A 139,042-nucleotide genomic window follows, 5' to 3' on the forward strand; every position below is an offset into this window, starting at 1 on the left:
TGCCCTTTTTCTTCCCTTTTAAAGCATTTTTTAGCTCATACTTTACGGAAAGCCTGGGGATCTGGCAAAGCAGCCAAGATGAAAGCAAAACTCAGAACTGTTTGGGTGCCTGTCATCAAAGTGCAAATGAGCACTGGCAGCCCAGGGGTCAGGGCACAGATAAGTGTCTCCTGAGGGAAGTGCCCTGCACACTTCTGCTGGCAAGGATCAGGCAGCAGAGAGCTGTTTGTTGTTCATCACAACATAGAAACTAAGGGTTTCTAGCTTGTACACCCAGAGCTCCACCAGAATGTTATCTGATGGCCCTAGGATACAGCTGGTCTTATATTTTAAATATGGTCCACAGCTTGTTTATCTAAGGACAGTCAAGAACATTTAAATGAGGCTAAGACAAAAGACAAGAAGAAAAAACAAGCTAAAAAGGAGAAACGGGGCCTTGAAGAGGGCATAGTTCATGTTCCCTTAGCAAGCCAACAGGATGAATTGGCTTCTCTGCCTCAGAACTGACCAAATCTGCAGGATGTGAAAGAAATCCGTTCTGCACTTGTGTGCAACACACCAGACTTTAGCAATTCTTGTAAAGGTGGAGATTTCCATTTTGTTAGCATGGCTGTGCTTACACTCGCTGTGGTGAGTGACTGTGCTGCTGCCTCACCTCAATGTCTGCCTCACTGCTTGTGTGGCTTCCAGTTTTCCTTGGAATAGCTATTCACATCTTTGGACCTGCCTTCACTGTCTCCCGCTTTAAATATGGGTGTTCAAAGACAACGTATCATCTCTGATGCTTTGAGCTACCTGTCAGTTAGACACAATGAGTGACCAAGGGCTTCCTGGAGGTCTCCTGAACTTTTGCACAGGAAAAGAGATGCTAAGGTGAGCTTACACCTCTTCCAGACCGTAGCCAAGCATGCAGCATTTAAGCGAAGGATTGTGCTACAGTTAGTGGCATGACTTTGTGACACCTTGGACTGTGGATCCTTTCAGACCATTTATAAAGCAAGCTAAATTCAGCTGTAATGGTAAGGGAAGGTACTGAATTAAAAACGTTGACTTGCAGTCATACGTCATGTAGCTGGTATATGTTCTTAGCTTACTGTACAACCACATTTCAGCTGTGTATTATGCAACTGCTATTAGCATTAATGACTTACAAGGCTAATACACTGATACTATTCCTAGAAACAGCCTGCCCAGAATGCACTCTTTTGGACCAGAGAGGAGAGTTAGATGGAGCAGAGGGGACGTGAAGTTTCATGCTTTATGAGATACCTGTGTCTAAACCCAGATGTGGGTATGGCCTGCAGCTGTGAATTTCCAAGGAAAGAAATAAAATAAAATAAAAAAGCTGCTTCTGTCCAGGGTCAAATTTAGGTTCTGGTTAGGAATATTGTCTCCCAAATGCTGATGAGTTTGATATCCAGCCTGGTATGGAGGATCTAGTGGTCAAATTTAAAAGCATCTATTTAAAACCTACTGACTAAAGAGCTAAACAAAATTCAGTCCCAGACCATGAAGATAACTTGCTGTGGAAATCTCATTTAATCCTTAGTTTGAGTGAGATGAAAATCACTGGTAAATGGTAACATTTCTAGTACTGGTGTACAGAAATTCCTCTTAGAAAAAGCCTCTTGCCCTAAAAGGAAGAACTGCAGGGGCCATGAGTGTAGCTTCATCCACCTGTAATAGATCACCGATGTCAAGAAGTCACTATTGGTTTCTAGTGACTGAACTTCTTACTCGGTTTTGGACTAGCAAAGTAAGGCCCAGTTTTCTGGGGCTGGCAGACATGAAACTGAGGTGTCCGATTTGTATTGTCTCTGTAAAGGCTGCACTTGCTCTCGCCAAGGACTATTTGCGTGTCCAGACTAGGCAATGGTGCAGCCATATACTTAGCTGCACAAACCGGTACTGATTTTGCTTGTGCAAAATGCAAACAACCTCAATTACCTGTGGAAAATCCTTGCCAAGGCTTGAGACGTCTGATCTGCTTGGATGTGGCACTTCCTATGTGGTAGCTGCGCAGGTCTTGGAGCCTGGAGGGAGACAAGGGAGAAGATGGTAGTTGTATTTGAAAGGCAAATGGATCAAAGGCAGGTGATTAGCGTCAGAGCCTCTCATCAGGACAGGGTGTCTGAGTGCAGCATTGCACCAAGAGACAGGTCATTCCTTTGTTTGCATGAAAGCCTCTCAGGTGAAGAGCAGCCTGTGCATGGATCACACATCAAACAAGCACAGGCAGGAGCCCAGACCAACCACGTGACTGGGACCAGCAAGATGCAACTGGAGATTCCCAGGACGCTCTCAGCCAAACACGAGACCTGAAAGACTGGTGGGAGGCAGGCAGGTAACTGGAGAATAAAAGCTGGGGTTCTGGAGCATGTAAACAATAGAAGCCACAGAACAACCACACTTGCTCTGGAAAACAGCACTGTGCTTGTGGAACCAAACAGCTGGCCAGATGTTCAGGCTTAAAAGGCAATGACTCACAGCCAGCACCAGCCTCCAATGTGCTGCCTCGTGCCTGAAAGCCACGACATCCTCAGAGCTGATCGGAGTGGTGTTGAGGAGAAACTTGCCCTGTTGTATCTCTGTTGTCTGCTTTCATGTTGATGATACTGCTTGACAGGCTCCCATGCTGAGCCTAATGCTGATTTAGGGATATAGATCAGGAAGAGCTTGGGGAAAGTAAACAATTATTCCGGAGTAAACTGGGAACAAGGAAGAAGTCTGCAGACTTCATTCACACGTTCTCACGCTGTTTTGCAAGCCTGAGCAATCCCGTTTTCTGGTAGCCAGACTGCAGAAGCACTTTTAACTGTCTGCACCTAACTTGGTCTGCAGTGCCGAAGCCCCCTCTGCTACTTCAGGGTGTTTATAGGTATTTCAGGGCTAAGGGAAAGCATCAGAGCATGTTAGGCACTCTGGGCTTGCTTAATGAAGGGTTGTGTGCCACATCGGTGCTATAGTAGGTGGTGCTTAGAGGAGACACCCCCCCCCACCCCCCGAGTATATGCACTGTTTCTAGCCTCTTGCCTTTGGGTTAGGGGAAATATTTTCAAAAAGCCATGTCTGAAACACATCACCGCAGGTCTGCCTTTCTCTAATTACCTTCTTTAGGCCCCACAGGGTTTATAACCGTCTTCAGGTAGAAATCTAGCTGTACGTTAATGTGGTCCCCATAGCTTTGTAGTGCACACTTGGTACCCTAGCAATAGCCATCAGAAGAGGGGACATGGGTCTTCGCTGAGTGTCTGCTGTTGATGGAAAGGTGGTAGGTTCACCAGAAGGCAGTTCATTGCCCTGTGTCATATATAGCTCCTTGAGGATGAATCTCCCCAAACTAGAGATTGCTGTGCTCCCAGAGGAGGCTGTGGACTTCCCACAAGCACTGTTTTCCTGAAATATGCAGCACACATGGTCCTCATTGCTCTCAAGCATTTATAATTTGGAAATACTCTTGAATATTGTAGGGGGGAAAAAATGAGAAAAAAAAAAAGACAGTAACAATGGAGGAAAGTCTTCTGTAGGGCTGGGCATGTACCTTCAGATCCCATTTGGAATATCTGCAGCCCTCTATTCTAGGTATGGCTGTGGGAAATATTCCCAGATCTGTGTACTTGTGCACAGTCAGCATATACAGAATGACACGCAGATGCCCAGCTCCCATTGTCAGCAAAAAAGAACATATGTGCTGAGTGTTGTCTTGGATTAGACGTGCTCTGAGGCACATGTCTTTGGTCTGAAGTAAGCTACCTTTCCACAAAACCAAGGGTTTGACTTGTAGATCCCACAAAAAAACCTCCCCGTTCAGATGGTTTCATATACCCTTATAGGTCAAAGGACTGGGAAAATATGCTGTTTCCTTTTCTGACTTTGGGAGAACACGATCTATTCATTGCAGAAGTACTAGTAAATAATGGCTTATTGGTGGCAACTTCCAAACTTCTTAAAGTTGTGCAGTTCGTAATTGCAGGGCTGTGGACAAATGACATTCTAGAAGATGCTACCTCACATGGTTTTCACCAGCCACCAGGTCTCTTCTCATGTAGTACAGACACTCAGTATGGTGTTTCCCAATCCAAGCAAAAGCAGATAAATCCATTACAGTGGTGTGTGTTGTATGTGCAGAGAAATGAAGGAAGCACTGAGAGCAGAAAGGAGAGGGATGGTCCTCCTGAGGTCCAGATGCTTGATGTTAACATGCTTGCTTTATGCCCAATTAGAGCTTGATGCTATGTATTCCTTTCTATGCCAGTTTTACAGTCTTGGATGCAACCTAAAAAAAAACTTGGGAAGAAATTATTCATTTTTCTTTCTCGGAGGCACAGATGAAGCTTAAAAATGCTTCCTATGACTGACTGCCCGAACAAAACCACCCCCCAAACTTAGAGGGTGTTGTGGTTTAAGCCCAGGGGGGAAGGAGACAGCTTTAGCAGAAAACTTCTCTTGGGTTCAGCAGATCTCTGGTGATAAGCCACTGGCTTACTTTTCTCTTGTTCCTTCTGTAGTTTGACTCTTGCTGCTCTGCTCTCTGATGAGGCCCACTGCAGCTCTGTGGCGAAGGCGAGAGCCTGCATATGCAAAAGGTGCACACAAAAAATGTGTGTCTGCTGTGCTGCCGTATTCCAGTCCAGAAGACGTTTGCCTGCACGCCTGTGTCTTTTCGTGGAGCCTGTGGGATATAAAAGCAACTCCCTCTGCCAGGTAAAATGCTGCAAATGAAACATGATTACCTGCAGGAGCTGGTTACAGAAAAAAATCAGCTTGCAGGTCTGAGAGAGTCAGAGAAGTGGCCAGGCTACACTGGCTTATGATTCCTCTGCTCTGCTATGCTGTCCCTGCACTGGTGACAGTTGGGGACCTTTTCTCAGACACAATTTGTCCAAATACTATCATTTCGTGACCTCAGAAAACCAAACAAGCTACTTTGGTGCCTTGACCAGTATGGGGTATGACCTACATTTGTAGAATTGTCAGTATGGATAACAACTCCTGCTATGCCTGCACAACAAGGGTGTAAAGCTACATTCTTTTAATCTAGAAGGCCATGGACAAGCTTTAAATCCAGCAGCAGCTTGGCCATCCAAGCACCCTGTTTGCATTCCCTATGAAATCTTTGCACAGCTCCAGACACCAACGATCTTACCAATAATTAACAATGGAAATTTCATTCCCACATGCCCTTGGATAACCAGGTAATTTAAATGAGGTATTTTTCTCAGCCTGTCAAATACCCGACAGGGTGTTGGAAAGTTGCTTAGTTTGTATGGGTGCCATGCTTGGGGTGAATACTTGCCTACAACAGAAGGAGGAGTCCTGTGTTCCTCTGCCACAGGCCTCTGTGGGACTCTGCATTCCCATTGCTTGGGTACAGTGTTTAAAAGCTCCTACATGATGTAGGATTTCTCACACTGTTCCGCAGCCAGGCCCTGTTGGGTGGGTGCAGTCAGAGATTCAGGGGGTCAATACACCTCAGTGAGCTGACCAGGCTCTGCAAACTATCCCAAGCACCCATGACCTTCAGGAGGAACTTTTCCAGCTAAGCCAGCTCACTCTAAAGCTGCCACTCAGTCCCTGCTCTGGACTAGGGCCTAGCTCAGTCCCTTTTGTCAGCCATGTTGCAGGATTAAGCTAGCCCTCCCTTCAGCTGGATGGCAGGCATGCCGCAGGGAAGAGTATGGAGAAAGGAAGAAATAAGATCTTTTGTGTGAGGCCTTTTGTGGGTGGTATGTACACCAGTGTTATCCACAGGGCAGGCAAATGTGCGGCATGGTCATTCTGGGTGGGCATGGCACTGAAAAGCAAAGGTTCTTTTTTCAGTTAGCTTCTCTTCAGAAATCCTTGGGGTATACATGTGGCCCAGGGATCCAACTGCCTATGAAGGGCAGGCAAGGGCTGTCTGGTTGAACCCCTTCAACCCAGATCTGCTCCAGTCATCCCACACTCAGTACTGTAGCATCAACAAAGCCAATCTGAATGTGGCTGAACCAAGACAAATACATGGGGGCTGGAAGGTTTCCTCAGGTAGTGGGTGACCAAGGAATACCTGGGTTGTGAGAAAGTGTGCAGAAGCAGGACTGTGGCTTCTCTGGAACCAGTACTCACTGAAGAAAGAAACAAGGTACAGGGATTAGCTGTGATGTTTGCATTTAAGCTGTACCTGCTCCTCCCAAACAGATAGAGATGAAGACAATGTTGTGAATGGAGAGCAGGCCATGGAAGGTTAAAGACAGCAGTGAAGGTAAGTCCCCACTTTTATCATAACTCTCCTAGTAATCCTCACACCACAGCTGGCTCCCTTTGGAATAACTGCACCAGCAAGTTCTTCAAATGAGAAAATGGCAGTGGGACTGGGAGCATCTCAGACCCAGGGGATGTCATCTTGAAGCAGGCTATCTGTATGGTTGTTTCAAACTGCAGTCTGATAATGAAGGAGCAGGAGACTCTGCCAGAAAGTGTAAGGGCCAGCAGGTAAAGCTGGCAGGAGCTGATAGAGAAAGCTTGGGAACTGTTATATCTGACATCACCCCTGTAACTGGGTAGGCCATTTGACCTCTCTGCAGACAAAGTGGATAGAGTAAATGTCTCAGCTTCTGGTCTTTTCTGGGCAGTGCTTTCTTCATGACGGTCAATGGACTGCTTACAAAGCATTCAGTGAACACCCAAGGATCTCCATTCCTAACACTCACCCTGCAGAGTCTCTTTGCAGCTGCAGCTTTGGATTTTGCAATCTGTGGAGGCAATAAGGTGGCCACAGGAAAGTCCTGCCAACCCCCTTACTTCAGGCAGCTTTTTACCCAAGCATTATCCGTGCCCCAATTTATAGTTGAGCAGTGTCACCATGTTGGGGGCTTCATGAAAGCCCTTGCATAAACAACAAATCCCCTGTGAATAAGCAGTCAGCAGCAGTTCTAAAGTGAAGGTGTTTGAAAGATAAGGATATGTTTGACTATGCAGAGCAAAAACATCTCCTCACTCATGGACTTAGTAGCATTTATAGATCTGCATGCAGCAAATCTGCTTTGTGTCTCTTGTTTTCTCGTTCATGGTAATAGCTGGACATGAGTTTGTGGGTATCCTTGTTTGTTTTTGAAGGCAGTGGATGGAGATAGAAAAGATTTTCTGTGCAGGAGGTGTGAGCCTATTGCTTTAGCTCTGAATAAGGGGATTAGAGAGTCAAACATAGGGAAACCCTGTTCTGGTAGGTCCGGTACATGTCCCTTCAAAACTCTGTTGCCGTCTGTCCAAAAACAATGGTGTTTGTATAAGGTATTTTGAGAGAATGACACGAGCATGAGTATAAATCTGCCTCTCAGTAGAAGGAGAAAATATGCTTGCTATTTGGTTTAAGCTTGTTCAGGGAAAAAGGTAGGCAGGCATAACACTGAGTCAACACTGAGGAAACCACGATGGTTTCTCACGTTAGTAATGGTTCCTCCTCTCGTTTGCAGGTGAACAGTTCAAAGATGCCCATCTTGACGGTGCCTGAAATTTTAAGAGCTTTGGGAAAGGAGTCCAGTATCACAGTTCAAATCAAAACTGTAATGCTTAGGAACACCTTGGCTTTGAAAGGACATGAAGGCCAAGGCTGCAGTTAGCTAGGCCATTCTAGCTGTAGCACATGAAGAGGCTTCTGCTCCTGTCACTCAGTCCCACCTGGTGGAGGATGCTGTCCTTCACCAAACTGATTCCTCAGGGCTGGTTTCTCATCTTGACTACAGGAAGAGTTGGGCTGAATGAAGCAATTTTGTTCACCAGCAGGAGCCTGTCATGCCTCCTTCATGTCCAGACCCCACACCAGCACCATCTCATTCTACTTTCCTTGAGGAACTGGATGGTTTTCATGGTGAAAGCATTCCCCTCTTCATGAGCATGTGAGTTGCATTCCATATAAAGCTTTGCTAGGTTCTATTTGCTCCCCAAACTGTCCCTCTCCCAAAACACAGCTCTAACAGGCTTGATTTTCACCCCTGCAGCAAATTTTCACTCAAAAAAACTAGGAAAAACTATACTGCTCCCTATTCCTGCTTACCATACAAAGGAGCAGTGATTCTGTTGATCCAAACCTCTTCCAAAGTGCCAAACTCAGTTTGTCTTTTCAATTGCATGGGTTCTGCATAAAGATCCTTTGGAGTGTACTGGAGCCAGAGATGCTAGCGGTACCTCTTGGTGCCAAAAGAAAGGCCGCTTGTTGTCCAGGAGATCAGTTCTTCCAGCACATTGTCATGGGTTTCTTCACACCTGGAGTAAAGTCTGACAGCTAGCAACATCCAGACTCTGCACTCTGTGCCAGCAGAGGGGTGGCTTCCTCCTCAGCCATCCCTTCACCTTCCTCAAGGTGACAACTCCTTGCAAAGTCCAGGTGAAGGCTGCCACCTGCTGAGTCACCAGAGCTGCCGCTATGGACACCCACCCCATCATGCCTCTGAGGTTCCTAAGCGGGCAAGCAGGCAGCACAGTGCTCCAGGGGAAAATTCCAGTCAGTGCAGGATTCTGCAGGACACCTGGACTGGAATTTTTCACAAGCAGCATCCATCTCTTGAATTGTGTTTATATTTGGACACATTTCATTTGGATGGAAGGACTTCGGCATGAGTTTGCTTGATGCAGTCTTGCCTCTTATCATGATTCAAACCAAGCTGTGTTCCTCAGGAGGAATCATCTTGAGAACCACCCCAAGGATGTTACTCTGTAGTACCTGTTCATAACACAGGGCTCCCACTGCTGCTGAGAGTTACGCCCAGATAAAACAATGAGGAAGCCAACTGCAGAGCAGGGCAGGTGAACACTCCTGAGCCTCAAATGCTGATGGTCTGGCTAAAGTGTTGCTTGACAGTTTGAAAGGATCAGAAAAGAAGAGGATTTTTCCCCCCTCTCAATTGAGAGAAAAGCATCTGGTCCCCAGGAGCTCTCATTGATCCCTATCAGTACACACAGAGACACAGAATAATTCCTGTGTCTCCAGTCCTTCCAGATGAGTTTCTAACTCTGAGGAATTCATTCTGCTTGGGAAGTGCCTTCTCAGAGCTGTGTGCTGCCTGATGTGGTCATGCAGATCATTAAGTGCTGAAATGTGCAGATTTCCCTTTCTGTCCCTCACATTCTCATACCACTTTATACCAGTCAGGCAGATGGTACTGATCTCCCCACTTGGAGGCTCTTTTCCCACTGTTAGGACGAGGAATTAGTTCCCTCACACTTCTCACATCAAATGTTACCCTGAAGCAGCCTTCTGGTTATTATCATACTCAGGTTTCTATGATTCTGTGCACATAAGGTGTGCTTTATTGTAGTCAAGTTAAGCATCTCATGCCTATCCTCTCTTTCAGCCAGCAGGAACATCTCCAGTTGGTGATTCATCTGGATTATTTTTGTTACCTCATTTCAAATTAATTTCCCTATAGAAATGCCTTCTCTTTCACTATCTCAAACAGCTAACTGAAGTTCACTGCCTGTCCGCTCAGTGGGTAAATACAGGGTGGGTGAACACAGCGTTAGTTCTACAGATAATTCAATACCTTAAAGCCCACTGAAGTAAAAAAACCCACAAGGGCTAGTCTGACTGTGTATAGCAGTGGAGACTTAGCAAGTGAAGTCTTTAACATGAGTGGTACTAGAGGCCGGATTTACTAGAATCATATTCTTACAGCAATTAAGATCTGATTGTATAATGAAACAATTGGAGACACCACAAAGCTATGAGTTTCCCACCCTTGTTTCAAGCTGCAAAGACCTGGGATCATCTCATTTAAGCATCATCTGTTGCAAGTACAATTTATTGTGCTGTTGCTGGGAGGATGTTGATAAGGGAACAAAGCTGCAGAGTTAATTAATTAATGGAAGGCAGCAGTGGGTGGGGAGCACTGCAAGGCTACAGGGTGCTCTTGTGCCTTTCGCAGGCCTCTCAGGAGATTCCAGGTTAGCCTGGAATGTGCTCATGGTTGCTGCCGTGAGGTATGATAGGCTTTGATCTGCAGACAGTCACAGGCCTGCTCACAGCCATTGGGTGTGTTAGCACTCTTCTGTCAGGCTTGATGGAAGGAGCAATTAAACCCCATTTATGTAGGAGATAGATAGCCTCGAAACAAGAGAAGCCAACACCCTTAAAATCACATGGTGTGGTCTGTGCAAAGCCTGGCTGGAAGGGTCTTGCTCCTCAGCTGACATTCACCAGAGGAAAGCCCACTGTTGCTGTCCGTATTAAGCGAACTTGTCCATGAAAAGACCATTTTCCTTGCTTTTCTCCAGTCTGTGTTTTTAATCAATAATCGGCTGGTTTTAGGTTTAGTTGAGTGGGACCCTACTCTGATACCTGCTGACAGAGGCAAGGCTGGGGAACCCTGAGTGACAGCACTGAGAAGGGGCTGACAGACTTCAAACACATCACTTTATCGAAGTGTGATTCAAGACATCACTCAGCAAGTTCCTACAGACAGAAGTTATCATCTGAATACCAAGCACATTCCAGTAACTGCCTCTGAAATGAGGGGAGTATGTTCCTTAATATTGGTCAATATTTTTGAACAGATGTGAGAAGAGCTTGTTTTCTTAGCAAAGATGGGAGGCTTGGGGTCATCTGCAAGTTCTGGGAACTAGCAAAAGCTTTGAGCCTGAAAAGCTCATAATATAAAAATGTGCGTAGTTAGAATCATAAAACAGAATCACAGAACAGGTTGGAAAGGACCTTATCATCTAGTTCCAACCCGCTGCCATAGGCAGGGACACCGTCCACTAGACCAGGCTGTTCAAAGCCCTGTCTAGCCTGGCCTTGAATACTGCCAGGGATGGAATAGAACCATAGAATGGTTAGGGTTGGAAAGGACCTTAAGGCCATATAGTTTAGAAAATAACTATAGTTATTTAGAAAAATAAACAAAGAATATTTGCAAAAACTGTCGGAGTCCAGTGAAGAGTCTGGACTTCCAGAGGCAAAGAGGAGCCATGAGGATGTGATCATGAAGACCACCCTTCCACATCTCCCTCCCCTGTTTGAAGAGGAAACTGCTAAAGTTGGTGTGCCCAAGTGCTTTGTGGTACAGAAACCTGTTGTTACTCAGGGAAGTTACAGGCCTGCCAGCGTGCTGCAGCACCATGCAGTGCCTTTAGCTTATTTTTCTGAGGAAATGAGTCCTAGCTACGGTGCAGCACGTGTCTCTCTCAGTCCCCCTCTAACAACTGGCCAAATTCGAGAACACATCAGGGAGCTGAAGGATATGATGTTTGTGTACAGCTCCGCTAAATAAAAACTGGCAGTGCAAGTGCTCCTCAAAGAGCATGCAGGGTCCAGACTCCAGTCTGGAGAAAATCTGGGATCATCGCTCCTTGAGGAGCAAGTCTTTCAAACAGGCAGCACAAGGACAGACAGAAGAGTTGCAATAAGAACACCGTATGGAAAATCCTTTCTAAAGCTTGAGCTCATCCTTTCTTCATTGTGGCTCTGATCAGGAGGTTTCAGCCTAAATAGCTGAACTGGTTGGCTCTTCACTTACGCAGTTGTCGGCTCACTGGCTAAGGGCACCCACTGGTCCAGCAGGATGAAAGGTTACTGTAGAACTATGGTCTGGTTTAACACTCCTGACCTGTGTCAGCAACACAAACCAGAGAGAAAGTCAGACAAACTTTTCCCATCACCTTTCTTTCGGACATCAAGACACTGTTTTATTTGTAAGGCTCAGGCAGCTCATCTCAGCAGCAAAGCACAGCTGAAAGTGATCAGAAGAGTGTTCAAATACAGCTATACTTTATAGAGCACATCAAGCATGTGAAAAATAAATGACTGGGCCTCATAACCTTGATACTGCAGAGAAAATGTATTACTCTCACAAAAATATGTATTACAGGCACTTTCTTATTTGCCCACTGATTCCTCTGCTTGTTGGATGCACCGAGTTGTGTTTTCAATTTTTTTGTCCACAGCCCTGAGGGAACAAAACCTGTTTGAGGGAAAAATAGACTTATGCCTCATTCAGAAATGCCCATATTCTGGAGTCTTAGGGAATGTTCAAACTATTGCCAAACTAGCAAGAAATGGCAATTCTAAGTCTGCTGTGTCAGAGAAGCTTGCATGGATTGTGCGTATGTATAGCTAACTTTTCATCTCCTGGCCTGCTTGAAATTCACTGATGCCTGGAATCAAGTTGTCCACTCATCTTGGAGAAGCAGCCTTACTTATCTCACCAGCAGTTTCCTCCCTCCTCCAGCCAGGGTCCACTTGCCTTTAAACAACAGCCAAGGTTCAAGTTCAAAAGAATATGTGCAGGAAAGTCATACCCCTGCTTTCACTAAATGTGCTGAATGGGACTCTGTGGAGATCCACAAAGCTTGTCAAAGCACACACAGATCAAACTATATGTTCTTTGAAGAGCTTCTCTAGAGAAGATAAATTTTCTGATACAAGGCTCTGTTCTACTTCTAGTTTATGAATAGCAGAAATAAGCAGCATCCTAGCTATGTGTTTGGTGGGTGGAAAAGAATGACTCATTAGCTTAATAGAGAGTTATCTGGGTAATAAATGCATGAATAAGTGAACTGACTCACCATTTGATTGTATGCCTGGGTGGAACGGATGCAGGTACCATTTTGCTAGGGATTGGTGTAGGGCAGAGTTCAAGATGGGTTCAGGAAAGGTAGGATGCTTTTTTATAGCTTAACTGAGGACCTTTAGCTGTAAGATACAGTTGCCAGACTTCCCTGAATTCACTCCTCTAGCAGCATCACCCAGCTAGATAGGCTCAGTCTTGCTGGATGGAAAGCTCTTGGAGCTGCTTACCCAGGTCTTCTCTGCAGGAGCTCTCTGCAGGGTCTCACAAAGAAAGCCCAGTCTTGTCCAAAGCGTGTCCAAAACAGGAGCCAGTGCAAGCTGTGCAGAAGTACTGAACTGCCAGAGTGTCCTGCACAAGCCCTCCCGGTTACTGTGCTCAGATCACCTTGGGCTGAGCAGGAGACCCCTCTGTGTGGCTGCTACAGCTGAAGCTGGAGATGCAGCCCCCTGTGTACCACTCCACAAGCTGGGGAGGAGATTCTTGTGACCCCACTATGGCAGACTCTCCAGTTTTCTTGTGTCCCCTATTGCATTTGCACAACTGGTTGCCAGCTGGCAAACGTGCTGTGGAAGGAGCTTTTGTGACTCACCTTGGGCAAGTGGTGGCTCCACATCACAGCCTAGGGCTTCTGGAATGACCCACAGTTCTGGTGGCTGTTATGAGGAGGAGGTCTGGGGAGGAGCATCGAGCATACCTGCCAAGGTACCTCAATCTTAAATGTCCAGCAGTCATGAGATCCTAAATCACTAGTTGCTTTTTAAAGCTCTGTCCTGGAATTTCTGATGAATGGTAGATGCCAGAAAGTGAAATTAACTCTTGCGATCAAGTGAATCCTCCCGGTATGTGAGGGAGTTCCCAAACTTCACTGGCACCATTACACAACAATTGCAGCTAGTCTGGGGAGAGCAGTCTCCACCCTGAAGTGTGATCTCTACCACTGTTCCACTCACATTTTTCCAGGGACTAAACTGGATTTGCAGGTGCTGGTGAAGTTGCTTTTTGTGAGGCTGTGCACTAGGCAGGGGCTGCAAACTGACCTGGTTAAGTCTGTAGGTCTTCTGATGACCATGAAAAGAGGGCAGCCACACCTGGTGGTGCAAATGTGGGCGTAGAACTTCACTTCTGTATGGTTACATGGGTGTTTCTAGTCTCAGACTTAAAGCTGATTTCTACAAATTCATGTGTGGCCAGTACCAGTGGGGCTGTGGTGTCCTCTACACTGGTGGTGTCAGTCCAAAATCACTATGCTCCCCACGTTAACCCCATATGGTTTATGGAGAACCTTCCCATTGTTCATCAGTGCAGCAACATCTTCTTAGGGGATCATCTTCCTCCAGTGAGCTGAGTCCCAGCAGGGAGTAAACAGGCAGCACAATCCCCATGGCACTTGGAGTGCCAGTATTTGATGTGGCTCACGGCACTCAAGATAACAGGACAAACCAGCAGGACCGACACAGCAGTGCTGCCAGGAGGTTTGACACCAAGGAGCTGGGGAAATCCACAGTGGAATAACAGAGACGGCACCTATGGAAAAAAAATACTTTCCCCCTCTGTCTAACAACTCTGCAAAAGCCAACAAGCAGTGCAAAGGGACACACTTGGTAATTGAATGGAACCATATGGCCTTGTGATGACAGGGCATAGAAGTCTATAGAGCAAATTGCTCAACCCTCGCAGCCTCTTTCTATGTCTAGGGTGGCTTCTAGGGGAGACCTGCCAAAGGTATCTAGCAAGGAAATGACAAACCGATATGGCTTGTTGAAGCAAATACCTTCAATCAAACCTCAACATTTAGGTAAACATTTACATCCATCAGTGCTGTGTGTGTAAAATGTGGTGTTAGTGTAAGAGTAAACTTGAAATATAGACAGAATGACCTTTCCTCCCCTTGTTCCACATCTGTGCAACATCCAGTGAGGTCAGGGAGCACTTTTATTTAGATTCACCTTTATTTAGACTTAATATGTATTTTAGGCTTTAGGTAGGAATACAGGAACGGAAAGTAATTCCTAGTGCAACAAGACACAGCTTTTCATTGTTCCCTGGAGTTGTATGCCTCAAAGCTCAGTAAGTGTGATGCTGCCTTAGTGTGCAAGTTAATGATTATTTTTTAATAGCGCACTTCTCCTCTCTAAATTTGATTTTTAGCTATTTTATGTCTGTCTTCCATGCTGGACCCTGGTACCTTTTGTTTGGCAGGTCATGAGCAAATTATCTGTAAGGTGCTTGGTCCACGAAAAACAAAAAGGATGTGAAATATATATATATATATATATTTGGGAAGGTTCCTTTTTTTACATGTCTTTATGTACCACAACAAATGTTGTGGTTTGTCATTGTAGGATCTTGTTCTTTCTAACTGCTCAAAGAAACAATGATAACATCAGTAGGCTGCTGAGGAACAACATCATTTGATGTCTGCCACTGAGCTGGTTTGTGTGGAAGGGTACAGTCTAGCTCTCCTAGTACAGCAACTCCTACTCATCTCCATGAGGATCAGACCAGTGTTGCTAAATACAGTTTTCTGTGGGTTTTTAAAACCCCCTGGACACAGGAGCATTTAATGTGAAGCACAGTCAGTGCATGGACAAGTCATTTGTTTGTGCTCACAACTGCAAATCAGACATGTGATGACTGTGGTTAATTATGGACTCAAATCCAGTTGCCATTAAAGTGGGCATTTTCCACTCAGCATAAGGTTTCCCATGTGATCCAATGTGAGTCTAGCAGACAGAGTCTCATCCATAAGTCCATTTCATTCACCACTCTGCCTTTTTTCCTGTGCCACGGAGAAGCCAAGAGTAAACTACTGGGCATTGTATGTCTACTAAACAGCTGGATAACTGGGGATGAGGAGAGGCAGAGGGGAAGGGAGAGGGAGAGGGAAAGAAAGAGGAAGAGGGAAAGGGAGGATGAGAAGCAGAGGAAGAGGAGTAGGAGACATAAATAAAAGTCAGGGCTCAAGCCCTTTACAAAGAAAGGCTCAGGACCCTTTCCAGAGATAAAAAAATAAGCTCTTCTCCCAGTGCTACGCTCTTCCTTTCCAACCTCTCCCCTAAAAAAATCCAGGTTACCCAATTTCAACATGATTTAGCTCACAGCTGCCACTATGAAATGCTTTCCTCCTGTCACCCTTGTTTGCCCTTCGCTATTTCTTAACCACTGTCACATGCTTTACATTGCATGACTTAATCACTTGAGACTTTGACTCCATTTACATATATAAACACATAAAAAGATACACACCTGCAGTTGCTTTGGCCACCTGGCAACTGCCTGAGCAGTAGCTGCATTCCTGGATCATGACACTTAGCAGGGCAGCAGATGTGACTTACACAAAGTCATTCATAGCCATTGGCAGCAACTGGCACCTTTGCTCCCCTTGGTCCTTCTCCCAGGAAGATGAGGTACAGCAAGGAAGGCCCAGAGCACCAAATCCAGGCATGTCTGCTCCTTTTCATGCAAGCACCTGCACCAGCTCCAGCACGCATCCCAGAAGATTTGACCAGTACTGCGAGAGTGGTGGGAGTCTCCATGCAGGAACTTAGATTCAGCTGCATCCTGTTTGTATGCACAGGTAGCAAAGACAGGGCATGGTCCTGAAACCTCACAGCTTGCACTGGAGAGTTGGAAGAGTAGCATAAGAGAACAGACACATAATATCAAACCCCAGTTTCCTCCAAATGATCAGCAAACCTCCCTTTGTCTTCTGTGTATGGGGCAAAAGACTCAGCTATGTGGTCTCTATAATTTGAGCCAGGAAGTTGTGTCCCTACCACATAAACTGTTGGAGCATTTTATTTCAACTGTAAGCTTATATACAGCTTGACAGAAGTGTCTTACCACCAAGGGCCACCATGAAAGCATCCTGATAGTTAAGTTCAGTCTACAAATGTCAAAGCTTGGCTCCTGTCTTCACATTTTTAGCAAAAATGGTTCCAGATATTACAGACCCCAACTGAATGTGGCTCAGAGAAAAACAAAAATCTACGGATTGCTGTTGCACTGACAAAATCCAGACATTTCTTCCTGAAAAACTTAACGAAAAGAAAGATGTAGCTAACACCCAACTTAGTTTCAGGGCTGCATTAAGTGCTGAGCACTTTCTGATGAGTGATTTTGAGTAGGACATAACTGAGGTTAATAAATAATCAAACATGCTTTTAACAGGTCGTATTTATTGGCATTCTGTGAAAAGCATTGGTAGCTCCTGAGGCAGGAATGAGAGTGCCCACGTATTTTAAGTCAGGCATCTGTTTGAACACTTGAGTCAATGAAAACTCTGAGACAGTGCAGGTTTCATTAATAATAATCCAGCGTTTTACCACAGGATCCTGTAATTGTTTCTCATGAGGAAGATGTGATCCCAGGGACAGAAAGATTAAGCTTTTAAGAAGCTCAGATTATAACATTCAAAGCGCTACCCTATATCATAATGAATTGCCTGTTCATCTTGTAGACTTTGATGATAGCAACCAAAACGCATGCATGTTGGGCAGCTGGTTTTGGGGACAGACTTCCCTGGGATTGCAGCAAATGGGCAGATAACAACCTATCCCGGTTTAAGGAGTCCCAGTACTTATCTACATCACTACACGACACACACTACATCATACTTGGCTCTTACAGTTCAATTTCCGTAAGACCCTTTGGGAGCTTTGCAACCCAATAATTAAACCTCTCCACTCTATTGAGAAATAAGCATGTAGGAGCAACACAGCATCTCAGCATAAGCAATGAAAACTCTAGATGATGGATGTGATTTAGGAAATCCTGTGCATAGATGGTATCAGTCCCTGGTCCCAGGTGACAGCTCTCTACCCAATGTGGTCATCCTTGCCACATGGTAACTGCAGAAGGCACTGAGTACTTTTGGAAACATCAAATGAAAACAACAGAGATTCTCAAGGGAAATCAAGACTGGCTCAGGGACATCTGGGAAAGGCTTTCTAGAACAAGATCCATTCTCTTCACCTAACCCCTAGCCACCCCGGCCTTCCCTCTGTATTCTGCTGCTTGTGACTCAAACAGCTTTAGCCAGGAACTGTGCAGGAAATCTGTCTGGAGCCAGCATGCAACCACACGAGAGACCAATATGTGGAGTAACTTCTCTTCCTTTGTTTCTCACATTTAGAAAACCTCTCCCTGCCTCATTTCCTCTAACCTCTGTTGGAGAACCAACCATCCCCTACATGCTGCAGCATGAGGTGAGGCAGGTGAATACCCATGACACAAGTGACAAAGCGGATCAAGCCACTGATCAGCACAATCCTTTCTCGCCGTGGCCCCAGAAGGCATTCACTTCTCTTCCCTGCAGGTGACATTTCAGAGCAAGTCCCTGGTGTTTGGCTTCTGAGGCAAGGACAGTTGATGTTCTTGTTAGCACTCTCACCCAACAAGTTACTCCTCTGGCAGGACTGTGTTCTAAGCTAACACCAAGAATTCTCCTGCTCTTCACATGCAGAGAGTCGTAGCAAAAGCCATGTTACAAAGACGAAGAAGAAAAAAAGAAGTATTTGATTGCAGTAGTGCAAATGAAAGGGACCTCAGCAAGCCTGTGAAAGTGCTGGGAACTAAACTGAGGAAGAGGAGAATTGCAGTGATTCAGGGACTTGGAAGGGAGCTCCCCAGATGTGTGTGGTGCTGTCCAGAGTAGGCTCCGCAGAAAGGAGATACCCCAAAGGAGTGCTTACAAATTGATGGCATAAGGAGATCACCTGGTGTGGGTAACAACTGGAGCTTTGCATCATGGGCAAGGTAATTAACGAATTAGAAAACACAGGATAAACACATGATAGAAACTGATAGGAAGATACGTGACAGCAAGAAGATGAAACAGATTTAGCCTTGATGAAGGGCGTTCATGGGATTTATTCAAAGGGTGGGCCAATGGTGCACTCTCCATGTGCTGTCACCTGTGTCACCCTGAAGCAAGGGGCCTTCCTGTCAAACACTCTCTGGAGTCTAGCCTGGTGGCTAGGAGAAGTTGGATCAGAAAACACCTATGGAGCACTTGGTCAGGAGCAGCTGCCGGCTGGGTGCTGACCATGGGAGCAGCAGACCCTGGGAAGTAGCAACTACCAGCAGCATGGTAGCATGTCAGCACAAAGCACCTGGGCACCTGGCTGTGTTGGCTCACAGTGACAGCAAATGTGCCGTTCTGCATTGGGAAGAACTCCAGGGATCAGGCCCCACAGACGAGTGGCTGCTGTCCCCCTGGAGCCATGCTGTGCACAGGGTGAGGAGGGGAGCAAAGGGAAGCCAGGCAGCAATCAGGGTCCAGACCAGTGCCGCAGCACTGGGAGCTGAGATGTTTTCCCAGGGCAGGTTAAAGCCGGACAGAAGTCAGCATTAAAGACAGATCCAGAGATAAAAAAGCTCAGATTTACATAGATTGACTTCACCGCATCATTCACAAACACACTTTGATCTTGACTCATCTGTTGCTATAATTACTGAAAGATGGTTGATGCAAACACACTTCCCACTGGAGCTGGGTCACTGGAGCGGGGACTTCTCGCTGTAGCACTAACCCAAGCCTGTGTTCTCATTCCTTCTTCTGTTCAAAGGGCTTCATGCTAGGATTATCTACCAAGTAACTATCCTTTAGATACCAAGCCTTCTTCTCTGGCTAGTCAAGAAGACAGCCCTTCACCATGTGCATTAAGCAATTGCCATGGAAGGAGGCTCCAGTATAAGGGGGAGCTGTAGAGAGATCATCACAGGCAGACAAACTATTCAGCTGTGCCTGGGGGATAGCTCAGGATCAGACAGTTGGGGTGTTTATCTGCGGGTGATCGCTGCACCTTTTGATGTTCCCCTGCTGCTGTTTGGACAAGCCCATCCAGGAGCTGTTCCAGAGAAGCTGCTCCACTTTACGGTTTTAGCAGAGTAAGCCAGGATCTGATCCTCCATGCAAACACACCTCCAATAAAACAGGTGCATTTTAGCTTCTGCAGCTCTCTAAATCACAGCCAGACAGATCAGTGCCCTGTGCCTCCCGTGCTCCCTCTGCCTGCCATGGCATTCCTATAGGACAGGCCACAGCTTGCTGGTTTCTTTGCTAAAACTTGCTGTTTCCTTTGATGCTGCCTCCAAGCTGCAGAGGATATGCCAATGCAGGAAAGAAATTGCTGCTTCTTGGAAAAGGGAGAAGGGAAATAGCTGGGTGTAAGGATAACAACAGAAGTCTGTAACCTCTGGGGTACAAGAGAAAAAGGAGGTACTTTAGAAGTTCTGTTTCCCTTGAACTGGCATGCAGTCATCAGGGACTCTTCATCAGGGACTGTAGTGATAGGATAAGGGGTAATGGGTTCAAACTTAAATAGGGGAAGTTCAGGTTAGATCTAAGGAAGAAGTTCTTTATCGTGAGGGTGGTGAGGCACTGACACAGGTTGCCCAAAGACGTGGTAAATGCTCCATCCCTGGCAGTGTTCGGGGCCAGAATGGACAGAGCCTTGGGCGACATGGTCTAGTGTGAGGTGTCCCTACCTGTGGCAGGTGGGTTGGAACTGGATGATCTTAAGGTCCTTTCCAATACAAACCATTCTGTGATTCTGTGACTCTATGACTCATTACTCCAGGGGCTGAGCTTAGTCTTAAATAAAAGCAGTTGCAGACTCAAAGCACCCTGATAGAGGAACCAGCATTGTCATTTTTTTTTGTCTTGAGATATGCCTGGTGTAGAATAGGCACCGACACAGCCCTGGAAAGCAGCCAGCAGTAGGAGAAACCATCTATGCAAGCACAGTGGCATGGCCTGCTAAGGGGCAAGTTGTATCTGTGGAGAGTCTGAGGCACAGCCACATGTGTCCCTAAAGGCCACCTGAAATAAATATAGCATCACTCATTCTGGACACAGGACAGAATAAGATGCAAACATTTCTGCATTCAGTAGGGAAGAGACAACACACTCACACATGAAGCCTTCCTCTAGTAACCACCCCAATGCTAAAATACTTCCAACAAGATATTCTTCTCTGTCTCAGGCTGGATACCTCCCTGTCTAAGTACAGAGGTCTTTCACCATCTCATAAGCATGATGAAGCCCTGCAGAGAGACTTGTACCTGGGGTGGGAAAGAGGATTTGTTCCCAGTTGTTTTCTGAGGAGTAGTTAATGAGGAAGTGGTCAGGGAGACAGGACCCTGCTGCCTTCGTAGAGTTTGTTGTGTGACAGCCCACCCATTTTGAGTTAGAAATTGCCTCACTTCTTTTTCCCTCTTGCTGTGCCAGCAGCAGAGTTGACATCAGGGGCACTGAGTCATGAGCAAATGCGACTCTGCCACGTTAGCCCAAATGCTGTGCCCTCTGGTGTTTTAAAACCTTCTTAAAGCAGGTTTCTGCCACCCACAGTGAAGGCCAGTTTGCCAGTGTAATGCATCACCAGTCAGGAAAGGAGAGGATTTTGACTGGATTTATCAGTTTGCACTTTGCCAGATCAGTGGTTTCCCTTCTCGCCCATGCAGGCTCACTTGCTCCTAGGGCAGTCACAGTCAGATTATGTGCATTAGCAGTTGCCACATAGGGATCTCACTGGAACAAAAAATGTAGCAAGTAGCACACAGGAAAATGAGAGGAGAAAATAGTGATGGAAGTATAATTCTGGAGAAGAAGCCACGTAGGGAAGTCTGTTTCAGGTGGTTTTTTTTGGAGGCGCTTTTGCTTATACGTTACCTTATTACTGAGGCAGGAGAAGGGGGGAATTCCTCTGTAGAATAAACTGTATGTTTTTAATAATAAAACTACAGAAGAGGCTCAAATGGGAATACAGGCTTTAAAAGACCAGAAATCCTACAATCTCTAAAAAGAGGAGCCTTTTCCAGGTTTCTTTTGCCTCAGATCAAAACCTGAGTAGCTCTTTCCAATAAGTCATGGTCCAAAAAACCTCAATACATCTTTGATGTCCTGGGCAATGAAATGTGCACAATGAAGCCTGGTCAATCAGTGATCTCAAGCTGGGTGGGAGTTCCTCCCATTCCACCCATGGCTTGAGGGTAGAGGTTCCCTCAGTTGTTCTGCTGTTGCAGTCTATCCAGCCCAGTGCGGACACCAGGGGAACTAAGGTAGCTGTCAGCAGCCACAAGACAATCTGCAGCTATATCAACTGAGCAATGCCATTCACTGTTCCAGCTGCTTGAAATCCAAGTCCCACTTTGCTCCCACATCACCTAAGACAGCTCTGCCCACTAGAAATCAAAACTATTCCTGTAGAAAATCTCAGGAGCAAGGTCCTGAGGGAAGGCCTCAGCATAGCACTGGCCTTTCACTGCTTCCTGCTCCTCTTCCAGTTCCTTCTGTAGATCTGCACCTTTCTTAGGGAATCCTCAGTCCCCTCTGTCTGTTTTCCTCTTCCCACTGTAACAAGACAAGAAGGATCCTGCCTGCTCTCTCCAGAGACAGCCCTTCCAGCAGAGCAGTTCTCCATTTCCACCACTCCCTTATCTCTCCCCAGACCTGTTGCCACACACAGAAGTTGAACCGTTGCTCCTGGTACATCAGCTCTAGCTTGTCTTCTGGACAGAAAAGGCAAAAAAAAAAGACATTTTCTTCTCCAGTCTTTACCCTTTGAGATGCACAAACACTTCCTCAAGGCAAAATGCTTTCCTGGGGCAGGAAGTTGAGACATATGCTGGGCTGCGAACTTGCTCCAGGAGCGTTTCATGTCATGGTGTGTGTGTGCCCTGTGATGACCAGGACTGGTCATCTCCTCATCAGCCAGCCTCTTGGTTTCCCAGTCATTCTCTGGTGCGGGGTATTCTTCCTTCTCTTCAGGTTTCCTGTTCATGGGCACTGTTCCACTTCCCTCATTCTACCTCCAAAGACTGTCATTTCCATGAATTTCTTTGTGTTACAGTTTGCTTTTCAGTTACGTTTAATACTGTCTTGGATCTTAAATGCAGTGTATCATTGCTACTTTTTGACAGACAAATATTTCCACCACTGTAAAAATGAAACACACTGTTATGACAACAAAGCAATTGTATTGCCAAAACAGAAAGTTTATGTTCTTTAGGATTCCCTTTCTGTGGGTAATTGACAGCTCTGGAGTTTTGCTCCTATCTGACCGTGGGAAATGTTTTACAGTCACTGCTGAATGAAAAGAGGCTCCACAGACTTTAACTTTCATGTTTTCCAGACATCTCCGGTGACTATTAACACAAGTTATTGAATCTAGGTCCATTCCAATTCACCTGCAGGTGCTTTCTGGAAAAAAGGAACACCTGAGAACTCTTATTATCTGAAAATAACACATGATGCATTAACATCACCAAACCACTGAGGTATTCCAAGCCAAATCTGACCTCTGGCTCTGCAAGGATCAGCCTAACCAAAGTTCAAACAGGTCATAACAGCCTGGTTACCTGCTCCCTGGTAGGAAAGCAAGTGGAAAAGTACTGCCAAGGCAGCCTTCCCTCATTCCCTCATCAAGGGCAGATGACACAACCCAGCATGCCTGGTATCCTCCATTTCTCAAGCATCCCCTGCACTAGGGAGGGACCTCTTTAAAGTCTGCAATAGATGGATCTGATAAGGTGTGCCCACAGCAACTACAAGGACTTGGGAGGTCACATGAGGAATAGCTCAAGGTGGCAGCATCAAGAGTTAGGTCACATTTGGTTGATCCATGTAGCACTGCCTTACTGCAGAAAGGATCAAAGCATCTACAACTAGTTTAAGTAACCTGTACCCTTGTGAAGGGCTGTAAGGAATACTGGGGTTTAGGTCACAAAACAAGCAATTATATGCCAAGAGGGAAGTGCCCAAATATTTGCAATGCATGGCTGCTTTTCTTAATTTCACCTTCATGGTGTGTCAGTTACAAAGGGTCAGTTATGTTTCCAAGAGAGACATGTTTCTGTAATTGTGCTGGGGCTCCAGTTAAACGAAGATGTGCCCAGCACCCTGACACTTGACAATAGGAAATACTGTGGGAATGGGTTAGGTAGGCCATGGGATAACTCATGGGCATCCTCATGTGCTGAGTGCCTTGCATTCCATCTGGTGGCTGCTCTGCCTTGAGAAGCCCCACAGCTGGCTCAGGCTATAAGAGAGCCTCTGCTCCATGCCTGGATAATTTCCCAAAGGCCTCTTGTCTTCTAGAGTCCTTTCCCACTTGCTTCTGCTCAGACTATGTAGTGCATATCTGGCCAGAGGTGCTCCTGAGGTGCTGGCCTCATCAGATATGAGTAGTCCTGCTTCTGAAAGGAGTCTTGCTAACTGAGAGGTAACAAACAGCAACCCACTCTGTGAAACCCTGTTTACTCATGGCACTGCTTTTGCGGGTTGGGTAACTCTTCAGGCTCTGCTTTGAGACCTGCTGCTCCAGACTCTTTTGGCAGGATTTATGGTTTTTTTTCTAGAGCTTTTGTGTGATTTCTGAGAATGTTCTGCTGGGAAACAAAGACGGGAGAAGCCCCCCCCCCCCCCCCGCCCCCGCCTCCACCACAGGGAGAGCCCTGATGGCAGGAAGGAAAGGATTAGCAGGTGGCATTCAGAGCTGCCACTCGCAGCCAGCCCTTCCGTACCAACAAAAAGTCCTCCTGCTTTGGAGTTTATTTGGTAAGCTTTAAACATATTAATCGCCTTGCATAGACCCATTGATATACAAGGAACACTTTACAGTGTAAATATGCTTCCTTGGGTACACCAACAATTAGATAACAAGACCAAGGTCATACCTCTTGTAGGAAGATAGCTCCTCACCACTTTGTGAGCCTTTGTCTCCAGAGGCCTTGAATTATTCTTTTGCTTTAATTCATAGAGAGTGATGTCTGTGCTGAAAAAATGACATGTGAAATGTGTATACTTGGTGTCTCTCTGATCAGTTTTCTGTCCCATCAGTAGCACCAGCCAGAGGACTCTGAGGTTCACCCATCCCAGTCCATCTTTGACAGCAGACAGTTAAAATTAGTTCCCACTTCCAACAAAAGCATACCTGGAGACTGAAAGGAGTAACTGGCCATTGTAGTTACACAGTTCTTCCCTTTCTGTTGCAGTGCCTACCTCATGGGTGTTGGTGCTGATGCAGGAGCTGGGAGCTGTAGTAGAGTCTCTACATCATGGTCATCATGGAATACAACAAACTGTAATGGAGCCAGGTGTCGGATGGGAGAAGATCCATAAAACAGAAGACGTAAGTGATCGATTGCTTATGCAAGATAAATACACACAGAGTTACCTGAGACCAGTCTGAACTTACAAGGGCATGCTGGGTCAGGGAGGTGTGTGAGTAAGGGAATGAAAAACTGTCACTTGGTTGTATTTCAGAGAAGATGTGTTACTCCAGCAAAGATTCAGGTGAAATGGGATGCCAGGGAAAAAAGTATGGGACTGTGTCCCAGCCAGCTTCCTCCTTGTGGCTATGTTTACAACTGTAAAAAATGAACCTCTCTCTGTTGCCCTATAATCTTTGTCAGCTTTTGGGTCTTTGTGAAGGAATAGTAAAGATGAGAACAAAGACTTTTTACTTCCTTGCCACTCATGGACATAATTACCTTTCCTTATCCCTTGGCCAGCCCTGACTGTGACCCAGCTTCACTGGGAGATACTGGCTGCCAGAATTGCTTCTTTGACACCCACATCATGATTCAAAGAGATCAGGATCAGGTCTTCAGAGAGGAGAGAACCTACCAGTTAGAGGAAGCTGGTCAGAGGAGATAGCAAGGGCTGGTGTTTTACTCATTTGATAGCATTACTGCAAAGCTCAGGAAACTAACGTCACTCACATCCAGTCATTTGCAAATAACCAACCTAAAGTAAACCATCGCCCGTTACTTCTTCTTTGGGTGCAGGCAACTTCCAGGTCCTGGCTGGGTGGGGGATTTCCTGTCTGCGTTTAGTTTGTACCTCTTCCAAGGCCTGCGGTTTGCCAGGTGGTTTGTGCCTTCCATCAACACCTGCGGGACGTAGTAACTTAGGTTTAATTTTACCACTGGGGAGGTGGGTCCTGACTTCTGCAACTGGCAGAATTCATCCTGGCAGTTGAGGCTCTGTGCTGCTGCCTTCTGTCAGTTCTGAGCCAGAGGGTTTGCTCCATTTTGTTGCACTCAAAATTACCTTGACAGTATAGAAAGCAAAACCAAATAGGAAGGGAGCAATGCAGATGCATAGCTTCCAAGTTAGCTTTGTTCTTTTGCCAACAGGATATGCAAAGCCTGGCATTCTTTCTGCAGGTTCTAAAAAGCACTCTTCACCCTCCCAGACAGAAAGTAAAACTCAGGAAATCTTTCCAGTCTACACATGAAGCTGGTACATGAAGCTGGATCAGTGGTGCACTGTTTCCTGAGCCCAATGAAGGAACCAAAATCTTCCATTTTTGCTAAACCCCAGAGAGCTGCCAGTAGTTAGTATACAAAGACAGGGTGTATGCTGCATTAATAGGGAGCCAGCTTAACCCTCTTTTTACCCAGCTCCAAATCACACAAGATCAACAAGACCAGCTACTTAAGCCTTCTCTTTGAAGCAAGCAGGCCACAGAAACTTGCTGGCTCTTAGATGCAGCTGACTGCTTTACCAAGCAGAACTAGCCCTACGTCTCAGTCCACTTTCAGCTGAGCAGAATAGATATATTTAGAAGATAAATTTCAAAAGCTAGGTTGAGAGGGGCACTTTTCTTAGGAAGAACAAAAATAAACCCGAAGAAAATACTGTGTTGTGCATCAACAGGGTGAAAGGAAAACTCATAAAGACTTTATTTGGTGTTGAAACAAAACATTTCCTTTTTCAGCATCTAATCCTAGCTGTTTTCACCACAAACACATTCAAAAAGGAAAAAATCCAAAGTGTTTATTTAAAAAGAAATCAAATTATATAAAAACAAAATGAAACAAAAATAAAAAAAAGTCAGCCCGTCCTAGGCCTTGACTCAGCCAAATGTATTTACTAAATCCAAGTTAGAATCTATGTTTCCTGAAAGTGTATTTTTTGAGTGTATAAGACAATTCACCAGATTAAAATAATATCAGTGCATCCAGCAGTAGTATTTAAATATGCTTGACACAGTTTCTTTTCAAGTTTCACGCCACAGTGAAGGTCTTGATGGTTTCAACAAATATGAAGCCATAGGCTTCTCAGAATGGTGGGAAGTGTGCATCAGATGTGGATTTTGCTGGGAATGTCCTGGATATCTCTCCAGTTAGACACCAAAGAGCAGCCCCCCCCCGTTATGTTTGTGACATAACAGGGAGGGAGTCCCTGTTCTGTTGATGCCAGCTAAGGTCTTGGCTTGGAAGGCTCTTTGAGCACTTGGAGGTGTTTAATTTGACCTGCAGCCATTGCAATAAATTTTAATTAGAGTCCCAGTGTCGTGGCTTAAACCATGACACCCAGACAGTTTAAGGGTACAGTCATGGATATGTGTATGTATAGCCATGCAAACTCCATCTCTGAGGGGCAGCATTTCCATCACATGCCATAAATGCATCTTCAGGACACATCTTAGTCCTGTATCGATAATATGCAGTTGGCAGGAATTCAAACAAGGTGCTTTTTAAGCACCACCTTTTCTTGAGCCCCATTCAAAGCTTCCTGTCAGAATAATGATAACAAAATGCTTCTGTGAGGCCCCTCTTGTAATTAATTTTGTGATAGGACAGATTTGAACTGAAAGGCATTAGCTGACAGCATCCTCGATATGCAAGTCAAAGCTGACACATCTGATTTCCTCTTGCTAAATCCAGAGCAGGCTCACTTTAGCAAACATGTGGCTTTGCAGCAGGGTAAGCAAGTGTGTGTGTGTGTATGTATATACATACATATAAATACTGTAATATAATATATATGTAATTGTTTTTTGGAAAACTGTGAAGTCAGGTTTGGGAAAATATATGTTCACTCAAGTTTCGTCTCTGCTACCAGGCATAATGCCAAAGTTCTGGTGTCTGGGTGTTCAGGCCTCCCCACAGCAGAGCATAACCCAGACACAACAAAACTACTCAGGATGAAGGCAGAAATCCCACAGACGAGAAACACACCAGAGCTGCACTTGCCCTGTGTGCCATCATGGTATTTAGAACTGCCAAGTCTGCACCTCCCAGGAGTCTGAATGCTTTGAGGAAAACAAAAGCCATGATATAGGAAAGGCAAAACTGCTTATTGTACCAGACTATACTATTCTGTCAGCACAAGTGTGCAGGGTGTTCGCATGGAGCCATATTACCTGGAAGTCTTTATTCATTGAATAGAATCACAGCCTGGTTTGGACTGGAAAGGACCTTAAGATCACCCAGTTCCAACCCCCTGCCATGGGCAGGGATGCTTCCCACTAGACCATGTCACCCAAGGCTCTGTCCATTCTGGCCCTGAACACTGCCAGGGATGGAGCATTCACCACTTCTTTGGGGAACCCGTGCCAGTGCCTCACCACCTTCACAATAAAGAACTTCTTCCTTAGATGTAACTTGAACTCCCCTTGTTTAATTTCTGCACTGTCTGGAAGCTTCTGAAGGAATACTTCAGCCTTTCAGGCTGGGACACAGCTGAGTGAAATCGCAGCTCTGCTACTGATGTCTGTGTGGCATGGGAAGAGTGGCCAGGTGGCTGGGCATGCTTAGCTCACAAGACTGTGGAAGTGCCGGGATCTATCCAACCATCCCAGGCTTCCCAACTGCCTTTGTTCACACAAACCAAGCAGCTTCCCCCCACCAATGGCAGCAGGACAAACCCCAGCTACACACAAAACAAACAGCGGAAGCTGTGATTTCACAGAATACCTCCAGCTGCCAAGATCTCACAGGAGGTTGCTCACCGTTTACTCAGTAGATAGAGCTTGTCTTTGCCCACTTGGTCCTGTGCCAGGCACACGCAGGCACTGGCTGCTGCCCATTGCTCCGACGTGCTGATTGCCTTCTGAAGTATTACAAGGATCCAGCTTGCATGGGGCCAGCTCCTTCCTCCCTAATGTGCCTTGTGCTTTGATCCAGAACACCCTGAACAGGCAGGACCTCTCCTGTTCGGCTGAGGTTCTGGAGCGGCTGGGCAGCAAGGGGCCGTGAACAGGCCATATGAATGACGTTGTTGTTAGGCCACAACTGCAGGTGGTCCCCATTTCTCTCCCCATTAGGGTGGCTTTTCCATCACACCAGAACCCTCTCTCTCTTGAATGCTCTTGTTCTTTGGACAAAGAATGGAAAGACACAGGGTTGAAACTGTTCTGCTCTCCTCTCACCTGTGCCTGAGGGAACTGGCCATAAGGGGCTGCTGTAGAAAGTATGTGTGTGGCACAAGCATGATTTGAGACCTTCTAAGAGAGAAGCCATCTGAAATAGGGGTTTTCTTTCCCCTGGTTCTTTCCTAAGGAGTTTAAGGCTTAGGTGTTTCTCTGGGGCCTAGACAGATGAAAGACATACAGACACCTGGAATTCTGCCTGGGAAACCACAGAGAGAGATGCAGGGAGAAACAGAGCACAGGCTTCATGCTGCAAGAGCCCTCTTCCCTCCAAGCTTGCTCCTTCCCTCCAGGCAACACCACAGCCTCCAGCAGGTATGGGTCACTGGCACCATGTGTGAGCAGACAGTTCAGGCAGTCCCCCAGAGCTTCAGCCAGCTACTGCACATTGCTGAATGTCGGGTGCAAAAGGCACTTAGGAGCACATCTTCACCAGCATCCTCCAAGGAAAAGGGCAGTGCTTTCCCCTGTGGCAAAAAGGGCTGGATATAAGGAGTGTCTCTGGGAGAAAGCAGGGATCTTTTTTGCAGTTCCTGGTATCACCTTGACTTACAGCTGCAGTCAGTCCTGTCATCTCTGCACAGATGGAAACACATACTACATCATCAGTCGCATTGCCCTGACACTTCATTTGAGAGATTCTTCAGCAAAATACAGCAGCAAATCTGCAAGTAACAGATATTTGTAGGTAGGTCATTCCTGAAACAGCAGGTACCTGGAAGAGACTGTTTTGACTAATGTCCTATCGCATACCATGAAGCAGCAGGGCAGAAAGTATAATAGCCATGTTATCTGATTGATCAGAAGTTGGCACAAACCTCTGATGAGGAGCTGGGAGCATGACCTGGAATATTTGTACAGGAGTTGAAGATTGAAAACAAAAAATACTGTATAGCCAGCCACACTGTAAAAGCTGCACTTCAAGGGTAAAAGCAGAAGTGGGGGGGAATTTCTCACTTGGTCTTTTCTTCTGCCTGCTGAGGTCAAAGCAGGAGGCTTCCAGAGCAAAGGGCAGACATGACTCAAGTGTATATGAAACTTCACCAGGAAATTGTTTCAAGCCCCACAGGAATCACATCAGAGCACTTCATCCACACCACTGTGCCGCCCCATTCAGATGCTCACACAGTCTGTGTGCACAGGAGGAGCTCTTGTCTTTAGATGGCCAAGTCAGCAAAGGGTAGGGGTGGTGCACCCAGCCTGAGAGTGCTTATCTAGAGCATAGCCTGGGATAAAGGGCTTGCTCTGCTGGTGCAGTTAGGACAGCCTGTGTGTTTGGGCATCATTGTCACAACAGCGATGCCTTACTTTAAAAGCAAGCCTTACAAAACAGATACGTATACAGACACAGTGGTTGTGGTGGAAACGCCACCAACACAGCACACAGGTGATAAAGGCAAAGCACGATCTGCCATGAGCTGGGAAGAGAGGCCTGAGGGGCTTCATTTACCCCCATTCCTCTTAGGACACGGGGGAAATAAGCAGCCATGTGGGCTGGAGATCCCAGAGAAAAGATGCCTCTACATGTGGTCTTGGATTAGGAATGATTTTGTGAGGGTGGTGATGCAGTGACACAGGGTGCCCAAAGTAGTGGTAAATTCTCCATCCCTGGCAGTGTTCAGGGCCAGAATGGACAGAGCCTTGGGCAACGTGGTCTAGTGTGATGTGTCCCTGCCCATGGCAGGGGGTGGGAACTGAATGATCTTAAGGTCTTTTCCAACCCAAACCATTCTATGATTCCATGATAATGTGTTGAAAATACTGTTATTTGTTATCCTTGTTCAACAGAGCAGAAAGTGGAGGTCAGAAGCAGCAGTTGCTCCTGGTCCATAGCAGTTGCAGATGTGCTTGGGCTGCCTGGAAGGTGGCAAAACTCCCAGGGATCAATCCCCTCAGCTCCTCAGTGGTGCTGTGGCCTGCCTGTGGTTAGAAATCCTTTGCAAAGCAGGTATGTGGGCCCTGCCAGGAAGAGGCTTGACTCACCCGATACCTGCAGGGAGTTTGCTCAGGGTGGAAGCTGAATGTCAGTTGCCCAACCGTCCCCTCCAGCCTTCCCACTGAAGTGCATAGCGTGCAAGATAAAATCATCTCCAGACAGCTTATGACAAAATGTGGAGTAGAGGTGTCTGGGAGGTTGGAAAGAAAGAATAGAGAAAGTTTGTTCTTATCCAAGTGGATTTCCTGGAGTGATGAGTGAGTCTGGCATGTTCCTACTCTACATTTGTACATCTGGGTGGGCTGACACCACCTCCGTTTTTACTGAGAAGGGAGCAGTTATCTTTCCAAATACTCTATTACAGCCTACTCTGGCCTGGCCTCTGCTGCACCAGCCCCAGCACCAGCTGCGCTGGAGGGAGCATGGGAGAGCTGACCTGTACTCACCTGTGGCCGTGGCAGACAGGAGAAGCCTTTTGCTCGTTCACCAGGTGTCCTAACACATGCTGTCTTCTCTAGCCACCCAGGAAAGGTTTTTTTTCCACCAACAGATGTTTAAGAAAACAAAAAGAAACCCTCCCAACAAATAAACAACTTTCTGGATTTAAACCTTTCAGGCAGCCTGTTCTGGTTACTGGTGTTCATGTGAGCATTTTACACTGAAAAATGTGGAAGCATTAGCAGTGGGGTTATTTCCAGGTTTGTTTGTTTTGATTTTATTTTTTTTTTCCATTTGTGCTTTAAATCAGCTCAGAAACCTTTAACAAGATCTCTCCAGTACTTTCCCTGACACTCACACCCTGTGTGATCTCAAGCATGTCAACATTTCTGGTCAGGTAAAGCTTTTCATTCAATCTGGGTGATTTTTTACTAGCAACTCCCTGATTTCCTGAGACATAAGTGAACAGCAGCCCTCCAGTCACCTTGCAGTGAACTCAGGAGCAGCAATTTGACACAAAGGAGCCAGTGAGGGGAGGATGGGGCTGGGAAGGCAGCACCAGTGTCCAAACTTGTCCTCGGCCTTGCACTCCAGCTGCGCTGCCTTCTCACCTGCAGTCTGCAGGAGTCCCACAGCCTAAGATGTAGGCTCTATGTCTACAGATGGCACAACGTGCATCACTGAAGTTTGCAAAGCCCAAGCAAGAAGGCTGTATGGAGGTTGAGGCAAATCAAGCCCTTCATCTGCAGGGCTTGCTTAGTGTATCACTGACAAAACAGGCCTTTTAACTTGATCCAACACTCTGCCTCTTATCTTCATTCTCCATTGAAGAGTGGAAGGACAGACCTTCAGGTTTCCATGTGGGCAGGTTTGAACCCAAGCGGACACAGCCTGACAGCTGGAGCACAAATAGGTTTCTTCCTATTCCAACTAAGGATTAGGGACAAGGGGACAGACCACCTCATCAATCCACACTGAGGAATTCAGCAGAAGAGCCTTGGTTGCTGCTTAACATGTGCACCACAGAAGCCCCAGGATTTGAGTTACTGGGCAGGAGCACACTAACAGGCAACCGCTGTGGGCATACGGAGAGAGTGCACTGGATGGAGCGCAGAGCCTGTGCTGGCTGTGCCCTCCTGTGGGTGCATCCTAGGAGATGGCACAGCTCTTCCCTCTGTAAGTTATATTATAGCTCTTAGTCCTACAGCTCTGTTTAAAAGGAAAACTAACCGTGTGCTTAGCTTGGAAACCCTAAACCCTTCCTTCCACCCGTGTAACCCCCGGGTTTCCAGTGCGGATCTCAGGGCCGCTCTGGTTCTGTGCAGTGCATGGGAACACCGTGACCTCTGGTGGCCACGCTGGAGCTCGGCGAGCATTAGAACAGCTACTGCCGTTCCCCGGAATCACCGTGGTAGGTTCAGATGGCTACAAAGATGTCCCTAAGGATAAACAAGGTCTAACTAATTGCGTTAAGAGCTTTCACCCTCCTGAGCCACAGGGAGAAGAATGCAGCCTGCAGCAAACCCACCGTCGCTTGCAGCACCGTTTTGGAGGCTGAAGGCATGCAGAGGAGAGTCGGGGATCCCTGAGGAGGGGACAGCTTGGGACTCTGTGCTTTCATTTCCCACCGTGTTTGAGTCATGAGGGAGATGACATGAAGACAACATTTGGCTGTACTTTGCTCTCAGTTTAGCCTGAATTTTGCTGTGAGTCTTCAGCAGCAAGTATTTCAACCAGCTGAGGTGCAGTGTATACTGACAGCTTAAAACAGTATTTGTCTCAGGGCTCCCCCAGTAAGTGGGGAAACTGATCTGAAGATGTCCCTGCTCATTGCAGTGGGGTTAGAACTAGATGACCTTTGAAGGTCCCTTCCAACCCAAGCTGTTCTATGATTCCATGATTTCTCCTTTGCCTTTGAACTGTATGTGTATCTGGGAGCTGAGCTCTTTACCCAGTGAAATGTTCAAGTCAGTGATGGGTGTACTGGTACAGAGATGTGAGGATGCAGCAGCCTGGGCCTTCCTCCTCTGAGGCAGCAGAGATCCTACCAGTTTGCACCTATTTTTTGTTTGGAGCTGCAAATCACAGCTCTGCGGCCCCTTCATTCCACTCTGCATTTTAGTCTGACAGAGGAAGTATGGATAGACAGGACAGGCTAAAACTGGGGGTGAATCAGATATAGGTTGAATAAGAAAGGTCTTTCAGGTAACATGTGTTAAGTTAAAGGCAACAAATCTGTCCACAGGGCCAGGAGCAGGGGACTGGGAGTTCAGGGAGCAAATGTAGAGTCCTGCAAGGGCCAGCAAAGCTTCTCCTTAGACCTGTGCACTTCCACAGGGTGGCTCGTGCTCCATCAGAGCTCACGATTTGGAAGTACATAAGCACCAGCTTGGCCTTTGGCCCAAATGTGGCCCAAATGAAGAGTCAAGAAGCTGAAGAGCAAGCTGGCTTCCTGCTGTGAGTTCAGAACTTGCCTTCCTTGGGCTCACCACACAGCTCCTGGTGTAAGACAGGATGTGTAGCAATCTGCCCAGAGCCTTGGCTGCACCAAACAACTCAAGAACCACCAGGGAAGCTCTAGGAACACTCACTGGTAGTGACACTTGGATGAGAGCCTTTTCACTTTCTGGATGTGGGGCACAGTCTTCCTGTGCTGTCTTACATGAGGGCAGAGAATGCAGAGCTGGTCACATATCCATACTGCCCAGCTGGTTTCCTTGGTGACACGTCCAGGCACAGCCAGGGACTTGCATGAAAGTCCAACTGTTCTTCCCTTGCCTCAATGGAGACAGCAGCAGAAGGCTCAGAAACGGTCTGCTCCTGTAGCATGGGACTGATTTTGTAACCTGGGTGCTGGGTACCACCTCCATGAGCTGGGGAGCATTTCTCCCACCCAGTGTGGCATGCAGGCTCGACACCGGGGTCAGTGAGGAGATAGTGATCTGGCTGCAGAGGCTGGGGAAGACTCCTGTCCTGTGACTCAGGTCTCACCAGACATCAGGGCTGAACTCATCTGTCACTCTCTGTCACAGGGCTCTGTCTGAGGCCCCTCTGTAGCACTGACAAGCATTCTCAGGGATCACCCCGTGTGAAAACCAGTGACCTTGGTTTTCGTCATCAGCCTGAAGAGCAAGGGCTCTTCTTGAATATCCCCCTCCAATCAAGCAGGCTGTCTGTCCTGTGATTTATTATCCTGCTTCTAGTGAAACATGTTCTGCCTGCTGATAGCCACTGGCTATTCCCACTTTGCCCAGCAGTGAGATTTTCAGCTTCAAGGTGCACCAATGGTATTTTCAGCCTTGGCCTGACCTTCACATTACCCTCAGGATCAAAGTCAGTCTGTTGCATCAGTTTGCTCCCACTAGGATGTCCTTTATCAAGAACAGTGTCATAAAGTTATTGGTTTCTTACGTAAGTGGTAGGAAGTAATCACAGGCTTGTCCAGACTCATTTCTTGTTTCTGAAACATCAAATAAAGGTGACGTTCATGGCAGAGAGCAGTTTCTAAATGCCACAACTACCCATCCAGTGGCACAGATTCACCACTTACAGAGAGGGCCTGTGGTTTCTCAAAGATCAGTTTAGTGGGATCTGCATGCCAGCTGGGGTGCAGCATCTCATCCTATGGGGACTCGAGCTGTAGGTGGCACTTCCGAACACCCATTCCTTCAAAGGGTCACTGACAAGGCTGTTTCACACATCACACATGCACACAGAGCAGTGACATGCAGGCAGGAGGTGGGATTTAGAAACATGCCAAATGGTGGAACAGATTGAAATCAGAAGTGTGACAGAGTCCCACCTTAAATAGCAAATAGAAAATGTGTTTCCCTTCTCTTTTCACAACAGAGCTGTGCTGCAGGAGAAAGCACCCAACTCAGCCAAAGGGACCTGGCTCTGGTTTTGTGGCAGTTGTCTTTTTTGCAGCTGCTGTCCTTTTGCTCATGAATGCACAATGCTGGCATAACCCAGTCAGCTATTTATTTAAAGTGGAGATGCTGTTTGGTGAACACTTGGGCAGCCAGGAGGAGCAGGAGAAAAGGTCCTGATTCTCCTCCAGTGTCTCTTGGGGCTGAGGGAGGAACCACACGTTATTCCTGTAGTTTAAAGTCATGGAATCACAGAATGGTTTCCATTGGAAAAGACCTTAAGATCATCCAGTTCCAACTCACTGCCATGGGCAGGGACACCTCACACTGCACCATGTTGCCCAAGGCTCTCTGCTTGAACACTATAAAGAACATTCTTTCTAGTATTTTCAACAAAAGAAAAGAGTCTCTTAAGTGCATATGCACTGCTGAACACTTTGATTTATGTTCTAGGAAAAACTTCACACAAATGAAGAGGGTTTGGCAGTTTTTGAGCTTGCAAAAGACTAGCAGCGGGCAGAGGCTGGGTAACACAGGTAAGGCTGCTTTTGCTTCCCTGAAGCCCATACTTTGCAAACAGCTGGTCCAGAAAAAGGTGTAGCAGCTGTATTAAAGAAATTACAAAGACTTTCTCTGTTCAGACCAAGCAAGCCTGGACTTTCCCTGGAAGCCCTTCCCATATGGAGGGATCGACACTGCCTGATCTGGACATGGACCCTAAGCACCAGCTCTGGACTCCAGGTAGGTAATAACGTTCTACTGTTAACATACAATAATCAGAACTACTTCTGATGTTCACTCCTGGTACTTTCTGCAGCTCAGCACCTCTTGGTCTGTTTACCTGTATCCGTTTGTGCAACAGGCAAGGTAGAAATCTACTGATGTATTTACCTCTTCAGTGTCATCAGCTGCTTGCTTTGACAAAGAGGCTATGTGGAAAGGATCCAGACACTGTGCAGAGTGAGGAAAACCACCCTGGATTCATTATGTCCCAGTCATGATGGGACAAAAGATTCCAAAGGATTCAGAATAAATCTAATTTTCATGACACAGCCAAGAATTCACAGTCAAGTGAATACCTTCTGGTCAAAAGCCACCAATTTGACAACAGTACAGTTATAATCCAGACACGTCTACTACCAGCAGGAAGACATGCCACTAGGATGGTGCAATAAAGTAAGCAACAAAACAGGTTTTCTAATTGGGAAAAACACTTTGAATAGGCTGCTTTAAAACCTGTTTGTAACCAGTTTGGCTGTCTCCTGAAATTCCTACCCCACCTACTTATCTCTTCCTTCACTTTTTTGCAATTTCAAACATTCTGAAGTTGTATCCAAAAGGAAGAACTTCCCAAGTATAACACTGCAGAGAAGAGCCACAAAAAATGTAGCACACCATCCTTCGGACTGCCACTGACGTCCAGGTGAGGTTGGCAGATAAACAGCTCCCAGTCTAGATCACACAAAGCTAGCAATCACATGCCTGTGCTTTCACATCCTGAGTCCATGTTTATGTTTGTTTTTCAAGTGATTCTGTCTCATCAGTTTAAGGAAAAGATTAGTTTCTTTTCCCCATCCTCCCCTCTTACTCCACTTTCCTCTGTTCTGGAGAGGCATGCTTGCCTCCCAGGGCCTGATCACATACTGACCAACAACTTCCAGAAATAGCTGTTTATTTCTGCCCACAGCATTTTTAGAGACCTCTCAGAAAGGCACCCAGAAGACAATAGAATCAAAACATCTGGGACAATATAAAAAGTGAGTAGAACAAAGAGCCTGCAAGGTCCCAGCTCGCCTAGCGGGACACAGGGACGGAGGAACAGATCTCCCTGCTCATCCAGTTCTACAGGCCACATCAGCTTGCCAGGCTCTCCATCCATGACAAAGCCACGAGGCTTCCTAACGTCACTCCTCCATTGCCACCTTGGCTCTCTAACTGAAGGAGCCAAAACTTTCAAAAGAAAACACTGCTTCACAGGACAGCTGACAGTGATGGGGAAGAGGTTCAAGCAGATGTAAGTACGTCAGTCCTGTCCAAGTACGGTAGGACAAACTGTCACCAACTCCCTGGGGATGGTAGCTGCAGCAGCAAACAGCAATACCAACGCTCACAGGATACCTGCGTTGAAGCTGTCACCCTCTACTAGTGTACATAAAAAAGGGCATTTTTAAAACTGACTTCCCAAGACATGCAGAAAGGAGTTCCCATTTCTTCAGGTGATAACACTGCTGACTGAATTACTCAGTGCACATTTGAACTCCTTAACAAGTGACCATGCCCTTCGTGGTGCTATTCAGACTGGTGCGTGGGTACAATCACCTGCCTAGCAAGCCAAGCTGTAGCCCTGGTTACATCAGAGCACCTCTCACTGACCTCTACGAACCCTCAAGTTAGGCTCTGGGTTAGAATAAAACTCTCACTGCAATTCTTATCAACACCATTTACGTAAAAGACATTGGAATTAGCAAAGACAGTTCCAGCCTCAGTCTAATGCTAATTGTGTGCTTCAGTCACACTGGGATAACAATCAAGGAGAACAGATAATAGGTCTTGCATCCACATGGTAGCAAGTAAATACAGCAGTAAGCAAGGCCAGAACTATCTCATGATTAAACACACTGATAGGAGATATTGAAAGGCACACATGGCTTCCAACACTCAGAAATAAAGCTTGCAGAAGACACTGTGATTACAAAATTGAATTTAGGCAAGTCTAGCCTAACCTGAAAGTCAGAGGACCTGACGGCTAAAATGACCTAGATCATTATATAAAATCCACATAATGAAGTCCAGATTTAAAGTCATTGTTTTGTCATTAACGCCATGCTTAAAGTCTCCCACTGCATTGTGCCTGAAGGAGAACCCTAGTCACAAACAGAATTTTCAAGGGCTAAGAAATACTAGCCCATAACCATGCACACAGTGAGAGCTGGGTACTTAAATTCTTCAGCTATCTGTAATAATCCCATCTTGTGACAGTAATATCTGTGAATGAGGATGGCAGCACGCCATTGCACCTATTTCATAACTAAGTCCCAACACAGAATGGAATGCTTGGCCATTAAGTTACACTGTGGTTTATTATTATTCCCCGTTAACTTCCAAAGCCATGCATCACTCAATTCAGCTTAACACAAGAGCTCCAGAATACCCTTGGCAAAGCAAACACCCTTAACACCTTTGCACTGAAGAAAAAAAACTAAATCAAGTCCTGTTAGCTGTGATACTGTTATTGTACCACCTCCCACTTGAACAGTGGCCACAAAATATCTTCTTTCTTCTCCTTCATGTCAGGAAGAAAATACAGTTATGCTAAGAAGAGAGTTTAAGTCACTAAATTGGGCTGAATTCATGCAGTGTGCTTCCACTGCGAGTTTGCAAGCAACAAAGCTGTCTATTCCTGTAGAACTTGTCCCCATCACTGAACAAGCAGAAAGAGCACTTCAGGCCTTCTGCCCTGGCTTTTCTGCCTGGCTTTTTCTGTGCAACTCCTGGTATTAAAAACAAAAAAGGTAAGAAAAATGCAAGAACTGCCTCAGAACCGAAGTGTTATCAGTGTATCTCTCTGCACAAATAAATGTGGCAAAGGCATCTAGAAGGGCTTTCTGTGGCCTCCATGCTTCTGCCCTAATTGGATTTTGCATAGAAAAAGCAAAGCTTGACAGGCAGTGCCTTCAAGCTGCTTGCTCTGATCATGCAGGTGCACAGTGTTCAGCAGAACATAAGTCACACTGAAGGAAAGAACCAGGCCTTGTTGGATAGAAGACCCCACAGCCACGTCGTGCTTCAGCTCCTGTTCTGTCGCTCCTTTCTCATGCTTGCTCTTCTTTCCCCATGCCAAATAAATCTGTCCAAGGATGGAGGGCAAGTGTGGAGCCTATTTAAAACACTCCAACAATTACACATTAAACACACACCAAGGGTATGAGGTAACTTCAGAAGAGTCTTTTCTAGTATTCCTGAAGTGATGGTGATTTTCTAGTTCAAAATAGCTCTGAGGAAGTTAAGCAGCTATTGAAGTCTGTACAGCTAAAAATGCAAAAACTAGCCAGCACCCCTATGCACTGATGTGATGACAGCCCCAGTACAGGGTACATATTACTACTTGCATCCACTGCCCTAGACTTGTGTTAGACCATTTTACCTGTGTAATAAAATATATTTTATTAAAACAGGGTAAGAGAAGTCACTGAATGAGTACTAAGTAGACATACCTATTTTTATTAAAAAAAAAAAGAACAATTGATGCATGTACTGTATTTAGTCTTTTAAAATTTTTATTCACTCCTCAAGAGTCAATAAGTTATATAAATCTTAGTAGTTTTCATTTTCTTACTGAAGTAGTCAACAAGATCTTTACTTATAGTTATGCTGAGTCGGCAGCACATCAGATCTTTAGAAAGAGTGTGCTGGGGTTTGGTTTTCCAGAGGTTCTTCTTAAAAACACTACCTCTCTGCATGAGTTTCCATGAAGCCTCCTTTTCATTGCTAGCATAGCACTGCAGTTCCCCAGGAGGTTCCAATACAGCCACTCAGCCCTGTGAAGGCCCATTCCCACCTGGAGAACCAGCCCCGAGACCATCAGAGTGGCAACCACACACCACAGCCACCCAAACCCTTCCACCTTGCCACTGCTCTTGGAAGGAAGTCACAGACTGCACTGGAGCTCCCTGAAGGTAGGAGCAATGATTCCATTTCACAGATAGTAAACCAAATACTTTTGTATTTAATTAACAGTTCCAGAAGGTTAAAACTGTAGATGAACACACAGAACTTATGTCAATGACAATGAACTGAGGCAGTAACATTGTCATCCCCATGCTTTAAACAGCATCTAAAGCAACTTCTAAGCAAGTATAATTTGGGATACTCTTGTAGAACTTAAGCAGTGATTTCTGTTTGCTTTACCTAGTAGGAAGGGTTTTCAAACACTTTAGTAACTTATAACTAGTCCCACAGTTGTCATTTTCTCATCTGCTGCTCATAAGCAGATGTTCTGTGTTGTATACCAATTAATAGATTCCCTCCCCATTAACGAAGCAACCTAGTTTTCGTCATAACACACAAAAGCAGTCTAGTCTTGTTCCTCTTCCTCCACATCCTCATCTTCATCCCCTTGATCTCCAGACTCAATATCGTCTTCATCTTCAACCTGAAATTAAGGAAGACCTGTTGTAAGCAGGAACATCCCTTACTCCATTCCAGCCTTCTGAAGGCAAGGCAAATGCTAAGGGAGCAAAACCAAGCTTCAAGCTAATGTAAATCTCATGGAGTATCAATCAGTGCTTAATAAAAGCAACTGTCATCTTGTCAAATCAACTGCCCATAAGGCTCCCCAAAACTGCCCTGACAGTTCACAGTGCTGCTTAAAAAGCAGACTAAAGTTATCTAGTTATCACTTGTATTATCTGTGGAACGATCCTTAGGATTATATCACAGCCATAATCTGCTTTCAAGTTAGCAGCCAGGATGAGCTGCAGCAAGGCATCATTCCAGACATATATGTGAAAAGTAGTCTTCCTAACAGGAGTTTGGCAGGTACCTCTCATGACCCCTAACCTGAGAACCCAGTGGGCCTGTTGTTTTGCTTACTGGTACACCAAGATCTTTCAATTTGATCTTCAGTGCAGATAGTTTCTGGTCCTGGTCAGCCAAAAGCACGAGAAGATCATCTTGTTCTTTCTTTGATTCTGCAACTTCTTGCTGCAGTTTAATTTTCTCATCTTGCAAAATAGCAACTGTACTGCTGGATGAATCCAGGTGCTGTTTTAGTGATTCTTTTTCCTCACAAAGGGCTTTGACTTCACTCTGGAACAGGAAAAATCCCCCACCAAGTTACACCACAAGCACAGGAAGAGCTGAAGCCTTGTTTCCTGCAAGCATATTCCATATGCTATTTATAACAGCTCCAACTCCAGCAAGTGCCTGTGGCCTTGCTCCCACACACTTCCTTACCCAAACTTCCCTTATTACCAACTAGGAGAAAGGGTAGGTGGAAGTCTTAGCAGTGGTCACCTTCCCCCAGCTACACTGGGCTGTCCTTGTCAGAATAAAGCTATCTCCTAGACTGTCACTGCCAGCTTTTTCAAGGCAGACAAAGCCTGCATTTCCCAAGTGAAAAAGAAAGGAGATGCATCCAGCTCCCCCTGTATGGCCTGAAACACATAAGATGTTCACGAAACAAAACACTTCCACTCAAAGCCCCTCCTATCATAGAAGTCCTCCAAGTGAAGACTGAGTATCAAGTGACTTGGTTTAGTATTCGCCTGCTACCAACCTTCAATTCTTTGATTTGTTGCTCAAGTTGTCCCTCCAATTCAGAACTCTTTGCTACTATTGCACCACTGTCTCCTAACACAGGGTCTGCAGTTGTGTTCTGTGGAGAAAAAATTCAACAGAAGAGCACTGAATGCCTCAAAGAGAAAGACAGCAAGCCAAGAAGTTAATACAGTCAGCTAGAGAATTTACAAGCATATTTTCTTTACAGTGTAGCCAAGGTGTGGTAGTTACAAATATCCCGTGCTGCAAGGCATCAGGAAAGAGGTCTGTGCTTCCTGGGGTCCCAGTAAACACATACACACATGCACACAAAGAAGAAAACAAGGAGCAAGCCTTATTTCATGTAAGTTGCTCTCTAAAGAGACAGTTAGGGTTTTTTTTCTGGGCAGACCCTAATCATTACAGGCCTTCACTCGGATGCTTTCCAAGTGCCAAAGATTTTATTAGGCTAAATAGCCACAGCTTTGTATGTGACTACTAAAAATAGCAATAGTTCAGTCTCAGCCAGCTCTACCCAAATTCCAAAAAGTGGCAGCTGTCTTTGAGCTACAACTACCCTGTGGCAGGAATTCCAGACAGCTGCTTCTCCAGTGATGCCCCGTTTAAGCCAAAGCTCTAGGCAAGGTCTGGAGGGTGACAGTGAGCTGCTCAGGCAGCAGGGAGCACCCAAGATACCCCTGTCTCACAGGCACACATGGCCAACACGTGCAACAGCATTTTAGATCACAGCTGCTGAGACTTGTGACAATGCAAGTGTTAAAAGCCTTCCTCTCAGCTGATCTATTAAATTAAACACTCAATATTTCCCCCCCCAAAGTGCTCAAATTTTGTATTAGGTGCACAGAACAAACCAGACAGAGTAATAGAATCACAGACTGGTTTGGGTTGGAAAGGACCTTAAGATCATCTATTTCCAAACCCTTGCCGCCATGGGCAGGGACACCTCACACCAGACCATGTCGCCCAAGGCTTTGTACAACCTGGTCTTGAACACCATCAGGGATAGAGAAGCAGCATGAGTTGAAGCGAGTTCCTCTCCCACAGTGCAGATACCCTGTTCTCATTACAGCAGAGCTGTCAAGCAGGGCACACCACAGCTACCCTTGTTCTAGATCAGATTATTTAGCTATTCTGTAAGGCTTTATGGTCTCATCTTTTCAATGCACAGCTAAAAATAAAAAAAAAAAAACCCAAACAAACTCTTGAGGCATTTGGAGGCTGCACAGATGCACTTACCAACTGCTATTCAACCATACCATCAAATTCCAAATTAGTAATTCCAAATTCCTCAATTGGTTGCAAGAGTAACGACCCCTCTAACATCCATGGTATCACACAGTTGTGCCTCAAGAGACTATTTTCCTTTGATTAGGGTGGCAGCTTAAATAAAGTGCTGAATAGTTGGCATTCCTTTGTTAAAAAAATACCAAGGACCAGGGGCCTCATGGAGCACTAACTGGACTGCAAGTCCCCTCTTCCCTCATGAAGGACCTGTCTAGGGAATGTTACTTCATTTACAACACTCTGGGAATCACTTGCTGATGTGTATTCTTAAAACAAGGTTGGCTTAGGACAAGGGCTACATACAGCATGCAGGAAAACAAAGTCTCCAAATTTAGTCCCCAAAAGAGAAAATAAGTAACTGGGTCACTGGTACCATTACTTGTAGCTTTTGATTCTCTATCAGAAGCTGAGAGATTTCTGCAGACTGTAGTTGTAGCTGACTCCTGAGCATTTCTAACTCCTTTGGGAAACAAAGACAAAGCCATACTTTTAAGTCAATTCAATAATACAAGGTAATTATTCACAATACATTCTTCTTCAGTTAATGTTACCAAAGTGCTTCATACTAGCATATGCGAGAGAAAAGCTGCAACCATTTCTCTGGAAGACAAAACCAGTCCCATCATTTTCCACCCCACTCTTAGGAACTCTTTTCTATGGCATGCCCAACCGAGACACCTGTGTGAGCCTCAGTCTCCCTTATTAAGGTGTTTCACACCACTAGCACTCCCATTAACCTCCTCCAGTCATTACTGTTCTTGGTGCAGAAACCCATTATGACTGATTAATCCAGTCACACTAACTAGTTCTCAGAGAAACTCTGCTAGGTATTTATGAGCAACAGCTCCCATAAATTACTCAATGTGCACTTGTACACTTAACTCCATGTTGCACATTTAATACCTGGAATCTTTCATATCAGTATTTAAAGATACATTTTTGCAATGAATAAACTGATTTTGCAACTCTGAAGCAACAGTTTGTCTTCTGCTGCCTCAAACCTGCTTAGCAGAAAAAAAAGGTTTCACTTTAGATACATAATCTTGATGCTTCAAGATGCGTAACGTCATCACATGAAGATACACCATCAAAAACTTCAACATGCTCAGGGATCAGTGCTCCTCCCTGCAGTGTGACAAAGCTCCCTGCCCGTCCCGAGCTACCACTGCTGACCACAGCTTTGCTGAAATACCCCAACTTCACCTTTTGTAGTTCATTATTGTGCTCCAAACCACCAGATCTGCTGTTCTGTGAAGACAACTCTGTTGTTCCTATTTCCAACTGTGAAGACTTCTGTAATAGCAAAAGGGACATCAGCCATAGAAGTAGATAGCATAGTCAATTTGCTAGAACCCAGAGCAAATTCTGTGCTTGCATGATCCAAGTTTCCAACATAAAAGGTTAAGAAATGCACAAAGCTCTCTGATTACACGAAAGCAGTTAAGTAGTTATCCACCTCTCTAAGGTGGATACAAAATCATCTTTCATCAACCCAAACGCAGAAGACAAGTACAAAATAAAAGCAGCATGCATCATCTGCATTTTGGCAAGCAGGCCACCATAAATACAACTTAGAAGCTTAGTGGGGGTAATGCCTAAGAGGCATCTATGATTTTTTCCCCCACACAAAACACCCTAAAACTCCTGATTCTACAGTATAACAGGTCACCCACACAAATTACGGAAACAATGGGAAGCAGGAAAGGCTTTGCTTAAGCCATCTCCCATCCCATTTACTATTACCAGCACGCAATCAGTTATGATACTTTGCCATCAAAATGAGGACTTAGATTAAGGCAGACGACATTTGAAAACATCATTTGGAAGCTGCAGCAAGTTCTACAGAGACAGCACTTACCAATTTTTCAATCAGAAAATCCTTTTCCCTTATCTGCCCTTGCAGCAGCTCATGCTTGTTTTTCCATTCTTCCAACTCCTCTTTTAGTTTGCTCACTTCTTCCGTCTGAATGCCATTCATCTGAAACGTATCCCCATGGGAATTGTGATGTTGAGTGTCCTTTCCTGAAAGATAGTATTTATTAAACCAAGGTCATAAACACCAATATCATTTTGAAGTTAGCTTAAAACACACCAGTTCAAGAATTTATTGCCCATCAAACAAGGCAACACAAGCAATTCCAACTCAAGAACCAGAGCACAGTACTTAGGAATTCTCTAGCAAAAAACAATGAAGAGCTCTAATTTGTCATTCCTTCAAGTATGTATCCTGTGGCTGCACTAGCATGCTGCTTCAGTTGTTCAGTTCATACAAAGTAACATCATAGACAAATCATCCAACAGAGGAAGGGTGACTGTGTCCTGATATATTTTTAATAGTAAATAATTGTGGAGACGGAATTAGTTTTGGAAATCATAACATCCAGTTTATCAGGCATCTTGACCTTGGAATAACTTAAATATACTGTCCTGATTCAGACACTTAGTTAGCAATCTCTTCAGTGATGGTGATAAGCCTCATCTTGCACATCTGCCATACAGTTCTTCCTCAATTCATTATTTTCATCCACAGACCTGAGTTCCAAGACTTAAGCACAAAGCAAGAACAGACTTTATCTCACGCACATTTTCAAGCTGTCCTGTCTGATTTCAGTGCTTTAATTCTTTAAAGGCACTTAAAGCAAAACCTAGTATTTTTAGATAACAAAGCAAATCTAATGCTTAAACAAAACTGCTTGAAATGGCCAACATCAGCCTGAAAACAGTGTATTTAATCTCCGTGGGAAGTTTTTCATATGGTGCAGAACATACAACAGCACATCTGAAGTGATAGATGGTATTTTATTTATTACTCTCTGAGCCTACCTAGCTGCACTTTAAGGAGATTATATTGGTCCTTATGCTGTTGGATCTGTGACACTTGCTGGGTAACTGTTGCTTGGAGCTGTTCATTTTGAGACATTAAAGTGGTAATCCGTTGTTTTAGTTCTTCAAGCTCCTGGTCCTGTGAAAGACAAAAAACAAATCACTGAAGAATAGTAACACTTCTGAAGACAGTCAAGTAAAGACAGAAAAACCTCAACTACAGCATGACACTTACTGCTAGTGATGCTGTCCATGCTACCTGTATCCGGTGAGCAGGAAAGCCTCATGCAAATCTAGACAGCTATTCCAAGGAAAAAAAGCCTGGCAAAGACAGAAGCCTACCACACCAGACCAATGCATTCCAGGTCTTTTGGAGGAAACCTCCAGCAGACCCACACAAGAGACAGCATAAGAAGGAAATCTATGAAGTCTGGTGACTGTAGTTTTCTCCACCACACCAAAGCCTGCATGCATTTGGGGCACTTCAAGAGTCTTCCAGGAAGTTGTGGGAACTGCTGTCATGGCAAGTTCAGGAAAACCTCACCAGCAGCTCAAAGTGCCCCTTAAATCCACATGTACCACTCTGCCCTCTGTCCATTCCAGATCCCTGAACTCAACACACCTGCTTCAGTCCCCATTAACTATTACGTTAATTAGTTTTGCTCTTCTACTTCTCCCTCTAAGCTGTTGCAACTAAATAAGCAAACTCCCATTGGAAAAAACAATTGGGAGTGCAACGATAGCAGGTATACACAAAACTTCACTAACTCCCACTCTTTATTCAGCCACACTTCATCTGTCCTCTTCTAAAAAGTGAGAACCCAGAACTAAGAGTTGTACTCTCTGTGAGGGCCTGCAAGTTCTCAAATTACTCATTTGAGAAGACTTAAACACATATATCCCAGGAAAATGCTTTATCTTACCCAGTATTCTAAACATTGGTATTTCATTTGAACCAGAACTTGGTTGTAGAAAGTGTTTCTGCAGTGCTAGTTTCCTGGTTACTTCATTTGGAACACTGGGTATCAAACTGCACTGGTGCCTCTGAAAGCCAAACCAACCAATCTCTGGAGGGACATGTACAGCATAACTCCCTCTCACCTGCTCTCTGATGACTTTTTTGTATTGAGTCACAATGTTGTCATGCTGTTCCAATGTCTTCTTGACCTCCTCCTCCTTTTTATCTTCCTCACTGGACTTGTAAATAGCTTTACTTATGACACCTGTTAAAAACAATTCACATCTTTTTTGTCCTCACATATGTCTCACAATCCAACCCAGTTTAGCTGAGTTCAGGGCGTTAGAAACTAAACCTGCACTTTAAAAATGAAGAGGTTTAGGGAAACAGCCATCTTTTATAGCGAGGTTTGCAGGCTCACTGCTTTACACAGATTCAGAAAAACAAATGGGTGTTTGGAGTCCTCCTTATCACAGAAGGCGGGGTTTAAATATTAAGGCTCCACCACAGCTGCTGCACAAGTGCTTGTGCAGTTAAGTGAAAGACCTGGGGCTGCCAGGGCAACATGCAGATGAAATGCAATTGGGCAAAACCATCTTCACTGTTTCTGCTTCTCTTTTCCTTCTGTAGACTGATTTGAGTTGGGCTGTATTAATAACCAGGACACTAGTTACACTTTAAGAATGATGACAACCAGTCTCTTTAGTGAAGGACAGAAAACACTAAACAAAGTACTTACCATTTTTGAACAGGCCAGGAAATACATCATTCATCATTTTTCTTCATGAATCAGACAGAAAGAGCCAGTATCTAGATTGCTTACTTCTACAAAAGGAGCATCTATAACCATCACGTGCTCAATGCTTGATCTCTGTATGAGCACAGGTAAATACATGTCCTGGCCACAGTATGAGAACTCAAAGGATGTAATAATAATCCTTTCACCTAAAAATTAAAAGTTAACCAATTTGTACAAGCCCTGATTATGGGCTTGTACCAGGAGTTAATACTTAAACTATGAAATTACTTACAGTATTACAGTAACATTTTTTTCAGAACACTCCATTTTAGTATTATCACAGTACTTTTAAGACTGTTACATTCAGCACATTTGGTAGTTCAGGCATCAGCTTGTCACAAAAGCAACAGAAGCAAGCACATCATCTCACCTTCCAATTCCTTCACAAGCTTGGTAAATTCATGATCAAACATCATGTGCTCTGGGCTGGAAAAACCAGGCTGGGGTTTCTGAGCAGCTCTGGAATAAAGTTCATGTTTGCTAATGAAGCCAAGCTTCTCAATGAAGTTCTCCCTACCAATCCTCTTCTCAATCAGTTGCTTCAGCTTCTCTCTGAAAGGAAAAGAGAAACCAATCACAGTGCAACAACTGAAAAGTGAACCCATCCTTCCCTCGATGGTTTTTACAGTTACAGCTTTTGAGTATCTGTCTCAAGTCTGCGCCACAGTAGATGCTGCATTCATAATGCCATTTCTCAGTGACCACTGGCATCTGTTCCCACAGCAGGCATACACAGGTTCAGAGGACCTATACAAAACAGCTACCTGCTTTGCTTAGCTAGAGGTGGGTCAGTTGTGCTTCCCATAAGGAGCATACATAGAAAACATGCAACAAAATCTATGCTGCACCACTCAGTTAATCCACCACCTGCCATTCACTGAATCTTTCCCTACAGTCCTCTTTTTTTACAGCATACTTACTTCCTATAGTTTTCAAGGGAATTGTCATTGTAGTAGATGGAAATGCCAAGCAAAAGTGCACACAGGCCTTGGACGAGTTGCTCCTCTTCTCCCAGGTTTTCAGCTATCTGCCCCGTGAGCTGGACTCTTGTTAAGGATATCGGAGATACTTCATAAACACCATACATGTAACTTAATATTCTGTGTATAGATTCCCAGTTAAAATTCTTTGCAGAGATAAACCCAAACTTGATTAGAAAGCAGGGAAAAGAGCTGAAGAAAGCCTTGCAAAGCTAGCTCCTGTCATGGAGGACACTTGGGCAGTCAGTGGTTTTCCTGACATTTCTTCTCTAACTGTCTGCTCAAAGAGATCAAGTTGTTCCAAAACAGGCTTGCTGTTTAGATAAGGTGACAACTTCAGCCTGATGTACTTTAGCCAGATTTCTTCCTGAAAAGCAAGCAGAGAAATACGCTTCACCAGAATAGGGAGCATTCTTCCTACCTCCTGGCATAAGTCACCCTGAAAATAGTAGTGGGCTTGTTGCAATCTAAAAGCTACATTTGCCTGGCAAAACACAAAGCAAGCAGGTCAAGGATACAAAAGGTATATTGGCTGGATTGTGAAGGAAGTGGGTGACAGCGATGGAGCAGTTGCTGAGCCAAGTGCAAAGTAACATCAGAAGTCCAACCCTGGTCTGGACTTTGCTGCCCTGAAAGAATAAAAACCCCCATCATTAACTTTGCACAGTGGAGGACTGAAATACCAAAAAAAGCCTGTACTACTTCAGAACTCACCCATTCACCATTGTAAAAAACATGTCCTTCAAAATACCCATTTGTTAGTTATACTGAACACAGCTTTAGTGCTTTGGTGAAACAAATATTAAACCATTTATATCTGTTTTCAGAGCAAACCAGCAAGCAACACAGATGTGAAATATGGCTCAGTGCAAATTAGCACCAGTATAAAAGTCGTAACAAATTAGTTCTGCATTTATAATTCACACTAAGGTAACACGGAGAAATGCAGAGACACCACCCTGTAAAGGAGCAAGGTGTAAATTAAGTCAGGTAAGGATTTCCGATAAGAAGGCATGCATCACTAAGATTTCCCCTGCTGACTACAAATTGCTACATGTTCCTAATGTTATTTTGTAAGTCAAAAAAGGTACTACTGTAGTGGCTTTTGGTTCAGACAGTATGCACATTAAGCCAGCAACAGGAATGCTAACTGTAGTATTTGGAATTGTTAGTTTTCATCTGACAATTGCCTGTCTTCTCGCTTTTGTCCCCCTTGTCTTTGCTGCAAGTACTGTGGACACAGCAGCGCTGAGGCAGGCAAACCTCTCCTCCAACAGTCTGCATTCAGAAGGCAACCAAGAAACATGTTCCCTGCATGGAAAATAAAACTTCACACACACACCTAATAAATTGGGCAAAGTAACTGGAAGCTGAAGTCAAGGCTCAAAGGGATGATGAGGCACACAGCTGCTGGGATGGCTTCAGTGGGGGCAAGTAGAGCAGGCACAGGGATCAAGGCAAAGAGATGGTCATCAAAAACAAAGAGCCTGTGCTTGAAACATTGAATTTCCATCCCTGCCTTTGATATACTCTATGCTTTAGGGCTGAAGGCAGTGTTGGTTTTAACTTCAGCTAAGCATTTAAAACAAAATAAAAGCCCCCAAGGTCTTTGAATAAGCCAGTCTGCCCACTGAAACAGCTGGTAAGCAGCAATCTGGCAAGAAGCTCTTCTGCAGCTCCCAGCTGCTGACTACAAGACAGACTGGAATCAAATCCAGCAGCTCTGACAGAAGATAGCAAGCTACAGAGCTCTGAAGAGACTGCCTTCAAGGACTTCCTTCTGAGGTACTGTGATTAGGTGTAGTACATCTCCATCATTAAGATTAAATGATCTCCTTAAAGTAGGAGAACAGATATTACAGGTATCAAGACTGTGGCAGTCATCCCTAATGCTGCACACACAGGAAAGTCAGCATCTGGACATTTTTCATGATTATCACCATCATTACTTCCTGAGACCCAAGTGAACAACATCAGAGCAGCAGAGATCACAGCCATCACCACCAACTGCACAGCATCTGACTGTTGTGTTTCATGGTGAGTACTTCATGCCCTACCAGCAATTCTTGTTTAGTCTTTGTTACAGGTTTATCTGCAGCTTTGCTGTGATCCTGTCATGCTGTTGTAGTAACACAAAGATTATCTTGCTGCTGCTGCCCTTCTACCTGAAGGTCATGACTGGTTTCCACTGATCTAGACCTCACTCTGACCTGTGTAGTCCTCACCAAACTATATGCTCCTCTGGAAAACACCACTACACAGTGATATATTATGATATACTGTGATAGCACCTACTGTGACAGATTACAGCTCTCCATGGTTGTTGTTCTGCAGTTCAGGGCTGGTAATGATAAAACCCCACCCTGCAGGACAACTGATAACCAACTCAGCAGTGAGTTAAATAACACAGCCTGAAAGTCAAACAACTTGTGTCAGGCATCATTTGCTAGTAATGAGATGCTTGTTATTCACAACTAGTAGCTCAAAGGTCATAACATCTGCTGGCAAGTACAACCTACAAAATGCCCAGGAGGCAGGTTAAAAATGGTTTTTCTTTTAGCAGTCAGGAAATCAGCACCACATTCCTGCTGCAAGTTGTACCAGCTGTTTCCTACAGGCCAGCCCGAGAAAACACCATTTCTAACAGTTTTAATTTTCCTTGCAAGAAAGGTAGGTGATGAGATAGTGAATGAGTCTGCCCCACTGGAAAGAAAGCACCAGTGCTACCGAAGATCCTTATCCCATAGTTTTGTGGACAGAATCCCCCAGAGACACAGAAAGAGTCCGTTACGCTAGGGAAAAACCCAAACCGAACTGCAACACAAAGCTGTAAGTGGAAACACATCAAAAAGCAGTTAAAGAAAACCTCCCCAGCAAAACCAAAGGCAAGAGGAAAAGGCCTGCTTTTGGCAAGAAAATGCCCAAGCTGGGCCAAAATATACATACCCGTCTGTCGATCTTATCACCCTGCAAGTTACACACATATTACTTGAGAAGCTTCAAGTACAACACAGTTCAGAAACATCCCCCCACAAAGTTTCAGTCCCTTCCATCATGTAAAGCTAAAGAGCCACTGGCAGTTTTGCTGACTCAAATTTACCTCATACAAAAAAAGCCAGGAACAGGCTAAAAAGGAGCACTGTCAGTTTTCAGGTCAAGCAGACGAAAAAGTCACACAAACCAATTCAGAATTCCAGCATTCTGCTGGAATTATTATCAATTGCAGGGAAGTCTAATAGCTGCCAGAGTTATCCAGCTCCTCATTACTGCAATCATTCAGGGGAAAGTATCCAGAATAGAAGCAGAAGTCCCAGGGAAGCACGGGCTCACAGGTGAGCTTCACTTGCTCAACACTGGCAAAGCTAACAAGAAAGCTTTCAAGTTTTTAACAACAAAACCAACCCCAACAAACCTGTGAGAGCCTCGTATTTTCAAGACATTCCCAGTTAACAGTTACAGGTTAAATACTAAGCAGGAACCCTTTCAGCAACACAATGCTACTGGGGATCCTGCCAGTTTGCCTATTCTTTTAAACCAAGTTTAAGGTCTAAATACTTCAGAACCCTTAAGAGTAGGCAACACCAAGGATCAATCGTTGATGAAAAAGCAAGATGTGCTGCTTTTCTCTTCCCCCTAGAGCATAGGAGGGTTTAAGCAAAGCTTAAAATGATCTGCAAAAGACAGAAACCTCCTTCTCCTTAAGCTAGATGACTAGATGGCTGTCTAGATGATGAGTTTAAGACTAGGTGACCTTCAAAAGTCCCTTCCAACCCATAATATTTTATGATTCTGTGCCTTCCTGTGATGCTCCTGCATAAGTGCAGCATTCCTCCTGGATACCTGGAGCCTTAACCCAGTGATGTACCTGTGAGAGGATGTTGGTGCATTGCTGCAGCAGCGAAACGGGTGGATTGCCGATGCTGGTGGCGAGCTGAACTCTAAGGAGCTGTTCTTTCAGAGTGGCATTCTCCTGCAACGCATGGGCCAGGGCTACAGCAGCACACCAGTTAGAGAGGGAGTCCGTGGAAAAGAGGCCCCCACAAAGCAGCTGACCAGCTGAGACTGAGTTACCTGTAGCTACCAGAATGATCAAGAAGTGAGATTAAAACAAGCCACAAAAACAGGCAAAATATTTAAGACATCAGCATACAGTTAAAATGCAGAAAAATTGAACTAGTCAAGTTTGAGAGAAAACATAAGCCAAGAATGAATGCCAAAGATGGACTCTTCATCAGGGACTGAAGCAACAGGACAAGGAGTAAAGGATTTAAACTTGAACAGGGGAAGTTCAGATTAGATCTAAAGAAGAAGTTCTTTACTGTGAGGGTGGTGAGGCACTGGCACAGGTTGCCCAGAGAAGTGGTGAATGCTCCCATCCCTGGCAGTGTTCAAGGCCAGGTTGGACAGGGCCTTGGGTGACATTGCCTAGTGTGAAGCATCCCTGGCCAAGGCAAGGAGTTGGAACTGGATGATCTTAAGGTCCTTTCCAACCAAAACCATTCTGTGATTCTGTGATCTTGCCCAGATCAGACACTCAATGGCAAGTAAATGATTTTGCCAAAGACATCAGCTGATGCATTAAATATTGGTGACAGTTAACTCGTTGCAGAGATGGTAACTCTGCATACCATCAATAGTAGACGGCAGAAGTGTTGACACAATTTCTCCTTGGCCTTTTTGGTTTTTGTAGAGAAAGCACTGGAAACAATAGAGAACAGCACAACGTAGCACAAAAGGCTGACGTTCATTCACCATGGACATCAGAAGTACTACAATCGCAGGCCTGTTGGGAAAGATAAAAAACATTAGGGTACAGCTGCAAATGAAGACAACCACAGGGAGACAATCCCTACTGTATTCTACAGGTAAGGAAAGAGACTTTTGCCCATTCCATGTATTACAACTGGAGTAAACCCCTTGATTTTAATACGCAGGTTTTTCAAGTCATTAAAACACACAACAGTATTCTTTACACACGACTGCCAAGAGCTGTCATTCCTCCACAGTGTCTCCACTGCCCATCAAGTCCCCTGCTGCTCCCTGCAAGCTTCAATAATACCACAGAAGATGCCTCATGAGGCCACTAGCAGCTTGTAATACAGAATACTACCCCTCTACCTTCACCCTCCTTATTCAATGTTGAGATTAAGATCTCCTTAAGCTAACATTTGCTGTTCCCCAGTCTGAGTAAATAGCAATTACCTGCCTGTTTTCCTGGCCTTTTGTAGGCTGCCCTCTGACTGACAGTTGAACCCTATCTAGGAATTTCTCAGCTACTGCTCACTCAATTTTCAGGTGTCACATAACAAAATCAGTTCTAGGTCTTATCTCTGTAAAACAACCTGACACCTTCATGCTCTAACACATCAATGTGAACTCAATTCTATTGCTGTGTATCACAATTTAAACAATCCTTCAGATCAGACTGCCATGGCCCATACCAACACAGTATTACTTAACAGTTAAACACTTTCCTTCCTCTACCTTGGTGGATTAGAAGGTGCATTTACAGAGGCAAAGTAGTCTTGATTCATCTGGCATCCTCGAATGACCTCTGATACAGTGTTTATGGTCTACAGAAAGGGCAGAAAAAAAAAAAACTGACAGTTAAATGTGAGCCATAATTTACTACCTAGGTCACTCACTCAAAATTATTCAAGGTTACCCTGACAGCTCAGTATCACAGAACACATATTCAGCATATTCACTAAAACCATTTCAAATCAAATCCAAACAACTAACAGCTGCGGAGCATGCTGGGGGAAAGGTCAAGGGACAGAAAGCTCTGACAGATCTGTCACACCCAGTTACCTCCAACTTTATTTGCTACCTCAGACCAGGTTTGCTACGACAGCCAGTTAAAGTAGACATTTTAAAGAAGTTGAAAGATGAAACCTTCTAAAATGTGAAAAGAACTGGAATGGAGGCCACACCAAAGGAACCAGCCTACTCTCAATCATGGAATGGCTAAGGTTGGAAAGAACCTTAAGATCATCTAGTTCCAAATCCCTGCTTGGTCAGGGATGCCTCACACTAGACCATGTCACCCAAGGCTCTGTCCAACCTGGCCTTGAACACTGCCAAGGGATGGATCGTTCACCACTTATTTGGACAACCTGTGCCAGTGCCTCACCACCCTCACAATAAAGAACTTCTCCTTATACCTAACCTGAGCTTCCCCTGTTTCAGTTTAAACCCATCACTTGTCCTGTCGCTACAGTCCCTGATGAAGTCCCTTTCCAGCATCCTTGTAGGCCCCCTTCAGATACTGGAAGGCTGCTATGAGGTCTCCACGCAGCCTTCTCTTCTCCAGCCTGAACAGTCCCAATTTTTGCAGCCTGTCTTTGTATGGGAGATACTCTAAGCATGTCATTTTATCAAGGGAAAAAGCACCTCATTCTACTGCAGGCAGGGCTTCCTAGAAGCTAGAAATGCCTCCTCACTGGGAATGTGCCAAGTCAGAATACTTCTAGACTCTCTCAAGAGAGAAAAACAAAACCGCCACCACCAGAACAGGGCAAAACATTAATCAATACAGCCACTCTGGGATATGCTGAAATCCAACAGAGAAAATTAGCAAATAGCAGTAACATCTGGTTGCAGAATATAATCTAAAGACTATCTTACACTGATGCTGCCCCCTGTGAGAGACCGAATAGAAATCAGACTCCACTGTCCATTGTCTCAAATTCTGGTATGTATGAGAAGCTGAGATGGGATTCCACCTTCCACTATCTCAGAGATGGGTGGGAGAAGTTGAGATAAGACTCCAACATCCATTGCCTGAGAGAAGGCTGTGAGGAATTGAAATGGGACTCCATGGTCCATTGCCTGAGAGATGGGTGGGAGCAGCTGAGATAAACCCATTACCTCCAGGACTGGTGTGAGCAATTGCTGCCCTTTATCCCAAGAATTGCTGCAGTTGGCTGCAAGATCAGCGAACTGGTCTACCAGGAACGTGCAATATGTGAACAGTACTCCCCCAACTCATAATAAAAGGGGGAAAAGATAATCACCAGGTAGGACACCTCTGTGAGAGCACTCTCCATGAGGACAACTCCAAGGACACCTCCATGAGGACACCCACATCCGACTACTACTACAGACTCTTGGGGACACTGCTCTGATACCAACTAGGGACCTTGAAGGACTCCCACCACTGAGGATGACAACTAAAGACCCTGGAACACTGCTGGATCCATGGTATATCTCTGCATCCTGAACTCTTGCTTCATTTATATCTTTTTTCCAATCTGTCCTACTGCTACCCCCTTTTTAATAATTTCCTTTTTTACAACTGTCTTTCTGTAATAAACCAACTGACGGATTATGGTACTTGACCTCATTTTTGTTTTAATTTCACTCTTGGAATCACAAAAAAAAACAGGTCTGACACTCGGGTTTTCTCCAGTCAGACCCTGACACCCACACAGGAAACTGACATATGTGGCATCTGAAACTCTTAGCAAATAGCCTAATTCCAGTTTGTCTCTGCGGCAATCCATTATCCCTGTAGACGACTGCTTTCACCCATTTAGTTGCCCCCCCTCATCACATCAATCTGCTCCCTCTTACTTCTGTCAGGATATCAGCAGGAACTCCTGTTGCCATCAGGATTGTACAGAGCTGCTGTAAGAGCCCACAGTGAAACATTGCTTTCTGACAGCTGCTGGTAGCACCAGGAGGATTTGTGGGAGACACAAGCACCCGCACAAGCTAGAAAAAACGAAGAACATCTTTATGTGAAGAGAGCGTGAGGCCACCTGAAACACCAAACAAAACCGATTCACCCATTTTAAATTTGGCCACGAAACAGAATTGCTCCTCAAAATGAAGATAAGAAATAACAACCAAACACCATGTTCATCTCATTGCTACACTGGGCCATTTGATTTTGAGTTCAGTTAAACCCTCTAAGACCTTCAAATTTCTGACTCCACTGAAAACCTTGCAACTATGTGATGAGAAATCAAGCTCTAACTATCCTCCTACTTGGCTCACCATTTGTCAGAACTACTTTTTGGAAGGTAACAAACTACCTTCATTATTAGCATTCAGCTTCCGCATAAAGTGCCACAGAACAGGAAACCCTTATTCCCATTTTTGGAGGAGTAAGCAGAAGGAACGATGCCCAAAAATCAGTAATTATGAATCCACAGTGAAGGCTCAAACCAGGCTAATGTATTGCAGCCATACATGAACTCATGAATGGGGACTCCTCATATAGAATACCTCCAGTGAGCTACTGAAATCACTGTTAAATCTTCAGTTCCCCAATATGTCAGCCACTCCAAATCCACAACTTGGCACTAGTGTTTGTGCTGAAGGCAGTACATCTCATGAATGTTGATATCTTATTCTATCTACAAACACATGGATCTCATAGTTGGCTATTATGTTATACTTATTCTTCACTGCAGAGCTGAAAGTGCTGAAAACAGTACTTAGGAGATGAAGTGTTTTACCTGCAGCATAAGGTGGAGATTAGTTACTTTCTGTGCAGACCATCCACAGTTGTCATCTCCAACCTCAAACCAAGGCTTCATACGCTGAATGTATGAACCTTCCTTGAAAAAATTCTGATTGGAATTATTATTCTTCAACAAGTTTTGCAATAGAAGGAGACAGTCTTCCACTACTATTCCTGATTGAGACAGAAAACGCAAAGAAATAATTAGAATATTACACACAGAAAACTAACTGGCTTCTCCCCACACTGAGTATGTTCTGGACAGAACAGATCACATGCTTCTGAACTCTTCCATTCTTACCAAACATTAGAATTCGATCAAGAACTGTGAACCATACACATGAAAAAATAACCAAAGGTCACTCTAAATTCAGTAAATCAATGTCAATCCAGCACATTTCCAAAGAAACCGTAACTGTGTTTGTTTCCCAAGTCTGAAGCAAAGCTTCACAACCACTTCATGTCTCAAATTATACCTACTTCAGAGTAAGGCTACACAACTCTCTCTATTCTAAGCACTAAACCTAAGTTCCTCTGGAACTACATCATGATTCAAATGCAGCAATTCTTAGTGGATTAGACATTCATTCTCTTCAATCACTGGCTACATCTTCAACTCATTTCAAAGCTGCTTTCTCGGTTATTTTGGTCGAGAAGCAATTCTTAGAAATAGCCCTTCCAATGAGCCAGTTAAAACTCAACTCCTTGGAGTTCCAACAGGGCTTTTTCCTCTCAGGTTTTAATCTGTGCTGAAAAAGCACTATAGGTGCTTATCAAGTATGTGCTCTGTGAAGAGAAAATCCTCAGACAACTTTGTCCATAAAACAACACTCGTAAAGGCACTGGTACTGCTGGGATGCCTCCAGATCTTAATCAGTGTGAAGCATAAAGACTTACTCCTTGCACTCCTGAACACACACAAGCAGTTCTGGACTTGGGAGTGGGAGAAGAAAGCGAGACCAGTTTAGTTCTCTCACTCACCAGAGCTGCAGATGGGAGAAAGAGACACGTGGTGGGGAGAGCAGAGAACTCTGAGCATTTAAGACTTCACATACCAACTCACCTAAAATTATTAACTGCCTCAAAATAGCAGCTTTGAATCAGAGGCTTGCTTAATTCTTCCATGACAACATACCTGGCATAATTCATCTGGGAGAGAAGCATTAACTGCTCCTGCATCCCACAGAAAAGTCATGGAACAGCAAAATGCCTTGTTACTAACATAGATCCTGTATCAAACTACAACTGGTGATAAACTCATGTGTTGCTAATAAAAAATACCTAAATGCTGCATCATTTTATTCAGTTTTTTAAATACCTTTTCCCCCCAGCTGGTAAATGATTTTGCAAGGGGCTGATCAGGAAATTTAAATTACTAGTGAGGCTGAAGAAACTCACCAAGCTGTTATTTCCAGACACTCCAAGCATCCAAGGATCTCACAAGAGGAATGCAGATGCTTAACTCAGTGACAAATGCAGCACACATGTATCTGACACTGCCATTCCACGTGTACACATTCACAGACCTCAGCCAAACAAGACCACACAAACTCATGCACAAGTGTTCAGAGACATTAACTGATGTCTTAACTATGTATCTCAAGACTAGGTTTCAAAAGATACTCAAACCCTGCCTACTTGTTCAGTCCAATTTTGGTACTACCAGGCTGTATGTTTTGATCCTTCTAGCCACTGACATAGCTACAACCACATACTAATATCAGCCTATAAACATCATCACCCAATGGTTTGTGCACAAGCACATGACTAAGTATTGGATTTTTCTGTACCTCCATCACTGTTTCCTTCTTCTGTTATGATATCCAGAAGTCTCTCAAAGGCATTCTCAAAGGCAACAATCTTCTGTATGGCTGCGTTACTTTTTGTCAACTGCTGTAACAAGAGGACTCCCTTGACAGGTAGGGCAAAGAATAAATTAAACTTAATTTTACTAGAACTATATTGCTTTTCACAAGTCACAGCTCTTAGAAGGAAACTAAATCAGCAACATAATCCTGTCCAGAATCTCTGTACTTCAAAACAGAAGCACAGTACTGTTAAAAAAGACACTAAGCAGCTATAAGAAGAAAGAAGGAATTTGTAAAGCACCTCATCTCTTCTGTAATTATCTGAGCGTTTTGACAGCTAATCAGGAAAGAGGAAGGACTGCAATTAAGCTGACAGAAGGTGAAGAGAAATATTAGCTAACATACTACGAAAACCCTGCACAAGGGTCAGTGTTTGCATTAAATATCCAGTAAGGGTTTGCCTTTGTTATGAGGACTGTAGCCTGACATCCAAAGGCCACACACCTCAGCTGTGGAGTGAAATATTCCCAATTAGCGACCACAATCATTTCTTCACACGTATTTGTTTAACTTAATCCAAATTCTGCACAGGTATATGCAATTCAGGTAACAGTTACTTTTTATGAAGAGAATAAACCACCTTTGTTCTGTACTTACATCATTTCGTATAACCTCCCTAGAGTCTGCTAGTAAATCCATGAGTCTGGAAACACCTGCAAGAAACACATACAGAGCAAGCATAAAGAGGTGCAGCCCCTCTAGCCCTTTGCCATGATATTTGCAGAGCCTCCAGCTTCAAGTATATCAACCACTCACCCATAGGGCTGACAAGAATTATCTGCTGCACTTGAGGTCCTTGCTGCTTTAAAAGAGATGTAAGGAGTTTCACTCCAGGCCAGCGAACATGGAAATCAAATTCCTGCAAAGATGGAGAAGAGGACATCAGGTAATAAACTCCTCAGTATTCATCTTCCTCTTCTAGATCCCCGTTATGAATAGACACCAAACAGGTAAGAAATTTCACCTGCTACTTTCTTTTCCATCCACTATCACAGCACTCAGTCAGCAAGTCAAAACACTATCCTGTTCTTTGTATTTTATCATCAGCAATTTGAACACCCAGCAGCTTCCCTTCCTCCCTCTCCAGAAAGGGTAGCTTTCCAAGCTGTATCTTCTTTCTAAAAACCAGCCAGTCTGATCCTGCAGGGATCAGCCTGTATTAACCAGAAATCCAAGAGAGAAAGAACAGCAAACTCTTCTGCATCTTCTTCCTATTACCAAAAAGTAGCAGCAGCTTCTCTTAAAACTGGGTCTTGTCAGTTCTTGAGCATTCCCTTGCTAATGAATCCATGAACAGACTTGACCAACCACAACAAACCTCTGGGCTCCCCAGGTCATCTCAAACTCATTCAACTGACCTGTTCATTCAGGTCATCTCCAACCCCACATTCACCATGTCTAAGACTACCTCACATTTGACACAGGCTTCACTAGAATGCCGAGAGAAAAGCTTTATCCATTAAGGTCATCTCCTGGTACAGCATGATATGTCTGTCAGTATTCCAAGTATGATATTACTACTCACCTCCACAAGAGTCAGCAAGAGTGTGACATTTTCGTGCTGTTTAATGAATATCTCTGTGAACTGACTCCCCAAATCATCAACTTTTGTTAAGTTTTCTTCTATAACAGTAAAAACAATGTATTACAACACATAATTGGAAGAACTTCAGGTTATTGTAACTTTTGCTCTTAAGAGTAGGGCCACCAGAGACAGAAAGGTCTAGAGTCACTGCTGTAATGTTCATTACTCTCAAAACAAACACTGACACAAACATTACCCAAAAGAGAAAAAAACCATGACTTTCATTGAAAGGTATTTTGTTTTAAAAACAGGAGAGAACCAAACATCTACTAAACAAACTCGTTTCAGTGTCAAAAGAAAAAGAGGTTCTTCCCATTGATCACACTTCACTGCAGAGCCACAGCAAAGGCACTGCTGCTCATTTTTTACATCGGTTGCCCTACAGATCATGCACATGTACATTCATCCCATGCTAGCTAATGGCTATCAGGATCAAGAACAGCTTGAAGCATAAAGCACAGAAAATATATGGTAAAGCCACTAAATTTCTGGCCAAATCTGAAGGTCTGGTTTACTGAAGTGAAGGCAAAACAAGGCTTCTTCCTCCTGATTAAACTGCAGGATTTACAGCCTTACCAAGGAGTCCCTAACAAACCATTAATAACTGAGCAGACATAGAAAGGATCAAAAACCACACATAATCTTCCAAGCGTACCTTGTTAGGGGTATGGCAGAACAGAGAAATCAAAGGACTCTTCTGTAAAAATCTGGTGCTAAGAAAACAATTTTAATTCAAACAACCCAATTCAGACTGTTGTCAATAGTGTTTTGCTGCAAGGTATCACTTTATGGTATCTCATGTTTAAGTACTTCCAGCACAGGTAAGAGATACTTGTTTGGCCTTTCAGACATCATAGAATGGTTTGTCGAGAGTAACTGATCATTGCTCTAACACAATGTGTGTGTGTATATATATATATATATATATGTATACATACATATCTGTATGGTGTCCCTGCCTATGGGAGAGGGGTTGGAACTAGATGATCTTAAGGTCCTTTCCAACCCTAACTATTCTATGACTTTATATTTTGTTCTTGAAACAGGCTTATCAGTAGGTAGCTTACAAGAGGGAGAGAGAAGCAGCACCTATCTGCTGCCTTTTTTTTTTTAGCTGCAGAAACTAGGAAATACTATCAAAAGATGACAAAAGGGAGGACAGGCTGTGTGCAAAACTAGCTCTGGCACAAATCATCTAGCAGAACATGAGTTCCACAGTGATAAATCTGAGGCTGAGGAGCTCATCGAGTCTGGCTCACTCCTGGTTTACAGGAGTAAATGAAAACCTCCGGTAAGCCACTGCCACAGAAGTTTGGCTGCTGCACTTCCTACTACAGATGACGGGACAACTCGGCTGAGAATCATACCCAGACTACAGGCACTGCAGCTTGCTGCAAACCAAGGAAAGCCCATAGACCTGCACTTTTTTTCTTTTAAATGGATGCTCAAGTCAAAACATTTCGCTTGGAATTTCCCCGTGAGCTGTGACTGAATATCTTGTCCTTTACCCAGGCTCTTACCCAAGTCCTTTAATTCAGCTACAAAGTACAAGTGTTTGAGTTATGGATTCCACCTAATCCGAACTCTTGTCCTTGCCCAAGTTTCAGATGCTAAGGCAAAGCCTGAGCAGTACACACAACTCAGCCTCTTACTAGTTTGCTGTAGTTTTTATTTATGCCAAAAGCTTGACTCTAGGTCAGGATATTTAGGATTAACCTAGAAAAGAACCAAATTAAAGTTGTCTTTTTACTTTCCTCTCAATTTTAGCTTTATTTTAATAAGAATTTCTTGTACTGATTTTTTCATTTAAAAAAAGAGACAAGCCAAGCAGAAAGAAACTGGAAAACTGCATCTTCTATTTATGTGGATACACCACAGATCTTGCAACCAGATTTTTCCCCATAATTACTCTTTTCATCTACACATTGACAGGGCTCAAATAAAGAGAACAACTTCTATCTACTAAGATTAGCTCTTAATGATTCACTAAGAAGCAGCACTGTAAACTGGAATTTAATCTTAAAATTAACAGATTACATGCTTTGGGATAAAACCAGTTTACAAAAGGAGAACATACACAGTGTTAGTGGGAACTTAAGGTAGAAGGAAACACTGTATTTTAACATGCACTGCTTAAAAGAGACACTGTGAATGATGTGATATGCAGCTCATGCCTATGCGTCCAACTTCAGGGCTTCTTGAAAACAGAAGCTCTAGTCACAAAACTTTTGCCCATTAAAATCTTACCAGTTGTGAAGCTGCATGCTGTCATGACATCCTAAACAGGAATTTATCAGTATCACAATCTCTGGAGATCAGCTGGCATTCCAACATGCCCAAATCACCCAAGAAATAAAACTGGGTAGACACTTAAGCTCTAAAGGACATGCAAAAGCTTTCACCAAGCTCTAACACAAGTCCTTACAGTGTCCTTTTTAAACAACAGTGTTACAAGTGTGAGCAGCAACCGTGTCTAAAAGTGCCATACTTATATAAGTAAAGGTTCTTTTACCTTCAGAATCATCTGTCAATGCAGATAAAAGAAAAAGAAACAAGAGAAAGGTTTACAAGTTGAATAGCTTTCCAAACAGCACAACCAATAGCAGCATAAGCTCAGATTTTCAAAGTGGTCACCCTAGCTTTGTACAGCAGCAATTACTCCTTCTGGTAGTTCTTATGAAGGTAGCCAAATTAAACCACCTCGTAGCTCTTTCAACACTGGCAATCTCACATACATAACTCAAGTTTGTCAATTCTTTGCTCATTCTAAGAGACTGCTAATAATGTGGATTTTCATGTTCATCTACCCAAAAGCAGAATGGAACAAGCCTTTTTATTTGCTGTTGATGTTTTCCTCTTAAAAACTTGGAAAGCAGGTCTACAGCCATTTGGTTTAGAAACAGTTTCCCAGGCTAGCTGTATAGTGTCTGCTTCTACATCTAACTGTCTTGGGAGGACAGGCATAATCTCTTTCTAAAATGCCACAGTGGGGCTAGAAAAGAAGGTTTTCACCCTTATACATAGCCACCTTATCATAGGCTCCTGAGATCTCTCTCAGTATCACACAGTAGTGTCCCATCTGACAGTTAGTCAGAATTGCCCTTTCCCTATACAAAGAATTGCTTTAATCTTTATTTACAAACTAGAATAAAACCTCAATTCATTATTCCATTCCAACCTAGCTGCTCTTCATAGAACATAGTTTTTTATATTAATAAGCAAGAGATCCAATGCTACTTTAAAGCAAGCTGTGTACAACACGATTTTTAGGACTGTCTTAACAGCTACACAATAACAAAGCAAGTATCAGCATTAGTAAATCACAGGGCATTACCGTTTATGATTTGAACAAAACCACCAAGGGAAGCACCTCCACAGTTAATACATCTATTGCTACCAAGCACTTACCTTGCTCCTCCTCTTCTAGGTCATTCGATATTACATTGTAGAGAGTGTCCAAGGCATAGCCAATTATTTCAGAATCTGAACTGCAAATAAAAGAACCACTTTTCTTTAATGACTTATTTCCAACTACTCTTACAACACAGGTAGTTCCCTTGGCAGTGTGAGATCAAGTGAGAAGGACTGATGTTGACAGACATTTCATAAATACCATGTAACCATAAGCTGTCTGGTCCCTGAATGGAGTCAAACTCCCTTTTCCAGTTCCATTCCCTCAGGTGGCCACATCCGGAAAGTCTGGTGACTTAAGATGACTGCAGAAAGCTTCACTGTCAGCATGTCTTTCATTTCCTGAGTCATTCCTTCCAACCTGCTCCTCAAGTATACCAGGAGAAATGTCTGGGAGGGGTTTAGACCACATCCCAGAAAGCCACCCAAGGGAGCAGCAGACGAGCTTCAGCACCAACCCAGGAAGGACCCTCCCTGCCACCCCATCAGTGGGAACCAGGAGCTGAAAGCTTGTGCTCCACGTGACTGCAGTAAGTTTGGGATTCTCCCAAACAGGCCAGCCTGTGTCACCAACTCGGACTATGTCCAGTTATTAAGGAGTTTTGAACTTCAGGCACCCCCAGGAAGCTGCTGGGCAGCCAGTCTAAGCATTATTATTACACCTGCTTACACCAAGAATTTTTCTTTTAATAAGCCCTGTTTTAAGACAGACCCGTTTCTTCTGCACTATGAAGACCATGCAATTTGTAAACCCTACGTTACAACACAGTTCAAGAATTGAAGGGGGATGTAACTGTTTTCGTTCCTTGCTTTATTGCTCATCAACCAAAAGTGTGAAAGCACAGCTGGCCAAAAAACGAAAGGAGAATAAAACCTAGCATCACAAAGGAAGGCATCTCAGAGTGCAGAACTCTCCTCACAGCTCTTTACATGTCTTGCCCAAGCACCAGAAGAGCACACTGTCAGAACAAGAGCTCTCAGTCAAACTTCTACGTATTTACTTTCACTGAGCTCTAAGGCACTCAAAGCAAGGGCCAAAGATCAGCTTGCATGGTAAGAAGCTCCTAGGCATGTTCAGAGTAAAGGCCTACAAACCAACCTAACCAGCAATCTTAAAAACCAAGCCTTAATTGATGCCAGGTATCTCTGCTAGACCACTAAAGATGACAGACCTAGAGTAGTTGTTGCAACCAAGAAAACTGGAGATGCCTCAAGGTGATCCACCAGCTGTGAGAAGACATGCTGGAGCAACTGATACCTGCACTTCTTGTGCCACTAAAGGAAGGGCTTTAGCAAGCTGTCAAAGTGACATCTAATCCCCCTTTCTATGAGTGACACTAAATCAAAAGCTAGAAATCAGGCATCAGTGTAATCTGTTCTTTGACCTTGGGTTTTGAATTGAATCCTTGTCCTGCTGATGTCCTCCCAGGACACTGGCATTTTTCCTCAATGTGTCACTCAACTCATAACACCTGCTTTTAAGCTGGGCTTTAATGGAAACAAAAGGGGGAAAATTTATCTCCTCTGCCAAACTGTTAGCCAAAGCAGGTAAAGCAAGCTTTTACTCCATGAACACTGTCACATCCAGAAGGTACACTTGGACTTCCAGCCTGCTTACATTTTCCCGTTATTGACATTTTAGTTCTTCAACACAATACCACAACGCCTCTGATTTCTTTTTGATGTCAGTGAAAGAATTTCACATCTGAAAAACACATACAAATTACTTCCTGGAGACTTAAAATGCAAGCTTCAGCCTTGCTTTCTTTTTCCCTTTTTAGGGACATCACAGCAGCTACAAAAGGATACGCAAATTTTACACACACGTGATAAAAGCAGGCCTTGTTTCTCTTGTCACAAGAGGAGCACATCACAGAAGGAGGACAGCAGCATCTTTGCTGTTCACTGCCTTGCTACCATCTGCTGTTCACCACATACAACATTTTTAGTGAATATTCTGTTCAGACTGAAGCTGTGCAGCTTTGGCTCTGTAGTGAAAAGCAGTCAATAAATACACTACCAGCCTCTCACACATCCATAAATGATACAGCCTTTATCCAACACAACAATCCAGCAGAAACCACTTCAGACATCTTGTGTCCTGGTGCTTTCCTGTGGCACTTTGCCAGTTATCAGTGCCACACTCCCTGAGCTCACACACAATAGGAGAGACCTAGGGAAGCAAAGGCACCATGTATTGTCCTGCCCAGGTAGGAGGCTTCCAAGATGCTTTTACCTATTCTCCTAACACTATGGCATTTCACTGTCCCAGTAGAGACAAGCATCATCTATACTGGAAAGACACACATAGAACAGCGGAGTTTTTCTATCATATCATCAATCACAGCATGCCTAGAGAGGAAGGCATTGTATTACCCCTAAAAATTCAAGTCATGCTACAGCTATGAAAGGGGTAGTGACATTTGTATTACCTCTTACACAGGGTGTAATGGGAAGCATATTACAACACAAAATTTGGAATTAATAGCACAAAAATAAATTAGGTGTGTGCCTCGTGAAAACAATTATTTCTCTCAGATTCACATTAGCTTTCAAACTATTAGAACTGTCATAGTGAAATGCAAAACCCTTGTTCCATCAGTAAAAACAAAGCAGTTAAAGATGCAGCAGGCTTCCCACTCTGGTACCTCTCTCACACCAACAGTTATGTGGTACTGGCCTTTTCTGAAGCCAGTGCCCAAATAACCCCTGGCCGGATGTGGCAACATCTAGGCAGCAAGTCAGGAAAAGTCCTCTTGCAGATCACAGTTCATACTTCATATTACAAAATAAACATATAGCCTGTGAACACTGGTGTGTATAAGAGTCTGAAGCATTTAAAGGCTGACTTAGGAGCTTTGTCTGGCTCCAGGATAGTGGATGCTCATAGCTGAAAAACTAGTGCAAGAAGTCTGCCTTCTACAGAACAAGTTCTAAGCATTCAGGCAGGAAAGGGAGCTTAAGACAATTTACAAGTAAACTGTGTGTATACAAGTGGAATTATATGTTAATTTGGAAGTGGTGTATTTCTGTTCCAGGATTCAAAGCAACAGTCTAAAATCTGAGAGAGAAATAAGAACAGGCTACAAGCGGTGCTCACCATTTCAGCACACCCAGGCCTTCTCAGACAGCTTTTTTACTCAAGGATTACATAATAAAAGTTGACATAATTCTCAGAAAAGAGCTGTGCTATCCTACTTGACTCAGAAGGTCTTAAAACCAAATGGCTTTTTGATTAGATACTCATTTCATAATGAGCTGCTTTACATTAGGTAATAATCAACTCTTACCAGCAAAGTTGCTTCTATTTTGCATATTATTAATACATATTCCAGCAAGACAAATGCTGCTGAAGATCAAGCAGTTGTACATCTTGAACTATGCCATTAATCTGGGGTAACTACATAATAGGAAAGCACTTGTTCTATTCTCATGTTACAGTACTTTGTACACCAGCTCTCATTTCCACACACGCACTCAGAACCAAAGAATTCAGAGACCCATGCCTGTTTCTGGCTCCTCCCTGTAATTCTTTCCAACCAAACACCTGCAAAAAAGGCTGGAGACCAGATAAAGGCTCACCTGATACAGCCCAACCAAGCTTTGCTTGTATTCAATCAGGAACTAAGAAGGGAATCCCAGTGCATGAGGTTCACATTCTGGTGCACACAAGACACAGCAACGACAGGCATACATCCCAAACAACAGGCAGACAGGTGTGTAACATCTCAACCACCGTAAGATAACAACCATCAGAAGCTTCATAGCCAAAGAGTCACCTCAGGCGCTCAGTTACCCATCTTCAGGCCAACCTAACATCACTGAAAATACACACTTCCCACCTCCCTAAAGCTAAGCTGCAGAGGAAAACAGGAGTCACTATCTGGACTTCAGCTTTCCATTTTCCTGGTCCCCTCACATGTCTAATCAAATTAAACCTTCTCTAATCTTAAAACAGCAACTATCAGTGTAGAGAACTAGCACACGTGAGTCACTCACATGAATACAGTGACATGTGAGAAGACAACTTGAGTCTGTGATTGAATTCTGTTTTCTCTGGTTGCATTGCTGCTTCTTAGACATAATCTTTAGTAGCTGCAATGCAAAAAGAAAATAAGAGGAGGACAGGAGGAGGAAACAAGCATTTGCCACTTCTACAGAAAGCTTCAGGGCACCCCAGGTGGACACTGAAAGGTGCAAAGATCACACCTGTGGGCATAATGGAACAGCAGGGATGGCACAGCAGTGCTCTCCTCTGTCAGACCTCCATCCTCACAGTTCAGCAAGCCCCTCAGCTGAGCCTGCCACTCATTTACCAACCACTTATTCTGATGAGCTGGCTGTGGCTTGTATTCCTGAAACTAAAAGTCTCCAAAGCCTTACCTCTACAACCACTGACACCAAACAGTGCACCACCTGTAACACATAGCTGAACTCATCAGACTTGTAACCTTCCCTTTCACCAGTCGCATCCTACAAGCCAGACATTCATTTTTAACTGCCCAACCAATGGAAAGGAAGTGACAGAACTCACCTAGACACCAGCCCTACACTTCTTCACATCTGGCATAACTGGCCAGGCAAGGAAGGCCACCACCAGCAGGCTTTGGCTGAGCACAGCAGAACTCCTTCACATACATACCTTAAGAAAAAGCAAGATGCCTCCTTCTAGATAGTGAACTGCTGCTTTCCCAATTTTCCTTTGTCTCAGCACTAGGAAACACCCTCCTATTCCCATGTGCACACATGTAACTATGCCACATATGCCGTTATGGCTGGCCTTCTACGTACACGTTTACCGCCTTCATGTTCAAATGCAGGCTAAAAGACCTTCACACAACACTCACCTACCGAAACACCAGGAACAGGCACTATTTGAACCCTAAATCACCACAAACAAGTTCCAAGATACAACATGTGGTTACCAACAAGTACACCAATGCAGTCAATTGCAGGAAAAGATGGATAGCAAATTTGTGGGGTTTTTTTTCAGACACTGGATTGCATAACACTACACTGTGGTCCACATGAAGGATTTAAACTTGTGTCATCTGGCTTACCAGCAATCAGCTTTTGTATTTACTTGAGTACTTCAAATTAAATGCCTGCATTACTCCCTATGACAGGACTATTCTACCAGTTCACTGGATGACACATGCTTGAGAAAACACACATTTGCTGCCTTCACTCTTCTGCTCTTAATCCTGGCTAGTTCACCTTGTGCCCAGCAGCAGACTTATTCATGTTATGTCAAATCCTGTGTTTAATGAACACTGTCATTTTGAGTTCCCTTTGTCACAGCAGTGGAAAAAGACCACTAAGGAACAGTGAGATACACTAAAAGTATCACCTTTACTCTGGAACTGGTTTTTCAGTCCCTCCTCTGAGTTCCTGGAATTCAGTTCTTTTCACCTCAAAATAGGCTCTAATTACCAAAGCCTCCCTGATGGATGAGTTGTTGGAACCCCAGCTTCATTAGTACAGCCAAGAAAAGCAGTATTTGTGGGTTATGGGCTGGGAAGGGGGGGGGGGGGCTGCCAGCAAAGGCATGCTTACCGGTCTGTCTGGAGAACGTGGATGAGATGTTCCATTGCCTGCGTGCCCACCTCCAACCGGTACTTCTGTTCGAAGAAAAACTGAGTAGTTAGTGGTCTAGCCTAAAACCCAAACGTGGGTTTGAAAAAACTCATCACAACATTACTACAAACCCCCTTAGCTCTTCAGGACACTAGGTGCTCACCTTGGATAAAGATTTAAGAGCACGGACGGCATCCCTTCGGTCATCCAGTAACGTGGAAGAAGCTACACGGTCGCACAGCTTCTGGATCTGGAAAAGCAGCGGGCTCAGGTGAACACAGACAAGGTCCCACTACCACAGCCCGGCTTGTCACCGGCCGGGAGAGCTGCCGAATCCCACACGGATCCACGACGCCCGCTCCCAGCGCAGGCAGCTGTCCCGTCCCGTCCCAAATCGCCGCCGCAAGCAGCCGGGAGAAACCCCGCGGCCGCTGGCTCCCTGCTCGACCCCGATCCTCCCGCCCGGCCAGGCCCCGTCGGACCGCGCGCGCCCCGCTCACCGTCTCGGCACCGGAAGGCTGGGGCCCGGCGCTGGGGCCGCCCATGACGCCCCACAAGAAGCTCATAGCGGCGCGGCTCAACTCAGCCCGCGGAGCCCGGCCCGCTCGCCCCCTTCCCCAGGCCCACCGCTCCCGCACAACCCTCCGCCGCTGCTCCCGTGACGGAAGCAGCCACCGCGCCTGCGCCGAGACGTGGCGGCGACGTGGCCGACCGGCGGGCGGGGCTGGCCAGCCGCTACCACTGGGTACCGCCGGGCCCCTCCCCGTGCTGCCCTGCCAGCCACCGCGGACCAAACCCGCCCCCCCCCCCCGTCATTACTAGCCTTATTAGGCCTTTGAAGTAGAAGAGGAGGAAGCTCAGCCTTCACTCCCCGAGTCACCGCAGCTGGCAGCGCGCTCTGCCGTCACTGCTTGCTTTCTCAGCAGGGGGAAAAATATGCAATAGTGTGACCACCAGGGCACCTCGCTCAAGAGTTCTGTATTTCCTTCAGACCAAACAACAGATCCGCAGGGGCTGGGGGCATGAACCTGTCTCAAAACTACCCCTGTAACCCATCTACCCCCGGCATCTCAGGGTCTGTCTGTCCAGAGCAACCCCAAGACAAACCCTAAGGCTTGGAAATCAGAAACAGTCCTAGAGCAGAGGACTAAGCAGCTATGTTTTTTTTCAGAGGCTGAACTGCTGCAGCACTCACTTTCCCTGCTCAGGAACCACTGCCACGAATCAGCATTCCCAGCACTCCAACTGGCCCAGCAGCCCTCCTCACGGAGACCCACAGGATTTTCAGCTTGGCACAGTTTTCTTACATTCCTTTTTTTTTTTTTTTTTCCCAGTACGTATCAAATTACAGACAATTTTATAGCAACAAGAGCAAAATAAGCCAGAAATTGTGACAGAAAGTCACTCACCTGACTCAGGACTAAAACCATTTGTTCCATTCCAGACAGAAAACCCTTCTCGCATTGTGGGAATTTTATTTTCTCTATTAACTAAACAATGAAATCAATATTTTAAATTAAAATACATAATTGAAAAGTAGTATTTTTCTCTTTCCATGTTCAAAAGCTATTCGTTTCCTCTCTCATATAACAACATAAAAAAAAAATCTCGAAAAAGATGGGCAGTCACAGTACTCATTGCAGAACAGGCTTTTGTCAGACCATTGTTCATTTCTAACTGCATTTCTTGTCACATCAACAACACAGCCCTGAGCACTCCATCCTTCAACAGCTGCAGCAAACCCTTCAACCTAATTACACGAAGATGCAGAGCTATCACATCTCCTCTCTGCAATACCTCAACCCCTGCAAACTCAGCTCTTTGCTACCTTGCTTTCCCCCTTTGAGGAAAGCACCTTTGCTAGGCAGCTGCCTTCTCCCTGGTATGACCTCCCACAACAACCCAGAAGACCCAGAGTTTGAACCCACATCCTCAAAGTACAAAGTGCCACCTGGAGACTGCTGGAATTCTCCCTCTCCCCTGACCCTGGTTTTCCCCACATAGACACCACTTACCACACAGACCAGAAGGGTTCCTACCTCACTGTGCAGCCTTCATTGAGGTTTACTGGCCAAATAACTAGATAGAATCACAGCCAAGTCCTGCTCGGTGAGCACCAGCAGGGGCAAGCCTGCCTCAGTTTGCAGCACACACTGCACACAATGCTGACTTTGTGCCAGCTACTCCGCAGCCCAGAACCTGAAGTGGCCCAGTAAAAGAGACACAGGTTTTTCATTGACGAATAGATCTAATCCAACAAGCCTTGGACACCATGAGGGTTAAGAAACGCTTCCGCTTCCCAGCAGGGAGCGCTGAAGGCACTTGCCTTGCTGGGCAAGTACAGGCACATAACAGAACTCATCGGCAATGCTCAAGTGGGGCATGAGGAGGAAAACCCAAGTTCTTTTCCGGAGTTCTTTACTCCAAAGTACGTCGTATATCCATCCTGACCTGTGCAGCCTCAGGGACAGAAAGTGATTTGCTTCTGAGAAAGACATTTGAGGCACCACAACTGCTAAAGACATTTGAGGTGGGGATGCCAGCGTCTGCTCAAACATGGAGTTTGGAAACATGATACACTCCAAAGTCCAGCTTCTGCCACTATGGAGAGGGATTGTTTGATTTTTGACCAACAACTATTGATTACATCAGGCCTCAGCATAACTCCAAAGACTGCTCTGGTTCAGTGAGGAGCTTTGAAGCTCCTAGTTACACGTGAGGGAAACTCCGCACTATGACACCCGCATTACACCAACACTGACCATCCTTGCTTTTTAGGCGGCTGGAGAACCTGGGTGAACAGAAGCCGCGCTGCGGCAGCGGAAGGAGCCAGAACGCCTGTAACACCCCCCACCGAGCTCGCTGACATCCCCCCTCCAATGATCCCCGCGCCCTGCCCCGCTCTTGTCCGAGGACAGCCGGCCACACAACAGTTTTCCCACAGCAGGAGGAGGATAACAAAGACCCCGGGAGTCCCGTCGCCCCCAGGTGCGCGACAAGACAACGGGCATCCTCCGCTCCTTGCTCCTAACGTCACTACCCACCCCGGCGATACGCCACCGGGCAACAGAAACGCCGCGCGCCCGCAGACATCACCACGCCAGGGCGGCGGGGATTGGAGGAAAGAGCCCTGCGGAGCCCTGCCCCTCACTCTCGCTTCGACGCAGGCGCGCGCGTGCACGCACGCACAAGCACGCGCGCGCGGTACCCCCAGCCGCCCCTCCCCCGCCCGGCAGTGACACCGCCGCGCCCCGCTCGCCCCGTCCTGCCTCCTCCGCGGGACGAGCAGAGGGACAGGGTCGCTGCGTCCGATACCGAGCAGGTCCTGGGGGGAGACACAGGTGCACGGCCCCGCGCACCGAGGCTTTTCTCTTTCCCTTAGGTGAGCGATGTGGAATCGTGGCTAGGCCCCGCCAATTGCGGGAGGAAGTGTGTGTGGGGGGAGAAGGACAGTTTAACGGTCGCGGCTCTGAGGGGAGCGGCGAGCGCGGGGAGGCAGCTCCCCGGGGCCTGGCTTTTGCCCTTCGCTGGCTGCCTTGCCCGGCTTGGCTGCTGGCTCCCGGCCCGGCTCTCCGGCCGGAGAGGCGCTGGGAGTGTGGGGGTGACGGCTGCTTTTGTTCGCCGTCACCTTGGCGGCTCCGTGCTGCCTGTCCGCGGTCGCGGTTCCGTCTCGCTCTCGGGGGGAGGCCGCGGGAGAAGCGGCCCTCGGAAGCCTCTTCAGGCGCGGCCCCCCGAGCCCTGCGTTACTTGGCCGCAAATGCGGCGTTCTGGTCCGCGCTCGCCTCCCCCAGCTTGCATCACGCCTGGCCTTCCAGGGGCCTCTAGAGGTGTCTGCGTTGGGCATGTGCAGGATGCCTTTTCCTCTGTCTCGCCGGCACTGCAGAAGCGACCGTAGCTGCCCACCCTCGGCTCAGCTCGCCCTCCTTTTAGCTCCCGAATCGGTACTGCGGTGGCATCACTGGCTCGGAGATCTCTAGTTCTGCAGACCTCGCCTCTCTCTGCTTCCTCCCCCCTAGTCACAACCTGAGCTTCTCCCTTTTCATAGGTAATACGGCAGAAGTTGCTGCAATCACCTTTTATTATGCAGATCTGGATGTCTTGAGCTTCTCTTGTTTGTTTTCTGAGCTGAGCTCAGCATGTTCTGAGGCTTTTGCTCCCCTTAACCTCAGAGAGCTCAAGTAGAGGTCATTGTAGCTCCATTGTGGGTGCACAGGAGCATCCCCACTATCAAGCTGTTAAATCCTGTGGTTCATTGGGTGGCGTTGGATCCTGAACTTTGTGTCAAGCATCACCACTGGAAGAACCAATGCAGAAGAGTGAGATTGTTTGATTCCAACCAGAATGACTTAGTCATGTAGCTTTTGTTGTGGCCTTCCATGTTGGTTGGCAGTTTCTGGGCCCTACATGTATGTTCTAGACCTTTCAAGCTCAGTGTGCAAGTATTCTGCTTTGCTATAGAAAGATGTGCAAAGATACCAAAGGTATTTTTGAACTGTTGAGAAATAAAGAGTTATTTTGTTCCTTGCTCTGTTCTTGAGCAGGTAGATTACTTATACACAACCTGGATGTTTAATGCCAGCATGTTATTCTTTGGTCTTCGATGGGATGGAGGAGTAAGAGGGGAAAGATATCTTCTCTTGCTAGGCATTTATTTGTTATATAAAGCACTCTGCTGTTTCAGATTTTTATGTGTTTGTTTGTGGGGTTTCCCCTCTCCCCACCCATTTCTCTGACAGACACTTGTAATTAGGGAGTAGTAGCAGAATGAAGATCCGTGATCAACTTACTCTGTTGGCCTGTGCAGCACAGGCTGTGTCCTGCTCAGTGTTGTATGGTTTCCCCTGAAGTAATGTGGAGCTGCTGTGCATGCCCGAGCTCCTGAAGGTAGTGCAGCTGTCTTGTCAAAGCCCTGCCAATGGGTACGGGGCTTACCTATCTGTATTTGGAGCAGAGAAGGTGATTTAGCTTCTGCAGATAACTTACCATGAATGAGGCATTCTGTGTTCATTGTGATTGTAAGTACCTGCGCTAAGAAAGTCTTTTCATTCTTAACAGTTTCTTCTGGTTGTGGACTCTGATAGTTAGGATGTACTGGAACAGTATTGATCTACCATCTGAAATAACTGTTATAATGGCAGATGTGGGCTTTGCCTTGTGGAATGATAATCTGTATCATATGATTATTTTTTTCATTGGTGAAGAAGATATTTTCTGAGGTAGCTAGCTCAAACTGAAGAGACAACAGAATGAGCCAACTGTCCAGTTTACTTGTCTGATGGTTTTCCTGTTGAATAAAAATGTTGTCCTTTCTGGAACTGAGGTTTCAAATTATACATTTATTCTTACACTTAAAGACTGGTTTACATCATGGAAAAGATGCTAAGGGAACACAGTATCTTAACAGTGTTGAATTTGAGCATTCCTTCTTACTGTAACAGTTGTGACACTGGATGTCATCTCTTTTAAGAGTATTTGACAAATTAAGAACTGCATTGCAACTCAAGGAACATGTGAGAAGATTAATATGTCAGACTAATAGGTATATCTCATGAGCTACCAGGAGGAAAGCACTGAGGCTGGCATTGGATGAGAGAGAGAGATGCAGTACCTGTCCCAGCATGTGTGGTGCTGTTGGTGCTGTTACTGCTGTTCGGGTGGTATTAGCTCTTTAGATGGCACAGTTTAACTGCCCGAAAGATGGTCCCCTGAAGTAGTCATGCCCCTAAAATAATATGGAGGGCTCTTGAGCTCCTATCAAGACCAAACAAACAACACACCCTGAAGAACAGCTTGATATGAAATAACTGCATGCTGCTGCCTTGAGGTGTGGTCAGTTCAGATTGTAGCGGATTAGGGAAAGATCTTAAAATTGAGGGATTGTGGTAGGTTTACAGGCTTACTGGCCCTTACTGCAGATGGAGGAAGATGCAAGTGCTTGTCTTGCAGAGCATGAGAGAGAAGGTGGTTTCAGTACTGAGCCGGCTTGTTTGGAACTTTTGATTTCCGTTTCAGTAATTTTTCATTTCAGTCAATGCTTATTTTACTTTACCATGGAGTACCGCAGCCTTTACAGGGCTGGAGTGTCAGTTACCATTTGGACTTCTAGCTTTACTCAAAATGTGGCTGCTCACACCACGTATTGCAGTGGTGGGGTCTCAGAGCCATGCTATGGACCCTGGTAGCAGGCACGGTCTTTAGGGTATTACTTGCTTGTCTGCAGTAGGAATCACAGTTTAAAAGTGATAATCTGATCTAGGAGAAACCCATCTGTGATTGTGAGATCTCCTCTCCCAGTTTGTTTTCCCTCTGTTCCTGTGTTGTGGGAAGTATCACAGTATTCCTTGTGGCTTTTCTTTGTGTGCTGACTGTATGGGGAGCATCCTTCTGATTTGCAAGAGCGTTTTGCCTAATTTTCTGTTCTGTTTGAATTGTATATGCAAATTAATCAGTGACTGGGACATAAGTTGCAGACTTGTGGATTTAAGAACAAGCCACACTGTTGCACATTTGTTTAAAGCTATAGCTCGATATCTGTGTGCCTTCAGTCATGAACAAATTGTTCTATGGAAGAGTTGTTTAAACCAAAAACAGTTGCTTACAGTTTTTTAGTAGACAAATGGTGAGGTCTGGATCTCCCTCCCAAAGCTTAAAAGTTTGTCTTGTTGGAGGTTTCTTCATGTTCAGATGACACCTTCCTAAACTTGAGCTCCTGACAGAATTTGGTTCACTTTTTGGTTATTTATGAAGTAGAATTGATGAAGCATCCAGGCAGTGTCACTGTTGCTGGTCTGTCTTGAAGCAGGATGGAGATGGCTTTGAACTGCCTCTTTTGGCATCAAAGACTTGGTGCTAGTTTGTTCTCTGGATACCAAATTTGAGCATGCATGTGCCATTTTGTGACCTTGCCACAGATGATTAGTCACATTTATATTTTCTGCAGGATAAGGGAAATAATAACAAATCTTGCATATATTCTATGCAAAAAAAAAAAAAAAGCTTCTCTAATGCGAGAGCTGCTGCTTGAACAAGATGCATACCAGTGAACATTGCAACTACTTGGTGTGTAGTGGCCTTCAGTACTTTTTCAGAAGCAATTGCTGTGGCCCCTCTGCATAATCTGATAGGTGGCAGTTTTACCTTGGTTTGTTGTGAGGTTTTTTGTTGTTTGGTTGGGCTTTTTTAAATTGAGTTGAAAAAGTGACAAACACAGTTTAATAAATAATAAGTAAAATACCCTTCCATCTTTTATTCATTTGCTTACCTGTGCATGCCAATAAAAAATTCCTTTCTCTCCTAACTCTCCCATTGTTTTTCTTTTCTGGAAAGATGTGACTGTGGAAATAAATCAAGATTTGAACTTGGTTGTTTGAGTAACAGTTACAGACTTACTCAGTCCCATCTGTGTGCTTTATGTTATGAATTTGAGTCATGCCAATTGAGGTTATCAGAAGCATAGCACTGGTGCTTGTGCATGTTCCCTTAGCAGTAGAGTCTGGTCCTTGGGGTGGGTGCCTTTAGGTCCCTTACCTGTAATCTGGTCCAGAGGAGAGAGTCCATGTTTTGTTTAGTCTTCCAGCTTGCAGGTCTATTACAAAACAGGTGGCGTGGCTGCTGGTTCTTCTTGGTTCAAGAATTCACTTCAAACCCCATATGCCTTCATGGTAGCACAAGAATTAGAATTACTGAATAGGGTGGGAATTGCATCTTGTCAATTAATTGTTAGGTCAGGTGGATGTAGGCAGGATTACCGGTGGATGAGTGGAGTCGCATGGATGCTCATGTTCCCCTGTCTGTGTAGCTTACAGCTTTATCAGTGTGCATGAAGGAATGAGGTTCTTCAGAAGTGCAGTCGCACTAAAGAGAAACTAGCTTATTTATTTGTTTGCTTGCCACCCCAGTTTCAGTGTTTCTGGCTTGTATGTACACGTATGTCTTGAGCAGTAAGTTCTAATTAAGACACTTTCCCAAGGCTGCTCAGGCTGATTTGAGAATGTGGCTCATTTCATTCAAATGAGAAGAGCACTCAGATTCTTTTTAGCTGTTATTCCTGTACTTTTGAGCATATACCAATGAAAATTGGAAAAATGGCTTTTATGGAGTAAAATGGCGTAAATTTCACTGGTTCCTTTATCTCTAAACACCCCTTGGGCTTGCTAAGATTTGGGTCCTTGACTTTAAGGAGGTGCTATACTAACTGGGACACGTGGAGGTTTTAATCTTCCTGAAACCTGGTTTCATGGTACTCATGCTGATAGCAAGGAGTACCCACATTTTTATTTTATTGCCTTTTAATGACTTGGAGACCTGAACAGTTCATTAAGCTTCTGCTACCCGTACTGAGATCTCTGAAGAGATAATGAAAGGAAATAATACTGAGACAGGTGAAGAATTGTACTGAGACATCATCCTGTAAAACACTGATTCTGTGATGTAAATCAATAGAGCTGTCACTTGAAATACGGGCAGAGGTAGATGGTGCTTATCTCTTAGAGCAGCCAACTGCTTGAAACAGCCAACTGCTGTTTCAAGTACTTAGGGAAGAATTGGCTGTGTATGCTTTCCTTTCTCTGATTTTCTGAAAGGTTTCCGAAAGGTTTCAGTGGCCTTTTCTGAAATAGGACAGCTTCCAATGAGGAAAAGATTTAGAGTGATACAGATCCAATGTAGTGTAGTGACTTGTCACAGATTATTGTTTTGTACCCAGAGGCATTTTCAGTGTTTCTTATGGCATGCCAGCAATTTGTTACCATATGTACTTTGCTTATTGCTGGAGTCACAAGAATGTGTACTGGCTATGATCTGCTTTTCAATCGGTTCTTCAAAAACCAAATGTGATGAAGCTCTGTCCTTGTGTCCTTACAAGTGCTTGTTGTGAAGATCCTATCACCAATTTTGTATTGTGCTTGTGGGGCAGGGGAGAAAAAAAAAAAATCTCACCTGGAGAAACAGGTCCTTCTTTTAAGTTTTCTGACTAAAATTCTCACATGCATGCCATGGCTGTAGTATGAGTCATGTTGGGAAGACCCCTGAACTGGTCATCTCTGAGGAATCAAAGTTTTCCTTCCCAGTCTTAAGGAAATGTGAATCCAACCCACACAATTACTGCAGAATATTGACGCTACCATCTTTGTTACAGATGTCACAAGCAGATGTGCTTGAGATAAGAGTGTTACTGGCTGACCCAAGAAGGTGTATTCCTGCTTGTTTTTCAGTGCTCTTGAACTTGGATTTTTAATTGTGCATCAGTTTATTGCCAGAGGCTTAAATAAATGATGCTAGAGATTTTAAACAGGCTTTTTTTGTTGTTGTTTATTTGGGTATTTTAAGTACCTGTTCTGTAAGGGACTTTGTATCCACTGTTCCTTCTTTGTCAAAGAAGGTCCATAAATGGACCAAGAATCTTTTTATTTATTCAAAAGAGGTTGGGGAGCGTGTTCTGAATTTGTGGAGTAGTTCTGTGTGAGTTAAGGTCCTGTTCAGACTATTTCAATTCTAATATCATCTTGCTCATCCTTTTACAGGGAAGTTGTGATATATAGGGCTGTCTCCAAACTAACATGAATATTTTTTAATTGCAGCATTTTACACTGTGTACCAAAGAAATGGTGATGGAGAAGCCAAGTCCCCTGCTCGTAGGGCGGGAGTTCGTGAGACAGTACTACACCCTGCTAAATAAAGCTCCTGACTTCTTGCACAGGTGATACTTTCACTCACAAAGTGACTAATGTTTTTAAACAGAAGTGTACTTTGTACGTGTATTGTTGGTTATAAATCAGGTAAACACTAAATTCTGAGTATGGGAAGAAATCGACTGGGCTAACTTTTGGAAAACCATTCAATTTTACTGAAAACTCCTGAGACTCTACAACCAAGTCTGATCACATGCCATGGTATCAGGGTATTTCCTGTGTGGAAAAGTGAGCTGCTTCTCAGGTGATAAAATGGTAATGTGGATGTATTCCAGAAATACTTCTCTAAATAAGATGGAAAAGAAAAGGAAAATAAAATGGCAGAGGAAGCACGGGCATGAGATAAGCCTGCTCATTATTTCAGGGTACCAAATTGTGCATTGCCTCTGAGAATTTGTTTATCCAGATTGTGATTGGAGATTTAAGTATAAATGTCATGGCCTAGACACGTGGTAGTACAGTAATACAGTAGGCTTTTTTTACCTGTGTCCACTATTTAACTGGTACTCTAATGTATTTCTTAGTTACTTTTTTCTCCCCTCTTTTTTTTTTCTTCCTTCTTTTTCTGGTTTTGATTGGCTGCACACAACTTGTCACTTAAGATTTTGCATTTCTGCATTTGGTCTTAGAGCAGCATGGGTGTAGTGAATAAGGACAAAACTCACTGCTTGGGTTGTCTCAGAACTTGAGCTAAGGTTCATGGTGAAAAATTGGACTGTTTGAGCACGAGGTGGCTTAATTAAGAATTCAGTCTTCGGTCTAATGCCTCTTTTCATCTATAGCCCTGAGGTAGGGAAAAAGAATGGTGTCATTTTTACTTAAATCACTGGACTGCTGTGGAACCATGGAACCATGTTCTTTTCTGTGTTTAAATCTATTTTTAAGGTGTCTGAGAGTGTATTCCATGCTTTCCTAATCTATGTTTAGTAATCTAACAGAAGGTAAAAGCAGGATCTTGAGCAATTGTAGAATTTTTCCCTGCCCCCAAAACTTCCACTAATGAGTCAGATGAGATTAGCATGGACAGAGCATGGACAAGTATTTCCATGTAGCACATCGGTACCGGATACACAAACTGGCAGCTTACTCTGACCCAAGAACTGCGTTCCTTAGGGACATCGCATGCTCTGGGTACTTTGCCTTGGAGTTAGCTTCTGAGGCAGTCCTGAGGCAGGTCTGTCGGTAAGTCACCGTCTTGTTGACATGTGTGACTGTCCACTGCCTGTAAAGCTCAAGCAGCTGAAATTCTTTTAAGAGACATAGAAAGGGTTTGACTGTACCAGATTTTCAAGGCAAGATTTATGATGGGAGTAAATGATGTGCCAGAAATCCTGATACCAGAACATCAGGGTCCGTTTTGAATGATATAAAAGCCCAAGTTAGTAAGATAAGTTTCTTGTGGAGTGTGCTGTCGTTTTGCTCTGAGAAATTGTGTGCATAAGCAGAGAGGCAAAGAAGAGTTGGTATGAGATGATTAGGCCATGCTTCACAGCTTAATACTAAAGGCGAGGGAAAATTATGTCAGTTCTACAGTGAGATTGTGTTTTCCTTCTGTAACGGTTATTTTCAGTTGCAGTTACACTGTATATTATAGTAAATCACCCATGCCTCAAACCCAGTGTTGAAAATAGTCTTTGATTGTGCTCATAGGAGCATTTACCTGCAGTGATAGTAACTGTAAGCTTGGCAGGATTGGGGGGGGGGGGAGAGGGTGATGGTTGATTTGATTTAAGAAGCAAAACACTGTCAGTATGTGTGTTTCCTCCCTAACTGCTTCAGTCAAAGAAGACAAGCTAGCTGACACATGCAGAGGGAACATGGAGCTGGTGTTCCTGGCACATTTGGGATGTGAACTGGTATTTCCAGATAGGGGTGATAGGAGATTGGCAGAAGTGTACATGGGAGGAAAATTGGTGTCTGGGGAGACATTTAGCCTGTTGAAGACAACTTTGGTGCTTTATAGGAGGTACTGGGTATTACTCCCACCCTTTTAAATCTCAAGCTTTACTTCAACAACTCTGAAATGCAGTGTTCCAAATTATGCTCTGTGTGTGGTACATTGAGTGGGAATGGGGAATTGTCCATAGAAGTTGTCTTCTTTCAGGAATTCTGTTTTCATTAAGGGCTCCAAAAATGTTACAGACTTTTTTACAAATTTCTCTTAAACACGTCTGCACAGAAGTGTCCTAGAGGTTCTGATCTGGTTTGATAGAATCAGAGCTGATTCTTGAACTGCTTGTGTGAAATGTCTTCTAGCCAATTTCAGCCTCTGTCACTGCTGTCCCTCTTTAGGGCTGCAACGATAGCTATTTGTTAAGTTAGGGTAGAATACAGAGGACATTTGCCTTTTGGCTCTTTGGCCCCACATTGTTTGAGTTACGTACTCTGAGAGGACATCTAGTCTTCCCTCTTTCTCTTGATGTTAGTCTCTACAGCAGCTTGCTTGCTGCCACAGAAAGATTTGCTTTTTATGGAATTTTAACTCGGTCCCAGCCTAATCCAGAACACATGGCTTCCTGATGCTTGATGGCCCTCCTCCTTGAAGGTTCGGACAGCAAGTGTTCAAGTTACTGGTTTACCTTATTAAAAGCTTGAGAAAGATCATTGGCTATCCATTATTTTTATTTATTTTATGTATTTATTTGTTTATTTCATTTATATTATTATTATAATGGCCTATCCATTATTGGTCATTATCTAAAGCTTATCCAGGGGTTATGGGTAAGCAGAGGTCAGTTTGCTCTCAAATGGGTGTTACGCAGTGTAGTTTGCATGCCTTTTGCACTTTAGGAGAATTTAGATGGCTTTACTGGCTCTTTAACTGAAAATCTATAATTACATATAACTGGAGACTTCATATTTACTCCTTTCCTGATCTGCAGTTCCCACTCATGAGGTTCTCTGTGTACCAAAGAGTTTAAACAGTTTTTAAAAGCAAGTTGAAACTCTTGGTCCCCCTGTGAAAGCAGTTAATAAGCTATGCTGACTGTGAGGGAGCTTGCTTTGGTAATTAGAGACTGAAAAGAGGTTTTCCTGTCTGCTTATGGACTCTTTCAGCTGACTTCTGCTTTTCCTTGCTGTTAGAAAGTGCTGAACCCTGCTCAAAAACATGGTTATGCAGTTGGTATAACAATCTAATATTTCTTGAACTTTTTTCTGGACATAGCCACAGGAGTTAAAATCTGTGGTTGGTATTTTCAGGAAAAGTAGAACTGGAAAGAATGTCTAGGTTTAGTAGGATAAACAAAGAAATGGCAAAAGAGGAAGTGCTAGTGTTTAAGTTTGTATCTTAGTACTTAACAAGTGAAAGGTTGAGGTTAAGTATCTTGGGCAAACTGGAATACTGAATATTAAGCTTGTTTGTTCCTGTTTCCTTGGAGCCTTGGAAGTGGAAAATGCATCTTGGATTCCTGTTTGTGCTAAAACTCCTGATGCATTGAGCTCTATAGCTTTTGTCTAAAATATTTTTTGGATCTTGGTTATATTTTTTCACTGCTATGACCTTTGCATCTCTTCGTTTGCAGGTTTTATGGCAGGAATTCTTCTTATGTCCATGGAGGACTGGATGCCAGTGGGAAACCACAAGAAGCAGTGTATGGTCAAGCTGTGCGTATCAAAATCAGTCCTGTAGTCCTCATCCATGTTCAGAACTTGTATAAATCAGTCTTATTCCTTACCAAATACTTTGACTTTCGTATCTGGTGAATACTGTATTGTGACACTGCCCCCTATGCAGAGGCAGATAGGAATTTGTTGGCTTGAATTTTTTTTTTTTGTTTGATTGTTGCTGCTTTTCCTGTGGGTTGTGTTTGATTCATCAGCTTTGCATGTGGAGTGCAGAAAGTAGGGTAGGAAGCAAAATCAAGAGGACCTGTTAGACTTGTCCTATTGATGCATCTTATTTCAGTTAAGACTTGGGAAGGGGGCTTTGTGAGTTAAATAGAATTCTATATGTTACCAAATTCTTCCTTAAGTGGAGTTTTCTTACAGTAGAAGGTAACTTGAAGAAATGAGGAAGTAAGGAAACACAAGTTTTCACTTTGATTGTAGCTCTTTATCAGAATAATGTTGTCACCTAAAGGCACCTGCTCACATGGTAGCCACACCTTTGAGCAATGTGGCTCTTAGCTCAGGGCACGTTTGGTTTCTTCTCCTTTCACCAGCAGAGCCTGATTTGGCACCACAAAAATCTTGGTGGTACGGATGTTACCCCCTCCTGTGACATTTGGGTGCTTTGTGTATGTGTAGAGAGTTGAGTTTTTTTTGTTTAGAGGGTAGTGTGGGAGCTTTTTTAACCACAGTGTAAATGCTGTCCTCTCACAGGCCCTTTAAAAAAATGAAAGCCTTAAAATAGGTCACATGTTCTAACATGGCTGGAAAAATGGGATAGCAAGTTGTACACTGTTGCGAAGTGCTTGAATCATAGAATGATTTTCATTGGAAAGGACCTTAAGATGATCTAGCTCCAACCTCCTGCCATGGGCAGGGATGCCTCACACTAGACCATGTCACCCAAGGTCCAACCTAGCCTTGAACACTACCAGGGATGGAGCAGTCACTACTTCTTTGAGCAACCTGTGCCAGTGCCTCAACTTCATACTAAAAGTTAGATGAGCTCAGGTATACTGTTCTCAGGAACCAAGACAGTTCTTGGTTCCTATACTTCCCAGTGGGGTACTTTTTTATGTTAGTTCAGACTTGGGTGTTGAAAAGGTCTGAAGTTCTGTACAAAACCAAGTGTGGCTAAACTGTAGCTCTTTATTTCTAGGAGATCCACAAGAAGGTGATGTCATTACAGTTCAGTGAATGCCACACCAAGATTCGTCATGTGGATGCTCATGCTACTCTGAGTGATGGAGTGGTTGTGCAAGTCATGGGAGAGCTGTCGAACAATGGGCAGCCCATGAGGAAGTTCATGCAAACTTTTGTGCTTGCTCCAGAAGTAAGTATTTATAAGATTGTGTTTTCTTTCAAATAGTGATGATGGAAACCTGACCTGTATCTGCAGTTTGTCATAGTGGGGCAAAAAAATATCTCTCTTAGAGCTTGGCCTGAAGGCTATCATTAAATGTGTCACGGTGCAGAGAAACAAGTTTGTTGGATCCATCCTTAGCTTTTTTATTTTCTTAGACTTGAAGTATTGGAGCAGTAATACAAAGCAAATTGGAGCTTGCATCTGGTAACTGCTTTGGCACAGATCAATAAAACATACTGTTCATCTCTGCAGATCAAGTCTCTAGTGTAGTTCTGTACTTTGTTGAAGTCTGTTGGCAAATGTGAGTGTGGGTTGATGCTGCACAAGCTACTGCTGGGATCGAGCTCTTAGTGAGAGCAGAGTAAGGGTAAAAGGTATTTTGTGTTCTTTCTACTCTTTTCCTGCATTGCCTCACAAACTATGGTGTTGTTGATGATTAATATTTCAGTTTTGTTCAATTTCTTTGTTGTTACCCTGTGCAGTGCTATAAGTGTACAGTCACCCGCTGAAGATTCAGTCTGTTTTTGTAATAGGAAAAATTCAAGTTTCTTACTGAAACTGAGGGACTTTAGGTTTATTTAGAATCTGTGATTACTGTGACTAAGAAAAATTGGGAGGTTCTTGCTGCTTGAAACTTCCTCTTTCAATTGGGCAGAAGTTACTGTTCAATTGTAGAGAAGTGGTACTCTTTGGAAAACAGCTTTAGTGAAATAATCCTAGGTCACATTGTTGTTGTGTACCACAGAGAGCTTCTCTCTCTAACCCATCTTTGTTGTTGATGACCAATGTACTGCATATGCAAAAACAAACAAACAAACAAAAAAGTGTGTTGCTCTTTTACAGGGCTCTGTTCCAAACAAGTTCTATGTCCATAATGATATCTTCAGATATGAAGATGAAGTATTTGGGGATTCAGAAGGAGAACTTGACGAAGGTAAGAACTGTGTTTGTAACTCATTCTTGTTCTAGCAGCACTTTCAGAAGTGTCTAGAGGTGGAAAGATGTGAGTTGTGTGTCTTTCTGATGTATGGGAATAATTTGGGAGGTGGAGTATAGTTTGTGGTGCTGAAAATACTTGCTGGTCCAAACATTCTGTGAAAGGAAGGTTGTGCAGTAGTACCTTACTCCTTGAAGGGCTGAACTGGCTCAGGGTGGATGGTGCTTGGCAAAAAATGGAAATAATGAGCAATATTCTGCTGCCACTGGTTTTGTCAGGTAGACTTGATTTATTGAATCAGTATAATTTTTAGATGAAGTAATTTGAAGAAGTCAAATTGGCTTTTCAAATATGACATGTAGTTCACTTTCATATCATCATCACATTCAGTAATTCATTTCCTTTTGGGGGCTGAACTTGACCTGGGTGTATTTTCCCCTCTGTTGATTGGGACAAAGCAAATCTATGTACGTACATGTGTTCACTGGATAATTTCTAGCGTTTTTTATGAGACAGCAAATTCGAGTGTGTATATACATGTGTTCACTGAATAAGTTCTGGGTTTTTTTCATCATGGTTCTGTGGAACAGAGCATCTAGGCACCTGTATTTGAAGTTAATCTTCTTAGTCTGATGTACTGAGATTTTTATGAGCTAATAGTGCAATCTTTCCTGTTTACTGCTACCATAAGAAAAGTATCTGACCCATGAGCATTCCTCCCAGACCTTCCTATCAGCAGTATGTCTCTAGTTTCTCCTTTTTTTGGAAAACAGTAAGAAACAAAGCTTGTTGAACGAGTGGAAGTGTCTTTTAGCTTTCCTTGCAGCTAATTTTGCCTTATTTTTGTTGGTGAAGCTTTATTTTGATCCCTACTACTTTAATATGCTTTTATTTTTAGTGTAGTTTGTGTGAACTTGCAGGCATTTTTAAAGATGTTTTTCTTTTTCTGTCAGAGTCTGAGGAAGAGGTGGAAGAGGAGCAAGAAGAAAGGCAACCATCACCTGAACCTGTGCAAGAGAACACGAGCAGTACTTACTATGAAAACCATGCTGTAACGTAAGAAGTCCATTTCATTGTATGAAGTTGCTTTGTTTAATGAAAACAGTAGAATTGCTTTGGTTTTGGATTCTGGATGTGATTTAATAGGTAGTTTTGGAAACTACTACACTTGATACTGGTCTGTGTTATATTATTTTGAAACATCACTTCTTGAATGGAGAGAGGAAGTGAGGGATGCTCTTATGCTTATTTTCACTTCTCGTTTCAAATGTGAGGTGAAAAGGTAGCAACCCTTAAGTCTTTGTTAATTTGTCACATAAATTTATATCAGTTAGGTTATACAGTGTAATTTATGTGAACAGACAGGTTAATAAAAGAGTAGTTAATTATACCTTCTCAAATTTGGGTACCACTTGGAACTGAGAGGAAGGTCTACTTTTTGAGAAGTAGAAATATGCTTACTACATAACTAGATGATATCTGCTAAGCACATCACTGACAACCCTAAATGCTGTTCACGCAGCGCTTCTGATGAGAAATCTTATGGATTAGGGGTGTCTGCAGAAATTCTGTCAATGACTTGTTCAAGATAATGCAGGAAGTTCTAGATACCTAAAAGCATAAAGTCAAGTCTTGTTTTTGGGTTACTGTGCCGATCAGAATGAAGTCATAAAGACAACGTTCATTAGATAGTCGCCTGTGGCAGGAGCTAATAGGCAGAAGCATGTGAAATTTTCTAAGCTTTTGGAGTGCCTGAAGAGAGGACTGCATAACTTCAGTTCCCTTATATTTCACTCAGAGTAGAGAAGTTCTGTGTGAGTTTCAGTAAACAAGACTCACAACTCCTTTGGCAAGGAACTTTTATGGCAGTTTTGTAAATAACCTGTGTGTTTCGTTCAAAAATTGACTTCATTTATGCATGTAGCTTAATTTTCCATTGATCTCTTACTGTGCTCCTATTCCTTTAGGAGCATTCCTTTATTCCTATTCCTTTCCTGTTGCTTATGGGTTTTACATGTCTGTGTGATTTTCAGATTCTCTGCAGAGAATTGTAAACCATGTCTTTGCTTCATCAGGAGTAAAAACTGGCTTTGTATGCAACTGCATGAGTACAGCTTAACTTCTCATAGTACCGTACATGTAGGTACATATGATAGCAACTGGAAATGGAGTGATCTTTCTGATACCAACCATTACCATATCATAGCTTATAAGAGGTCATAAAGTACAAAGCAAGTGATAAGCTGCATAACATGCACTTGATTATTGTAGCAATGGGATAGAGGAGGCACTAGAAGAATCCTCTCATGAACCTGAGCCAGAATCAGAGTCTGAAATGAAAACTGAGGAGCTGAAAGCTGAAGTAGAAGAAAAGACCCTTGAGGAGCTAGAAGAGAAGTCTCCATCTCCACCTCCTGTAGAACCTGTTTCACTCCCACAAGAGCCACCAAAGGTTAGTTCGAAGTTGTATCTGTGCTTCTAGGTGCAGATGGTAAACCAAAAGATTTGGAATTGACCTTAGCCTTTTTGGGTGGCTAAACCACTGCCTTGTTCAGTGTTATGCTGTATGAACAGCTAGACTTGAACCTTGAACTTTTAAAGATGCCAGCTTTCACTATAAAAGGAAATAATGGTTTTGAGTTCTGCTCAAGTCACCTATTGTAAATTGAATGCTCTGCTTATAAAGTGTATGTGTTGTGGTTTATGCACGTGTAAACCTTTTTAAATGTGAAGTTAATATACGCTAGGAAAACACCTCAAGCTACCATCAAGAAAAGTCGCTTAAAATGGAACCACTGCTCTTCCTTGAAAAAAAAAAAAAAGTAATGCATTGACACTTGCCAAACTGCTGGCAGTATGGTCCACAATCACTATGGGGGCATCAACTGTCTCCTTCAGATACGATGCCTAATCTTAAAAACCACTGTGTGCATCACCTGATACAGTGACACCTATGGTTGTTTGAAAGAGATGGGAGGAACCGGTGAAAGCTGGACAGAGGTCCCTTTGTAGCTCCTATGTTTATTTTTTTCCCAATCCTTTTTCTCCTTTCTGTTTTTACTTTTAAGTTCCGGTGTCCACTTTCTTTCTCTGTGGAGAAGACACTGAACACTGCAGGGTTTTCAGTCCTAGGTTTGTTATATCATGGAAAGCAGTGATCTGGGGATGCTGAGGGAACTGGGCTCGCTCACATATCAATAGTGGGCAAGGTACACACTTGCTCCATGCCACTGGAGTCCACAGACAACTAGAACTTCAAATCCTTCTCTGTTCTTTGTTGTAATGCTTGCACAAAAATTATTTAACAGTCAGATATGAACCAAAAGTGTGATTTCAGCAGACGAGTTTCCCTGTAGGAATGTCAGTGGTTTGCCATGATTAGTAGCCTAGGTTTGTTGCATTTCCTGCAGGCTTTCTCTTGGGCTTCAGTGACCAGTAAAAACCTGCCTCCTAGTGGTACTGTTTCTTCCTCTGGAATTCCACCCCATGTTAAAGCACCAGTCTCACAGGTAACCCATCTGTGAACGCCTTGGATTGTCTCATTACTTCTGCAGACTGCTTCAGTTGTGTAAATTAACAGATCAATTTGTTTGACTTAAATTGCACAAATAAATTGTGTCTTTAATGTTAATGCACTCGCCTTCTTGTCACAAGCAAAGGCACATACACATAACAGGTGTAACTTCGGGTGATAGTGACCTTAAAATCTGTTCGTATGGAGCCAGGAGATTGCTACTGACATTTTTGTGACCTATCTTAGTGGGATATGGTTTTGTTTACAAGGGGAAAACAAAACTAAACAAAAAACTTGCCACAAAATGGCTGTTTTCTAATACGTGCTTGAAAGGGGTATTTCATTGACTGAGGTGCCCCTGCATTAAAAGGGATAGCACCGTTTCTGATAAGGTGCAAGATTGCCTTGTAAGGCTAACGTCTATGGAAATATGCTGGATTTCATTATCCATCCATAATTAACTTGTTACAGAACCCTGTACCAACTTATGACTGTGTGAGGAATGGAAGGATTCACATTTCCTTGCCAGGACAATGCCATCTTCCCATTCCTGGGTTGACTGGGTGAGAAGGGGAAAGAGGAAGGAAAGTTTGACTGGGTTATAGCTCATGTCCTGCACATGCCAAGCCGGTGTGAGACAGTCTTAGACTCTCAATTCAGCTTTCTCTCTGTATATAACACCCCTGAAAATGTGTACTTTAACCTCTTCTATTGATGCTGTGTACCAAAGTACTCATATGTTGTAGTAGCTCATGTCCAGCCTTTTTAAAGGACTGCAGTTTTCAGTAGAGCAGCTAGATTATTGCAGCTGTTGATATTCCATTGGTTTCTTCTCCACTGATTTACTGACAGAGAGGAACCTGCCTAGGATTGCCCTTCAGCCAAACGCATGTTGAAAAAGAAAACACAGAAAAAACAACACCTTGTATGGTGTTGCTTCTGGTCTGAGGGGCTGTCATGGGAATGAGATAATGGCAGTGTATTAAGTTCTGAAGCCTGTCTGTCTTCAGCAGCTTCACCAGGGCTTTGAGCATTTTAGGTAGTATTTGAGCCATAAAAAAATGTGTTTTCTCTAGGACAGAATAGATTTTCCTTATGCAAACCTCAGATTAGTTTTGACTTATTCACTGTAGGGATGGTGGATTTTTGTAATATGATTGCAAAATTTGTTTCATATTGTCTGTACGAAAGAGCAGAATATAGCTTTTAAATTTCCCTTTAACCTCTTTTGCATTGCCTCTGCAGCTAGTGATGCATTCTGCCTTTTAGATTACTTGTGTTGTGACTTTATGAATTAAGTAATTGTGTGGAGAAGTTTCTGAACAATACTGAAATGGCACGAATTTCAACTCACAGCTCTTCTGGAGACAGAATCACTTAGTTCTTGGTTCTTTTTCTTGCACGCTTTTCAGACATGGTACATAGAAAGCAGGTAGAAAAGGCACCAGAACAATTTCTGCCAGGAGTTAGAGATCAGTAGCAGCTTTTTTCTGTTGTCTTGAATCCCTTAATGCCAGATACTTAATGCAGGTAAACAAGGATAGTAGATTGCACCGGTGTGGGGGTGGCTCCTTTGGAATGCTGCTCTAGCATGATCTAGTGATGTTGCAGCTGTAACTCGTGATGCAGCTGTTACCTGTCCTTCTCTGCATCACTCCAGCTTTCCCTCCCATCTTTTAGCAAGTTAAAAATATAGCCTCTATAGTGTTAACTCAGAACCCCTCAAAGGAATGCACACATACTGTTTTGGATATAAACCAGGTCGGTTCCTGTTGATGGAGATCTGTGGAGTTAAACAGGTTAGCATTTCTTGCCATTTTTTTCTTCTTGTTGGTGATGAGAAGTCACCCTGCCTACACTGATAAATCAGGCCTTCTCTTTATAGCGTCTTCAGATCTTCTGACCTGCCATTTGCATGAACACTTCAGCTGTCTAGGGGTGCCATAGGGACAGAGGTAGGCAGCCCCAACTCTGGTCTGCTCTCTCAGAAGTGGTGCATTCAGGAAAAAAAGAGCTATTTATAGCATTCTCTTACCACCTTAGATCTGCTTGGACTCTGGATACACTCTTTCATACCATGTAGAGCTTTTGTGGAAGTGATTGATGAATGGCTTTAGTAAGTTCTGTGATCCACATTTACCTCAGGAACAGTGTGGGGGCTATCTGAGTTACGTATCTGACCTAGCTACTGGAATTATGGCTAGATGATGTGGGGTTTTCTCTTGTGTTTTCATGTGAAGTGTGGTTTCTTGCTGTTTTCTTAGCTAGTTGTTTCTTGGCATGTATTTTGATTGTGGCAGGCATCTCTAAGAGAAGATTTTAAGCCTTGTGAGATTTCAAAAGTGGAATTGTACCAGCCCTTGAAGGCACCTCTTCTCTTTCTGTCCCATTCTCTGTTTCAGGGGGGTATTCAGTTCCAAAGTTGGTGAGTAAAGGCTGACTTGTGGCTGGTTTTGCTGCCGTTGCCAGTAGTATTGCAATAGCAGAAAAAGGTCCTTTTCCCTCCCCATGTGAGCTCCTGAAGAGGAGAGACAATGTCACCTTTTGTTTAATTGTTCCCAAAGCCCTGTTACGCTGATGTTTGTGGCATACTTGGCTCCTTTAGTGTCTGTTGGAATCCTTGTTCTGTGCCTCTCAGTTCGCTTTGTGTGCTCTGTGAAATGAGAGCTGCAATTAGAGAAAAGATCTGTGAGTAAAAGATGGCAGGGGAGCTCCAGTGATCTGTGATGAGGCACAGTGAAAGGGATTTAACAGCAAGGCTGATTTTTCAACCTTATTCTTGGAGTTGAAAAAATGATCCTAGAAATGGTGGAAGGACAAGCTGAGTAGAGCATGAGTGATAGAAGGGCTGAATCGTTTCTTATGTGCATAATACCTGAATGTTTCATGTAAAATACAGTCTTTTTACCCCTGTGAGGTACTCTGGCTGGAACCATCAGTTGTCTTGAGTTCTTAAACAAAAATAAGGGAGAAGTTTAACATCAGCTGCTTCTCCACAGCAGTCTGGGCCTATAGCCATTATCCTTGTGTTTAATCTTCCTTGGAGGCTAGTGTTCTTCTTTGTGCTCCTAAGGATCATTTTATTTTTCTAAGATAAGAACCTAGCACACCAGCAGCTGCTGGACCGCTGTACTGAAAATGGAATTCAAAAAATGTTGGAAATTGCTTTAGTAACCAACGGGCTACACTGTTCTGTCCCTTTTTCTCAAATTATCTTTAAAAGCATTCTTTTGCTTGCAGAAAATGGAATAGGTGTTCTAGTTCCTAGGAACATGAAGGGCGTACTTTGAGCATCATGTCCTTGACATCAGAGAAATGGAGGAATATCCTCCGCAGATAGCCTGAAGAAATTGCTGTTTCAGATGGCTTTATTGTATCAGAAATACTAACTATGCTCTGAGGGCTTTTGGTCTGTTCTCTTTCTTTTTTGGTGTTTTCCTTACAGTTGTTCTGCACTCGAGGAAAAGAACCCCCAGGGACTCAGTCTCACTCAAAATGTCATTTGCCCATCTCTTTGTGTTCATCTCAGACTACCTTCTAATCTATGAAGTTTGAGCTTGGCATGAGGAATATTATTTCATCTGTGTGGGGTTTTTAGTCACGCTCAGGAATTCCTGAATAACAAAATGTTGCAGTCTCAGTGCCTGGTCAAACATGGACAATTCACCTTAGCCATGTTCTGGGCAGCCACTCTGATGAAGAGGTGTTTGTTTTGCACCTTTTAGCAGTGATAACTCAACACTGCAGTCCTGGATTGGTACAGAGGAATTTATAGAGGTGGAAAAAAATGCATTCCCAAACAGATTGACATGGGTGTATATCTTCTGGAGTTAATTTTGTGCATGCCACTTACGTGTCTTGTGTTGGGGGGAGGAGGGAGCTTGTTTTGGTGAGTTTTGGAGGTTTTTATTAAGCTGGTGTTTAATAGTGCCTGTTTTTCTCCTGTTTTAGCCAAGAGTTGAAACTAAACCTGAAGCTCAGTCTCAGCCTCCTCGTGCCCGTGAGCAGCGTCCCAGGGAAAGACCTGGTTTTCCACCCCGAGGACCTCGACCAGGTAATGTAGACCAGCTTCTGTGTCTGCTTGGGACTAGTTACTTGCAAGGAGAGGCATACTAGTTACTTACACGGAGAGGTACCTCCTTGATGGGTCTTGTATATACCTGTGTCGTATTTGACTGATAACAAAATGTCTGTTCCTTCTGCCTTCAACTAGAAATGGGGCGGTATGATTTGGAGTCCTGGCTGGTGATGACCTGTTGCAAAGATCAGACATAATTTCCAATCTTCTGCTTTGTTTTTTGTTAGTCAGGCCATTCACTTCTCTGTTTAAGCATTTTTCATGCAGCTTGGTGTAGTTTTGAAAAGCTGGAATGGAAATCTGATGGTTTTTTCCATGTCCTCTAGTTTTGCTGAACCTTGCAAGTGAGAGCTCTTAAACATCTCCTGTTGTTCTTTGTTTTGGAAGCAGATCTTCCCACTGTGTGAGCCTCAGTCAGTTAGTAATTTTATACATATTTTTCCATCTTTTTTAGTTGTCTAAAATGCCATTCTCAGCTTAGCTGCCTTGTGTTTGCCTTAGTTTGTGAGCAGCCAGCTCTCTGCGTTTTATTACTCATACAGAGTATCCAAATTTGTAGGAGGTTCTGGCTAGAAAACATGCAGGTTCCTTGACAGTCATCGGCAGTGGTGTTGAGAGTTGGAAGCCTTCTGAGTTGTGTTTATTTGTGTAGCCCGGTCGCTCGACAAACTGTGGGCAAAAGCTGTCCAGCCGAAGGCCCATAGTTGCAGGACATTGATGAGTTCATAGTCTTTTCTAAGTATGAAAATCCATCCCGAGTTCTAAGGGAAGGGATGGCATCTGTGATTATCCTGACGTGGCTCTGCCAGCTTGAAGTGCTTAAGTCTCAGTGGCTGTAAGTGTCTCTTCCAGGTCTAGCTAAAACTGATTCTAGTGAAGGTGTTCAGTAAGTGCATACCAAACTGTGGTACAGATTCGGCTTACAAGTGCTTTTGGCTTGAGTCAGTGCCAAGTGTATCTTCACTCAGGGGCAGCACTGAAACTGAAAGGATTAAAGGCACCAGGAAAGAACCGTGGCGTCTGTTACAGATCAATGTTTCATGTTTTCTTAACATGTCATCTGCAGCGGGGAGCACAAGCTGCAACTTCGGACTAAATCGAGTTACAAGTCTGCATTTCTACTACTCTTGGATGTGATACAAGTCATATAGAAAATGTGTCACAGAGCCTGAGCCTTTTAATTCTGGTCCGGGAGTAGCAGAAGCAGGGGAGATAAAGCTGAAATCTCAGGAGACCAAGTGGTAGAACTTCAGTCCTATGACCTTGTTTTCAAAGACATTCGTGGAGCTGTTTTATCTGCTGAAAGAAATGCTGTAAATGGGCCTGTAGAGGAAACTGAGGAGAGAAAGGGGTATATACCTACATTGTACCGCTACAGGTACAAAAGGAGTAACAGTGTTCTGCTCTCACACTGCAAGGCAGGTCATAATTTAGTAGAGAGATACTGGGAAAGGTTTTCTCTTGCATATTAGAAAAAAGACTCATACTTCAGTTGAACTTCAGAGAACATGAGGGACTCTCACTTGTGGTTGGGACAACATGGTGGAAGATGAAAGCCAGAAGAGGTGACTGGCAAATACTGTTTTTAACATGAGTGACAAAGTAAGGAAACTTACTGTGCTGAGGAATTGATGAAGAGGTGACTTAAATCCAGATCTTTTACAAAGTATATTCCAATAGGTAGTGAGCTCCTCTGCAATATAACAATTTAAGATGTAACAAGAACCTCTTACACAAACCAGTGTACCCGGTGTTTTAGTTAACGTGAATTTTATTGAACCTAACCAGGGAAACCAGGTGAAAGGAAACAAATACCTTGTGGTATTATTACAAATTGTGTAAAGAGGAGGATAAGCTCAAGAGCTAAAGGTACAGAATTGTTTGAGCGAACATGTTTGGTGCTGTTCATAGATGTGCTTGTCTGAATCTACGCACATCTTACAACCCTGGTGGCTCTACCTTCTTCTTCTTCCTGTTGACTTTAGGGAGAGGGGACATGGAACAGAACGAGTCGGATAATCGTCGGATCATTCGCTATCCAGACAGCCACCAGCTCTTTGTTGGGAACTTGCCACATGATATCGATGAGAGTGAACTGAAGGAGTTCTTCATGAGTAAGTAGCAATTTCGGCTGCAGAAACTAAGCAGAAAAACTGTGTTGAGAAGCCACGTAATGTTCACTTAGTGCCAGCTGGGGAACTTCTACATGCTGTGACACTGCAGGTGTTGAACAAATGGAGGGGTGGTAGAGCTGGCACTGTGGGTTTTGTTATTGTGACTTTTCCCTTGTGTCTTCCCAGGCTTTGGAAATGTGGTAGAACTTCGCATCAATACTAAAGGAGTGGGAGGAAAACTGCCCAATTTTGGTTTTGTGGTATTTGACGATTCTGAGCCGGTCCAGCGTATTTTAGTTGCAAAAGTAAGTATTGGCATTGAGTAACCTCCAAAGGATGGAGTGAGTGTCCTGAACCCCAAATGGTGTGGGCTGTCCAGTTTGCCTTGCTGTTGTTTGTGGCATTCAGGCAGTTGTAAGACAAATATAGTTTTGGCATAGTCATTCTGTCAGGAGCAGTCTGGAGCTTAGAGTAGCATTCTTCAAACCACATCAGACCTTGCATAGAGACACCATGTGGAGCTCAACACTCTTAGAGATCCTTTTAAGCTGAAAGTTGAGTATGTAACCTTTTGAAGGGCAGCGCATGGAGCTCTGAATTCTGCATCATGGGACTGAGGAAGAGGAGCAGGGTGATTTGTGGTTGTGACTTGAGGAATTGGAGAAGAGAAAGCAGCGGTGTGCATTTCTAGAATGTGGAACCAAGGCTTGGTTGAATAAATCTTCAGGAGCTTTAGCCCTGAGGTGAATAGGCTGAAATGGGCAGTGAAGAGTCTAAAGATGTCCCTGCCCTTACTGGAGGATGACACTTAATTCTTTGCATGTCAAATGAATTTAGAAATGCCATTCCATTTGCTGTAGACCACTGGGGCTAAGGTTGTGTGGTTCAGGGAATAAATTGGTTTGAAGGTAGGCTGAGAACACAGTGTTTTTATATGCCTTGTGTAAGCAGCATCTGTGGAATGGAGGCTAACTAATGGTGTGCCTTGACCACTTTTCCCTATAAGCCTATTATGTTCCGGGGTGAGGTGCGCTTGAACGTAGAAGAGAAAAAAACAAGAGCTGCTCGTGAGCGAGAAACCCGAGGAGGCGACGATCGTAGGGATATTCGGCGCAATGATAGAGGTCCTGGGGGTCCCCGTGGAATAGTGGGTGGTGGCATGATGCGAGACCGTGATGGAAGAGGACCCCCTCCGAGAGGCGGCATGGCGCAGAAGCTCGGTTCTGGACGAGGCACCGGGCAGATGGAAGGCCGCTTCACTGGACAGCGTCGCTGAGCCCTCCACTGCGGGCAGTCTGTCTTGGAAGTGGTACATTATCCATCATGTTTGCATTCTTGTTAATTTTTTTTTTTGGCTTTGGAATGTGACACAGCCCGTCTGGTCATTTCTTCGATGTGAAAGCATCTTTTGGTTTCCAGTTTAAATTGAGGTGGACGTTCTTTCCCCAGTTTCACAACAGGAGTCATGCTGTTAATTTATAAATGTAGACTTGGAGAATTGAGGACTGGAAAAAAAAAAAAAAAAAAAAAAAAGACTGGTTAACTATCTGCAACAAAAGTGAACTAAAGGACATGCCCACTAGAATCCAGGTCCTTTCAGTCCAAAACCCTCTGCTGCACATTTTGTGTAAGTGTTCCTGTTTCTGCCCATTACTGTTGGAAACACAAGTAGTGCAATTTGTGCAATTGGAGAAGCTTGCCTTTTTTCTTTTTTTCTTTTTCTTTTTTTTTTTTGTCTTTCTTAGAACACTTGGCTCCAAACAAACTCATGTTTACACACTCATCCAAATGCACTAATGGGTACTCTGGACTCATTTGTACTGACAGCTGCAGGAGGCATCGGAGGGAAAGACCTTCATCCTCTTCCTCAGACAGAATAGCTTGGGAAACAATGCGGGCATCTGATCTGTTTGCTGTGACCAACATATGTACACACACAAACCTTAATAAGACTATGAGTTTATTCCAGAAGGAATCCATTTAGCTGTAAACTAAGCAGAACCCTGAGTTTCAAAGTCATAGCCCTGAGTACACAGCAGGTTCAATAGCTCATGTCCAATTTTTCTACCTGCCCCTCTTCAGTACCGGGATGGCTGCTCAACACACTCTTTCCCCTCACCCCTTCGATAAGCATTGTACAGTGAAATTTGTCTTGACTGTATTTGAGTTCTCTGGTAATGTAATAAGCATGATGGTGCCTTCTCTGAATACATCATTCCAGTCTTGCTGGTGATTTTGTACAGTATAGTGTATGAATTACTGTGCTGCAAAGCCGATCGGCTGTAAAGCATTTAAAGGAAATTGTGGAAAAATTGTATTAAAAAAAAACCCAATTGCAGTATCTTTCAATCAGTAAACGTTGATGAAATGATCATCCACCTTGCTTGTCACTTTACAAGTTCGCCTGGTTTTTTGCAGAGGGGGGGAAGGGAGGAAGAAGGCATCGAGCAGTGTCCAGGTTGCCTCTTCTCTTAAACAGTTACAAAAAATGGAGTTGACATCTCCCTTGGACACACATCTCAAAAGTCAGTCAGGAATGGTGGATGCTTTTGGCCAGCTCAGAATGGGTAGAACTGAGCCTCTTTGGTAAGGGTGAGCTTATCAAATGAGGGTACTGCAATTTCCCAAGAACCAAACAGCAGCTCTTAAGCATTTGCATTTTCCAGTTGCACTTTCTTAAAAACTCTTAACTCGTTTTGCACATAATTCTCAGATGAAGTTGGCACTCATGTGACTCTGGACCGAAGGCTTGGAAGGAGACACCCTCTCGTGCAGCTGACTGGTGGGTTTCCAGTGCAGAGGTCTGCTTCCAGATGACATTCTGGAGCGCATTCCGAGGGGGGGGTGCAAAAGCGTAAAGCTGCTGCTGCTGGGCATGGAAGACCTCCCTCCCATCAGCCAACTGCCATGTTAAGACAGCACAGCAGCCTGGTTCTGTATTATGCAGTCAGCTGCTGGTTTCACTTAAGTTGGAAGATGTTGCACATATTTCTCTGAGGCATTAGACCAAGTGAAGCAGCATCTGTATTTTCTCCCAGACACAAGGTTTTCTGTGTTCAGTGGTAAGTCTTGCACTATTTTCATACACTTTTTTTCCCCTGGGCGCGTTTCTAACAGTTTCCATGTCCGTATTCCAGTTTTCTGTTGGAAGGTCTCACGTTTTTAGTTGTTACCTGGAGGTCTGTGGTACTTGAACCACTCGCCACGTACCACCTGCCACTCTATAGGTTTGAAGCCCTGGGACAAACTGCTGCACTCACTCAGCAGTTTGCTACTGGTGTCTTTCATGTAGCCGTTGTTTTTTCCCCTTTTGTAGTGCTGTGGTGTTTTGCTGCCACCTCATTCATTTGGATGGTAGTTGGGAATAATCTCGACAACAAAAAATGGAGTATTAAAAAGAGCTACTGAGCCATCATACTTTCTGGCTTGCTCCTTGAGTAAATGACATGGGCAAGTGTTGGAACGTCGTCCAGAGAAGTTTACATGGTGATAGCTCACCTGCTGTACTGTGGACTCTTGGTGTTCTCAACCCTCTTGGTAGTCAGTGTACCTCTTAGAGCAAAGGAAGGGACTCCCTGACCTTTATTGTTAGTTGCTGATTTGTGGATGGTGGGAGTGTTTTGTCATTATGGTTCTATTTCAACCAACCCGGCTGACCATCTTGGCTTTACTCGGCATACAAGACAGTGGATTACCATCTTCATTGCTGTAACATGTCAAGCAGTATATGCTAGTAGATTCTAGTTTAATTGTTGCAGGTGGAAAGTATTTTAAGTTTACATTCTGAATGTGTTTTGACTAAACATACCAATAAACTACTGATGTCTGCAGCATTTATCCATGTCCCTAATTCTATTGAGTATAAGTGGCTTTAGAGCACAGTGCCTCTCTTGCCAGATGGTGCTTTTTTAAGAACCTGGTTGCTGACTTGTCAGATGGTGGTTGTGTCACATCCTGCATTTCAGGTGTTAGCTTGGGCAAGCTGATAAGCTCTGCTTTGCTGTGGCTGCAGGAACTCCTTGCCCTGGGGTGCTGGCTGAGGGAGACGCAGGGGTCAGAACCCTGCCAGTGGTTCGGCTCACAGCAGAGTGCCCGCTCCAGGGAGGAACATGAGCTCCTCTCAAACATGTTCTGGGTAGTATTCCCCCTGGTAGTATTCCTGCCAGTCTGCAGGGACACAGCTTGAACAGATGCTGTAGTGTTGGGAGGAGCATGAGCCAAGCTGCCTTAGGAAATCTACTCCTGGAGTTGCTTGCTCTCCACTTGAGTGTTGCTTACTCTTGGTTCAGTTTACTCCACTGTAATCCCTGGGTTTAGCTCCTTGGGTTTGGGGGCATTGCCAGTGCCAGTGTTTACCCAGAAAGGCTGTTAAAAGGCCTGCTCTTGCACAGCTTGCAGATAAGTTGTGTCTGAGTCATGGGATCTGTGTGGGGCTGTACTGCTCTGGGTAAAGTTCTGGTAGCTGGAGTCTTCTGCTGAGTGCCTGTCTTGGCTGTAACTCTCTGCTAAATGACCATGGGGAGGTGTCTGAGAGGTTGCATAGTTGCATGTTGAAGCACTGAAAGGAAAAACAAGATTCGGTAGGAGAGCCATAAACCCAAGTACTCAGAATTCCCCTGAGGAGCAGCATCAGCAGCTGTGGATCTTCTGATGCCAAAGAGCCCCAAAGAAGCACAATTCCTTCTGTGGTGTCTCCCAAGGGCCTGTGGCATCCAGACCATCATATTAGTTGAGAAGGTGAATTATGAAGGCCCCACAGGCTCAGACTTCCCTGAGGCTGGGAAGGAGGAGGCAGGTAATGGTGTCTGGAATAAGCCAGGGTCTTCCGGGACCTGGCTCAACTTGTGCCATGAAGTCTTGGTGAGCAGAATTGTTCAAGAGCGTATTTTATCAGCACGTGAGCTGGTGTTTGGGCTTTGTGAGTGACGATGCGTAATGATCAGCTTCTGGTGCTGTCTCTGCAGCACGTGCTGCTCCCTCTGACGAGTGCATGTGTCTCTGTGTGTGTGCACCGTGCATGCTTACGAATTGAGAACAGCTTTTGCAGGTGCCAACACAAGGCTCCTCCAGGCAGTCTTATTTCTGTGCTATCTGAAAGGTAGAGCTTCCCATATCCATGAAACCCATGAGTCCCCGTCAGAGGTAAGGTGCAGAAGTTAGACCCAGGGTGAGCAGAACAAGGCATCAGGTACTGATGGGTTTTATAACCTTCACAGCACGTCTGGGCCCTGAGGGCAGCATGCTGGCACCATAGTAGCCCTGGCAGGAGCTGTTGTGTCAGCCCGTGGTTGATGTCACCTGCCAGCAGCAGGCATGGAGCTGCTGTGCTCTGCTGGGAGGGCATGTGAGGGCAGGAGGGGTGTTGGGGCATTGCTTTGGAATACGAAGTAGGGGACTGTTTGGGTGGGAGGGATCCTGTCTCCTCTGGCTCAGCTTATCCCAACCAAGAGGAGACACCAGGGAGTGTTGGATCTCTCCTGCAGCACCATGGGGCCATGGCCGGTAACCTGTGGCTGAGGGCTCCCTGCGAAGTGAGGAGAGACCTGTTGGGTTTTCCCTAATGCACCCCCTCTGCCACCCTGCTCCCTGCACCTGTGTGCACAGGGCCCATAGAATGGAGTATAAGCAGAGCTTTCTATATTGTGGGAAGAGAAACAGCAGAGTGGGGAATGTGTCGGAGGAAGGATGTGGTGTGGGCAGCAGCCTGCACCGCCCGAGGCTGCAGCAGCACCAGGAGCCCAGCCACTGGCCCATGTGAAAAAAGGAAGAAATAAATAAAACCTGTGACTGTAAAACGTGAAGGCTCTGCTTAATGTTCCTCTGTGATAAAACGTGACGCAGAAAGTGGCACCCTTAGCATGGGGGGGAAGGTTGAGGTGCTGCTGTGTGGGGACACCGTGACTGTGTATCACAGCTTGTCTGCAGATGTGGGGTGGCTGAACATCAGCGCTGGGTTCCGACGAAATGAACCCCGCTCTTCCTGCTCCAAGCCGGGCCATTACCGTGCCCGGCGGATGGTGGGGTCTTTCCTCTCCCGGCGTGGCCAGTACCAAACCGGGGTGCTGCTGGGGATGCCGGGCACCCCGGGGCTGCGGGAGGGAACGGGGCAGGGAGGAAGGGTGTGCACGGAACAGTGTAGGGCAGGAGCCAGCAGGGGCGCGGTAAGCAATTGAGTACCGAGTTCTGACAGGCACCGAGCGCCCCAAGGACGGCATGGCAGAGGAAGCGCTCGCGGAGCAGCCACCTGCAGTACCGCATGCGGACCGCGAGGGGGCTCCTGCGTTATGCCGCTGTGCCTCCGCCAGGAGACGCCATCAGTCCAGTGCTACTGCTGCCAATCCCTAGAGCAACCGCAACGGGGGCGCTGCAGTGAGGAGTCCTGTGCAATGGCCGCCAGGGGGCGCGATGTGCTGCAGTGCCGCCGACAGAGGGCGCTATGGCGACGGGCGTGTGGTCGGTGCTCTGCTGTCAACTCCGACAACGACCGCCAGGGGGCGCCGCGCCGCCGAAGTGCTGCGCAATGACCGCCAGAGGGCGCTCCCGCGGCAGCCGTGCGCGTGGCAGCGCGTCCGCCGCGGGAGCAGCGGGGTCCTCGGTGCCCGCGGACCAGAACCGCGCGCTGCGGGGCTCGGCTGCGGCTCCTCGAGGGGCGGAACTGGGAGGCCGAGGGGGTGGGAACGCTCTCCAGCGAGCCCGATGCCAGCGTGGGCCGCTCCTTGCCGGGCTGGCAGCTGCACTCGTGCGGAGCCCAGCGGGCCGTTGTTTCTGCGCTCAGCCTGCGGAGGGGCTTTCGGGCACCGGCTGGGGAGGGACAGGGCCTGTCCGGAGTCGGGCCCTCCGGCGCGTGCGAGCGCTCCCTGCACGGGACGTCTCAGCCTGCGGCTCCCGGAGCAGGGCAACAGGGGTGGTGCTTCCGCAGGCGAGCTGTGACCAACTGCTTTTGCTCCCCTTTTTCAGGTGCAGAGGAGACACTGACGCTGCCTTGCCTGTGCCTGCCCACTGCAAAAGATCTGGTGGGCACCCCTCTCAGTTGATTCGGAGAAAACTCAGGAACAAACTCGCCAACAGAGTTTAAAGAAACAAGCAGGTATTCCTTATTGCGGCGCCAGCAGACAGTGAAGATAGCTCCTCCTAACGTGTGGTTTTGTACTGCTACACAAGCCGTCCTCATATAGTCCCTGGGCATACACACATATTCATGAGGTTACATATGGATTACATCACTTTCCAGAGAGTTCCCCGCATGCGTACAGAATTGTGGTGGTGGTCTCTGAGGGTCGTTTACTTCTTCCAACAATCTTCATCACCTCTGGCAGCCTTCGAAGCACGCGCAGTAGATGCTCATACCAGTTTAATTGCTTCGTTGGCACCAGAGACATAATAATCCTCCCATCCTCCTACTTATCAGTTAGTTTAACTGTAGCCCATCCTGGACACCTGCAGTTCCCAGATACCCCTTATCCCTGTGTCCTGTTCTTCTAGACTGTTTTTCTTAAAACTGTGTCAACTGTAATGATTCATCCTGTACAAGAATTCTCAGTATGTTCTCTAGCTGCACTCTACTTTTTTTCTGTGTATCATGCACTCAGTAATTTTCCATTGCTACTGTTACAAAGGCATCAAGCTTAACATTACTTAAAACTGATTCTAAAGGTTTATATATTCCATTTTGTAATTTTGTGCTCCCCCTTGTCTCACAGTTCTACCCTTGGAACCAGAACTGGGAGAGACCCTCTGTGCAGAGAGGCACTTGGCATGGATTTATTGCCTGACAGAAAAGGCTGGGTTTGCTGCTGTTCGGAGCAGCTTGCTGTGGACAGCCATGTACCTGTACATGTGCCTCAGAGTACATGTCCTGTGGATAGACACCCCAGTTTGCTACAGTTCAGGGTAATTTCGGCTCTAGCTACAGGATGTTCCTACTGACAGTCACTGCTTCCTGTTACAGCTGCAGGTCAGCTCCGTTGTCCCTCATGGAGAGCAGATACACTGCTCAACCATGCTATTTGCACAGCCCTGCTGACGGATGTCACAGCTCCAGCTAATGGACACTCTAGCTGCAGGGCAGGTCCAGCCACTGGCCCTTTGGATAAGAGATGTTCCTGCTGATGGACTCTCCAGCGTGCTACTGCTCAGGGTATTTGAAGCCCTGGGTAATTTCCATTGTTTCAGTTTCAGGTAATTTCACGTCCAGCTTGTTGAAGCTCCAGCTTTGGTTTCAGCTCCAGCTACATGATGCTTTCTGGCTGAGGGACACTCCAGTTGGTTTTGATTTTGGCTACAAGATGCTTCTGCTTGGTGCAGCTCTGGCTGAGGAAGTGAAGCTGCTTCTTGTTACCAGCTTTGGCTTAATAAATACTCCTTCTTGTTACAAGCCAGTTAAAGCTCCAGCTGATTGCTGCAATCTGGGTTCTTGGCCATGTTGTAAATCAATCACTGTCATAACTTGTATATGACTATGAACTGTCATACATGTACATTGTCTAATATTGAATAACTACTCCCTTGGTTGTACATGCTGTCCTGGGTTCAGCAGTAGCAGTAATTTTTCTCCTTCTTAGTAGCTGGTGCAGCGCTGTGTTTTGGCTTTCAGCCTGGGAACAGCACTGATAGCACCGATGTTTTTAGTTACTGCTCAAATGTTTTAGTCTGGCCAAGGACTTTCTAAGTCTCATGCTCTGCCAGGGAGGAGGGGAAGCCGGGAGGAAGCAGAGACAGGACACCTGACCCAAACTGACCAAAGAGGTATTCCATACCACAGCACGTCATGCCCAGGATGTAACTGAGAGTGACTCAGAAGGGCTAGGTCTTGGGGGGGTTGAACGAGGTATCGGTCAGTGCTTGGTCAGGCTGAGTGGGGTGAGTTATCCGTTGGCAGGTGATGAGCTGTTGTATTCTCTTCCCTTGTTATTTCCTTTATCATTACTATTATTGGTGGTAGCAGTGGTAATTTGTGTTATACCTTAGTTACTAAACTGTTCTTATCTCAACCCGTGGCAGTTGCATTCTTTTTGATTCTCCTCTCTGTCCCTCTGGGAGTAGGGGGAGGGAAAGAAGGGGAGCAGTGAGTGAGCAAGCTGCCTGACTGGTTTTAAACATCAACACATGCCTTGAATACATGCCTTGAATAAAGAGCTGGAGCCCAAACACAGTGTGAAAAGCCCCTTTTCCCCCAGAGGCTATCTCAAACGTTGAATTCAGGCTGGTGCATGTTGGCTTCCTGGCAATCAGGAACCAATGTGACCAGACACCCCCTTCCAGAGGGGATCCATGCAGCTGCTCACCCCCTTTCCATCAACCCACATGCCCCTCTGTCTCCCACCCACCTAAAGCTCTCCCACCAGCCTCTGTTTTAGGGGCTGAAATAGGCTGACCGCCTCTGTTTCCAAATCCCCAAAACACAGCATTTGGTTGGTTTTAGTTTCCAAGTCCCTGAAGCGCAGGGGTGGGCCTGAATTTTCACCACTGAAAACACATGACCTAGTCTTTTTCTGAGTTTCAGAAAGGCTGTGCTTATCCTTCCCAAAAATACAGCACTTCATCTCCCCTTTCCAACCTGAAAAGCAGAGGCCTGCAGTGTGGGGCTTGGTTTTCCCTCAGCTGTGGACACAGGAGCTCACTAGCATTTTCAAGTATTGAAAACACATGGCTGACTGACTCTTTCTTTCTGAACTTCAGAAACATTGAGTTCTGCTGTGGAGACCCCAAACCAGCCCCCAGAGCTTGTTTTCAGGCCAAAAATGCAGCAGTTTGCTTCAGAAGATGAAAACACAGGATTTGGTCACTGTTCTCAACTACAGAAAACACATCAGCCCCTTTCTGAGCTTGAAAACCCTCTCTATGTTTCTAAGCCCCCAAAACACAGCATTCAGTCTCTGTTTTGGGAGGCGTTTGAAACGCTGTTTTCTGACCCCATGTGTGATGTGATGGGAGGTTGGAGAGACTGTAGCCCACCCCCAGCTCAGGGGCCCCAACCGCAATTCTGGGGAGTGCTTGGGAACTGGGGTGAAGGCACCCTCCTTGCCGAGAGGGTCCCATCCTGTGTCCCTGTAGGGCAGCATCAGCAGATATAGGGATTCACTTTACTGTGCTTTATTTCACCAGCAACACCGGCCCCAGACCCCAAAACCCCCGTCTGCCCCAACGGGGCAGCGCAGCCTTGCCTGGGCACCCCGGGAGCACAGCCCGGCCTGGCAAGGAAGCATACAGCCCCTTCCATGAGAACGTACCAGCCTTATACAGGGGCTCCCCCAAACCCCCACCACAGCCTCCTCCGAGGGGACTCCCCAATGTCCCGCAGGGGGAACCTTCCCCCCCACCCTCCTCCGGGGAGCCCCAGCGGCAGCAGCACCGCAGGAGCCCTCCCGCACCCCCGGACGGCCGCTGCCTGACCCACGCTGCCGCGGCGAGCAACCATGGTCGGGACAGGGCTGCCCCTGCTCCCCCGGCCCCGGAGCTGCCCAGCTGCCCCGGGAGCGCCTCTGTCCCACGGGGCTGGCGACAGCGGAGCTCGGACCCCCAGCGGGACTACGGTTCTTGCGGTCCCTCTCTCCTGCCCAGCGTACAGCGAAACACACACAGATCTACAGTGGCTGCCGCCGCTCTAACAGCCCCACGCAGGCGCCCCGGCCCGGTACCGACCGCGCCGAGGCTCCCCCGGCTGGGGCATTGTGTGGGTGCCGCGGCCGGTCCCTCCGCAGTGACCCCAGATGGGTCCCGGACCCATTTAGGAGGTGATCCTGACCCTCTCCTCTTCTCTGTGGGACCCCGCTTGGGACTCTGTGTGCGTTTCTGGAATGGACATGGAGCTGTCCAACAGCAAGTCCAGAGGGAGCCACAAGGATTATCGGGGGCTGGAGCACCTCCAGTACAAAAACATGCTGAGAAAGTTGGGGCTGTTCAGCCTGGAGAAGAGAAGCTGTGTGGAGACCTCAGAGCTGCCTTCCAGTATCTGAAGGGGTCCTACAAGGATGCCAGAGAATGACTCTTCAGGGACTGCAGAAACTGCAACAGAAACCAAAGCAATCATCAAGCTAACACTAACAAAAGAAGAAATACAAGCAAACAGACAGACACAAACCACAATAAACAAAGGTTAAAGGAAAAAAAAAATCAAAACCCCATGTCTCCCCGGGCAGGCACAGACCAAACAAACAAGTCAGTTTTCCTAGTTAGGTTACCCCAGCCTCCTGGGCAGCCCACAGCTGACTCCATGTTAAGGGCACAGTGACAGGGACACCAACAAGGGACTTCAGCAGGCACCAGGAGAGAAGGGCAGGCAGGGCACCTGGCAGAGAGGAGACATGGGAGGTAAGACTCCAGCAGGCAAGAGCTGTGAGCTGGGGAACTCCATCCTCCCAGACAAACAAAGGTTTTCCATGAAAAAAATAGAAGTAAACCCAACCAGAGCAGTCTGTCCCTCCAGGAGATGAGGAGCCTGAAGAGCTGCCTCAGTGCCGCAAGCAAATGTGACCTGCTCCTGGGCAAGGAGGTGCCCATGCTGTTTGCTCCACCTGCAGGGATGCCCATTACTCATGTGTCCCTCGGGGGCCAGGGGCTGGGGCAGGAAACGTACCTGTCCAGGGCAACGACCCCTGTGGGAGGCTATTGATGACGGTGAGCAAGGATGAGCACAGAGACCATCTCAACAAGGAAGTGTCAGAGGGCATTGTGATGCATGATCAGCATCTGGATATCTGGACCCCACTTGGAGTATTGTGTGCAGTTCTGGTGTCCTCAACATAAAAAGGACATGGCACTGTTGGAACAAGTCCAGAGGAGGGCCACGAGGATGATCAGGGGACTGGAGCACCTCCCGTATGAAGACAGGCTGAGAAAGTTGGGGCTGTTCAGCCTGGAGAAGGCTGCGTGGAGACCTCAGAGCAGCCTTCCAGTATCTGAAGGGGGGCTATAGGGATGCTGGAGAGAGACTCTTCATTAGGGACTGTAGCGATAAGATACGGGGTGATGGTTTTAAACTTACACAGGGGATATTCAGGTTAGATATAAAGAAGTTCTTTACTGTGAGGGTGGTGAGGCACTGGAATGGGTTGCCTAAAGAACTGGTTGAATGCTCCATCCCTGACAGTGTTCAAGGCCAGGTTGGACAGAGCTTTTGACAACATGGTCTAGTGTGAGGCATCCCTGCCCATGGCAGGGGGGTGGAACTGGATGATCTTAAGGTCCTTTCCAACCCAAACCATTCTATGATTCCATAACACTCCCAACAGACCGAGCTCATGCAGTCTGGGATTTGCTTCCCCACCCCTGGGCATCTCTCTGGTTTTCTGTTTGAAATGTCTGAATGCTAGCAGAAGAAAATGAGGTAAGATGATACGTACAGATTTATTCCCACCCCCAGAAGTACAGCTTTCAATAAGTGTCTGTTTTTCCTCCTGCTTGTCACTAACATGGCTTTACAGCAAAGCTCTGGTGGGAAAACTGCAGTACTTCTCCAGTGTACGGGACAGAGAGCTGGGAGGAAGAAGAGGAAGAGGAGGAGGAAGAGAAGGACGAAGGAGATTGCGAGTGAATGAAAAGTAACTCTGGTGCCGCCCCCACCTCCTACTTTTGGTCTTCATGTGAGAGATTTGCCAGGTTAAACATCTACTATTTCTATGAGCTCGTCTGCTCAGGCTTCAGCTCCCGGATGGACAGGCTCGGTGCCCCATCTAGCGTCTACGTGACCAAACAACCACGCCGGAGACTGGGGCTTACCCGAATGCTGAGGCAATCTCTCAGGCAAACATCGCGCCTGGAAAACTGCCCCGCTCCTGCTCAAGGCTCGGCTTCGGTGAAGTATCAGACTGAGAAAACCAGCCCTCTGTGATGCAGTTAATAGGTTCTGGGAGCTGTTATCTCCTTTTCTCCCGACCTGTGCAAATCCACCCTTTCTTGGTTGGGTTTTCCTGTTATTGAAACAAGTCTGGTTGCTGCTTCAACTTTGTGATGTTCAGTTTTGTAGATTAAGGCCAGGTTGTCACTTATTAGAGAGCAACAACCTCCAAGTTCTTTGCAACCCTTTCTACGTCTGTCAGGAACAATGACTTAGTATCTCCATTTCTCAACCCAACACATCCATGTTCTCTCGCTTCTGTGCTCCTACCTGCTTCAGTTCTCTGCAGTGCCTGCAAAGAGACCTCAACTAAAACATGCAGGAAGGTTGAACATGTGTGTCTTTGCTCAAAGAAACACTCTCTGCATCAGGACCAAGACAAAGGAGGGAAGAGTGGTGCTGTGCCTGCACTTCCTCTGTGACTAAGCAGAGCAGATATCCCAAGCTGTCAAACAGTAACAAAAGCCTCAATGTGTATGCTAGAAACCTTGCAGTGCTGAATATTAAATCAGCCTACTTGTCATGTCTCTTCTAATGATGAATTAACATTAGTGTCAAGGCTTGTTAATGCGATATAAAAGTTACCCTGTGAATATATATGTTACAAGCTCAATTTCAGTGTGTTGCTGTACTGAATCACGTAGGAGGGCACAGTGACTTTCAGTTATCCTTATGCTACTATTAAACATAATTATCTCTGTGTCTTGGTTGGCCTACATGCCTAGAAGAGCTCCAGAGGGAAAGACAGAGAGTATTTAAAATAATGAAATCTTGGCATTGCAATTATTATTTCTAAGTGTGTATTCCTTACTGATAGCTTTTGTTGAGGTAATTACGCCAGGTGGTATTTTTGGCTGCAGGCAGCAACTTACATATATCAGCTTCCTCGTGAGCACATCTCAGCATGTTCCTAAAAGGAGTATGGTAGCTCCTGTTAAACACACCACAGAGGGTGAGCAGAAGTAGTGTTTATGAAGTAATACCATGGCATGACTCTACCAAGCCGTGCCTGTGATGTGCCCAACACAGGCACAGAAATTTGCAGTTTTAGCTTTCAAGCACCTTCAGATCTGACTCCCATTTAATGCAGGCTTTTCCTGGCTTCAGATCTGTACCTATACCCATCAGGAACAGCAGATCCTCCAGAAGGACAGACCCTTCAGAAAGAGCTAATGCTTGGTACCACAAATCTTCCTATTGATAATAACCCACATGATCTTTGTCTAGTGAGGTGACTCACTACTTCCCTCACTCTGTAAGAAATGTTTGAGCTTGACTCAGTGGTGAAAAAATGTTTTTCTTATAACCTTGATATTCAGTATTAGCCTCACATGGCCCCAGACTGTGGCCACTAACCACTGCTATATCACTTTGCTTTTCCTTTTTACCCCCTGCACCCAACTGTGCTTCCTTTCAGATAACCCCTGCAGATCATTGACCTATGGGGAGAGCAGTTCACTTACAGCAAAGATGAAACCATTCTCCATTACCCTCAACTGATCTCTTTTAGTTCTTTGACATTTTCTGCTAGCTACACGCAGAGTTTTCATTTAGGCTAAATGAGACTCAACATGGTTTGTTTCAGTTTCCACATCACCAACCTTCTACAGTGATACTTTCCCTCCATGTCAGGACCAGCCAAACTAGTTTTCCTTCAGTCTTAACCAGAAAATAATAGACTGAGACAAACCTTAATAAAAAGGAAGTGAAGGCCATTTTCCTGTATTTAGAACCAGATGAGGATTGAAAAAAAATTACAAAGCCTGTAAATACCTCCTGCCCCCAACCCAGGAGATAGTTTTGTACCACCCCTGTTGATGCATATGATAATACAAGTATTTTCTTACAAAAATGCATTATAAGAACCTCTATGTAATCATACGTCAATCAGAAAAGCTCAAGCATGTATAAAATGGTGTGGGAAATTATAAACGTCACTGTGTTGAGGTTGGTTTGGGAATTCATTTTTGCCTCAGTTTCCACAGAAACCAGGCAGAAATTTGAAGCCAGGGGAACTGGGACACCCAGTCTTATAGGCTTGTACCCAACCTTTCATGCTCACTAATCTTCTCTGTGTTTGTGTGTGCCTCTGTGAAATGCTGGCTAAAGGTACTGCTTGTACCTGTAAAAAACCCACCTGTTTTTTTAAGTGACTGCTTTACTTATCTTAAGCACCTCTGTTCTCCACATGGCATGGCAGAATATATGGAAGTCTGAAAGCATGTGCATTTCTCCCATAGGAAGATGCACAATTACTGTTAAATGAAACAGACCCTGAGCAGGAAGGACTTCTGCTGGGAGATACAAAGACTTATCTTTGGAAACAGGCCTTATGGGACAAAATGTGACATTTGAGCAGCTTTAAAATGTAGCAAGAGTATAGAACCAGGGGATTTTCCTTTTTCTTATTAGAATCGTAGAATCTTAGAAGGGTTTGGGTTGGAAAGGACCTTAAGATCATCTAGCTCCAACCCCCTTTTTATTGCTAAAAGATAGTCAAATAAATGCTAAAAAAAAAACCCAAACCAAACTATAAGCTCACATATTGCTCTCTCAGAATAAATTTACTCTATGCATTCCACCACCTATTAAGACTTGTGTGCTTTTGCAAATCTAAAAGCTGAGAGGAAAGTTGTCCTTGCACTGCCCCTTCCCTTAACAAGATGCTGTTCACGTAGGAAAACTCAAGTTTGGATTTGGGACCTTTGAGTTAACACAGATGATCAATGTGATACATCTTAAGACCTTCTCAACATCAAACTTTGATACTGCTTCTTCAGTAGCAGGCGCAGTTCCCAAAAGATGCTGCAGCAGCTTTCAGTGTGGCTCTTTTGGCAGGAGGACTCCATATCCGAAGATGCAGAGGGACCCTGAAGGCTTTCTCACTGAAACGAATGGGCCAAGGCATTGAGAGCCATTGCCTTTCCTGAACAAGTGATGTATTAGTGTCAAACCCACAGTTTCTACTTGTTCTATTGGAATTCATTCAAATAGTTGCCTTACATGTAAAATTGTATCTTTTATAAAACCAGTATTTACACTATGTTCATAGATGTGTAATGGGAAAATTCTCCTCCTGATAAACCTGCCACTCTTGTTTTTTACAATAGTCTTGATGTCACTGAACCCCCAAATGAAGATTAATTCTCTATTTTATAATGACTCATACCAGGATGAAAAAAAAGTAAAGCTTGAAATTCAAGAAGCAGTAACAACACACAGCTACAGAAGTCCCCTATAGGGGCTCTTTCTGCTAGCTTTCAGAAGAGAATCTGGAGGCTGCTTTGTGGTAGACCAGATCTGACTTTGCAGTGAGAGAACAGAGGGTACGATGCTGTGACAGTGTTCTTGTTCCTTCTTTTCGCTTTGAAAGATTCCCCACAACACTAATGAGTTACAGTGCTGTGCTTTAGGAGCAAACCTCAACTGAAAGGAAGCTTGACATTTAATTAAGACTGCTTTGTGAGGCTTTATTGAGATTACAATATCTGCAGACCACCTTGCGGCTTGGTGAATGTAGAGATGAGCTGATAAAGGCAGTAACACTGTTCTGTCATCACTGACTTAGCTTTTGAAGATTTCAAACCCCTCAGCATTAAGCCCTTAAAATTTATGGCACTAATGATGATGGACCACACTACATCAATTTAAGAAAGCCTTTAATTTGACTGCAAGCTGAAACAACTGAACGGTTTACCTCGCTCTGCATGTTCCTAGTCTAGGCTCATTGACTGGTGTAAGCACTGAGAGTGACTCAGGTCCTGAGGAACAACAAGTATGCACATGCTGCAGACCCACTTCAGAGACTGATGAGGTACCCTTTGGGATATTCCAAGCCCACTTTGCCCCTCAAGAGTTTGGCATCATCACATTTAATCCATCTGCTGTGCTGTCACACAGCACAGGATTTACTTGGAGATACCACATATATATATATTGAACTCTTCATTAGGGACTGTAGTGGTAGGACAAGGGGTAATGGGTTAAAACTTAAACAGGGGAAGTTTAGATTGGATATAAGGAGGAAAATCTTTCCTGTTAGGGTGGTGAGGCACTGGAATAGGTTGCCCAGGGAGGTTGTGAATGCTCCATCCCTGGCAGTGTTCAAGGCTAGGTTGGACAAGGCCTTGGGTGATATGGTTTAGTGTGAGGTGTCCCTGCCCATGGCAGGGGGTTTGAAACTTGATGATCTTAAGGTCCTTTCCAACCCTAACTATTCTATGATTCTATGATTCTGTATGTACCTATACCTATTTACAGCTTAGACCTGTACCTGTATGTATTTTCCAATGGCAGTCTCCATCATAACCTCAGATTTTCTTAAGTTGGCTCTGCTAAAATAATGAAGCTACATATAGGTGACCTGGGGCAAATCCTTCTGCACACACTTGTTTTTGTTTCTGTAGTTGGAATAATAATCTTTTCAAGCTTATCTAAAACATCCCTGGACCTGAATTTCCTAGAGAAGAAATTGCACTTGGGTATCTTAATGAACTTAGGAACGTAAATTTTCATCTAAACTTAAAAGCACCAGCTACAATGAAAGCAGCTCTTCATTTTCGCAGGAGCTGTTTAAACCGCTGCCAGTAAAATCATAACAGAGGCCACCAACCTTCCCTTTCTAACAAGCCATTAATTCTAGCAGGCTTTCTAAAAAAAACCATACTCCTTTGGCAAATTGGAGAGGAAAAACAATGGAAAACAAAAAGAAAACTTCCAATAGGTGAGTCTGACTCATTTTATTTCTTTCTAGCACCAATTTTCACTGTTGAGTTGTGAATTCCATTGAAATAATTACAACCTTCTACCAAATCCTTGCTTCCACTCCCAACCCCCCAAAATGAGAGTATAGGAGCTGGTTTTTTAAAGGAGGATGAGATATCTATACCTCCACACATCAGCATTTAGGCTGATATCTAAGATGGGGTGAACATGCACTAACAACAGCAGAGCCTGATCTTTAGAAAAACAGCACTTTTCACACATACTGTTAGATTTCACCTGTTCAGTGACCTTTACTTGGCAAAACTCTTAAATATTTAAGTGTTAAATTGCAACACACTCACTGCTTTCTCATTAAGCACCAGGATAAACAGATGCTTCTTTCCACACTGATAGCTATCTTGCCACATGCTGTGGTCTGGGTAAATTGTGCTTAAATCAGAGGCTGATACTGCCAAATACAAAGACTGTGGCTGTCTGCAAGGGAAAAGCATCTTTGAAAGTACTAACTGCCAAAGCAGCTTCAGCAACTATGCAGCATTAAGGAAATGTGATGTAACTTCAGAACAGTGGAAACAGTCAAACTTCCTCCAACCCCCATTTCCTAGCTGTTTTTGTCAGCTAACTGCATAAATCCCACATTCTTTTTTAATAAATCCACTGTGTTTGATACCACCTTCAAGCTGGGAATTGCCTGCCACAGATTTCACTAGCTCTGGAGGACATAGTTAGAAGATTTATAGACAAGGTTCAGGATTGTCCCAGTGTCTTTTACCACAGCAAGAAGAAATTGGGATGCTTACACAGAGGCTTTGCCTGCAATTTTGAAACTGAAGGTGGAAGCCACAACAAACTGGCGAGGACATGGCAACAGTGTATTACTCTGGCCAGCATAAATCAAAGAATATGGAGAGTAAGTAACTGCAACACAGAGCAGCTTCTCAGCTCATGATGGAGGTGCTTTTCTGTTTCGCTCATGTGGACCAAGTTGCAAGACCAGCCTCCTCATGGCTGCAGTTTCTGCATGGGCACATTTACTTCTGCATGAGTGTTTCTGTTCACAGAAATAATAATCCTCTCTGGGAACTTTTTTGTTCTGTGCTTGGGTTGTGGGGTGTTGTTTTTTTTTTTTTTGCATGAGTGTCTGGTTTTGATCTTACGCCTCTCATTTTAATTGCTGCTAATCTAATCATCATATCGCGCAATTAAGGATGTAGTCTGTAAAGCAGCTGTTTTCAATAGGCTGGTCTAAAAAAACCTTAAATCTAACAGGCTACCAGAGAAGGGAAATGTCTGTTACTGTGGCAGGAGAAGTGATACTGGTCTTTGTGGTATCTTTTCATGCTATCACAGCTGTAATAAAAAGTCATGAAGGCTTTCACACCTTTGCACTTTCTCCCTGAGTTGTCATTATTTTATCTCTGCAGTAGGGTTTGAAGGCAAGAGTCATCTTCCATTTGCAGGTATCTTATGACCTTCTACAAAATCCTAGAGCAGGAGAAGACAAAGAGAGTACTTGCTTTTCACCTCCCAACTGCCAAATCCAGTCAGGATTTCAGGGAGACCTCCATCACATCTATTCAAATCCATATATGAGTTGTCAGTGTGTGCTCACAGCCCAGAAAAGCAACTGTGTCCTGGCAATGACCAGCAGGTTGAAGGAGGTGATCCTGCCCCTCTGCTCTGCTGCACTTGGAGAGACCCCACTTGGAGCACTGTGTGCAGTTCTGGTGTCCTCAGAGTAAGAAGGACATGGAGCTGTTGGAGCAAACCCAGAGGAGGGTCATGAGGATAATAAGGGGGCTGGAGCACCTCCCGTATGAATGGGTGATCAGTTTAAACTGAAACAGAGGAAGTTCAGGTTAGATATCAGGAAGAAGTTCTTTACTGTGAGGGTGGTGAGGCACTGGAATGGGTTGCCTAAAAAAAGTGGTGAATGCTCCATCCCTGGCATTGCTCAAGGCCAGGTTGGACAGAGCCTTGGGCGACATGGTCTAGTGTGAGGGGTTCCTACTCATGGCAGGGGGTTGGAACTGGATGATCTTACTGTCCTTTCCAACCTAAAATATTCTATGATTCTATACCCTGTGTGTAACCTTGCCACCAAGATGTGGGGAATACATTTAAGAGAAAACTTAACTGATGCCTTGTCTGAATTTCCCTGCCTCAGCTTTAGTGCACTATGAGCACAGACTCCGAGTAGGTGGCTGCAGCAGACAGAGAAAGAGGCAGCTTTGCAGGCTGCCAGCAGGTGGTGTCACTTCACTGGAAGAAGCGCGCTGGAAATGGAACATAAGTCAATGCATCAGACTGGGAGAAACAGTGATCGTTAGTTCCACAATACTAGGTCTAGGATCCAGCTTCTCTTCTAAGAGAACTGCTCCCAGAACATTTGCCCATCCTTTAGTATCATAGAATATAGAATTATCTATAGAAATACAGAATCAGAGCCCCAATTTTCTCAGCCTGTCTTCATATGGAAGGTCCTCCAGCCTCTGATCATCCCCATGGCCTCCTCTGGACTTGTCCCAATAGTTCCATGTCCTTCTGCTGGGGACACCAGAACTGCACACAGTACTCCAAGTGGGGTCTCAAAATCCTTGATCACAGCAATCCTTTATCACAGAGCTCACCCATGTCACACCAGAGAAATAAATTCATGAGCACTGCTGTGGATCCCAAACCGTTATAAAAACTTAGAGACCAGGGCAGGAGGTGCTGCTTCTGCAATTGTCTTGAGAAAAAACTGCTTAAGGACTTCCATCTTCTCCCCAGCTTCACATAGGCAGTACAGCTCTCCCTGGTTCCCATGGCTTGGCTGCAGAGCCAGGTTACTCAGCCTACACTGCACACCCCTCACATGTCCACGGGGTACTGCCAAAAGCACCTCTTGAACCTAGTAGAGAAGTACAGCAAGGCACTTCCCAGCCATGTGTCTGACCTAGTATGGAACACATGCAAGCACCAGGCAGTGCTCAGGTGAGCAGGCACACAGCCTGGAAGCCCCTCAGGGCATTCCAGAAAATATTCTCTGCAGGAGCATGGGAAGACTTGCTGATGCAGGTACCCATGTTGAAACACTAAACTGCTTTGCTGCCAGGAAATTGCATTAGAGGGAAGACATGTTCATGGCCATACTTGAAGGTCCAGGACTTAATCCACACCCTCCTGTTTTAGCATGTGCCTTGCTCAGTGTGAATTAAATAATGGAATCATTGCAGGTTCTTTTTAATAAAAGCCATCTCCACCATGGTAATGGGTTAAAACTTAAACAGGGGAAGTTTAGATTGGATATAAGGAGGAAATTCTTTCCTGTTAGGGTGGTGAGGCACTGGAATAGGTTGCCCAGGGAGGTTGTGAATGCTCCATCCCTGGCAGTGTTCAAGGCCAGGTTGGACAAGGCCTTGGGTGATATGGTTTAGAACGAGGTGTCCCTGCCCATGGCAGGGGGGTTGGAACTTGATGATCTTAAGGTCCTTTCCAACCCTAACTATTCTATGATTCTACGTTCCCTATAGACTGGCCTTATAAAACAGTTAAATTTGCTTGCACCAGGGGCTGCTGTATTTAACTCGGCACAAAATTCAATAGAACAAAATAAACCCTTGAAAAACCAGTGACAAGATTCTCTTTGTGGGTCTGGCTTCCACCTTGACAACAAATACCCTTCTGTGCAGGGAATAGATTAAAAGAGACAGCTGAGTCTCCAGACAGCAGGTGGGAAGGGAAGTTAACACTTTGCCAGCATTTTCCTGCTGCAACTTAAGGGTTGGCCCTCAATAGAAATATCCTCCCTGTGACTTAAGTGTGGTTTGTATTTCTTCCTGCATGCACTCCCTTTTGGGGAAACAGCTTTGGCTATCAGTATTGTCAATTAACGTCAGCTTGCAGAACTGAAGACAAGATAACGATGCTCAGAAGAAAACCAAGAAGGGGAGCTTTGCACTAAGCTGCACAGAAAACAAGAGGTCACTTCAAGTCTCTAACAGCATGTTTCAGACTGTTTTAAAAATCTTCCACACCAGCTTCTTCATGTCCTGTCCCCCTGTATGTTCATTAACAGGTTTATCAGTGTTCTTCCAGCAGCACAGGTAGCTATATTGGCATCTTTTCTCCAGCATACTCCACTTTCTACCAGCTGCAAAGCAATGGCAAGGAAGCAGTTACCAGAATTACCATGACACAGGGTAATATGACATGACACAGAATTACCATGACACAGGCCTACATGACACAGGTCCCAATTTAATTCCTGACTTAATATTGCAGAATTTAATGACTGTGTAAAGATCATTAGGGTGCACCCAGGAAATCATAGAATCACAGAATAGTTTGGGTTGGAAAGGACCTTAAGATCATGTAGTTCCAACCCCCTGCCATGGGCACGGATGCCTCACACTAGACCATGTCACCCAAGGCTCTGTCCAACCTGGCCTTGAGCACTGCCAGGGATGGAACATCACCACTTTTTTGGGCAACCCATTCCAGTGCCTCACCACCCTCACAATAAAGAACTTCTTTCTTATATCTAATCTGAACTTCCCCTGTTTCAGCTTAAACCTGTTACCCCTTGTCCTATTACCACAGTCCCTGATGAAGAGTCCCTAGACCTAGAGCAAAAGCAAATGTCTGTAGGGAGCTCTCAGGTGAGAAATCATGCCAGCTAGCCAGCTTCTGGGAGAGAGGAGGTTTCCTAATAATTCAATTCCATACTCTCCTAGTAAAGAAATCCCAAATCTCCCCCCTCTCTTTAGTACTTGCCTGCTGACAGGCTGCACAACCTCTCATAGTAAATCATCCCAACTTCCATCTTGTTTAGTGAATACTTCAGATTGCAGGAAACTTTGGTCTGCAAAGTAAAATGAGTCCTAATTGCCCCTTTCCCACACCATGAATTCTTGGCAAAAGCAAAGCTTGATGTCATTACTGTGTGAGTGTCAGCAACTTGTTCAAGCAAGCCATTTGGTAAGATGTAGAGCTTCCTGCAAAGTTGCTAATATTTGGAGTAGTGCATTCCCTTCTCACAAGATGGGCATCTAATGAATTATCACTGAGGAAACCAGGTAATTACTCTGCCTAGTAAGTACTTTCGCTCACTGTAGGCCAACATCTGGATTGAGTTATTACTTAAGCCAAATCACTTCACAGGTTGTGTCTGGAAAAAACATGAAGATGTTACAAGACTGATGTGCTTTGCAATCCTCAGCTATTTTGTGAGCTTAAGAATTTATGCAAGTAATTTTTATCTAAATATCATGGTCAACTTGACATAGATACATATTTCTGTAGATGTCTTTCAGTAAATAATCTGTTGTTTATAGCTTCTGCATAGTAAAAAGATAGCTTATTAATAACAGAACTACCCACGAGTACATCTCTCATTTCTCTTGATTCTCGCATGTTTCTCAACCACATGATTCATCAAGCTCATGTGTACAGCTCTAAAAGGAAAGAAACCAAGGGACTAGCTAAAACCCATGTAAATTAAAAAGCTTTCAAAATATAAACAGTAATGGGGTAGCAAAGCTCTCTAAAGGGATTATAGTCACCTGTTGGATACACCAGCTAAGAATTGTGGTGACAATTTACAGAGCAATCAAATCCTCACTTACAGCCGCACTTAAACTTTAAATACATTCAGAAATACAGAGCTACCTTACACGTCATAGAAAGCAAGAATCTGCTTCTCAGCCATTTTATTAAAGCCGTTTTGTTGGGTGATAGGTTGAAGCTCAGCAGGCCTGTATGAAGAAGCAGCAGGTACACGGCACTTAAAAGAAGGCAAGCCAGGAGTTCTGGCTGTCAGCAGGCAGGGCTTTGCCCTCAGCAACACAGGGCACAGTCCCACACTACTTCAAACACCAGAAGCACAACAGGTCTCAGAAAATCAACCACAGAGAGTCCCAACCTAAACTTTACAAGACCATAATTCAAGAAAGAAACAACAGGGCTGCTAACTGGATTGTAGTCCAGAAGCATGGCATAAGCTTTGCCTCTGTGCGAATTAGTGACATTCTTTAATGCCTGTCAAGTTTCCACTGTGTGGAAATAACCCTTGATTTTTTTATCTTTTTTTTTGTTGTTGTTGTTCAGAAATAAAAATGAAAATGTCTTTGTGTAACTTTAGATCTTCATTAAGCTGCTGTATTTAGCAGAAGATTTTTCCAAAGCACCTCAGAGCATTGGGACACTTCATTTCTCTTGGTTTAATTGAGTCGTCAAATCCCAAGACACCTTTAAGGATTATGTCTTTAAAGCTCTGCACATGCATAGGTGACTCTCAGCTGCAAAATTGGGAACACTTTCTCAGTTTATGAAAAGAAGTGACTCTATTCAAAACTCATAGTCAATCTCCTGGGGTGGGAGAGGAAGCACAGTCTTGTGTGAGTATGAAAAAAGGGCAGTGGAAAGACTAGTAGAAGCTACAAAAGTCAGAGTGCAGTGACTGGATTTCTGTTTAAAGTCTGCAAGTACAATGAGTTTCCATAAAAGTCAGATCTTGTTTACAAATATCCATCTTTTGGCACACACATTCTCCCACAAAAGCAGAGCAAAACCATTTTATGGAGGTTGTCTTTCATCTTCTTGCTTTAAATATGCAGAGGATTTTTTTGCTATTTCATCAGAGAAAGGAAGGTTTGCCTAATATACCAAAGCAAGAAAGGGAGAAGAACATCAGCAATAAAGTAAGACAGACATGATATTCTATGCCATGATTTACATGTGCTTTGAAAGGAACATGTCCTTTTCTCTGCTGTCTTAAAAGCAGAATGAAAGTGATGGAGGGGAGATTCTTCTGTAGATGACACAAAGTGCCAGGACACCTCCCACATGAGACAGGGTGAGAAAACTGGGGCTGCATGGAAATCTCAGAGCAGCCTTCCAATATCTGAAGGGGACCTACAGAGATGCCACAGAGAGACTCTTCACTGGGAACTGCAGTGATAGGACAATGGGTGGTGAGCTCAAACTGAAACAGGGGAAGTTCAGGTTAGGTATAAGGAAGTTCTTTACTGAGGGTGGTAAGGCACTGACTCAGATTGTCCAAAGAAATGGTAAATGCCCCTTTCCAACTCAAACCATTCTATGACTATATGACATTTGTCTCACTGAAAGCAAATGGAGATTTGAACAACTTGATTTTTCATGCTCCAAGATCTCTCCTCTCAGAAGCAGCTGGCATAGCATGGCTGGGTATCCTTTTAACTTCTAGGTTTATCTGCCTGTAACACACATCATGACCTCCAGCTTAACACATTCTAACTTCTTAGTAGGGAACACAAATGTCTCCTGTGGAGACAGCAGCTCATAGCATGTTGACAAGCAGATGGTACTGTGGAATGACATCTCTGAAGCACAGCCTGGGGTCACTCAGGTAATTCTATTCCTTGGTGAAAATTAGTACTTACAGACTTCCTTAAGGCCTTGTTGAGATGCAGCCCCTCTACAGAAGCTAATAGCTATCCAATGGTTAAGTGTACTTTCTGGTCTCACTGGCTTTCAGAAATACCCCTTCAGCTTTGTTTATGCATGGGGGAGGTTTTCTGTGACTCATATAATGTTCTTTCATTTTCTTTTTTTAAAAAACACTAGATGATCTTAAGGTCCTTTCCAAACCGTACTATTCTATGATTCTATGGTTTGGGAACACTTCTGCACTTTATTTTATCACAAATGAGAGGACATTAACAAAGTGGAGCCTGGACAGGATATTTCAATGGTGTTTTAGTGCTCCTCAAAGTGCTTTTTACCTCCTCCCCTCTAAAGAAGCCAGTTGTGGACTGGCTGGTCTGCTAACTTAACTGCCCATCCCTGCATTGTGTAAATACGCTTTCCTCATTATCTCTGTGCTCTCTTCCAAGCAAAGATAAACAAAAGTAAGGATGTGTGCAGTCACTTGGCTGCATGCTTAACTGCTATAAAGGAGGAAACAAGACCCCAGATGTGCATATGCTGCTTTCTCTTCACAACTGATTTTGTTGTGGAAAGAAGCAAACCAAAACCTCAAGGAGCACAAATGCAATACAGCCTCTTCCACTAACTTACTGTGTCTTGCTTGGCTCTGTGGACTCTGCCTAGGTCTCTTTGGTTCCATTTTGTGCCATCTTGTGGCAGATTTCTCCTGGACAGTGTTTCTTTCTTCCAATGCCAAAGTGCTGAGCCTGAGCTTTGTAAAATAGTTCTGTTTTCCAGGTGTGAACTTTCCAGTGTTTGCAGATATTTCAACCTTCCTAAAGGCTCAGAAGATGCAATGTAGCACATGGAAAGTGGGCTGAGTTTGGTTTTTTTTTTTTGTTTGCTTGTTTGGTTGGTTGGTTTTTGGTTTCTTTTTGCAGTGGATCCTGTTCTGCCAGTGCAGAGTCACTTGTCAAGGACAATAGCTGTTGGCAGATCATTAATATGACAGAATTGGGTGTGCTGCCAAGGAAAGCAAACTCTTTTGTGCTTTATGTAATGTTTTGCTGGCCTGTCAGTTTGAGATCATCAGGGATGAACTGCAAACTGCCTTTCACTATAGGTAGAAAAAGAAAAGACTCCTCAGCAAAATGGATAATGGACTTCGGATAACAGCAACAAAGGCAGGTTGGGTAGATGATGTGTTTGTGTATGTGTCTTAGAACAACTACCCTGTGTTGGAGGAGCTCTGCACCTTAGGTGAAAAAGGTTTACCCTCTACACAAAGGAGGTTGAAGTGAGGTTCTCTTTACATCAGCTTCTGAGAAAACTTGGAAATTATGCTGACTGCCTGAAACAAAGAGCCTTTCAACTTCAAAGATGCTGACTACAGGGCCATCTTTGTACTTGGAAATCCTGCCTGTTTGTTCCAGGGATCATGGGATTATCTAAATTGGCCTTAAGAAGCTGACTTGCTTTTGCACAAGAGATCTGGCATTTAACAAAGTAAATGGACAGTTGCAACGGAAGTCCATGAAGTTTCAATTCTTTCTCGAGATGTCTGAGTTAGGAAGAAGAGTGCTTATTGATTCTCATCCTGTCATTCATCCATGGGAAGTACCCATAAATGCTTGGAGAAAGGCTATGACTGAAAGGCTAAACTTCTGCAATGATCTTAATTCACAGAAGGAAGGAGGTGTGTGACTGTAACCATGCCAATGCATTTGTGATACCTGTGACTTGTCTCATCTGACATGCAAGCCTATTATACAAGGATTGCTCTTATCTCTAGACACTTGCCACTTCAAGCTTTTCCGTATTGCTCTCAGTTTCAGTTTCCTAACCCTTAAAAGTCCCCTGCTTTCTCTCTTCTTACATGTGCACTAAAGTAAGGGAAGATAAATGAACGGTACTTCATTTCTGAATGGGAATGTCCACAATGGCTCTTTGTGATCCAGTTACTCAATCTGCTAGTGAAGCGTCATCTGAGGCTTTCAAGGCTGTTGCTGTAACAGCATCCCCTGTATAAAAAATATCCTCACGGCCAGACTGGAAATGATGCCAATAGCATCACTGGACAACCTGCTTCCAAACACAGGAAGAGCATATGCCATCAAATGATTATGACCCTGCCCCAACTACTTCTAGAAACCACCTGAAATGACACATGCAAGCTGTGCATGTGAAATTAAAATGCGTGTTCTTTGGGCTTGTGTCAGGAGGTTGGCTCCTCGGTCCTGCTGTTCATACATGAGCTGCAGTAAGTCGCAGCCTTTTCTTCAGGGAAAGGTGCATCAGTGTGTATGCTGCAGAACATGAGCTTTGGGTCTCTGAATCACCAGAAAGCTGGGGTTTTTTCTCCTTTCTCTAGCTCCCTCCCTTCCTCTTCCTTCCCCTCCTCTTCCTTCCCCTTCCTTCTCCTCCTCTTCCCTCCCCTTCTCTTACTTTCCCTTCTTCCCTGTCTAGAATGGTTCTTCCTTTTTGCACCTCTAGTGTCAATGTGCTCAGTGTGTGAAGAGAACTGCAACTCCCCCTCTGTCACCCAAAAAAATAGTCCTCTCAAACACTGAATTCTCTGGACGGCAGAAGACCAAGGTGGTTTCGAATGATGAAAATAAACTTCTCTGTAGCTTCCAGTAGATTTTATCATTTCATTGCCAAGCCATTTTTTCCAGGTATTTGATTTTATAAGAGAAATGTATTGATATAAACAGGACTCACTGGGACAAGCTGATGGCACCTCTTGGGTCCAGGTGTACAGAAGGACTCTGAGGTCAGGCCTTTCTGAGGTCAGAAAGCATGAAACATCCTTCACCCTTGTTCTTAACTGGATGACTTTTCTTTTAGAATAATAATGTATTATTTTTGAATAATAATTTATTTAAGAATAGAATGCTATACTTTATTCTAGAATAGAATAAATATAGTAATAATTTATTGAAAATAATTTATTATTTTAGAATAATAAAGTTTACACACCACTGGATGACACACAACACGCTAACCAATGCGACCAGCAGACTGCCACCAGCTCTGAGGTTGTGCAGATCACTTTGTTTAGCCATGTCCTGTCCAGAAATCATATCAAGACCTTAGAATGGAAGATTGGGTTACACTTACAAAGTGACTCTGCTGCTCTGATTGACTCTGTGGCTCAAGAGCAGAAGCTACCTATGGGATGGAACCCCAGCTCTGGAGAGGAATCACTTCACTTTTTGGCTACAGCTATCTGCGCTTTAGCCCAAGCACCCTGCCAAAGACTTTGTTACCTGCATAAAATAGCACGTGGGTGTCCAACAAGCTGGTGTGAAGGGATGGAAGAAAGAGATTTTGTGTTAAAAGCCAAGAGCTTCAAAGAAAGAGAGAAGCTGGGAATACCACTTATAGGTGTACTGCACTAGGAGGGCTCAGAGATGTGATCCAATTCAGTTCTGGTTTACATTACTAAAAACGTGCTTTGCACCAGAGAGGGAACTTGTGAGGAACAGGTTATGGAAGTGGCACTATTTGTTTTCAGTGTCTAAATGGGATGTGTTAGGGTTTCTGTTCCTAGTCACCTGGCATGCCAACAAGCAGCAGCTATTCCTGTAACTCCCAGCATGATTGTGTGAGTGCCTTTTTAAAGGCCTGGTTTCTTCCAGAGCAAGGATCAGCCAGGTGCCTGGATCTGACCCATGAACAATAGAAAGGGACAAAGGAAAGTGAGCTCCTTTCTTGCTCTTTATTTTGTTTGTGGGGACTCTGCTCATGGGAAATAAAGTCTATTTGTGACATAATTCTCTTCTCCTGTAAGCTATTTGTGAAACTTCTTGTTGGATATAGATGTAAGCTTGTGCAATGCCTTCAGCTTGTGCATCATAGCACTGATGCTTACTGCAGCTGGTTCTGAACCAGTAACTTTGCTGGCATGTATTTATTTTGGTTATATTTGTAAACTGAAAATTGCTCCATTGAAACCTTAAATTGTGTAAGCAAAAGCACATCGGTGCCATAATCCTAAATTCATTTTACAGGCAAATCCAACAAGAGCTACTGGTTTCATTACTGCTGGTAGCTAGAGCCTGCTACCTTTTCAAGCAGAGCCTGCAGAAGGCATCAGTTTATTCCTGAACTGGAGAGACTTTTAACCTGCACTAAGTGCTTGGAAACTGCTGGGCTTGGTACTGAATCAGCTACAAGATGTTTGTGTATAGTGTCCTGTTTTCCTGAAGGAATGAGGAAGGTGGCCTTCAGCAGAAAATAATGAACCCTAGAGAACATGTGTACTAACAGGGATGTTGGCTCAGGCTTTATTACAGCCCTGAATTAGACAGTCACTCTACTTGGTGAAGCACTGCGCCAAGAGAATAGTGAGGTGACACCTGAACCCTCAGATGACTAGTACCTTAGAGCAGGGTGCCTGTTAATGCCAATAAATGATTATGGCAGGATGCTTCCTCCAAGCTCCACACAGGGCTTGTGCTGTAACTTATCTCTGGCAGAGGGACAGATAGACTGTGCTTAACAGAACATAGAGATTGCCCTGAAGGACTTATGCAAAAGACTTGTACTTCAAAGTAACAGGGACAAAGCTAAAGGAGCTCAGAGAGACAATCACAGTTAGTCACACCTTTGATGTGCCCTTATCTTATCAGGATATGCAGATATAAGGCCCCTGTAGAGGCTGGCTAAGTGGCAAGTCATTGATTGTGTAAAGACTGAGTCGATGGGCCTTGGTTCCTTAAAGTGAGCAAGTCCCGGAGGACTTTCATCCTAAAGCATTAAAAAAATAAAATGACATTGCAAACTATGAACTTCAAGTCTCCCCCGTAAAGCAGCAGTTGGAAGCAGATGTGGCAAAGGCCTGGGCTGGGATACACACAGCATGTTGCACCCTTGGTGGTATTTCAAGTCCTCCCAGCTTCTGAGGTTTGAGGTTACCATCTCCAAACTCAGGTGGCAGCTCTTTGTAAACAAGATCCTGATCCACTCCACCGTCTTCAGTTATTACAGAAGAGCCAGCTCTGTGGCTGCCTGCTAGCGAAGAGCCTGGATTACAGTATGTTGGAATAGAGCAAACCAGTCTCTAATTTTCAGTACAGGGAGGCTTGTCTTTGGTCTTCATGAGGCATTTGCCCTTGAATCTGCTTTTTTCAACCCTCCAGAGAAGAAGTGGCGAATGGGGGGAATAACCATGGGAAGGCTTGACTTTTTTTAATTTTTTTCCTGTCGTCTGCTTAGCAGCTGAACCGGGGAGGTTCTGTCAACCTTTGTGGCTTTGTGACATTGCCGCTTCTAATCTGTTGTAGGCTATATCTGTGCCACCCTTGGGGATGGCTATTTTTCTGGGAGACATGATGAGCCTTGGGGCAGACAGGTGTTACAGTGGTCTACTTTATCCTGAGATTGTGGTGGTTTCTTTCTATGTTAGGGAGGAGATATTTCCTCTGAGAAAACAGGTCTACTCTTTGGCTTGTTAAATCCTCCGTGCTTCTGACACACAAGTGCTGCCAGGCATGTTGTGCATGGATGACTAATGTCTGCTTGGATGCATGAGGCATGTGCAGAGGTCTGTTGCAATGCTGAGCCTCTGTCTCTGTACAGCAGCTTGCAGAGGTCAAAGAGCCTGCCCAGCATTAATGCTCCAACCAAAGAGTCTGGAAACCTTGTCTAGCTTAAGACATTTCCCAGGAAGAGTGAGGACATGCATCCATCTGAAGCTACTTTCTGAGCAGGAGACTCTGAGCACAGGGATGGGCATTGTGCGTTTTATTGCCACAGAAACATAGCCATCTGTCAGAAGTATAATTTTGACAAATGTAATTCAGGGTTTGGCAGCCTGATATGGGATATCACTTGCCCTCAAACCTCCTACTTGAGCGAAAAGAATGACTGAGTATGGCACTTGTGATAAGAGAACGTGCTGGTTATCTATATTTTTTCAAATCAGCTCAGTTTTTCAAGTGCCCTCCAAAGACAGCCCAAGTGACTCTTGAAACAACTGTGTGATCAACTCTTTAGTGTACAGGGCATTCTCTAGCTGCCTTGACCTTTGACAGCTGAGCTGTCTCAGCAGCTATCAGCTCTCTAGGCATTGTGCTCTTGGCTAATCACTAAGTCCAAGAGTCAAGAGCAGAGGGAAAGGCTTGACACCTGCTGCAATGCAAGGTGGAGAATCAGTGCCTCAGAGCCTCTAATTTTAAGGCTTCTAATTTCTGTCAGTGCAGGCTATCAAAGAGCTTCAATAGTTTACTTTTCTTCTGTTTAGTTCTAAGAGAAAAGGTTTTTCCCTTCTAGTTTCCTGAAGCGGTGAGCCCAGTATGTAGTGGCATGGCATGGCACTCAAGCAGTTAATTGCCTTGTTTTCCAATCTGCATGGGAAAAGGAGTGTTCTTCTAACATTATTGCTCTGTGCAATAGGTTGCTGTCTTTCCTGACTCTGCATCTGGCAATAACTTCCTCCTTTCAGATAGAGTGAAATTTATCTACAGAATTCTTAGTAACTGGAAGTACAAGCAAGAGGGGCAGTCATGAGATCAGCTAGTATAATCTAGCTTCATGCAACTGAAGCTGAGCATGCCTTCCCTCACTAGTGCCCACAAGCACAATTTCCTCTTCTAAAGTGGAGATTGATGTCTGGGTCACCCAGCTCTGAGGTCTTGCACACAAGCTTGTCATGCAAAAAAAAAGTTTTAAAAAGCATGTTAATTACAATGCAGTGGAAGTGTTAACACTGTTGTCTCAGGTTTGGTTTGTATACTGATGGTGGGCTTAATAATGGAAGAACTCTGGGATCATGTTCTGCTTGTTACATTTGGATTTTATGATGTGTTTTATAGTCCTTAAAATGCACTGCTTTAAACACTTACTGTTTGGTCAGGAGTCCAAGGTCAAGATTCTGGAGGATGGTACAAGTTCAGCTCTAAATTATGGTCCAAAGGACTCCCTTATATTTGTGGCTATTTGGAGTTAAAGAACATTAGCTTTTAATTACAGAAGGGGAAAAAAATGGAAAGGAAAACAGTTTAAAAATGCTATAAAATGCAAGTAAGATTATTTGGAAAATGGTATTTGGAGTTGATTTTCTGGTAGTGGCATGGGCTGCCTAAATCCTCAGAACTCTGGATCTGCCTTTGGTGACCCAGAGGGATGGAACCAGTTGCCAATCCTGTGCTCTTAGGGCTTCACCCCTCCACTCCCCACTCTTCCCCAACCCTCCCCCACCAAAAGAAATTATTGTCTCTAGGGATGTTCTGTGTCCTCAGTTTTTTTTTTCCAATAATTTTGTTTTCACTGCAATTACAGGGCCCAAGCCCCATGGTGGGCAATGGGAAGAGATGTGTGGCTTAGTGCACTTTGGGTCATGGTTATGGTTTACCTGGATTAACTCTGTCCTTGCTGTAGTCCTATTCTCTACAAATGCTAATGGAACTGATGGTTGAATTCACAGCACTCAAAGGAGAACACATTATGGTTCATCAGAAAGGTGCCCAAGATGGGGAAGAGATTCTGAAACTGCCTTCCTGACAGAACAGTGAAGCTAACAAGCATGTTTGGATGGACCTTATCCGATATGGTGTCTTTAGGAACAAGACTGTAGGTGCCAGTGACCCAGGAATTTCAGTTTGGTTCTGTATTCCCGGGACCATTGTGTTCTCTTTGCAGATCTGTAACAGAACTTATCTCACTTAACACCTGTCTGATTCCACCATTTCTTCTATGTGAACACTACCAGCTCCTTCAGACTTGTTTCTTCTGCTGTGGTAGAGCCTTAACAGCCTTCTAAAGCAGTAAGTTGTCTTACAAAAGAGAATGAATTTACTTGATGGAAAGATGGTATAAATCAAACAGTGGCATTTTGGCATTACTTTCCTATGTCTGTCTAACAGAAAAGGAGTGGCTTTGTTCTGACAGTAGAGCACCCTCACACTCATTTTCCGAGCCTGGTGTTAAAGAGTTGTACATGCCATTTGGTGTTGTACAGGGGATGCTCAGTACCTGCTACACTAGGTGCTATGCAAGGCAAATGAGTAATTATGTAGGAAATAGCTCAGAGGTTCTACGACTATGCTACCACACTATCAAATGACCATTGCTCTCTAGTGTCTGACAAGCTGAGAGCACTTGAGTGGGGAATATGGAAGGATCTCACTCTTCTCTTGCACCTAATAGTAACAACAAAAGTGCAGGACCTTAACATCTTTGAGACAGCTGTCAAGTGTGAGTTCACTTTTGAAGCCATACTTCCTAAGGATTTTACGTCTGCTGGCACTCGACGTGGAGACTTTGGTTAAGTCAGTGTCAATTCAAAGTGGGAAGAAAGCCAAGGGGCAGCTTGTACTTGTTCTTTTTGTGCCTGGGTAAGCTGGATTTGTAAGTTACTGCAGAAGGAGGGTGAGGATGTAAGAAATAAAAACAGCTCTAACCAGCTGGAACTAGATCTTTCCTAGCAGGACAGCTACAATTTATCAAGCAGAAACAATGCGTAACTGTTTGCCTTGTGAGTAAACATGACTGGAACAAAGCCCGGGCTGTATGTGTGTGTGCTTGTGAACCTCCTTGCACTTACTTTACTGGCTGTCCACGTGCTGGTCAGTGTGTGGTCTGTATCTTTAATCAGAGACAAAAGAAGAGGGATGGGCAGGCAGCAACAGACAAACATAACCCTTCCTGTGCATGGAGACCTGCAGTTTGTCTGTGCTAGGCCTATGGTATGCCTCTGGTGCACCCAAAAGATTCCTATATGTAGTTCCACAGGTTAGTAAAAGCAGAGTTGGCAAGTAAGTTCAGATGAAGTAGAACAATTATCTCATGGGGCAATGCAAACAAAGCAGCTATTCCAGTGTGTCTTATAAATGTGGCTAATTTGGTTCCTAACATGGTCATTAGGACTGCATGGTGAGAGAGGGTGTGATTAGCAGCTTGGTGCTGCCAGCGCACCTTTATTCTCTGAGCACTGCAGCACTGTTCAGCTACCTACTATACCACCTACCAGGCTGGGGAGTTACTTTGCTGTCTGAGTAGTCTGAAATTCCCCTTTGATTTTGTACAAGGGAACATCTCAACTATTTATCTTCAGCTAGTATGGCACAGAGCTGGAGTTACTGATAGAGTATCTGCTCCTCTGCTTCATTGCTCTTGGCTCACAGCACAGTTACTCTGTTCTGATTGTGAAAGTGGTAAATTGAAGTTGATGCCTTATTTTCCAATGTCATTTTCAACTGTGAAGCCTGAAAACAGTAACAATATGTAAGTTGTTTATCACTGCTCCTAGGGATGGGAGGGAAGAACGAGAGGAATGTGTCCCATGCTGCCAGAGTGAATTGGAAACAGAAGAGTGAAGTTCTGGTGAAATTAAATAAATTAGTCTAATTAGCCTGTCCACTTAATTAAAATTATTTTACTTATTTTGTCCTGGTTATATGACATGAGAGGGGAAAGAGCTGATATGTGTCTAGGAGCATCTGGAAAACTGTGACATTATTGATGGAAAAGAGGTGGTCGGTGAGTGAAGTGCAAGACAGGGAACAGGAATGCTGGGGTGAGAAAAAGAAGCATTGGGAATGATGGATCTTGGATACTTAGTTTATTTTTGTTGCAGACAGTGAAGGATTTCTAATCCAGGGAAAGATGACTTGATAGTTCCTTCTGGATGCAGCACTGAGAATGACACCTAAAGGAACTGCCCTTCCCAGGGGTGCAGGGACAGGCTGTGTGATTAAGTCCCTGCAAACAGAGCATTCAAATCATTGCTCATTTCCTGTTGGCTTTCCAAGATCCCTGAGGAAGCTGAAGCACTGCATTCTCTAGTTACACCTTAGCTACTCTGTTCTGTTTGAGCCTTTTTGTGCTGAGGTCTCTGCTGCAACAGCAGTTTACTCCTCAGTTGCCACCTTTCAGTTTGCTTTGACCATGGAAGATGATGCCAAATGGCAGCATAAACTGATCCCTGGCTAACAGTACTTGGCAAACCAACCATGGAACTGATTAGGCTTTAACTTCACTTATCTGCTTAACAGCCCAGCTCTCCAAAGTAAGAGATTGGCACTAGTACCAGCAGGCTCTGGAAGGTGACGTTGTATTGGCTTATACTGAGTCTATATCCAAAAGGTTTCCTTTAGGGGTATAAGGAAAGCACTTGAAGAAGGCTGAAGAATGAATTGCTTATTTTCTGATGTGCATGGGACTAGCTTGCCAATGTCCAAAGGCAAGTGAAGTTTCTGAAGCCCTATATGATGAAACAAAAGCCTGAGAGCATTTAAATAGCCATGATTATGCTTTAATGAGCTATAAAGAGATCCCAGCACACATAAGGCTGGCATATCTTGTGTGCACTAGCCTCAAGCCCAAGCTTAGTATCTTAGACCTCAGGTGATGCAGCCACAGTGCTCACGCAGAAAGCGATTAGTCTGTGATCCATCTGAAAACAGGTCCTTCACACTGTACTTCACTAATTCCCCCAGAGGTCAGCCCCATTCTTTAAAGCACTCACATCCCTTTTCCAGCCTGTGTGTTGCAGGTCTGGAGTGCAGGTCCAAGTGCAGCTTGGGGATTTTGTTCGGCTGATCACTGTGGAAAAAGTAAAAAGCTTTTGAAAACCTCCAAATCAAAAGAGGCCATTGTGTCAGAACTGAGATGGGGCATTGCCAGGCTCCTGTCATTGAGGGGATCAAGAGCAGGACAGGGTAGGAGGGGGACATGGAGAGAGAGCACAATGGCAGTTAGTGGCGAGTCCTCATGAGGAGCAAGACTGTCTCCTGGCAACGTGTGGCAGTCAGTGGATGAGGCAAAAGGAGCCTGAATGAGATGCCAGGGTCCACTTCAAGAGGTCTGGAGAAATTTGCTGTTCTCTTATTGCAGACCTGCCTAGTTTATTAATAACACTTCCTTGTGATGCAATCCTCGCTGCTACGGCAGTGTGGACAACAAGTGTATGTAGGGCACAGATCTGCCTGCAGAGGAGTTGGGTAGCACTTTTGATTGGCCCTCTCCTGGACCGTTTCTTGGCTGTGACATTTGGTTGCCATGCCAACTTTTCAGCATTAAATCATAATCTAAGCACAGCAGGAGGCCCAAGCCTTCTAAGATCTAGTTCCTGTTCTCTCCCCGCTGACCTGACCGTATAACTGGTTGTGTGAGCTTGATCAGCTGGACACTTTGATGTCAGCAACAATGCAGATGAAATGACAGTTCCCTTTGGAAACAGGTACAAAAGTTAATGGGAGTTATGCTTGGGAGATTCCTGGATTCCCAGCTTTGCCACCTGTCTGAAATTAAGCCCTCTCTGTCAGGCAGCTCAAAGCCTGCTTGGGTGGTGGTGAGCTAGGAAAGGCTTCCATTTCTTAGATTCACTGCCTCATTAATGCCTGTTTAGTATTAAGCTACTGCATAGATCCCCTCACAATTAAGACTGTTTCTGGGCTACTAAAGACATGCTTCAGATTGTCAAGATTAAAGGTCTTGAAACAAGAAGTACTCCATTGGAAATTATGTCTATTAGATCATTAAAATGTTAAATATGTTGAATGCACAGTTCATGTTTATTTTCCTTCCATAACGGGTTGACAAAGAGGCACAGAGTTAGTAATGCTGAAATGCTCAAAATAAAGAACCTGTTCTGGAAATGACAAAACTGAAAGGGTGATGCTTACCTTCAGGGCTGAAAAATCAGATGAGTACTAGAGGGGAAAACTCCCTGAATTTTTATTAATATTGTTTGATAGATGTCTTCAATGACTGCATTGTGAAAGGCTGATACTGGCAGTCCATGAATGTGAGCCCCTGGAAGAGGCTGCTTGGAATTTTGTCACAGCTTTTAGCATAGAAGAGTCAAGTCTTGGCAATGCCTGACTCTTCAGGACAAGGTTGCCTACTTGACTTTGTTAATTACTCTTCAGCTGTTGTGCAACATAATATGGTGTTGAAAATACAGTGAGAAATCAGAAGAAATACCTGCACCACAACATGGAGTAACCATGGTTTGGACTGGTGTGCATACACTGGAGATCACAGTTTATCTGCACACTTCTTCATTTTTATGGTGCCCAGGATATGGTCTGAGCAGCCCCTAAAGCCAGAGAGCAGTCTGGATTACTGAACCCTGGTTTCATAGAATCATAGAATGGCTAGGGTTGGAAAGGACTTAAGATCATTCAGTTCCAACCCCCTGCCATGGTCAGGGACATCTCACAGGACACAACCTTCTCCAGTGCCTCACCACCCTCTCAGGTCCCTCCACACCTTTAGCCTCAGGGACCATTTACAGGGAATCTGCTAGGGAAATATATATTAACCAATTGTGACTCTGGAGAGCTCCCAGTCCGAACCAGCACAATGGAAATGTTCAACCAGTTTCAGTGTGTGGATCTCCTCACTCGCAGACCAGTGTTGCATCTCCTAGTCATCGCTACTTGTCTGAGTCACGGTTTCCATGTGCTTTAAACAGGAAGGCTGCAATAAAGAGGTAGAGACTGTGGGGAGGGAGGTGCGGGAGTTTTCTTAGTGAGTAAAAAGAAATGTCACCAAGCAAAAATTCCATCAGAGTTAAAAAGGAAGTGAGGAGATTGCCTTTATGCAGCAGCTCTGTTCTGTTTTGCAGAGATGCTGGCATGATTACAGAAGTGTAAGGAGGATCAAAGAGGCAGTCTAGCAGATGGCAGCAGCTCTTGCTAAATCCTCCTTCTTTATAGCCTTTGTTTCAGGGAACTCTGACAGCAGTGCTAAAGCTCTTTACTTATCAGGTGGTAGGTTAAAGGAAAACTTGTCTTGCAGGCTTCACATTGTAAATGAAGTGCTCTCTTTGCCTGTGGAATGTGGTGTCTGCCTTAAAGTTATGCACTTTTATACACCTGATTATAGGGACAACTTAGATAAATTTTCCTGCAGGGTTAGGACTCCTAACTATGGGACCTTCTGGAGAAACAGGGTGACGGATAAGAAGGTACAGGAGGCAGAACTCTCCTGTGGGAGTATGCTATTTGAATGATTTGTCATTGATAATCCATCACTAAAGCTAGCTTCAAGATAAACTCCCAAATCTTGCGGGGGAGAACCAGACAGAACTGGCACATGCTTTAGCTAGAAGAAGTTATCATCCTTGGCATGTAAATCAAAGTGTGAACAGAAATGCCATGTTGAAAAGGAATCATGGCTAACATAGACGTCAGCTACTGTCTTGGTGGATGGAGGAGATGATTGCAACTGGTTTGCCACCCACCCTGAAATGGGTGGGAGGGCTTCTATCAAACAGGCCCTGGTAGTTAGCAGCACTCTGAGGTGGTCCATTCCCCATGGGAAAGAAGGTTTTTTTGATGCAGCATCATCTGTTATGCAATAATTGATCTACATGGAGACTGGATGATTTTTGTTTTGTTAGCTTGAGGAAGGACTGTCTCTAGCTGGGTGCAAAGTGCTTCCTACACGTTAAGCTCCAGAAGGCTCTTTTGGAAAGCAGCTGGTGGAAATATGCACCTATTTTGTTCCCATGTGCTTCCCACTGTCTTTGTAGCAGCTGGCCCTAAGGCTGTGAGCCAGCACCACAGCCCCACCCCAGAATGCTGGAGAGGGGCAACTACCAGAGCAGGAGCAGAAACACTGAAAATCACCAACGGATCCTCAATGATAATCACTTAGCAAAGAGGAAGCTGTCACTGAGCAAGGGGGTGGTGGTGATGAGGTAGTTCAATTCTCCAGGAAGAAGTGAGGAATCACTGGGAAAAAGGACTGCCTGAGAATGTGAAATTACCTAAAACTAACAGGCTTTCTTTTGAGCTAGGGGAAAGGATGAGGAAGGGAAAGGTTGGGTAAATGAGGACTGTGGGGCTGGTCAAGGACTGTATTCTAAAAACACACTTGCATCCTTATTTTCACTTGCAGAAAAAGGGAGGAATTGAAGCTGCTCACCATTCTCAGTGCTTCCTCTGGACTACAAGCTAAGTCTCAAAGGGGTCTCACAAGCTCATCTTGTTTCTTCACCCACCCCAGAGCAGGATTAACTACACCTGTTTGTCTAACCTTTTACGAAAACCTCCCTTTGATGGAAACATCACTATCTCCCCAGGCAATTCATTCAATACCCCTGCAGCTACAAAATTTGTCCATGCTGTTTAACCTATATTTCATTTGGTATACTTTAGGTATATCTTTGTCTGCCCTGATTGAAGGGATCATGGCTGCACAGACTGCTCTCTTCCATTTGCTGTTTTTGTAACTAATAGGCTATGTATTGACTCTTTTCTGGGTTATGTACTTTTCTGGGCTAAGCCAGTCCTTACACTTAATATTTACTTAATAGTCGGCACATGGTCTCTGACTTCTGATGGTTCTGACTTACATCCTCTGGATTTGCCATCCGCCCTCAAATCAGTCCCTCAGTGTGCAGTCCAGCCAAGAGAGCACACCTCACTCTGTATTCAAGGGTTATGGCCTTGAGAACAGTCAGAGACCTGAAAAAAATCTTTTTTGCCAAGAGTAACTTCTAGTATGTAGCAGTGAGGACATAGAAATCTGCACTTTAAAGCAGAGAGATGGCAAGTTAAGATAGTAACATCAGGGCTTTTGATGTAGAGTAAAAGACTTCTTGATTTTATTTCTCTTTAAATGAAAAGAAGTGGCTTCTGAAGTATCTACAGAACCCTTGCTTAAGAAGTCACAAGAGTACAGTGGCTTTAACCATGCAGAAAATATTGTCCATCCCTTAGGAGCACTTGAGCACCCTAAATTATTTGGCTGAGCCTGGGCTCAGACCTGAGTTCCTGCTCTGTGATAATGCTCCTCTCTCCCACAGTTGCTTCCAGAGAAGAGATTCTGATGCCATTTCCAAGCTGACAGGCAGCTGGGGGTGCCAAATATCTCTGTCAAAACAAGCCTAAGACCCTACCGTGTTAATTTTCTCATTCATAGCGAAAGTCGTGCTTTATTGAATAGTTTCTCAAAAAGCCTATTTTTAGTCAGGCACCGATGTTAGCAGATCTTAAAATGCAGTCCTAGTCCTAAAAGAGACTGCCTAAAAAGGAAAAGGGGAGGAGGGATTCAAAGTGTTGAGCAGTTCCCTGTGTGTCTCCCTCAAGCAAACCCCAGCACTGACAAGCAGAAACTTTTCCTTTGTTTTTCTAACTGTCAGTTTTGGAATGTGGAAGCTGACATTTCAGCTAGGCTTTCTAGCACACATCCTTAGAGAAAAAAGCCCACAAAACCTTTCTGAATTCATTAGCATCTCTCACAGGTGAGATGACAGTGGAATAAAATGCTGCAAGCTGTGAATAGCAGTACCGCAACCTATTCCTTGTCAACTTGAGATGAAAAAAGCTCACTCCTGTTACTATAAACTCTTCAGTTCCAAGAGGAGCAGGGAAGTAGAAGACTCTCCTTTTGATAGTCAGCTGCTCTAGATGCTCACTTAGGAAATGATTTTGTATGGAAGCAGGTGTCAGACTGAAGCTGAAGTCCATGCCTAAATAGTTTTTTGAAGAGTTATGCACATACAACAGGACATGAACAGCTGATGTGCTTCTGACTGGGACTGAACACTTTTGCCTCCCACATGTTGTAGTTCTCAAGAGTTATTTCTGATAAAGGAGTTGTTCTAACTTAAAACTTGCTTCCAAAACAGCATCCCATCTGCAAACCGCTTGAAGATATGAATCTGATTGTCCACTCTGGAGCTGATGTAAGATAAAATTTCCCCAAACAAATGGTGTCAGTTTCATTTTAATTCTCTTGTTTTCACCAGTGTGGGCTTGATGACTGATGGAATTGACATGTATTAAGTGTTTATGCAGATGTTTCTTTCTGACAGATCACTAGAAAAAGCCTCCAAGGAAATGAATCTGGCCCTTCTTCTTTGAGTGTCTTCAGGCTAAGGCAGGAAGCAGGAAGCAAGTATTTTTCCTCCTGTGAAAAGTTATAAAACAATTGGGAATCCTTGCAGGGGATCAAACACTGGAACAAGAGCATTCTTTACAAATGAGAATTTAATTGCATGTCATCAGTTTGCCTTTGCAGTGCTGCTCTGGCTGACCTTTGGTTTATCTTCCATCCAAATGCGACACGGTGTATCCTGCTTGGTTGCACATTTACATTTGCACATGTTCTATAGCAATTAGCTACTTCCCTCTTTTCTTTCTCCCTTTCTCCTTCCTTTCCTTCCAGTGTTAAGTTTACCAAGTTGTCTGCTTCCTGTCCAAAACACAGGGAATAAACTGTTGCAAAGCACTCTAATAGAAACAGGTATCTGAAACTGCTGTGGGTCTGCTGCCTTCCCAATCCTACAGCTCTGACAGCACAGACCTTACAAAGTAACTGATCAGATGGAGCGCTGCTATTTTTCAACTGTTTTCACTGTGTGTCAAGTCTTGTCAGCAAGCCAGTCTGAACTGGCAGCAGAGCTCTGGAATAAGCCATGGGGAAAGCAGCAAAACAGAGTCATTTATCTTTGAAACAAAAGCACTGAAGATGGAATGTCTGATTCTATTCTCATTTAGACTGGTGAGAAGCACACACAACTCCCCTGAAATCCAGAACAGAAGTGCAGGAGGAAAAAAGTGAGCTCCTGCACAGTTTGCACAGCCAGCAGAAGTGAAACAGCAATTTTGTATGATAGAGAAAAATCTGCCGCTTCACTGGGTGGGAGGGGGAATGGTGAAAACCCAAACCTTAATGTCCCTTAGAAAATTTTTTTAGATTGATTTGCTGGGGTTTTTTGCTTTGTTTTGTTCTGTTTCATTTTGTTTTGTTTTTAAGGTGTGTGGCCCCTACACTGCTGGTGTAATTCCGTGATCAGTGGGAGCTTCTCTGAATTTCTGATGGTGACACTGACAGGATTTGGTTAAGCCTGTTCAATTCTCCTGGTATCGGGACTTCTTGTCTTAAAAAAGCATCAGACTTCAATAATTTCCAGAATGCTGTTTATACTGCTTATTAATGAGTTTGGATGGGGTTTTCACCCCTTCTATCCTAACAGCAATCCAGAGTAACTACTGACTTGGGTATGTTTTGGTGTGAGATCAGAGCTGGTGCATGACACTTCCCTGTGTTCAGAAGGGCGCTGTTTTGAGACAATCTGATTGCCAGGACACACAAAGCGGAAGTGAGAAAATGCTGAGGAAGTAAAACGAGCTGTTGGATGACACACATCTCATCAGCTCTTAAAGGGAAACTCCAAGGTTTCAGAAGAGCTGTTTTGAGCAGCAGATGACTGAGAATAACACCTCTGATGCACAAGTCTGCTAATACAGGCCAGCACAGGGATGGATTCTGCACTTACTCAACTCCTCCTGAAGACAGTAAATGGCACCTGAGAGATACATATCACTGTCATTTGGATAGAGGCAGTCAATGTCTGTGCAAGAAAGGGATGTTTTCCAGTGCCATCCAGTGAATTAGCAGCAGAAACCAGGTAACCGTAGTCTTGTGTCTCAGTAACCTGAGTACGGCATCTGCTGCTTGCAGCTTTGTGATCTGAATCTGAGCACATGATGTTGTGTGGTTTGCAATATTAGTCTGTTTCAGCTTTTGTGGTCACCTTATTATGTAAGAAATTGAGCTTTTTCTCCATGTGTATATGTACATGTGTGTGTTTATATACACACAAAAGGAAACTGAGTACAGGAGGAAAAGAAGAACCCCGAAGCCAATCAAGACAAATTAAAGCATAACCAAATCTTTAGTTCAAATATGCCAGGTGTGTTAGGTTAACTATATCGAATATTAGTGAACAGTCTTAAAGCAATTCTTGACTTTTGGGGGGCTTTAGTGTAATTTTTCTGGCTAGAGTTAAGGGGCTTTAGTGTAATTTTTCTGTCTAGACTTAAGGGATATGGTGACAGAACTCTGATGGCAATGCTGAATGTCATATTTAAAAAGAGAATACTATAAAAATCTTTCCTTTTTTTTTGTATCTTGTGGGAAACTGAGCCATGTTTTTAGTGTGTTCCTAAGTCTTGTGACCTGTGCTAAAGCCTGTGCTGTATAACCCTTTCATCATTTTCAGCATGGTTGCTTTGTCACGTAGATGGGAACAGATATGTCAAAAAGACCAACCACTAACAGGCTTTCTTTTTCTCATCTCCAGCATGGAGAAATTGGTGAGTTTTTTCCCTCATCTTACAAAAACGCAGTTACACCAATTATGAAATGGGCACTGTGCTAAGTGTTGGACAAAGAAATGCAGAGGTTTTGTCTGAAAAAAAGAAAAACAACCAAGAAAACTCCCAAACCACTGCAGGGTGGGCACAGGTGAAATCAGGGGCCCTAAAACACAAATTAAGCCAGAAAGGGAGCAGCAACACAATGTTTGTTATATCCTAGTAAAGATTTCTTTCTGCAATTAGCTGGAAGATGGCTTGACTGAGAAAAGGCTCTGCTGCAGGGAAGAAAAGTGGTGTAAGCTGAAGGGAGGCAAGTAGGATGAAAAAGCAGAGTAGAAGACAGATGGGGACTCTGTTGTACATCATGACCAGGATACTTCCATTAGGGATGAGAGAAATAGTTCAGCTGAAAAAAACATTTAAAAAATGATATTTTTTTCTTTCATAGCATGTCCAGTATAATTTGAAAGAAAATGTGGTTTGTCAACCAAATCAGGAGCTGTGTGGTTCCCTGGGGTAAAACCCCTGGTGCTACCAAAGAAAAGAGGAGTTTTGCTTTGTCTCATATCTGCGGCAGGCATGGGCATAAGCCTATTCTTAGGTTAGGAATGGCTGTCAGCTATTTTCAGCAGCTCAGTTCACACTGCAGTTACCTGGAGAGTTGAACTTCTCTAGGTAACGGATAGTATTTCACAACGTGGTAATTAAATCCTGGATGGGAAGACCAGAGACAGGTATTCCTTACAATGGTATTGCCTTTGGAGGTTTTTGTTCTGTTAAGCTTACTTTTTATTTTGGAAATTCCTGCTTGACCCTGCAGTTTTAAGAACAGGCTGAGCTGGGACATCAGAGCTTGGTACTCTCTATTTATACTCTGTGCCTTGCAGGTCTGAGAGTGGACAATACACATGGTGAGAAGAAAATAGATCAAATGCCTTAGACCTTTCAGACCAAGCAGTTGCATTTGAGTACTCACCTAACTGAATACATTTCTACTGGTTTTGGCTTCTGGGGAGGGGATGCTCTTTCTATGAGGAACTGTCTGTGGCTTTTTGCATTTTTCAGTCTTGAACAAACTTCTTATTTACAACACAAAAATAATAACTAAGCTGCACATTTTTCATTTTGACATGTGAAATTAAAAATAATTGTGCTTTGCATTAGTAGGCCAAGATGGTAATACACTTCTGTTGTCTGGGTACATTTTTAGTTCAGGTTAAATAAATTCCTTTGCACTGTGCTGAGTGGGTGGCAAAGCTGTATTACGGACTTACCTCTGTTCCCACAACAGTGTCAGTGAAGGCTGACAGTCATTTTGGCCATGTCTAGACAATGGTGGAAGACATAATGTTGGCATGTGCCATGACAACCTTCCATTTGAAAACAAGGTCAAAGAGTGCTTCTGGCATTGCTGCAGGTAATTATCTGTCTGAGAGTTGACAGTAATCTCAACAGACACAAATTTTTATATGAAGTGTGTTCAATATAAGTATATAATTTAACCAGATATTTATTTGTTTTACTTGGTACCCCTTCCAGGGAAAAAAGCAAAACCTGTTTTCTCTTACTCTGCAGTGTGACTAGAACATTGTCCAGTATGGCAAGTGAGTGATAGCACAGACAAGAGAAAGCAGAGTATGTTTTCTTTAAGAAATATTTGGTATGCAAAACAGAAAGCCCTCTGTTTGAAACTCTGGCAGTTCAACTTATGGCATCTTAAAACACGCAAACAA

At 44.4% G+C, this 139,042-nt stretch overlaps 2 protein-coding genes and 3 long non-coding RNA genes across 12 annotated transcripts; 2 read left to right on the plus strand and 3 right to left on the minus strand.

Moving 5' to 3' along the window:
- Positions 1–12,856: 12,856 nt before the first annotated feature.
- On the minus strand, positions 12,857–25,568 carry LOC133208155 (uncharacterized). Of its 2 annotated transcripts, none has more exons than XR_009724262.1 (3): positions 24,500–25,568; positions 16,386–16,579; positions 12,857–13,236 (listed from the first exon to the last, which is right to left on the minus strand). It is a non-coding gene; the product is annotated as an uncharacterized LOC133208155 (long non-coding RNA). The 2 variants fall into 2 exon arrangements; XR_009724261.1 differs by having other exon boundaries at positions 16,386–16,571; positions 24,479–25,568.
- A 14,089-nt stretch (positions 25,569–39,657) lies between these two features.
- Positions 39,658–69,673, minus strand: USO1 (USO1 vesicle transport factor). 6 transcript variants are annotated; one of them, XM_061345841.1, is made up of 26 exons: positions 69,486–69,673; positions 69,149–69,235; positions 68,965–69,029; positions 63,406–63,485; positions 62,510–62,521; positions 59,938–60,035; positions 59,169–59,271; positions 59,010–59,065; positions 58,335–58,455; positions 56,540–56,718; positions 55,650–55,790; positions 53,559–53,647; positions 52,703–52,857; positions 51,940–52,151; positions 51,021–51,041; positions 48,593–48,703; positions 48,015–48,133; positions 47,465–47,646; positions 46,439–46,560; positions 45,338–45,476; positions 44,373–44,536; positions 43,718–43,807; positions 42,894–42,974; positions 41,229–41,327; positions 40,544–40,759; positions 39,658–40,103 (listed from the first exon to the last, which is right to left on the minus strand). In XM_061345841.1, the coding sequence occupies exons 1-26, from the start codon at positions 69,549–69,551 to the stop codon at positions 40,026–40,028; spliced, it is 2,886 nt and encodes a 961-aa protein (XP_061201825.1). In that variant the 5' UTR covers positions 69,552–69,673; the 3' UTR covers positions 39,658–40,025. The 6 variants fall into 6 exon arrangements, with proteins under 6 accessions (XP_061201825.1, XP_061201824.1, XP_061201829.1 ...); XM_061345840.1 differs by having other exon boundaries at positions 42,888–42,974; positions 69,486–69,672; XM_061345845.1 differs by lacking the exon at positions 42,894–42,974.
- Positions 69,674–72,158: 2,485 nt separating this feature from the next.
- Positions 72,159–96,664, plus strand: G3BP2 (G3BP stress granule assembly factor 2). Of its 2 annotated transcripts, XM_061345848.1 has the most exons (12): positions 72,159–72,367; positions 78,564–78,682; positions 82,199–82,280; positions 83,443–83,616; positions 84,493–84,583; positions 85,540–85,642; positions 86,858–87,038; positions 87,997–88,095; positions 92,052–92,154; positions 94,164–94,292; positions 94,479–94,597; positions 95,299–96,664. In XM_061345848.1, exons 2-12 carry the CDS (start codon positions 78,588–78,590, stop codon positions 95,566–95,568), a joined length of 1,446 nt encoding a protein of 481 aa, XP_061201832.1. In that variant the 5' UTR covers positions 72,159–72,367; positions 78,564–78,587; the 3' UTR covers positions 95,569–96,664. The 2 variants fall into 2 exon arrangements, with proteins under 2 accessions (XP_061201832.1, XP_061201833.1); XM_061345849.1 differs by lacking the exon at positions 87,997–88,095.
- A 26,186-nt stretch (positions 96,665–122,850) lies between these two features.
- LOC133208157 (uncharacterized) lies at positions 122,851–131,232 on the minus strand. Its single transcript, XR_009724264.1, has 3 exons — positions 131,176–131,232; positions 126,787–126,890; positions 122,851–122,911 (listed from the first exon to the last, which is right to left on the minus strand). It is a non-coding gene; the product is annotated as an uncharacterized LOC133208157 (long non-coding RNA).
- On the plus strand, positions 122,851–133,498 carry LOC133208156 (uncharacterized). Its single transcript, XR_009724263.1, has 4 exons — positions 122,851–122,945; positions 126,889–127,013; positions 127,396–127,500; positions 133,099–133,498. It is a non-coding gene; the product is annotated as an uncharacterized LOC133208156 (long non-coding RNA).
- The last annotated feature ends 5,544 nt before the right edge of the window (positions 133,499–139,042 follow it).

This window comes from Neopsephotus bourkii, unplaced genomic scaffold, assembly GCF_033783945.1.
Source record: "Neopsephotus bourkii isolate Nb327-2 ecotype Australia unplaced genomic scaffold, CSIRO-AGI_Nbou_v1 NB_244, whole genome shotgun sequence".
NCBI classification, from domain to species: Eukaryota; Metazoa; Chordata; class Aves; order Psittaciformes; family Psittacidae; genus Neopsephotus; species Neopsephotus bourkii.

Coding starts and splice junctions, on each gene's coding strand:
- USO1 (XM_061345840.1), bottom strand. CDS start 69,551: ATGAGCTTCTTGTGGGGCGTCATGGGCGGCCCCAGCGCCGGGCCCCAG. Junction 52,152..52,702: donor TCTGCCGTCTACTATTGATG/GTATGCAGAGTT, acceptor TCATTCTGGTAG/CTACAGGTAACTCAGTCTCA. Junction 48,134..48,592: donor ATCCAGCCAATATACCTTTT/GTATCCTTGACC, acceptor ACAAGAGTCCAG/CTCACGGGGCAGATAGCTGA.
- G3BP2 (XM_061345848.1), top strand. CDS start 78,588: ATGGTGATGGAGAAGCCAAGTCCCCTGCTCGTAGGGCGGGAGTTCGTG. Junction 78,683..82,198: donor GCTCCTGACTTCTTGCACAG/GTGATACTTTCA, acceptor CTTCGTTTGCAG/GTTTTATGGCAGGAATTCTT. Junction 94,293..94,478: donor ACTGAAGGAGTTCTTCATGA/GTAAGTAGCAAT, acceptor GTGTCTTCCCAG/GCTTTGGAAATGTGGTAGAA.